Source organism: Melospiza melodia, chromosome 20 (assembly GCF_035770615.1).
Source record: "Melospiza melodia melodia isolate bMelMel2 chromosome 20, bMelMel2.pri, whole genome shotgun sequence".
NCBI lineage: Eukaryota > Metazoa > Chordata > Aves > Passeriformes > Passerellidae > Melospiza > Melospiza melodia.
This window is the reverse complement of record NC_086213.1, coordinates 14,861,550-15,005,728: the sequence shown is the minus strand read 5'-3', so window position 1 is coordinate 15,005,728 and position 144,179 is coordinate 14,861,550. Positions and strand designations below refer to the sequence as shown.

At 46.1% G+C, this 144,179-nt stretch overlaps 1 protein-coding gene and 1 long non-coding RNA gene across 4 annotated transcripts; one reads left to right on the top strand and one right to left on the bottom strand.

Annotated features, from left to right (window-relative positions):
- Positions 1-24,671: 24,671 nt before the first annotated feature.
- Positions 24,672-32,613, top strand: LOC134427434 (uncharacterized). Of its 2 annotated transcripts, XR_010030155.1 has the most exons (3): positions 24,674-24,921; positions 25,460-25,602; positions 29,918-32,613. It is a non-coding gene; the product is annotated as an uncharacterized LOC134427434 (long non-coding RNA). The 2 variants fall into 2 exon arrangements; XR_010030154.1 differs by having other exon boundaries at positions 24,672-24,921; positions 25,460-32,613.
- Positions 32,614-34,436: 1,823 nt separating this feature from the next.
- On the bottom strand, positions 34,437-138,508 carry ADGRD1 (adhesion G protein-coupled receptor D1). Of its 2 annotated transcripts, XM_063173272.1 has the most exons (26): positions 137,550-138,508; positions 137,417-137,453; positions 135,261-135,344; positions 131,878-131,973; positions 129,819-129,941; positions 129,310-129,489; positions 127,753-128,001; positions 125,831-125,895; positions 125,033-125,188; positions 123,019-123,078; positions 121,760-121,877; positions 120,949-121,059; positions 119,297-119,372; positions 116,516-116,657; positions 85,557-85,630; positions 83,651-83,774; positions 71,868-71,971; positions 69,131-69,242; positions 64,873-65,026; positions 63,048-63,114; positions 62,088-62,154; positions 58,004-58,095; positions 41,936-42,062; positions 40,704-40,745; positions 38,714-38,806; positions 34,437-38,075 (listed from the first exon to the last, which is right to left on the bottom strand). In XM_063173272.1, exons 1-26 carry the CDS (start codon positions 137,616-137,618, stop codon positions 37,980-37,982), a joined length of 2,718 nt encoding a protein of 905 aa, XP_063029342.1. In that variant the 5' UTR covers positions 137,619-138,508; the 3' UTR covers positions 34,437-37,979. The 2 variants fall into 2 exon arrangements, with proteins under 2 accessions (XP_063029342.1, XP_063029343.1); XM_063173273.1 differs by lacking the exon at positions 131,878-131,973.
- Positions 138,509-144,179: the final 5,671 nt, after the last annotated feature.

Below are 144,179 nucleotides of genomic sequence, written 5' to 3'. Positions count from 1 at the left end.
CAGCACAGCCAACAAACTCCAGCTCTCTCCTCACCCACTCTTTTATAGCACTCCTTTACTTATTGGACGCACCTGTGGCCTATTAAGAGCAGGCCTGTTCCTAATCTTTGGTGATTGGTACAGCTGCAGCTCCTCAGGTGTGACTACCTTCTGCACTGTCTATCTTTATTTTCTTACATTCTATCCCTCCACATTTTGGAATACTTGTCTTGGTATTTGAACAAACTGTTGACAAAAAACCCTAGGTGGGATGCTGAGTTATTCATTCTTGAAGCCTGATGTGTATCTGTGACACGTGGCTCCTCAGATATTTTTATCCTACCAATGCAATGTCAAACCACTTCCAACCATCAAATGGAAAAGAGCTGCTCACAGCTTCTGCTTCTAGTGTGTTTGATCTAAGAAAGCAGAAGACAGCTGGTGTTCCTGGTAGTTTTGCAGAGATTTGTACATGGCTGTTCCAGTGAAATTTTGAATTTAGAACTGCTTTATGGTCAGGTATTTCACAGATGGGTTAAAACCAGATCATTTGTACTGACCTCCTTCATTACAGAGCACGTCCTTGTATTTCCCGAAGAGGGGGGTGCTTCTGTGGGGGAGGAATTCCACTGTTACACACCCATACATGCCAACAGGGGTGTTAGTAAAGAGCAAAAGCCAAGCATTGGGAAACGCCAGAGACAATCCTATTTGTCCAAGCTTAGTGAAACCATCCTGTACAAATGCATTCTGGCAGTGCCATGAGTGTGGGACTACACACCAGTTATCCCCAGGACCTCTTTCACACACAGACTGGCAGCACAGACACTTTTACTGACAGGGAATCTGTGTTTTATTGCTGAGAATTTGGTCCTCCCTGCTGCATCATAGGTAAATTCTAGTTTGAAAACAAAACCCTCTTTCCTTGTCAGCTTTTCAGTAGCATTTCTTACAGGATTTTTATGAGGTTCAGTCTGCAGTGCTGACAGGAGGTGAGAGGTGCTGTATTCCCATTTCACAGACAGGAGATGCCAGCACAGAGGAAATTATGAATAGCAGAAAATCACTTGAGATATGGGGGTGTTCAGTATGTGATTTTTCACACAGGACTAAACTGCACACAAAGGCTAGGACAACACATTTAAGTTCCTGTAATTTACAGAGGTGGGCTTCAAACAGCTTCCCACTAAATGTTTCAAAACTGCAAGTTTCTGACAGAAAAGTGTGTCTGGTTTTCCACAGGGAATGAAACATGTACAGTTGTGCCATCTGCCTATTCCCCTGCTGCTAATAATCCTTCCACCTCAGTTCTAAGCCTGTTGGCTGGCTTCAGACAAAATTGGTGAAGGAAGAGTCTTCCAAGTGAGTGTTTCTATGTCTATCAAAACCTGGCAGCTAACAGAGAGTAAGACCCAAACAACATCTTCCACTGAGGGGAAGGAAACCACAATTCTGCCCACTCCTGTCCTGCCAGACCCCTGCTCCACACACACAGCTTTCAGCTGGCTGCTTGCTCAGGGATGTAGGGCACAAATGTGGGGAGTTAATATCCCTGTTCCCCCTTGAGAAGTTGTGTTCTCATCTGGTGACACAAAACAGAGAAGCAAAACAGAGTAAAATCATCTCCAAGATATGCAGTAATGAGCCCTTACCATGCGATGAAAGAGGCACCATTTTCATCAGCTTAGAGGCATTTATGGCATAATAAATGTACTTTTATAAAAAATATAACTGTAAGTAGAGGAAGAATTGGCTGCTTTTAGCATAAAGCATTCCTAGACAGGGTGATCCAAGTGTTTGTGGCATAGAACATTAAAGAAAGACATATCCAAAAAATAAATGGTAATGGTGTAGCAGTAAATTCACGCTCTCTCACCTACAGACAGCTTCCCAGCTCTCCAGCACCTGCACAAAGGTGGAGCATACAGAGGAGCCAAGAGGATGCCAGCCACAAAATCCGTCACTTGCCGGTTGCTGCTGCTAGAAACCTGCCCCACTGCAGTCCCTGTGGCACTCCCCACCCTGGAGCTGCACGTTAAATGAGAAATGCCAGGCTGGTGTGTCTGACGCCTCTGCCTCGCTCTCTCCCAGCACCAGGCACTGGGATTAGGGGGACTGAGGCCAGCACTGGGCTCAGCTCCTGCCAAATTACCGTGAGAGAGTGCACTGCACCCCAGACAGGCAGCAGCACCTCCTCATTTGGTGAGGCTGATGAATTCTATGCCCTTGATTACATTTGTGCAAAGGTGAGCACAGAGCAGGAAAATCTGGGCAAGTGAAGGCAAAGAGAGCAACTGGAAAAATCTCAAATTGCAAAAAGCAAAGACACTTCAGAAGGATGGGTTTGCTTTTCAACAGCTTCCTCAGATGACACAGCTTTCAGCTGTGCAGCTCTGCAAAATGCTGCTATGGCTGTGAATTCATCAGCGCGGCCTAAATCAAGAGAGGTGTCACTGTCAGATAAATCTGGTAAAATTTTAAAAATCAACTTTGTCCTTTCCTTCCTAAAGCAGCATTCAGAGCAGGAATCAGCACAGCATTGAGCTAACACAGCTCTAACACAGCTCTGAACTAACATTTGAACAGGAGAGTGGAGATCCCAGCTGGGCAGTTGCCTCTCAGGACAGGTCTCCAAAGAGAGAAGTACTAAGTCCCAGGAGGTTATAACTGCATATATCAGCATAAACTTTTTACTCTGTGCGTGTTTGTGTACCATTTAGAAGAGAAACAAAACAAAACAAAACCTTTAAAATGGGGTCCACAGAAACCCACAATAACTGTTAGCAGAGCGTTCTAAGTGCCACGTTGTTTGCAGTGGATGCTGCAGCATCTGGCTCTGTTTCCAAAGCAATGCTTTGGAAAATTCAGCCGGGAGTAAGTTCCACATGGCAGTGAACTGGAAGGTACAACACAGCATTATAGAGCAAGTGCTACTGGAAAGGAAGGGGGAAACAATACAAGTGGAAGATAAATGCAGATGTGAACCTGCAGCTGCCTCTATACTTAGAATTCCAGTTTGGTTTGTGGAGGCCCAGCAATAAATAATTTCCTTCTATCTTACAATGGCAGTCTAGACTAGAAAGTTGTAGTGGAAAAAAAGGACAGTCCTGAATTTCCTTTTATCTTCCAAAAATTCAGTTCAAATTTGGCAAAATATCTTCTGACCTATAGCTACGACTGACAGTCATGCAAAGTCACATGAAAACTTGGCTTAAACCGTGGTTTCATTTCCTATATTAGTGGAATTCTTGAAATAGAAAAATAAAAGTCAATCTAAATGTACATATTCAACAGTTAGTGATAAATTCAAGGAGATTAAAGAGCAGAATTTGGCCAGTGAACTGTCTGTCATTGCTAGACACCTGGAACAAGTAGCCCACCATGACTGCCTAGTCTTAATGCTGGAAGACAGGCAAACAGAAAAAGAAAATTACAGGTACAGATGGTTCATCTGTAAGCTGAGCTTTCAAGTGAAGTTCTTTTACATCTAACTCTACTCTGTTCTTCCTTTTGTGTTTTGAAGAGGTGAGGGGAATGCAATTTTATTCAGTACTTGAAAAACATATTTTTTTGGGGCAACTCCTGAAACAACTGGAAAGGGGACACCAAAATTTTCTTGGAATATTTATTCTCTTCTGCAGTGAGTGCTTGCATAGACTTCAATTTTGACAGCTAAAAATATATTTCAGCAGCAGGTACCCATCTGGAGAGCAATCTGAACTAATATAAAAACTATTACAACACTCCTGAATATACTGATGCACTCATTATCTAATGTTCTGCTGCTTTATACCTCACCATAATAGTTGAGAAATAATGGAGAAAATTTTCGCCTATGCTATGAACAATGAAGTACTGAGATCAAGAAAAATGCTCCATGTATCCTTGACTCATAGACCAGATGGGCTTAATAAAACCTGAAATTAGGTGGTTATCAATAATTTGAGGCTGTGATCTTCTTGGTTTCATTTTCCAAGCTGTTCAGCTTGCTGACTCTTTCCTTCCCTTCTCCCCTTCTGCTTCTTCTTCTCCTCAGGAGGTTTTCTGGTCAAGCCCTTGAAGAATTTGCTCCTGCTGAGGCTCTGCAGGACCCAGAGCTGCTCAAAGGGAGCCAGAGTTTGAGAGGCACGATAGACACACACACAGAGATTTATTTCCTTCCAGTCTTTCTCCCTTCTCTTCCTCAGGCCGTGTCTTTCATGCTCCAGACCTCGAGATGCTCAGCACAGAATGTGGCGTGTGGGAGGCAGCTCTGGGACTGAGCTGCTGCTTTAAGTTCAGTTATATATTGCCCACAAATGGTTGTTTTCTGGGGCTTAGCATCTTCATTAAGAATGGCTTTGTGCTGAGCATTTCTATTGGTCAGCTTGAAGCTGCCTGTTTATGCCTCTAAAGAAATTTTCACTCTACAGTATCTGAGTTTTCAAGCTTTTATTGAACGCTTTCAAAAGGAAAATCCCTCTCAAATCCTTTTAAAAGAGGAAACCACAAACAACATCTTTGACAGAATTCTTCTCTATTTTGAAGAATTCTGAATCAAAATCATGAGTGATATTGTGGAAATCAGCTTTTTTAAATTACCCAAATCCAGAATTAGCTGAGATTGCCATAAAACCACTCATTATGTAATGATGGTCATAAAACAGCAATTCTATTTTATTCTGAGTTTTAATTATGTAATTGCAAGGAGTATGTTGATTGAATTCTTAGAATGTTTAATGGTGTTAAAGATAATATTACGACATTTTAGCCCATGTTCTTCGGAAGTACTTCTAAATGACACCAGAATTGACATGTCCACCTACCCTCCCTTGTGCGTTTTATTTTTCAGTGAAGTGGGAGTTTTTTAATGCACACATAGTGCAGTTCTCCTTGTGACCCCGAGTGACAGAGCAGGGTGGCATTTCCACCCTCTCACACTGCCCAGTCGCTCCCTTGTCCAGCCTTTGGGTCCTTTCCTTCAGATCCTGGTTCATCTGCTCCAGTCCAGTTGTTTTCAGTTGGATTTCATCATTTCAGACCATGCAAGACCCCTTTACGGACCCCACAGATGCGGGCTGTTTGTGGCCCTGGTCCTACAGGAAATAAGGTTTTCACACCTTAAATTTGTTTAAATGAACAAACAAACAAATGGACAGACAAATCCATCTGCTTTTTTTGTCAAAAAAATAAGTTAGGCTATCTGAAATTACTTTTGGTCCTCCACTGTGAACATCCTTAGATGGCAAATGCATTCATCAGAGAATAACCAAACACTAGCACAGAATTCCATTTTAGAGATCAATGTATAGCTCTTGGCATCATTAGGGGCAAGTTTCATGCGTGATATAATTACTGCATCTTATAAATCAAATTATATTAATAAGCTGATCTCTTTGGGACGGGAGCTGTTACTTGCTATATTAATGAACAATGCTTATAATGCTGGGCTTGAACCTTGATTGAAAGTGAGATCTGACTGTAAAATTGTAATCAGGAAAGCTTGGTAGATTTTCTTCCCTCAATTTATACAATTGCTCAATACATTTTTCTCTATAATTTTAACCTTTTTCATTTGACAAATATTGATGGGCTTTCCAGAACTTTAATGGAAGTAAAATTGTCATGATAAAAAACCCAATAATTGCATGTGTTTCTGTAAGAGTTACAAGCCAGAATACTTTGTTCCAGAATAAGAAGTCAAATTAATGTAGTCAAAGCTACTTCGTTTTTTTTAAATGTTCTACTCTGAGTCAATCACAGCTTCTCTGAATTGTGATTACCAGCAGTACCTTGACAAAAGTACCTGAGTGGTGCCAGTCCTCATAAGAGACTTGGCTTGCAGCTGTTTATTGATGTCAATAAACATTGCACACAGGTATCAACAGGAGAGCTTGCAGGACCAATATTAACAGCCCTCAGCTATTTTAAATTGTAACACCTACCTGCAAAGTACTCTTGATGCTGTAATTCTTACTCAGAATTTATGTAAACGATAAGCAGGGGGATTTTTCTTCATTTTATCCTGGTGGTCTATTATTATTATTATTATATGCTCCTGGCTGATGCTGCTCTCACAGTCTGCTGGGGATGCTCCTGTCTTGGAGCTCATTCAGAGCCAGGCTGCCTCTGCCGTGGTGCTGCTCTGCATCCCGACTCATTTTGGAGGGTTTTGTTTCACCCTTCTGGCAGCACATATGCAGAGATATTGCATTATTCATTCTCTGAGTATGACACCCCTCGTGGTTTGGATGTTTGCAGTTAGACAGCAGCTCTCAGGCACACCAAGCTGGAAGATGCAGTTTTTGCATGGAGATTTTCAGCAGTTTACTGTAATGTGGCCACTTTAGGGAAGAACAGACTGTTTTTATGCATGAGAATATTCCATGTCCATAAAATGCTGACCTTATTCTGGAAGGTAGTGCTATTGTCTTACATCTACAGGTGAGCAAGTATATCTGCAGCAGATCCACACATTCACAGAACTGGAATTTCCTGGAAGATGTGTGCTGGAAGGAGGCGCTCAGGTGTTCCAGCTGTTACTGCGACCCGACCATGCAGAACTGGAATTTTCCTGGAAGATGTGTGCTGGAAGGAGGCGCTCAGATGTTCCAGCTGTTACTGTGACCCGACCATGCAGACCTGGAATTTCCTGGAAGATGTGTGTTGGAAGGAGGCGCTCAGGTGTTCCAGCTGTTACTGTGACCCGACCATGCAGAACTGGAATTTTCCTGGAAGAAGTGTGCTGGAAGGAGGCGCTCAGGTGTTCCAGCTGTTACTGTGACCCCGACCATGCAGACCTGTCTGGTGCCACTGGAGCATTTCCCCAGGGCCAGCGCTCACCTACAGGTGCAGGGAGCTCAGTGACACCTGACAGTGCTGGGAACGCCTGCAGGGAACCAAAGGAATAAATCAGAGACTATAACTGAGGGACAAACAAAGTGAATGATGGCATCCTGTTCTTCCAGTTCTGCTGTCTAACAAGGAGACTATTCCTTCATGGTCCAGACTTTCTCTTACCTCTTGCTTGCATATAAGATTTTCTTTTCTGCTGATGATTTGTGTACTTTTGGCCACGCTGCAATGACAATACAGTGACATCTGCTGACCAGTTCTGTGTATTTATTTTATTTTTTTTTCATACTTTGCCATGAAGCAGTTACCCCAAATTCTGGTAATTACTGTAAAAATCCATTAATTAAGAGAAAACCTCGACAAGACCCATTAAGTGTATAAGAATGTCACATTTTTTAAAATATTAAGTGATTTCTTGCCCATTGCCACCAAGCTGTTTCCAGCCAGGTCCTCCATTGTCCTCAGGTGTCACCTCCTGTGCTGGGAGTTTGGCCTGAGCTCTTGGCTGGCCACGGACACAGAGGGCTGTGTGCTGTTTTTAGATGTGGAGGATGCGTTGAAAGGGAGCTGATTTCTCTGTACACTTAAAAACCCAAAGCAAAACTCCCCAAGCCCTGAAGCTCATTTGCTGTCACAGCCTTGGTGTTGGTTCCTCAGTGGGTGCCAGCAGGGCTCTGCTCGCAGCCCAGAGTCTCAGCTGCTGCATTTCCTGTTGATTCCATAAACAGGGGCATTAAATTATGGTTAATTCCATGAACAGGGGCACCAGTGCTGCCCCTCCTGCAGGCTGGGATGGGCTGCTTGCTCTCAGCCTTTATCAGCAGCTGCTGTGGCTGCTGCAGCTTTATCTCTGCTCCATCTCACTGCTGCATTATTGTATTGTATTTGATATTTCTCAAGCCCCATACTCTTGTTACGATATTCTTAAAGCCCATACCTTCATGGCTGGTTTTCTACCATGTAGCTCTTCTCTGCTGTGCAGTTCCTCATGGCTTCACAAGGGCTCCTCCTGGCTCTTGACCCACCCCCTTTTATCCCAGTGGCCTTCATGAGCTCCAGCTGCTGCCCAACCAAGGACCCCGCAGCTGCAGCTCATCCAGAGCAACAGCACCCACCTATCCAATACACAGGACTCTCACTACACATAGATATTCACAAGGACTCCTACTATACTTCAGTTGTTGCATTCTTGTTGTTGTTATAACAATACATATATTCAGGCCCCCACACTGCATCGCATCATCCCTTCAGCTCCCCATGCTCCCTTTCTTTGTGCCCTCCTCTGTCGTTTCACCAGAGTGTCTGGAAATAAATTTAAATCATCATCAGTTACTAATCTGTGCTGTTGGTATCTCCACTGAGGTGAATAAAATGCTACAACATTTGAAGTCTAATTTCTCTGCGTGTTGATTCTTTCTATATTCACAGCTCCTGCAAGGCTTTGTAGGTATGCAAATTATGTGTGATCCATTTTTGGGAGCAAGTTTTAATTATTAATATTTTTAAAAAACCAATGAGGATAATTTTTGGAGTTGTTAGCTATTTTAAGTTAGTGTCATCCTATCTGTACTGCTGGGTACAAATAAAAATGGTGATTGCAGTCCCCTGACTTAATGGGGGTAACCTGGCAAGTAGTAGCATTCCGAGGCTTTTTTCCTACCTTTCTTTTTTTGCCATCATCTGAGCAAAGATGGATTTTTCCATAGTATCATTATAAAACATTCACAAACAATAATGTTTTCCTGATTGTAAGTGGTATGTTTTAAGTTGCATTTAAAGCACATTTAAAGCATCTGAAGGTAATTTAACCCAGAGCTACATGGTGTCACTTGAGAGAAGAAAATCAAAATTGCTTTTGAATTTGCTGTGACTTCAGCAGTGCTTGCAATGGCAGCTCAAGCAGCTGCTCAGAAAAACAGTCCCCGAGCATGAGAGGTGGGAGCTGTGTCTGTGTGTGCAATTTCCAGCTTCAGGAGCCCTTTAAAGCCTCACTGCCTCACTCAGGTGTCTCTGATTCCCTTGACCTTGTGAGTGCTTTAACGTTGTACTCTCCAAAAATTATTGTTGCAGCTGCAATTGAACATTTTAATTTGTTTGGAGTGCTATTTTGCAGTGGATAATGCTATAAAGCCAAATTAAAAAATTTCGATGTATGTTCATACTAATTAATTATTCCTAATGATTTCCTGCCCTAATATATATTCCTTTCTGTGAATGAAATGGAAAGATGATTCTTTACTCTGGGAAAATGTCCATATATTTATGCAGATCTTAATTTGCAATCTCATTATAGTTCTGAATTACACTAAAATGTATTTCCATTATAATTTTGAAGATTTTCTTTTTTTTCTTCTTGACTCTTGTCCTGTCCCTGCTGCCTGCAGGTGGTTTGAAAATGCAGCTGGTTTATGGTTCTGTTCAAGGCTGCTCTGGTGCTGTAGGAAATTATCTGTTTTTTCTCGTGGCCATGAGGAATCTGCTGGCTCTTGAGTGGAATTTCTGTCCGTAAATCTCTGCTGTGCCTGGCATTGGCACCTCAGCTCCAGGGAGATGCCACTGCTTGGCTCATGCTGCAGATCCTGGGCAGCTGGAGAGCTCGAGTACAAAATATTTCTTCTGCATCTGGACACAATCAAATATTGTGAGTGTGGGTCTGCTAAAACGCAGATCCTATCATTTGTGTAGTGATATTTTTCTGGTAATGTAAGGTGTCCAAGAAAATGATGACAATGAATGGTGAAACCCAGTAGAAACATTTACTTATTTGTAAAGGAAGGCAGCACATTTTGATGATGTTTTGGGAATGATCACAAATCATTTTGAGAAGTTCTAAGTACAATTAGCAAAGGGAAAAACCCCAACTTTTGTTGATGCCTTAGTTCAGCAAAACAATTTCAGAGTAACTGAACTGTGGTGTTACTGTAGGTTTGCATTCAAACCTTAATGCCTGAACCTTTTCCATTTTTAAACAAAATCTCACCTCTGTCTCAAAGGTGATGTCTTTAAACCTGGACCAATGGGCGCAGAGCTGCCATGGTCTGAATTCCTGCACAATTCCACAGCAGCCTGCCCAGCATCTCGGGAGGAGGCAGAATTAATCCCTCAGGATCAGGCAGGTGTGACTGCCCCCAGTGAAATAAAATGCTTTTCCTGCCACAGGCGGGGAGACAAGCCTTGCCTGGGGCAGGCTGTGTGCCTGCACACCCACAGAGGAGTGGGAGCAGAGGGGGAACGCTGGCCTGTGGTGTGATGTGATCTCACAGTCCTAGCTCCAAACGATGCTGAGGATCAGTGGTGGACCCCTCTGCCCCTCTCACTCAATAGATCACAAGATGTCTTTTCCTCCCTTTGGAGCTGTGCTAAGGGAAGAAGTTACTCAGGACACTCACAACGCTGAAGGATTTGCCATAAGGTCATTTGTGTTTGTTGTACAGCCCAGACTCCTGTGCAAAGAGGTAGACACAAAATATTTTATTTTCTTTGGAATCATCTACCTGATGTCCTGCCTTGCAGAAGCGGGGTGAGCCTTTGAGGAAGGATGTGCTGACAGTGTCAGCCCAAGGCAAATTCTCTCAGATATTTGTCTGGACCCAGAGCTCTGCCAGCAGCAGGCTGATCTTAAACCGCATGCTCTCCCTTTTTATAAACTTACAGTATATAAGCTTATGTGATTTCACTATGAAGCTTTCCATCTTGTAATTCCATGGCCTGAACTCTAAACGCTTTCAATCCTGCTGGTGATGCTTTCCTTTCTCTCAGCTGTGTCCACCCAGGCTTATTGCTATTAATGTCCTTTTTCCTCAGAGCACTCGGTGTGTGTCCCACAGGGCTGGAAGCAGCACAGCAAACGGACAAGCTGGTAATTGTGGGGACTGGCACTGGCTGCAGAGGCTGAGCCCGCGTGCAGCGGCGCAGGAAATGCTGCCTGGGCACTGCAAACGCTGCAGCCTTTCCTGCGCTGTCCCAGGGGAGAGCCTGCTTTCCCTGCTGTTGCTCAAAAATGCATCTTATTGCCAGCCAAGCGGTTGACCTGGAAATGTTAAATAAGAGCTAATTCAAAACCAGCAGACTGCAAAAAGTTTTGGGCCAGGGAAAAAATAAAAAGAAGAAAAAAAAATGGCTGGAGCTAAATTTGGAAGGCAGCAAAAAATCAATTAATAGAAATGTATTTGAAGGAATATGCAAATGAGGCATAAAAACTTATATAACAGGTTCTGTTTTGGCAAGAAATATAGGACAAAATATGGAAAGAGTGATGAAAGTGGATAATAATGGTTTGAATGTTTTAAGCAGGTTAGAGTTTGTAATATTTTCCACTTAAAGTGAATGCAGACCTCAAGTGTTGTTATTCAAAGGCTTGGAAGTCTTTTTTCCTTAACCGGGGGAGGCAGTAATGGATGTAGGTCAACATGCTGGAGAGTTGGTTGGATGAGAACCATGGATCCAGAGGGGCAGGAAGATGCATTGTTTTATTCCTCTTTCTGTCTCTGCATTGCTGTGCAGGTGCTGTTGGATGCCAGCAGGTAACATTTCCCTCCCCATTTTAGTTGCACTCCTCCCGTGCCGCTGGCAGCGCGCTCTGTTCCAGCTCAAGCAGACATCCTGATTTATGGCATGATAACAGGATCGTTTTTCATGCTCAAGCCAGCAGTTATCAGCAGTTTTGGTGATGTGTTGGAATCTATGTGGCTATAAAAGGCTCTTTCCAGTTAAATCAGTTTGGAAGATAAGCTGAGGCGTTTGCAAAAATTGTTTTATTAAACTGTTTCATAGCTATTCCATTCCAGCATAAACCCACTTGACTTTTCTAAAGAAAATTGTGTTCCTCAATGATTTTAAGTCACTGATGGCTTATGTGGCCATAACTTGCCCCTAATGTCAGTCCAGAATGATAATATTTAGCCATCCTATTTTTTTCCTCGAGGGCTGCTCATGGGCTGGTGGGGGATGTCCTTGCCCACAACAGGGGCTGGAATTTGCTGGAATTTGCTGGAATTTGATGATCTTTGGGGTCCCTCCAACCCAAGTTTTTCTCTGATTGAATTGGTATGGGAAAGGGAAGGATTCACACACTGTGTGTAATATCTAGAGTTAAAGCAAATATGCCATAAGACATGAAATTCCAGGTGAAAATAAGTAATAATTTTTTGCTATCTGTGGTGTTTCACATAATTGCTGTGCTGCTGTTGCTATGGTAATGACAGCAATTCTCTGTCTCTATATTGTCCTCTTTTCTGTCATTTACATCTACTTACATGTGCTCACTTCTACTCAACAGATGAATTGCCCATCTACATCACCTTTTTTTTTCATCTTGCTTTACAGCCTCATACAATAAACTTATTTTTAGTCTACACAGAACTTAAAAATAGATATATGCTTAAAAGCTTTGCTGGGCTGGTACCAGTGCTGCATTTCTCAGATGATCAGCCACCACAGGAGTGATGGCTGCAGCTCTCTCTTACTCTCCAGAGCATTTCAAGGACCTCTTAAGCTGATGCAAACATTGTCTCTTGAGCTGCTTTAGTGAATTGGCACGAGGAGGACTGAAATTGGCTCCATGCTATTTCAGCTCCTCCAGGACAGTGCCATGCAGGAGCATAAGAACAGCAACCTGGGGGTGTCATTTGTGCAAAAGAAATAAAAATGGTGCATGTGCTACATGAGGGAGGAAAGGACAAGAGAACCCGTTCTGGCTGTTTCTCTCTGTTTAATTTGTGATCTTGGGAACCAGTTTGGTTTGGCTCCCATTCTGCACAATGGGAGCGACATCCTGGTTAAATTATCTTTGTGGCTCCTGCTCTGATATGATCTCTGGGATCCTGCCATCACTTAGCAGAGCATCTGCTATTCTTTCCATGGACAGAGATAACTTTGAATTAGAGCTCTGAATATTTCAGGATCAAAGTATCCAGAACTGGCCTCTGCTTCTGCATGATGTGTAGGAAAAAACCCACAGTGGACAGATGGTGAGATGCTCCTCTTTCCAATATTATCTCTTCTTTCCAACATTATCTCTTCTCAGCCTCTTGCCCCAGTTTCTGCAGCTGACTTTTATGTTCTTGGAGAAAATCACGAGCATCAAAACATGAGAAAACGCAAATACTATCACAGAATAGACTAAGCTATGAAACACATAATGCTGTTTTCTTCTCAGTTTTCAGATAAACATTAATCTTGTCTCATTCATCTGACCAACACAGGTTTTCCTGTTTCCATTTGCTCAGTGGCAGGTTCCAGCTTGCCTGGGGTGCAGCTCGTGTGGGACTGGAGCTGTGCAGTGTCTGCAATTGCTCTCCTGCCCATTCTGGCCTTTGGGGTTTCTCCTGCTGCTCTCCCCTGAGGCTCACTTATTTTTTTTTATTTTTTTTATTTTTTATTTTCCAGGTTTTTATTGTCCAGCACCACTCCCCTGCCAGGCTGAGCCCCAGGGAGGGTCTGCTCTCCTCTCCCTCAAAAAGAGCAAACTTTGCTTGCCTGGTGCTTACACTGCATACAAAAATGTGACTTAGGGGTAGAAAGCTCTTGCAATTCACCCACAGATTTGTGTGGAGGCAGAAACAAGGCACACCCCATAGCTGGAAGTTCTGTAAATTAAACAGAACCACTGCAGGCTCAATTAACTGCTAAAGCTGCATAGAAAGCTGCAGAGAAGTGCTAAGGCGATTTTGGCTCTTTTCTACTTTTGTGTTATACATTATAATGGCATTTATGTACGTCCTGCCTTTTTGGTTTCACTCCAGGAAGGATTGAACCTCAAATCAAAGCAAATTCAAATTTTTTACTCACAAAGACCAGAAACTGGTTGAATAATCAAGTTTTTGAGAAAGTCACTGAGGGAATTCAGGAGTTGAGAAGGTGATTTTTGGGAAGATGAAAAGATTAAAGTTTTTAGTGGTTTACCTGAAATGTCACTCTCTGAACTGACTGTATTTTTAACCTTTTTTCATATCTGTTTTATAGGGGTGATTACCAAGTCATATAGTTCTTGTCAGCTCTGGTTCAAGGTCTGCTATGTAAATCTGGCTATTTTTTCATTTACCTCATAATGGTATTTTAAACACAGATCTTGAACTATACTTGAAAGGAAGAGAGACCTTTATCCAATTTACATGCCAGAAATTAGCAATGAAAACTGACATGAAAAAAAAATACTTGTGGTTCATGCACATGCTTGTATAAAAATCCAGCTCTGCAGTCCATAGCAGAAGGCTTTAATTAAGCCTGTTCTGGTCCACAGTGCAGCAGTAACAGGAAAGCATTAATTACCCTGAGCTATAACAGGATGTCTTCAGATCCTGCTGAGAGCCTCTTTCTCTGAAGAGCCACAGATCACTGCCACATTAGCTGATATGATCTTTAGTAAAGGTTTGAATTGATTAGAACTTCTACTTTTCATTGGAAAGAAAATAATTAACAGTAATTAGCACAAGTTAAAGAGAAAAGATACAAATTTCAATATATAATGTGTTACAGGTATAACGTAAATTTTTCCCCCTAAATTTGCCATATTTTGAGACCCCTATAAGATCTGCTAAATGTGTTTTGATTGTACCAGAACTTATTTCTCGTGAGGTGCTCTTGGTCTCCCCAAGGTTTTCTGTACAACCTCGTTCATTCCTGTGTTGGGATGGCAAAGGGTTTTCCAAAGGCAGCTCTGCTGGGAATTGTGTCTGCCCATCAGCGTCCTGAATGGAAGCACTTACAGTAAAAAGCAGAAAAGGTGTGGGGAAAGGAGGAGGTGTGTTACCTGGCTGTGCCAGACTGAAGTGGTGGCAGTGGAGTTTAGTTCTGTGCACAGATAAATACGTGGGAATATGTGGGAGGTGATCTCAGACCCCTGTGGGGCTAAGACACAGGCCCACCCTTTTGTTCAACTTAATTTACAATAAGTAATCATTTTTATCAGTGCTTCAGTATAAATCTTTTGGTCATAATCCATCCTCTTGGAGCCAAAGCTATAACAATCAGCTGGATAAGAATAATTGGTGCTAAAAGATAGGTTAAAGTGTCTCTTTCTCCATAAAAATGTCTCCCTTTCTGAATCAGTTCAGCATTTTCTTTCTCCTTGAGAGGCAAGGATCTTTGGGCTGTAAAAGGATAGAAAAAGAGTTTTGTTTTCATTAAAAATTCATTTTTTCAAAGATGGGTTAGAAAAGCCCCATCCCTTCCCTTACACTGAGCATAGGAACAAAAGGATGATTCCAGAAATTCACAAACACCAAGCTGTGAAATGGCCCAGGGCCATGGTGGTGCCAGGCAGCTCTGGTTCATTAATGTCACTGGCTGGAGTACTTAATTAGTAATAATAATAATAATAATAATAATAATAAGAAGAAGAAGAAGAAGAAGAAGAAGAAGAGGAAGAGGAAGAAGAGGAAGAAGAAGCCAGGTCCCTCTGGTGAGCAGGGATGCTCTGTGTGTCTCAGGGACACCAAAGGGAGCAGCTGCTGCCCACAGAAGGTACAAGAGGCACCTTGGACACCTTTTTTCTCACATGATTAACACACCCTCTCACAGCGCTTTCTCCTTTATTTCCTCGTCTCTTTGCACAAAAAGTTAATTTTGTTATCACTGCTTTAATTTGGTGACCCATTGAACCAGGTTTATAACTGGAAGGCATGAAAGCATCCCGTGATTACTTTTCTAAACAGAGGCAGCTGTTTCTTCCTTGGGCTGTTTTTCCTCACTGCCCACCAGATCCCTTGCTATCCAGGAAGCAATTCCTTTATTTCCTTTATTTCCTCTCATTTTAGGGAGCAACCCTTTTGCAAACAGTTAAAAATACTTTGTAGAGAAATTAAATGCAATGAGAAGTGGAGATCAGGAGCTCTTATTTTCAAATTCTGTCAGCACATTTTAAAAGTAATCAGCAGTAAAGCCAAGGATCCTTAGAGAAACAGCCCTGAAGCTGCATTTGCTGGGAAAACAGCTCTCTGAGTGTTTGGGGAGCTTCCTCTTCTCATACAGCTTCAGGTCTCATCCAAATGGCAAGAAGTGACAGGCCACAGAGGTCTTACATTCATGATGAGTTAAATCCTCCTGAAATCGAGGAGTTTTGCTAGGAGCTTCAACTGGGGCTGAGATTTCACCTTCTGTTTTTTGAAAACATGTTGGCTGCTTCCCAGTTTAATGTGATTTATTCATCTCTTCCTTTTAAGTTTATCCTCTGATTAGCTGAGGGAGTCTTCCCACCTTGCTTAAAAGAGGGAACAAAGTGTGGATGGGAGAAGCTGGAGGAGCCAGAATAACAAGGGTGTTTATTAATGTTCTATTATTAAGTTTATTCTTTCATGTGGCATTCCCACAAAAGGTAAAAATGTACAAATAGCTGACAAGGAGAATAATCAGAAGGATGAATAGCTATGAGACGGATTATTGTGCTGTTATAAAGGAAAGAAAGGCAAAAGAGGAATTTAGAAGGAAATATTAAAATCACAAGCCGTGAAAGTGGAGCTGGAAAGCCTGGACACAACAACAACGTCTGTGTGCTCATTGCTGCAGCCATTCCAGCTCACACACAGCTGAGGAGCAGGAGGTTTTGCTGGAGCCGAGTGGCTGCTGTGGAGCGCAGCCCCACACCTGCACATCATTGAGCAGCAGGGGCACAAGGCACAGCTCCCTGGGTCAATGTGCCACACTGGGAGCTCCAGGCTCATTATCCGTGTCCTGCCTCTGCTCCCGCACATCATTGTGCAGCAGGGGCACAAGGCACAGCTCCCTCTGTCAATGCCTGCACATCATTCTGCAGGAGGGGCACAGGGCACAGCTCCCTGGGTCAATGTGCCACACTGTGGAGCGCAGCCCCACGGCCCGCACATCATTGAGCAGCAGGGGCACAGGGCACAGCTCCCTCTGTCAATGCCTGCACATCATTCTGCAGGAGGGGCACAGGGCACAGCTCCCTGGGTCAATGTGCCACACTGTGGAGCGCAGCCCCATGGCCCGCACATCATTGAGCAGCAGGGGCACAGGGCACAGCTCCCTCTGTCAATGCCTGCACATCGTTCTGCAGCAGGGGCACAAGGCACAGCTCCCTGGGCCAATGTGCCACGCCAGGAGCTCCAGGCTCGTCATCCGTGTCCTGCCTCTGCCCCCTGTCCTTGTGCACACAGCCAGCACCAGAGCCTGCAACAAAGGCCTGCTCTGCTCTAGTGAATTCCTCTGAGAAAATCACCCCTGTGCAGAGCAGCATCTCTAATTGCCTAATTGTCCCCTTGGCAGGTGCAGCAATTCCCTGTGGGTCCCTTTGATAGCCCTGGCTCCTCCTTGTTAGCTGCTGACAGCAACCTGGGCCCAGGAACCTTCCCTGGCTCGTTTGTACCTGGGTTTGGTGACAAAAGCAGGCGAGCAGGGCTGTGAGATTGGCAGCAATGTGCACGGTTTGTGTGTGTGCCAAAGGTGGGTTGGCACCTGGCTGCTCTGCAGTGCAGCCCTGACTGGTCTCTGTCCTCACCTGGGACCTGTACTTGTGTCTGTCCTCACCTGGGACCTGCGCTGGGTCACCTGTCACCTGCCCTGTCCCCTGTCCTCACCTGTCACCTGCGCTGGGGCCCAGGCACACTCCCAGCTCGTTCCTTTCCTCTCTCTCCTGCCCAGTGAGGGCTCTGGGCATTCACTTCTGGCTGCAGGACAATCTAATCAGTTTCCTTCCCTAAATACAGAGCTAGAAACACCTGGTGGGCATTGCTGTAGCTGTCATTGGCTCTTAACAAGGTCATCAAAAAGTCTTTGGAAAAAGGTTTTACCCTGCTCTTTTGGCAGAAAGTGTGAGTTATCTATAATTTTTTTTTTCTTCTCTCTGTTGCTTAGCAGCCTTTAGCAGTTGTTGATGCACCATTTGATGTGTACAGATAGATCGTGGTGCAGCCACAAGAGTTGGAAGTTCAGATTTCCATCACCTGATTTTCACATGTACTTCATACAACCCTCTACAGAGCTTCAAATGCAATTTGGCACATTTGCTCTCATGGAATTATGGAATTTCTTACCCTGCTGTCAACAAGCTGTGTACTATTACTTGGAAATCCTCTTCAGATAGCCATTAATTATACCTAGTTAGTGTCAAAATAGTTAATTTCTTTTCTTTTCTTTTCCTTTTTTTTTTAGGCTTAATAGCATGCTATCATCTGGCAACCTAATCTGTGCTTTAATGAACAGTACCAACACATTAAAATGATGTGAAAATTATTACTTTAACTTCACAGAAAAAAATATATCATTAGTACAAGAAACACATTAAATTCTTCAAGGATACCTCAAGTGCATGGATTTTGATGTTGATTAGAAGCCCTTCTGCAGAAATTGTTATTTTAGGATATTAGCAACCCTTTTTTCCCAATAAATTACCACTCTCTGTCATAGCTTGATATATATATTGTGTACAGATAGAATCTTAATGCATGTGAGAACATCTCAGAGGGTGTAGCTGATTAGTTAAGATACAAATAATCACAGTTTTGATGATTTTGGCTGGAGGTCTAGGGGAAAATAGCGTACCATACCTGTGTCTAAACAGGTTCAATTCATGTGGAAGAGTACCAGTGCATGGACAAATGGGCAGAAGCCTGTGGCACCGGGGTCTGGGCTGTCTCTGACACTGACTGATGTGCCCAATGCCCCGTGCAGAACTTGTGTCCCACCTGCCACCAGCCCCTGGCACTGCTCTGCCTCCCCTGGCACTGTCCTGGCACATTTATATCCTCCAGCAGCCTCTTCTTCTCACCTTTGCATTTTTTCCCTAGTTAATTTATGATTCTTTAGCCTGATTTCTCATACGTCCTTTCTAGTTTTTGAAGATGACTTTATCTCTTGTCTCTGGAGGAATCTGACCCACAATGTAATTCAATATATTGCTTCAGAGCACCCAGAGTGCTGTGACCCTGCATCCCATGCCTTAATCTTAATTTCTGAATCTGTGTGAAATGAAGCCTGCATATAGATCGATTTGTCACGGAGACTTGAATTCTATTTTGTTTTTTTACCTTTCTGCCAGTCCATGTTTTCACACACTGAGTTATTCTTGTTTATTCTCAGATTTTCTTTATCTGAGAGAGGGAAAAAATAAAGAGGTCTGTTTTGAATTCCCTGTCTGCCATCTAGCATGAATTTTTATACCAATAACACCAGCAGATTGCCATATGTACTTTTAAGTCCTCTGCTTTGGAGATAAGATTGATATTAATCCCATCTTTCTCAGTAATCTCCTGAAGTATTTACCTGCCTGGAATGATGATATTTGTTTATTTTTGGATTCTAAATTCTTTTAGTTTTAATATCCCTTCAATATGCCTTTCATTACAAGTTGCTTGGATGACTCATTACTAGTCTCAGGTAGAGAATGTATTTTCTGTGCCAGCCACTGAATAAAAACTTTAGATGGATTCTTCTCCATGGATGATTTTTATGATTATTATTTCTAATCTCAGATATGTCTCCTTTCATGATATGCTACTGGGTACTAGCAATAGATCTGGCTGTAGTTTGCACTGAAACTCTTTTCTGACCATTTAAAGGAGCATTAAAGTGGAAGTAAATTATTTGTTGCTTTTTCCTGATCCTCTTAAACTGCCAGCATAGTGAGAAAGGGATTTTGTATGAAAGACAGCTTTATTCCAAAGGTCTTTAAAGAAGCAATAGAGAGCTCAGCCCCCAATGGATAAAGGTGAGAAAATTGGCTGTAAGTTGGTAAATAAAGTTTAGTATGCCAGAAGACCTAATTTAGAGGGGAATTGTTGGAGTCCTGTTCTCCCAAGGTTAATGCAGGAGAGGCCAGGTCCCACCACTACAGACAGGTGACCCTTATCCCAGGCATTTTGCTGCTTTTGTCATACAAAGCATGGAGCTCAAAATGCCACGGTAGCCAGGCTTATAAAGATTAAACTGCACTTCAGAAGTTTAAGATACAGACAAAAATCTGAAAATAATTGAAGATAGTAATTAAACTGATTAAACAACCATCAAAACCAAATTAAATGCTTATAAAGTTGAATCAAGTACATGAGCAAATATGAGAAATTAAGCCTGAGGAAACTTTCCATCCATTTCTCTCTACTGGAAGATACAAAATGCAGTTTCCTGGCTGTTTCTAATGTAACCACATTTTAGGAATACACCTGGGAGCCCACCAGATTAATGGGGGCTGCAAATAATCTTGAAACCAAAATGAAACATTCAAAATAAGGGAAGATTGCAAGTAAGTCTTAGAATTTTCTTTCCCTAAGGCTAAAGCTAGAGGGTAGTTGAAATTATATCTGAAATGGATTTTGTTTTTTTCCTTTATAATGCATTCCAATTACTCCCACAGTAAGTAGATCTGGTTTCCTCAGCCTGTTTTCAGAAGACATTACTTAGATTATAGATGAAGGCACAATTATATGGCCAGACATGCATTAGCAAAGAAAGAATTCCCTGCACCTGCAGGCTCTGCTGCCCGTGTGGCTCAGCGTGCCAGATTTGGACAGTGCTATTGGAGATGTGCACCAGCAAAAATCTCCTGTTCAAAGCATCTTCTGCTTTCCTCAGGGTTTCCACCTCAGTTTTCATGAGCAGCATTTCCCACCAAGGAACTCAGAAATTATTTACACCAACCTGCTGTGTCCAGAGCCTGGGACCCCCAAACTTCCCACCCCGCAGGTGAAAATCCCTTTCTTTCCCTGCGAGCCAAGGCAGCAGAACTGCAATGGTTTGAGTGGGAGCAAGTGGGGAAAGCCAGCCACAGAGACAGTGCAATTTAACAATTTAACTTAAAAAACAGTAGACAAACCCGATGTTAAAACACAACTGACACAAAACCTTTATGGCTCCTTCTAAATCTGCTCTCAAAGCAGCTGCTAGACTTTGAAGCACCCCTTGGTGAAGGCAGTTGGGATTTATGGCACCTAAAGAATCAAATTCCTTTTGTCTTTCAGTTAGTACATGACAGGAACAAAGGAGTACAGAAATAAATAGCAGTTTGCTTCCTGGTTTTAATTAAGTTTGGCAAAATAAGGTCAGAAGAGGAGTGTTTGAAGTTGCCTTGGGGATTTTTCAGTCAAACTAATGCTAAAAAATGTAAAGAAAAATATGAGATACATTTGGTCCATCATTGTCAAGTCTATAATTGCTTTGAAATCAGCCTTGTGCTCTACAAAAGAAATGTGAACAATTTCTGTTGGCATGTTTGGAAAATGGATTGACCTGGTGTTTACTCAGTAAAATAATTTGATGCAATCGTGAGCCACAGCTGGTTTTTAGCATTTGCAGAAGCCAAGAGTTGAAGGGAAAAAAAAAGAGCAAGCAAATGTTGGACGTGTTGGAAGTGTTGGAAGCATTAAGGATATTAAATATTTATAGCAAATAATTGTTTTTGCATTTTGGTCTCCAAATGAGCGTAGCTCTTGTGTATTTGGTGTGTGGTTTATTTGTTCTTCTAAACTGTGCGAGTCTGGAAGCTTTCTGCCCTGTTTGACACAGACATCTCTGGGGCCATGGATTGCTCATCCTGCTTGGAATTCCCTGCAAGGAACGGGCTCAGAGAGGTGGGAGTTTGTGTGGAAAGTTCACAAGGAAAATCCAGCGAGGGGTTCAGAAGTACAGGGCATGAGGCAGATATCAATCTTTTTTTTTTCCCTCAGACCATTTGTCAAATATATCTGTCAAAACCAGTTCTTGCCTACAACAAACATTATTTGAAGTCATACTCCAAATGCGAAAAGAACAATCTATTTGCTCGCAGCGAGGACAGTGGTGTGGCTGATCAGGAACGAGGGTGTCACTGTGAGATAATAGTTGTGGGATGGATGATTGATGTCCCTTGCTGGAGCCTGTGCTTGGGGGCCAGGCAGAGACACAAAGGCTAACTGGACTTGAAAGCTGAATCCCCATCTCGCCCTTACAAATGAGCCACCCCAGCTGGGCTCGGAGCAGTTGTTTAATCAGCAAGGAGCAGCCTCTGCTGAGATCCCAGCGTTGTTCCTATTTGTCATTAAATGGGGGTCATCAGTCTCCCTGACTCTCCCTACAACCTTTGTATTAAATTTGCTGTAAAGAAAACAAAAGCACTGATTAGTGAGGCCGGGAGATGTTTGTCAGAGCTACAGGTGCCTTTAGTGACAGGAGCTTGAGTGTAAAAACAAATCTCTGTAAATAAAAAGCTTCTGTTAATCTTGAAAGGTGGGAGGAGGATTATGGATAATTGAAGGTGGGAGAACAAAACTGCTAGATCTGAAACATAAACACATTGTCTTTGTGTCCATCAGAAAATAGATTTTTGTTGCTCCTTTCCCTCAGCTGATTTGTCTTGGGGGAAGTTCATATTTTTGAGATAACAAACTTCATTTTACCTTGGCAAGCAGCTTGTAGAAATACAATTTTGCTTCTTTAACCACAATACAATGATGAGTGGTTAGTATCATGCTTCTCCCCACTGTCCTAGCTTGTGGAGAGCTGGGTTTGCTGCCAAACCCAAGATTCTGGTAATTCCCTGCCTTCCGACATCCAGCTCTGCATCTTCTCCGTCCTGTGCACATCCCAGATCCTTTGCTCTCCTCCATCAAAGTCCTTTCCTTCTCTGTTTAAAAACTCTTTGCTGGCTTGTGATCTCCTCCTGATTATTTAGGTTGAAATATTTATTGTGTTGCATTGCTGCCTATACATGTAAATAGTTCTGTTTTTAAACTAAGAAATGCAGAGATTTAGCTTTTTGAAAACTCACACACAAAATGGTTTAATGCTTTGCATTGGGTGTATTGCACTGGAAATAATATTCCTTCCCTGTTTGCAAGTACATAGAAAAGTGTGTTTCTTGATATTGATCAAATAAATACATTTTATTGCACTGTTATTACAGATGGAGAGACAGAGGGGAACCCTTATAACAGAGATAAATATATTTTGAAGAAAAATAGCTGTAGGATTGAGAACTAAAGAATATGGCTTAGATAGCATGATAATGTTCTTTGTAGAAAGCTCTGAACAGATCAGAACTTACTGGATAACTGAGGATGTTGATTATAGGTAGCCCTTGACTGTTTGTCTAAAGTAATCTTAGGATTGAGCATGGATTTATTTGGTAATCATAGCAGTTCAAGCAATTTATCTAATCAGGCACACTGCAAGTCTTCATCCACCACCAGATTTTTATTTCTTGCTTGGATCTTTCTGCCTTATGTGACTTGAATAAAAATTTTCGTGAAACCTCTAGATTTCTGTCCAAGAATGGATGTTCATCTGTGGGCAGGAGAAGAGAGTTCATTGTAGGCAATCTGAACTGTGGCAGATTCTGTGCCTCTGAAAATCCAGTTCAAAACTTCAGGAAGTTTAAGTGGGGATTAATCTGGCCACAAGCGTTGTACCAGCCTTCTGCAGAGATCTGAAATCTTGCCAGAATTTATACCTTGAATGGGCTTGTTATAATACTTTAAATTAAGACAAGATAACGTTTTGTACTCGCAGGTGGCGCTGAGGGAAAAAGGGGCTGATCTTGTACCAAAGAAATGAAAATGAAATGTCAGTTAAATTGGTTAACTGCGCAGCCTGAGCCAATGTGAGTGCTTCAGTGCCTGTGAGACCTTGAGTTCTGAGACAGGAGCAGGCTCAGGGATCCCAGTTTGTCTGCAGCTCTTGGCTCTCAGCAGCAGGCAGGATACAGCACCATCTACATTTAATCGGTCTGTTTTCTGACAGGAGTATTCCTCAGTATTTATAATTCTTTTGATTATATTTACAGCCAGAAATGCTCATTAAAAATAGCAGGTAATTATGTAATTATTTTCTTATTTTCCTCTTGCTCTGCTATCTGAATTTAGCTATGACCCTGGATTTAGCTGCAGTCCTGAAGGTGAATGTATACTGGGTGCAGGCAATAGGGGATCAGCTCAAGGGGCTTAAACTCCTGCTCCGCTTTCTGTCAGCCCCAAACTTATATCTGTGAGCAGCCTCCGTTTTGGTGGTGTTTGCAAACCTTCCTGTGTGACGCCACACTGGTTCCACGCTTTATTCTCAATGTGGAGCCCTTTGGAATCTTCATTTTATGTGGAAATGGAGTTCGCTGCCTTGAACACAACTGAAATGTTTTTCATCCCATTTTTAACCCCTTTTGAGTTGTCAGTTTGCAATGAATTGTGAATTCAAGTCAGTTCTGCCTGAGGTGTTCCCCAGTTCACGGGCTCTGTGCTCTGCCTCATGACAATTGTTTTGCACGTGCTGTTTAGCCCTTCTTTCGTGGCTCTCATCTCATCTCCCCTCAGCTCCGGGGGGAATTGGTTTTATCGTGTTCCAAACCTTCACTTTCACACATCTAAAGCATCGCTCTGTTCCGTTCTGAAACGCAGCACCTGGTTATGCTCATGCTGAGCAGAATGAAGCACCAGAGGCAAGGGCAGAGCAATTAGAGCTCTGAAGGATCTGCAGCAGTTGCTGTTTCCAGGAACAGCACTTCTGCAAGATGATGCTGTGATTACCTTGCCTTTGAAACCGCTGCAAACTCTTTCAACATCTTCCATGGGCGTTTGCCTCCAACTGAATGACTCCAGTTTAATTTAAATGTAAATGAAAAGTACATAGTTTAAAATGTTTAACAGGCACAGGAGGATTTTGCACAGAGCACAATTGTTCACGTGCTGCGTTCTGCCGTGGTTATTATTCACTTATGGCACATCTAAAATCTTTAATCAGCTCCAGATGATTTTCTCCCTCCCTCTCCCATCCACGTAGATGGTCTTTAGAAAGACTTCCCAAGAGCTATGCCAGCTTGGCTTCTGCCAGATGCTCTGGTTTGCTAAATCCTGCCACAAAGTGGCTTTCATCATTGCAGAGCAGAACTAATGCCTTCTGATACTTCCTTTGCAATGAGTAGAAAAACCCAGGCGCCAGTTCCTGCAGTGATTCTGGGTCCTGGCAGCTCTCCTCGGGAGTTCCTGCCTCTTTTCACTGCAGCAAACTGCAGGTTTGAAAAGAGGGACAACAGGGAGTCTCTCACTCCCAGCTTGCAGGCGTTTGGAGAGGCTGTTCTGAGGTTTGGAGCTCACAAGAAGAAGCCTTGTCCACACCTTCAAAGCCTTCAGGATGCTCGGCTTTCTGCAGAGAAATCCTTGGGAGTTCACTGTACTTGAACAGTCTTTCCTGCTGGTAATGTAGATATTATTCCAGGCATTCCATTAGTTTCACTGTGGATTTTGATCTACCTTATGTCTATGTAGTCTCCATTCTCTTCTTTTGTAATTAGAAAACATTATTTTTCTTAAAAAGGCACAAAAAGAGGTTCAGGCCAATACTGGTGTTGCACACACCTGTGGTACAGCAAGGCTCCCTGCCCTGGGGCTGAGCTATCCAGGTGTGTGAGCAGTAACAGCACAGGGGCAGTTCTGATATGATTTTATTTCCTGTGAAACAGCAACAATACTGATATTGCAAAAAAGGTTCTTCTTAACTGACTGAATTGTTGCAGGTTCTAGTTTCAGGATCTTCCTACAGGCTTTTAAATTCATCTGCCCCCCAAAATTCTATTTTTTTATCACCTTCAGGCTTTGCCAGCCTGGAGTTTTCCTTATTACATACATCTGCTCAAAGTAATAAGTGTAGAAATTTCTTTTAATGCCATAACATTAAAAACAGATACAGTGAACCCTGCTGAAAGTCACATTATTTTTAATTGTCTGACTTGCAGGGGATCAATAGCCTGGGAACCTGAGAGCAGTACGGACAATTCATTCTTCACGCAGTTCAAGAGCTGTGGAGTTAATCCTGTATGTGGCACGTTTGCCAAACTAACAGATGCTTCAGTTTTGCTCTGGCTGCTGCTGGGGATGAGTAAGTAAAGGTGGGAAACCCTCCCATCTGCCCAGGAGCCGGCTCAAACGCTGGGCAGGCTGCGGGCACACGGGTAGGGCATGGTGGCGCTTACAGTGTAAAGCACATTTTGTGTTTGTTCTGGTGGAACCCCCGGCTCTGTGTGTGCCAGCTCTGCACAGAGGAGCTGAACCCACGCTGACAGGGTCTGGCTGGCACTCAGGCCCTGTGCTGAGCCCAGCGTGGCACTGACCACCAGACCCCTGTGCACCAGGGCAGCAGCAGGAGCGCCCAGGCAAGCGCACCCTCAGTCACTGTGTGCCGGCAAAAGGTAGGGCTGAACTCACTCTGCAGAGCAACTGCGGGATAAATAATTGCAATCCTTTAGTTAGTCACTGCAAAGATGCTCCATAAATAATTGCTGATTTACTGACAGCAATTTAGTTGGCCTAAGAACCCAAGATTAATAACACACTCTGCTTGTTCTCTGGAATAATAGCTTAGGTGCCATTTCTAAACATTATATATCTTTATCTTGGACTCTGATAACTGTCAGCTAATCCTGACCAGAGGAGCTAAGAAAGTGCAGCTAAAATGGAGATTTCTTTCATCTCAATAAATCTCTTTCCCTTACTGCCTTTTTTTTTGCCATAGTCAGGTTTCTAGTGAGGCAATCTTAATTTATTAGTTTAATCTGGGAAATTAGTTGCTGTAGGTTTTGGTTGTACAGATCAATGGACAATAAAAAACATTTTGACTTGAGTGAGATTTCTTTTCCTTTTGCAGGGATGCAAAGAGAATACTGAAATATTTTAGGCCATTATTGTTTCAGAGACTAAAATTCAAATACTAATGAAGTATTTCCCTGAAATCTCTGCAATAGCTGTCTGCAACTGTGCAAAGACAACACATTAAAAGTTTAAATGAGTAACAAATGTTAGAAGTTCCCCCTTCCCCCCAATATTATTACAAATTGTGTTTTTAAGAAAGAAAAATGGAAGCATTTTTGAAAGTTTCTAGCTGATTTGGGAATCCAAGTCACACTATTGGTGTCATGGGACTGAGGCCACATAGTTGTACCTTCAAAAACATTTGTTGAAAGTAATTGGACCGTAGCTGCTACTTGAACATCTTTCTAGGTCTCATTTGCATTTGAGGAGTTAGGGATATTTCAATGTCTGTGCCACCATGATTTAGACTTTAAGACCTGTTCAATGCTTTTTACTGCTTGGCCTTGCAGCTGCCCAGTCACTTATGAGAGCAGGATTTAGCTGTTCAAATCCTTTAGACCTTGTGGTGATTAGTGCAATGGCACGAGAAAAATTAGAGCTGGCTACTTAAACATGGAGCTAAGTACTCAGCAGCTTATTACAAAATGCTCCATAGGCTAGGCTTGAATTCAGGGCGAGCAAAAACCACAAAGGTGCTCAGGGTGCTATTGAACAGGGTCCCGTTGGTGTGCAGAGAAAGTGACCAAGTGCCCTCATCCTCGTGCAAATGAACAAAGATTGTGCAAATGGAGAATGACTGTGCAAATGGAGAATGACTGTGTTTGCAGGGTAACACAGAGTATTTACTTCTTTTCCCGTTTCTTTAGTTTAAAACAGAGATGAAAATCAGTGACTTGTTTAATGGGTTGAAAAATCTCCGCTGCTACTCTGACACTGGACTGCTGTGTACCTTGTGTTGTTTTGCTTCAAGTCAGGGCATTTTCCCTAAGACAAAATTTTCTTCATCATGGAATGCAGTATGAGGTAGAGTTGCACTTCAGAGATATATACCTGGTTACAAAACATTCGGTTTTTTCACCTCACTGTTTCCATTTCTCCTGGAGATGTCCCTTATGTATTCATTAGAGAGAGGAGGGATCAGTGTGGCACAGATTTGGAATAAGACTCACACCAGGAGATGTGAAAAGACAATATCGAGATACAGAATGGAATTCTTTTCACACATTGTAGACAAATACTCTGAAGACACAGTATCTGTTTTTGATTTTCACAAATAGTTTTCTTCCTCTTACATTTCCATTCTGAAATTGCATCTCGGTAAAAAAACCTTGTATTTTCTCTTTTCTGAAGTGAAATGGCATGTACAGCAAACTGCTGTCTTAAACAGTAATTACTTGCTCAGGACTCCTTGCTGGTAGCTAGTGAACCACAAATATATCCCAAGAGGAACAATTTGAACAAAAAGTAGCACAACATTTACTTGAACTCAGCAGCAAACTTTGATGGAAGAGGGTCTGTGTTTGCTCCCCAAGAACGTTTGAGTGCTTGACCTAAGCACAGAAATAGGCAGGGAAGCGTGGGGGTGATTTATTCCAATATTTCTTCTGCCAGAAGCCAAGTTTGATGCACATATTTCTAGTTCATCATGAGTTCTATCAAGGGAGGAAGCAGACCCAACAAGTGACTAAATATTTTCTATCTGGCACTATGCATAACCTATTGCAGTATTCAATTTTTGTCAGTCTTCAATATTCTTGTAGTTAATTACAGTTACTTGACTCATACAACTAAAAATTACATGGGAATGGCAAGCTGTGAACATTTGTGACAAGATTTCAGCAGACAGTCTGAGTACCAGTAGTTACTCTGAAGGAGTAAATAAATGTCAATGTCTCAGTCAGCTCCAGAATAAGATCTGACAAAAACCCTACTGAAACGACTGGAAGTCTTCCAACAAATTGACTCCATTAGACTTCAAATTGGAGGGTTTGTCTACTAAAATGGGATGGTATTCACTTGTTTGTATTGTTTGTGGCATACTATTAACTATAATATTTTTATCTTTGAATACTATCAATGATCATATTAATCCAAAATGTCTGTTGCCTTCTGGTGAGAGATCTTTCAATCCTGAAACTTCCTGTCCTGTAAACACTCAGCACCAAATTGTGACAGCCTGATGGCAACTTGTGTTTTTCTGCTTCACTCTGTTTAGCTGGAAGATAAGTGAGACAATAAAATTAAAAGTGATGAAGATGTGAGGCAGCCAAAAGAGCTCAGATTTTCAGATCATAAATGTTAAGGTATATTGACATACTAATATATGCCTATATGCACACAAACATCTCTAGAGTGGCAGGCTTGCATCTGACCCAGAATTTGACTTATAGCTGGGAAACAGGAGTTCAACTGAAATAGACAACGGAGGTTACATTAACTCCATAAAAAATGTAGGGCCTGACTCAAAAATCCAGCATCTTTTCACAGAAGTCAAGTGGCTTTCTCATTTGTCTGGCCAGCTTCTATCAAGTTCATTACTCTCTCTTGATTAAATCTTTTCTAATGACTTCTGCCTGAATGAGAACAGAGAAATGGTAGCCAGCAATCACTGCTCAGACAGACTCTGACAGCAGAGTATATGACTCATTTCTGTTCAGCTGGATCTCTTTAATTCTTACTAACTGGGAGGAAAAGGGTTCCATCAGCAACAGATATCCTAAGGGTGTAAATTCTGGGGGAAACTTTTACTATGGTATAGCTGGCAGTAATTAGAAGACTGGAAAAATTGTTGCAGGTTTATCAGGAATACATAGAACAGTGAAAAAAGGGAACCAATGTAGTAATGTTAAATATTTAAGTTGTTACAGCCCATTTGTCTCACAGAATTTTTTTATCTAGAGGAGAACAAAATGCAACTTTTGCCTCTTTGGTGTTTTTCTCTGATTGGAGTCTATGAACAGTTTGGTCTCACCTGAACATGAGTGACGGGCACCTTTTGGCCAGAGCAGAGTGGCTTACAGGACGAGTACCCTGGTAGGAGCAATAGGTGCACAGGCTTTTGTGGTGCAGTCAGACTCGCAGTCAAAGTTCTGGGCAAATGTTCACTGTATGCAGAGGGTTCTGCTGTGCTCCAGCCCCAGCCCTGGCGTGGTGCTCGTGCCTGTACCCGGCCCTGCCCTGCGCTCACCTCTGCAGGTGCAGGTGTGCCTGCTCCAGGCTGGATGCTGCATTTGGGAGCTGTGAGTCTGTCCCAGCATCACGGGAGCCGAGGGGTTCACCCTCCTGCGGGCAGCAATCCTGGAGAGAGGGAAGGGAAGGGAAGGGCAGCAGCTCCTGGAGGAACCTGCGCTTACAGGAGACGGAACCTGCTGCCCTTCCCTCAGCCTGGCCTTCCAGGCAGGAGAGGGAAAATTATTCCTTTCTCCCCAGGCACCTTTCATTTCTTATTTTGCTCTTTTATCTACTTTTTCTCATGAGGCTGATCATAAATGTTGTCTTTTCTGACAGAGAACTGGGCTGCTCTGGGCAAGATAACAAACATATGCTCTTTCTGCCACTTCCCTTGTATAAAATAACTTTTCTTATTCTATTTGCTTTGCTGCCAGTTCTTATCTGGAATTTGGATCATAAACCAGGACTGTCTTTCTCCAGGACCACGAAATAATATAATGTCTGGTAAATTGTGAGCATTTCTTTTTTATTTTGTTCTGAATTTTATGATGTTTTAAAATAAACTTGGTAACTATTCGCACCCTATAGAAAAGTCAGATACAAAAGCCCTTTATCTTCTTCATTCTGGCTGCTGTGTTGACTTGTTTTAAAGTGTTGTCTTTGCCTTCTTTATTGAAAATTGGCTTTGTCTGGTAATACTGGTGTGGGTCAAGTTCTGATCCGAAAGTTTACTGCTGTTAGTACCTTTTGTTGTCATCAAGAGTGTTATTTGTATTTATAATAATAATGAATAGCATGTAAACACTGCACACAAAACTGCTCAGGAGAATACTTTTCACAGATTAGGGCAGGGTTTCCTGTTCTGCCTTTAAATCTCCTGATATCTTCAATTGCTAAAGAGAAGTGGATTCGTTTTTTGACTGAGATGCATCAGGGTTTAGTGCGCTTCTCATCCAGTGGATCCATCAGGACACTCCTGCCCTGCTGTTGCTGCGGTGCTTGGAGCCCTGGAACTGAAATCCTGGTTGGCTGAGGAGCACAGAGGACAGCGGGACATTGGGACAGCAGGACAGCGGGACAGCAGGAGAGCAGGACATTGGGACAGTAGGACACCAGGACAGCGGGACAGCAGGACATTGGGACACCGGGACAGCGGGACAGCAGGACACCAGCACAGCAGGACACCAGGACACCAGGACAGCGGGACAGCAGGACAGCAGGACAGGGGGGTCTGGGGGCAGCCGATCCCAGCTGGGGCAGGAGGAGCTGGCTGGGGCCATTCCCAGCTGCTCTTGGGGAGCTGTGTCAGAGGAGCCCTGGCACAGCCCCCAGGAAGGGCCCTTCTCTGCTCCAGAATGCCAATGGAATTATTCATCAGAAAATCCATTTTAAGTGCTGCCTCCAGTAGGGGTTTCCATGGAGACTGCTGACCTTGTAGGAGCAGAAGCAGCCCCTGTCTGGGAATGGCTGTGCTGGGATGGGAACACAGCAGATCACAGCTGTGCCGGTCCCAGGCAGGCTTTATCCAGATGTGAGGGGTTTGGGATCAGTTGTTTCCCTCTTCAGATAAATCCTTCATTTGCTGCACCCCTGAGGGCTGTGAGACAGCAGAGAAACGAAGGTGGGGAGCAGTGGCAAGAAGCATTGCAGCAAAGGGTGGGCAACAGGGCCTGGCCAGAACTCTCTGGCCTGGAGTGCTAAAGGGTGAAATAACCTCAATTATGGGAGTAGATTCACCTGCCCGTGCCTGTGCCCACTGCATGGAGCTGGGAGCAGAGAATGGGCTCCCTGGAGGGGCAAATAATAATAATTATTACTTATTCTTAGAAATTCAAACTTGTTCTGTGTGCAGAGGAGCAATACCTTCTGTAGGAACTGGCATCTAAGAGCCCCCAAATCCCTCCCGTGCCAAGCTGAGAGCACAAAAGTAAATAAAGCAGGCAGAGGTGGTGCTCAGCCAGCAGCTGCCATTCCAAAGAGCCAGCCAGCCCGGGAGGGAGCTGGAGGCTCTCGGAACAGGAGCCAGAAAGGGCCCAGCAGGTCAGGGCAGGAGAGAGCCTCAGGAGGGCTGGGGGCAGCTCTGGGGGCTGCAAATTCAGCCAGAACAGCCCTCAGGTGGCCCCAGCCTGTGATTTAATTGATGCCAGTTCACAGCAGTTCAGGATCTGCTCCCCAGTGCCTGGAGAGGAGGTTCTGAGCAGAGCTCTTGGCCAAGGATGGATTTCTGTACATGAATGTTTACAAATGAGCTGCTGACCCCCGGGCTTTAGAGATAGCCACAAATTCTGTTTCTCACAGAGCCTCAGTCCCCCAGCCAGGCACAGCAGCCCTGAGCCCACGTTACAGGAGAAAAGGAAAATGCAGATTGCAGAGAGGGACATTTACAGTGTCTGAGGTAAGTTCTGGCAAGACCAGGTAAGAAAGGCCTGAGGAGTTAAATGAACTGAAAAGGTATTTATGGGAAGGGAAGTAATCTGCTTTACAGAATGTAGAGGGGAGCAAGACCTGTGAACATATTTGATTGCCAGGAACAGAGCCCAGCTGCCTTTCACATCCCAGACAAACACAATTTGAGTTGCAATTGCTTTCATTTTATAAAAGCCACCATCTGTAGGGAGAGAAAGCAGAAGGTCAAAGTGGAGGTAACATAACCTCTCCCCTGTGCCAGTCCCAAAAATTATTCCTGCAAAAGCACCAACCTGTAGACCATGTAGGAGGCAATTGCCTGCATTTTGTGACATCTGTTCTAGCTTCACCTGAATAGATAATGCCAGATAGTGAAACAGAGAACTTAGGGGAATGACTGCACAAGTGATGAAAAAGAAAATTGTTCTTAAAGGATTGTGGGAGGCATCTAGTGGTGGTGATGCACTTAAAGAATGTTAATTGCCAAATAGATAACTGGAATTTGAGAGTTTGAAATGTGCTTGTTTTTAAAGGCCATGAAAGGTCAGCTCTGAGTTCTTCCTTTCTCCCTGGGAAGGTGCAATGTCTCACAAATTACAGTACACAGAAAGAAAGCAGATTTGAGCTGTTTTGTGCTTCCCAGTGTGCATTTCTTGTGGCGTCATTACTGAGGCTGTTATCTGAAAAAATAGCTCTATTAAATGAAAGGCTCTGATATGGAGAAGCAGATTATCTCTCTCTCCTTGTTAAATTACTGCACTGAAGCACAGCCAGAAGGGACTGTGTTTTTCTTGCGGTTAGATGCTCACAGGACCAAACATTTTCCTAATGAGAGGGCATTATTAGGAGTTGCTGTGCACAAGGCTTTGTTGCTGCCATTGCGAGCTGTGGGCAGTGTGAGGCTGCAGGGAGGTGCTCAGGTGTTGCAGACAGGTGTGAGCTCTGCAGGTGGGTTCCAGGGGGAGCCTCGCTGCGGCCTGAGAGCAGAGCTGCTGCAGGAAAATGCCTCGTTTGCATTCTGTCCCTGAGGCCTCTCAGCTTCTCAGGAAGAAAAAATCTTAAGGGAAGGATTTTACATGAAAAGATGTCTGCGACACACAGGTCGTGGCACAACTATTTTTGTGTCATGGCACAACTATTACCCTTTCTGTCCACTGAAATGCTCCTAAGTACTCCCCTCATTATGGTTTTATTCTGCATTTTCTTCCAGAATATTATGAGCATGAACTAAAGCTAGGGTTTAGCAATGGCAGAGCTGCTAATTGTGCTGCAGTTCTGGTGTGGTTTTGTGTGTGGTTTGGTTTGGGGTTTTTTTGTCTTGAACTGTTTTGTGCTTTATTTTCTGTTTGTGAGTAGATATCAGCAGAACCTTAGCTTGGAGGATGCTTAAAGGGACACATTCAGTGGCCAATGAAGCCTGATTTTATTCAGTAACAACAGAAAATAGCAGGGGTGAGAGAATTGTCAGTTTTGCCTTTACTGTAGGTGAACGAGCAGCGCAGAGCAGCTCTGGGAGCTCCCCTGGGCCAGCAGAGCTTCCACCAGAGCAGGGGTGGGCGAGGAGCCAGGCAGAGCCCAGACATGCCCTGGGACTCAGTGACTGTGCCCTGCGTCAGCACCTGGGGAGAGTGCTGATGTCAGTGGTGCAGTTAGTGCTGTAACCAGCCTTGACAAGATGAAATATGGCCTCTGAATTCCAAAACATATGGGATTATTGAGAAGGAAAATGGTGTGAACAAGGGCAATTATAGCAATAACTATCCATGACACACTACATGGAGCCAGCCAAGCATAACACAGATATAATGAAAATATTTTTAAAGGCAAACATGATGTAAACCAGTGCCAAAATGATCTAATTTATTATTCTGTCATGAATGATAAATGTTAATAACCTCTGTGTTTCACAAAATAGCAAGAAGGCTTTCTTTTATGTATGACTTGCTACATCATTTTAAAGGAGACAAGGGGAAGAAAGAGGATGAAAAACCTTTCTCATCTAAATTCTAATCTTTAATTTTTCAGCATATAATGTCTCCAGTTATTCTCGCACCCCTCAGCACCCCTGCCCGCCTGTGCAGCGCGGAGGAGGCAGCTGGCAGCCTGGTAATCCCCACAGAACCAGCCCTGGCCTGGGGAAGGAGCTGCACCCCGCGAGGGAGCCCAGGAGATGGAGGTGTGACGGTTCTGGGCCTGCATTCTCATTTTCAGATAAATGTGACAGTAACAGACCTTTCATACAAGAAGCATTCTTTCAGAACCCATCCCTCTGCCCTGCGGTGGGCTGAAACAGTCCCAGAGCCAGAACTTGAGGCTGAATGCCAGAGGCTCTCTCTCTGCTGGGGAGGCTCAGGGCAGCCATTCTCTATAAGGAAATACCAGGTATAAAGTTTAACAGAAATATTGCCTGCACATCAGCAGGTCTCTCACAGGATGTGTAATTGCTGTGATGGATAATTGCAACAATAGCACTGACAGGGAACCTTCATTGTCATGCTGTTGTTTACAGCTCGTGTCAAAAGAATCATTTTAACAAATACAAAGTCCTTTTAGGAAATTAAGATTTCTTCTTTATTTGAGGGAGAAAAAAACAACAAAACTAAATTATTTTACTAATTACTGGCAAAGTCATTCTTGCTACATTACCTATTTTTAAAACTCACATTTCATTCAATTAAGATTTCATACTGTTGACAAAATGATGCTGTCCAAAAAAAAATATTGTAATAGCTACTATATACAAGCCCATAAATAAACTGCAAGATTTTCAAGCTTCAAGAGACTGAGGACAGAAAGAGATTGTTTAAAGATTCATTTGAGCATTTCTTATTCAGAACATTTGCTGCATTCAGTACCAAGAAAAACACTTTGAATCAAACAAAAAGAATGGATATCCATGGCAAGGGAACACATTTGTGCTTGGTGGGGAGTTTCACCAGCCCCATCCCTGGTGCTGTGTGAGAAATTCAGTGCTCCAAACCTCAGGGGCCAAGAACAAGGGAAAACTGCTCCATGCCCAGCCCCTGCAGCCAGGGGGGACACAGGGGGTGACCAGGGCTCCCTCACCACAATGCCCTGCCCCATTCAAGAGTACAAAACAAACAATTTTCATGTTTGTCTTAATGGAGACACCGGGGAGGGTGACCAGGGCTCCCTCATAACACGGCCTGCCCCATTCTAGAGTATACAACAAACACCTTTTCATGCCTGTCTTAGTTCTGGTGAACAATTTTAAACCAGAGCACACCTGGATGAAAACCTGATGCAGCCTAAGTGTCACTGCTGTGTCTCCTGTCTGGGGATTTTTCCAAATGGACACAGGGCGGTCACAAAATGACCAATGCAGCACAGGAGGAAATGTAGGTCATAAAAATTGTGCAGAGGGGAATACTCTTAAAAATTAGGCTTAAATTAAAAAGAAAAAAAAAGCTTTTATATGTTGTCTGGTTCATTCACAGAACTTTGTGCTATAACACAATGATTGGAAAATGATCAAGGAGGGTTTCAATCTGCATTTGTGGTCACGGTGTAAAACAACCAAAAGAAAACCAAAGAAACAAATCAAAACCAAAAGAACTCATATGGTCCAGTATAAAAATATGCTTAAATACATTGTCTGCACACAACACAAACTCTGACCACTGTTATCACAGCACTCCTCTATTCCATCTCCTCTGTACATACCAAGGGCTCTGTCTACAGGGTCTTTTGGGGGGAAAAAAATCCTTTTCAGGCCAAGAAAAGCCCATATATTTGCACAGCTGTAAGACAGAGCAGCGCAGAAAAGGCTAGGAGAAAACCATACAGAAAAGCCAAAATAAAGACACTGCCATCTGCATATTTAGCTTTTACTGAGCCTCTGTTTGGAGTTAGCTGTCAACCACTGGAGTTATTTAGCACTAGGAAACATGAGAATAAAGCCCATGGATTTAAATGTGTGATGTGCAGTTCTGCTGTGTTCCAGCTGCAGAAATCCAGCACAGACCTGGTGCAACTAAAATAATTTCTGTAGAATGTTCTGAGCTGTAAGGCTGGGTTCACTCTGGGCTTCCAGTTTGGGGATCACACCAACAGGTCTTGGCTGGGAAGGGGAAAAGGCAGGAAAGATTGGACCAAACTGAAACAGATCATTTTTTAGTGCAGGAAGGAAACAGGGACAAAACTTGGTTTGGATCAAACAGAAATTAAATGCATTGAGTTTTTCTAAACTTTAAATTCCATGTCTTTTGGATTAAACACCTGGCTAAATTCAGCCATAATTGGTGGGTTAAAGATCAATTTACTTTCATTTAACTTTTAGATAAATTTACTATGCAATAGAAAATTTCCAGTCTGCACATTAGAGTGTAAATACCTTTTCTCTTGGAAACAAACAGCATATTCACTGGGACCAGGAATGGTCTGAGCTGCTGAATACACAAACATTTAATTAAGGTTAAAAAACCCCAGCATGAAACATCTTAGCAAGAGGCGAGGTTGAAGAGTTGCATATTTTCTGCCTGTTTGGGGTATTTTTTGCATATTTTCCGCAGTGCTTTGGCAGCGCAGGGGCTCAGGACAGTGAATTCCCTGCTGCTGTCTGTGAGCAGGGCTAAGGCACCAGGGACAGGAGCTGCAAAGCCACCCTGGGCAGGCCTCACCTGGGGAATCCCTCTGAGCACCCTGGATGCTGAATAAACCCCAGAGAATAAACCCCAGGGGCTGAATAAACCCCAGAGAATAAACTCCAGGGGCTGAATAAACCCCAGAGAAGCCCCAGGGGCTGAATAAACCCCAGAGAATAAACCCCAGGGGCTGAATAAACCCCAGAGAATAAACCCCAGGGGCTGAATAAAGCCCAGAGAATAAACCCCAGGGGCTGAATAAACCCCAGAGAAGCCCCAGGGGCTGTGCCAGGGGTCAAACTCCAGTGCACAGCTGGAGTGGCCCTGCCCCGTGCTCCCAACCCCACTCCACAACCCACAAAACACTGCTCGGAATAAAAATTACAGTGCTCATTTCCCCCTTAAAGGTACTTCATAGCAGTTCTAAAGCAGAAGCTACTGAATGGTGAGCAGAGTCTGAAAGCACAGAAGAGACTGCAGAGCCCTGTTTAAAAGCTGTCTGCAGGAAACAATACACAGAGCTGTTTGCAGGCTGGCTGCCTTCACAGTATATCAGTGTGTTACACCCTCGTGGCAGGAGTTCAGTGTCTCAAAACGACCAGAAAAAGGAGCAAGGTAAGTCACAGTGCCAGCTCTTGGCTCCTGGAGGCCACAGCGAGTTTGCAAAATGCACTCGATGGAGAGCTGTGGATTGCAGCCCTGAGCTGCAGGCTAAGCAGGGGAATAATTGATAATTTGTATGGCAATACAGACACAGAGCAGCAACAGAGGCGCTGGGGGCTGCTCTAGGACCACCACAGCCAGCTTTGCCTCTGATAACACGGCAACAGGAGGAGCTAAAATGCTAACAGGCCACATCCAGGAGATTTACACCTCACAGGTGATGTCCATGCGTTTATCAGCTTTGCTCATCCACACCCACGTTGGGAGTGGGGAGCTGGAACCTGCTTCTCCCTCAAGGCCTGGCCTCCTTGTAGCATTAAGATAAACACCATAATATGTATTTGGAATCAACTTCACTTTGATAATTCTGCAAGGTAAAAAATGTAAACAGAGAGAGCACAGCAAGTCTGGAAGTCTCATTACAACATCACAATGGGAAGCATTTCATTTTGGAGCATAAAAACCCATCTTTTCAGAGGTATGTTGCTTTCCCTCAGTTCTGGGAGCTGGAATGATTCAGGGAGCAATAAGCCCTCCTTGCATACCTAGTGTTTTCATCATTGCTGACAAAACCATCCAGTGTATATTTGTGCTGGTCATTTTTACAGGTATTGCTAATGGTCAAGTGCTAGAACGTGTTACAGTTCTGAAGGAAAGCAACGAGGGCTATTTACTCAACAAAACAACATGGCAATTCCCAATTCATTAGGCAGTGATTCAAACCCCAGTTTTGTGCTGTCACTGGCAGTGAGGAACAGCTGGTGGACACGGTGTGGAGGTCCTGATGTACGGCTTGGTTTCCTCTGAGGAGCTGCTGCTCCTGTCACACTGCTGATAAATCAACGCGGTTTGCTGAATTGCTGCTTTTATCCCAGGTGTTCAGCTTGGTGGGGGTTGTGCCTGGCCTGTTCCCACTCATCTGGAAAATAAAACAGTATAGAAAATCTATTTATTTATTTTGCCAAGCAGCTCTTGCCTGGATGAAATAAAAGCGTGAAAGCATCTATTTACATTACAGTGTTGTCACAGGGTCGGGAGAGCATATGGCATAAAGGATTCTTAAACAGTTATTGCCAGGATCTGGGGTGATTGGCAACGACCACTTAATAATACCTATCACTTCAGATGTCTGGTTCCTCATAAAAACAAATGTCTTCTGTCTCAAGACAATCTAAGGAGAGCTGGAAAAGGACATTCACGTGTTGGTTTAACAGTAAGAAAGCCCTACCAGAGAGCCACCATCATCAGAGCAATACACTGCCAAAATGCTGCCAAAATGCAGAAGTCCATTGCAATTGGTGGGAATGGCCTTATTAACCATATCCAGAGCTCATAAAGCTGCTTGCTTTTATCTGATGGTTTCCCAGAAAGCAGAGGTTTTTCCTTTGCTTTCAAAACAGATATTAGAGCTGCAACTTCATGCTTGCCGGTTCCACCTGTCTGCACCTTGCATTAGGCTGGTACTAAAAACACCCATGGGCCTGCTCTGTTCCTTCCAACAGAATTTAATGGGAAACACTCTCAAGTACAGTAGGGGAAAAAAGGAGCAATACTTACAATGTCTGAATTGAAGGGCTTCACATTGATGTTGCGTGTTGAACTACTGGTGAGGGACCAGACCTTGGTTTTGTGCTTAAAGGCAGCTCTAACCTTTGGCAAAAACAGTGAAAGCAACTGAAAAAGCTGTGTTTGTTTTCACAGGTGCAGCCTGCCATCATTTCCCCTTTTTCCTCCCTCCACACAAATGTCACTGTGCTATTAAGCAACAAACAATCCACCCCTACACTTTTCTTTGTCTTTATGGACTTTTCCCTGGGACAGTTTCACATTTCTTGACTGCACACAGAGCCCCAGGCTCTCCCTGGCTGCACTGACAGGTCCAGGTGCCACCAGGACAGAGAGCAGCTGCAGAATTGGTCACTGAAAGGTGCTGGATGGAACTCCCTGGAGACGGAGCAATATTCTCCACCAAGTGAAAATCAGCTGCAGAAAGCAGATGGTGAGACAACGAGGTGAGACTGGTCAGGGACTGAGGCTGGAAGTGACTGGTGTGGAGATCAAGGGCATCTTGGCTCATTCTCCTGTAATTCTTTGCAATACCAGTGCATTTCTGTCTGGAAATAAAGCCCTTTTTCACCCAGCCACTTCTGTACCCAGTCCGTGGATGTTTCTTTACAATATCTGAGTTTTACTTCCCAGAAAGAAATTCTCAAGAGTTCCTGCTGTTTAGCTAAAGGAGTATTTTAGATATGCACTGCCTGTGAAGGAGCCAGTAGGACCTGCTCTCCAAAAATAACAGCTCACATCAGCTGTGTGGTTTTTGAGGATAAAAATTCTGAAAAGTTTCTGAATTTAATTTCTCATGAGGTTCCAGAAAAAATAACAGCAATTCAAATATTTGTATTTGATCTAAAACATTTGAAACTTGAAGATTTCTAAGCCTGGGGGAGAATAGAATAAAGAAATATTTTTCCTCCCTACCTTTAACCTGCTTGCTTAATTTTACTTGATTTCAATAAAGACCAAGAGTTCCACAATCAGACCTGACTCTCCAAACTGATTTTGGCAGAGATCACATCAGTGAATGCTCTGGGCTGGAACAGGTTGGCAAGTACTAACAAATGATAATTTCTCTACAGAAGAGCACAGAAGCAGCAGCAGGTTATGGGGCAGAGCTCCTCGTGGGCATCCAGGACAAAACCTGTGCAGAGCCAAAGCTGCCAGGGTCTCCAGTGGGCACTGCCCCGGCAGCTCTGCAAATGGCTCTCACAAAAACCAAAGAAAAACCATTTCTTTCAGCAATACTCGTGGCTGGGCATTTTCTGCTATCTGCCACGGGAGGAGAGGATGCTGCAAGCCAAATTTACATCAGCCTTGTCTTGGCTTTATCCCAGCTGTTCTAATGAAACCTTAATGCAAAAAATGCCTCGGTCCCCTGCGAACACCTGAACTTCCTGCCAAGAAAAATACCTGGAATAACTTCTGCCCAGTAGGGCTTCCCATTAAGGACTGCATGGGCAACATCCAGAAGTGTGTTTTGCTGAGAATGATATTTATTTTCCTCGCTGGGGCTGCAGCTGTACCAGAGCCCCCAGCAGGGACTGCCAGGGCGAGTCCAGCTCCCATTCTGAACCATCCTCTCCCCACAGGGCAGTCCTGCCTGCTCAGCCCCATTCTGGAGCATCCTCTCCCCACAGGGCAGTCCTGCTCCCATTCTCCTGCTCCCATTCAATCCTCTCCCCACAGTTCAGTCCTTCCTGCTCAGCCCCACAGCTCCAGCACAGCTTCCTCCTGACTCTTCAGCTGCTCCTCTTATCTTGGTTCTGTGCTTCAAACCCTCCTCTAATTAAATGCCAATTAAAACAAACGTCAAGCACGGGTAAAAATGCTGCAAGTCACGGAGCCAGAAGAGTCATGGACTAATTAAAAGGAAAAGGAAATCAGTGGCATAGCAGGCAATGATAACGCAGAAAGTCTGTTCTTGCTTCACACTTATGTTCTTTGGATTTGGTAACACCAGATTCATTAACACCATTTGGTTACATACCTCTGAGTTCAGAAGACAGTGAAACAGGAACATGAAAAATCCCTGAAAACAGAAAAAAAGGGACAAGGGTGAGGTCTGGCTGTGAAAAATCAAATGTTTCATACTGTGTTTCTCTCAGTGTGCACAGAACAGGCATCAGGAGCTGGAGCCCTGTAAATATCTGAGTGCACTAAACCAGAGTGTCCCAAATGAAACTGGAGAAACCCACAGCACTGGGTTACTGTGGGGCTTCTCTGGAACTATTCCTGCAAAAAAACACCTCCTAAACTTTGCTGTACCAAAGGAAAAATCTGGCTGAAAATATGCAGAAATTCTTGTTTCATGACAACACGAGAACTTTTTGTTTGTGGTTGCAAAGACCAAGGAGAGGGAAATGCTCTCAGGGAAATACCAGATCAGGATTTTTCAGGTTAGAAAAGCAAGGTATTAGCACCAGGAGAATTTTCACAGCAGAATTTTGCTATCTTTGGGCTTTTAGTCCAATGCTAAGTTAAAAGTCCAATGCAAAGTGAAAATCCCTTTCCCTCACAAAGAAACGTTATTTTTCTGGCAGTAGTTTTCAGCACAAAGGGCCCTGTTTCACTATTTTTGTATCCACAGTGGTGTTTGTTTCCAATTAAAGAAAGGATTTACAGGAGATTGCTTTTCCCTCCTCTTTGTACCCGCTGCTTGGGAATGCCCTGCATCATGCCTATATGCAGGTTATGCCTGTGCTGAAATGCCTGCTCAAAGCCAAGCAGATGTTTACATTCCTCCTCGGACAGAGCTGCTTTTCTGGGCTGAGAGCTGAGTTTCCTGCATGCAGGAGTTCTGTACAGCACAGGGAATAGCTCCACTTTTGATCTTTCCCATAAACTTCTGTTTGCTTTCATTTAGTCTCAGTAATGAAGCCTCAAATTGGCATTGAAAAATTGGCCTGGTATCTCTACAGAAGAATCCTGCCTGTGGTACACAGTGCTGCAAGAATGAATTTCATTTCATTTCTGAGGCTCAGTGCTGTCTCGTTTATTTAATTATTGCTACTGGAAACTCTAAGGAGTGGGATACAAGTTCTGTTCAAACAAAGACAAGCAATTGCCAGCACTCCGTGCTTAGCACAGACTTAAAAGACAGAGGAAGGAACACAGGAAAAAACGCAATAAACATAAACATGTGAAGCCATTACTAATGAGGCATTTAATTGGATCTCAGAAGCACTTCTGTAGCCATAGATTTCCCCACCAGGCACTTACCTGTAGTGAATTAAAAACAGCAAATATGTACTGAAATACTAAAGCGTGGGCATTGACAGCCAAAATGCCAAAGATCCACGAGCTGCCCAGGATTGGTAAGAGAACAGCCACGGCTTTAGCTGTTAGTCTGTGGGAGAAAACGAACACAGGAAATTGTGGTGAGACCATTAAAGAAATGCCAGCCTCCACACCAAGGAGTTTATCAATTATGTGCTGGCAGCAAGGCAGCAGGCAGAACTCTTCTTTACTATAAAATTCTTTTAATGGGAGAGATTTTAATTACTTTTTCATCTGTGGAAAGGGGGATAACAGAGCATTGGTATCACACAGGATAAATACAGGTGGTGAGTCATGAGCTGAGGGAGCAGGGAAAGAGATCTGAGAGATGGTCATAAAAACACATAAAAACAGGGCAGGCATGTCCTCAGTTCACAGAGAGGTTTGTAGTGGGCAGCCAAGGGCAGGAGTCACAGGGCAGCGAGTGCTGCACATCGAGTAGTGAGGAACTAAAAGTCAGTCCCTGCTTGCTAAAACCATGTTTTCCAGAAATGACCAGATTTCTATTTAGATGGGAACCTATGCAAGAAAACAAAAGCTGTTTCGGGGAGATTAATGTCCTACTTGTGCCTTGTGCCCCCTTGCACAGATTAAAGCACACACTGAGAGAAATGCACAGAGCTGCCTGACAGGAGACTGCTTGTAATTACAGCAAACACAAAACAAATTATATTTTTGTACAGCACAATTCAATGAAGAAATCTTTTAATTAAACTTAGAGACAAGATGTCTTGTTCATTTCAGTGACCTGAGCACACACTTCATTATATCCTCAACTAAAAGTGTGTCATGAAGTTTATAGGGAAATCTGGGACAGGGAAGAATCTACATTTTTTTTTTTCTGTTCTGGTTGGGGTTTTTTTCTGTATTGATTCATATCTCTGTATGCTCAGCCATGAATATTTCTGCACAATTCAATCTAATTCTTCAAGGAATTTTTTCAGTCAGAAAACGAAGGAATGTCTTAAAGCTTGAGGTCCTATTTAAATTTTAAAGTGCATTTTAAAAGATACAATTTTTAAACAACTTACACAAGTTTATTTTTGCGAATCAAAGATGCTCTGGGTTGTGTTTATTTTTTTCTCTGATAGGATTAAAGATCCTCCCCAGACTCTAAGATGAAATATGCTGCACTGGGGAGCTGCCAGCAGAACAGCTCCTGCCATGGAGTTTGTGCAGGAAAAGCTGTGAAATGGCACTGAGCATCCAGGAAAATGCAGAGGGCAGGATCAGGGGCTGGGCAGGCCAGGAACACCTGGGGATGGAGCAGGGATACCCAGACCCTGGAGGGTTCAAGGTTTGAACACCTGGGGATGGATCAGGGACATCCAGAGCCCAGGATGAGTTCAGGTGTCCCAACACCTGGGGATGGATCGGGGACATCCAGATCCCAGGATGTGCTCAGGTGTTCAAACACCTGGGGATGGATCGGGGACATCCAGAACCAGGAGAGTTCAGGGTTTGAACACCTGGGGATGGAGCAGGGATACCCAGACCCTGGAGGGTTCAGGGTTTGAACACCTGGGGATGGATCAGGGACATCCAGACTCCAGGATGTGCTCAGGTGTTCAAATACCTGGGGATGGAGCAGGGACACCCAGAACCAGGAGAGTTCAGGGTTTGAACACCTGGGGATGGAGCAGGGATACCCAGACCCTGGAGGGTTCAAGGTTTCAACACCTGGGGATGGATCGGGAACACCCAGAGCCCAGGATGAGTTCAGGTGTTCAAACACCTGGGGATGGATTCAGGGACATCCAGAGCCCAGGAGGGTTCAGGGTTTGAACACCTGAGGATGGAGCAGGGATACCCAGACCCTGGAGGGTTCAAGGTTTCAACACCTGGGGATGGATCGGGAACACCCAGAGCCCAGGATGAGTTCAGGTGTTCAAACACCTGGGGATGGATTCAGGGACATCCAGAGCCCAGGGGGGTTCAGGGTTAACCCTCTGCATCCTGAACCATCAGGGATTGGCACACCCAGCACAGCTCCACCTGTAAAAACTCCCTTCGCCACAAACCACCTCGTTTTCTTTTCCCCTTTTGTTCTCTGGTTTAATAAAATTTTCAGTTTGGAATATAATTTTCCCCAAGTATTTTGTTGCCAAAAATGTTATCATGGTTTCCCTTTGAGTCAGAGCATAAAGGGCTTCATCTGATTTGTAGCTGGGGGCAGAATAGTCAGGCAGTCAATTTTCAATATTTTCAAAACCATTCTTACAGTTTGGATGTCCAGAAGCCTTTAATATTGCAAATTACTCATATAATTTTAAAAATCACGTTTAAATAAAGATGGCTCCTCATGAAGCCCAAAGTTCAGCACATGTGCAGCAGAATTCCATAGCTAAAATGAAAATAGAATCCAGATGTGGAATTTTCCATGCTAGAGTATTAATGTTTCATGCACACTCATTTAGAAAAGCAGCCATGCAAAGGTGAAATTTGTTCAAGACTGAGGGTCAGCTTTGCCTATGATTCTCTTAAATCTCAGTAAGAATTTTTGGTTTTTTTCCCCTAGTTATTGCACAGCCTTCTATGCTATTTGGCATTTCATCCTGCGTAGGAAATTATTAATTCAAGGTGTTTATGGGCTTTACCTACCAATCAAAGGACCCTGCTCTACGGTTCCTGGAGCTATTTTGTCTTCTCCCACTTACCCCTCCCCTTCCTACCCTTATTCCTCTTTAATCTTTTAACTTTAAAAAAGAAAAATACCAACTGTAAAATGCTGCTTCAGAATGCCATTAAGGTAGCAAGGTTAAAAAAACCCGAGAAATACAAAAGTTAATGTTCCACTAGGTGCATTAATTCTGACACGCTGCACATACTTTATCTTTTCTTTTTATTCCGGTTTTCCTTTGGTACATGAATATTTTAGTAGATTAGTTCTAGTACACTAAGATATAGAGCACAATCAAATAGAAGCTTTTGGAGAAGGAATACTTCCCCATGCACGCCTTATGCTGTGCAACCTAAAAGAAAACAGTCACTAGCATCAATGGAGCTTTCTATTGTCCATGAAAGCGCGACATGAAGCAATAATTTGGGGCAGGGGCTGTGCTTACTCTGCAGGTACTGTGGTTCAGCCCCACCAGGAGTCAGAAACCTTGCTAGAAGCTTCTTTCTTGTGCCCAAATGTGCCAGAAAACAGAACAGCCATCCACATTTCCCCTGAGTGCCCCTTCTCACGCCTTGGCAATTAACAGCCTCACAAAATTAACAGCCTCACATTAACAGTTTCCCAATGCACTTTCAAAGCTCACATACTGCCATTTTCTGCAGTCCAATAGCACCAAGTTTGGTCAGATTTTGTCTCTCTGCATCTAAACACACTGAAGGATCAGTCCTGGAATGAATTCATGGAGAACAAAGCAAATCCAGCACAGAATCCCCATTCTATCATCACATTTTGCCAAGTGGTTGTTTTTGGGGTTTTTCTGTAAAAAAACCACTGTCGTTACTGAGACAACTTCTGGAAAACACAAAAATACTTACATACAAAAATACTCTGATTTGATTTTCTCATCTGGAGTACCTGGAGAAGCCTTTGGGGTGCGAGTATCTGCACAGAGTATCTGAACCTGTGCGTTCAGGCTGTGCTTTGGGGCTGCCCCAAAACCCCTTGGGCTGGCAGAGACTGAGGGAGCTCTGCTCACCCAGAGCCAAACGGGCTTTGGCAGGGCCTGGGGAGCCCTGGGAGCCCAGGTAACGCCTACAGGTGTGCCAGGTAACGCCCACAGGTGTGCCAGGTAACGCCCACAGGTGTGCCAGGTAATGCCTGCAGCTGTGCCAGCCCTGGCAGCTCAGGTAATGCTGTCCCACTCACTGAGCACTCGTGGCTGAGCCAGAGCCCAGCTCCTTTGAAGGGCCTCAATCAATTTTTCAGACACAGGAACAGCATTCTCTCCCTCCATTAATTGCTAAGCTGTCCATTTAACATCTACTCACCCTTTCAACCTCCAGTTGGCAAAAAAGATGCTTTCCTTCCCTTTTCCTGTTCTTGGGGTTGAATTCTATTTCCTGAGAAGTAAAACCTTCTTGACAGAGCTCTCTTCCCATCCACACAGCCCCACTGAGCTGTGACTGTCCCTGTCCCTCACTCATCCCTGCCCTGAGCACCCTGCCCACACTTACACCAGTGCACAACGGCCACACTGACACCTTACAAGAGAGAAATTTCTCTGCTTGCAGAAGGAAAACTTTGTGACTTCTGTGAAGGGGGCCCTAATTCACAAATCAATTTTATTGGTTCTATATGGAGCACTAATCCTTTCAAGAGTTCTGACACCCACTTTCCTGTCGTGATGCCTGCTGAAGCAAGAACTAAATTCAGACTCATAAGCCAAGATTATATAATCATTGGAGGAAATACTGTCTAACAAAAAGCAAAATTCCTTCACCACAATTCACAGAACAAGACAGGTCTTTTAACTAAAGTTTCTCTCTTGTTTCTTGAGCTCCTCTCTAGTCACCTCCAGCAGTACCCTTTGTGTTTTATATAAAAATAAATAAATCCCCAAACCTGCTAACTAACATTTCAGACTCGTGACTGAAAAAAGAATAATTTAATTGCAGTTTCCTGTGTGTTACAGCACGTGCTGCAGGTGCTGCAGGTGCTGCAGGGCTGAGCTGCCACCAACAGCAAAAGGACAAATGAGCAATAATGGTGACAGCTCATCTGTCTGATGGAAGGAGGCAGCAAAGGGCACAAAAACCACAGAGCAATCTCCAGGGCTGATGAGGAGCCACTGAGTCCATCTGGATCAGAGCAATGAGCTCCCTTGCACCCTAAGGGGTACAGCTCCATCCTGAAAGGACACACGTGGGGTTTGCCTCTGCTCCTGACTCCAACAGCAGCTCACGAATTCCTGCACATACACAAATACACAAATACACAAATACACAAATACACAAATACACAAATTCACGTGTGCCTGTTCCTCCTCCTCCTCGTCTGCCCTGCCTGCACAGTCAGGCTGCTGGCACAAGCAATGCACTTCAATCAGCACATACACAGTTCCTTACCTAATCTGGGGTGATTTCTAGGCAGAACTACGGCAAATTAAAGGGGAAAAGAAGACAAAACTAATAACTGCAGAGGCCATTTCCCATTTCCCAAATGTTATTTGCACTTTCAAAATAATGGTGTGAATCTGACTAAGAACCATTTACAGTCACTTCAGATCATTGCTTTCTTGTGGGTGTCATTTATAACCCAGGAAGAGGCTGCTAAATGAGAGCATTGTAGCTACAGAAAAAAAACATTCTAGGCTGCAACAGCAAATAAATTCAGATTGATTTTTATCCCCTGAGTGGGAAGGGAGGTGGAATTGTTCCTTCTCTCAGCGTTAACAGTCTGCCCTTTCCCCACAGACCCTCCCAGGAGGGCAGATGCTGCCACAGCAGCCTCTCCTCTCACACACCTTCCCAAAATCCCTTCCCAAAAACCTCCCCAAAAATCCTTCCCAAAAATGCATCCCAAAATCCTTCCCAAAAAACCTCCCCAAAAATCCTTCCCAAAAATGCATCCCAAAATCCTTCCCAAAAAACCTCCCCAAAAATCCTTCCCAAAATCCTTCCCAAAAAACCTTCCCAAAAATCCATCCCAAAATCCTTCCCAAAAACCTCAGGCTGCCTTTGGGAGACGCAGCATTTGCCCAGGACACAGGAGCCTGGGCTCCAATCACGCTTTGCCCAAGGGATTGCCCTTTCCATTTCTGCAGAAAAGCATTCTGGCTCCCTGCTTGGTGCTCATTCCTGCCTGTTGAACCTGCCCCACAATTATATATTGAATAATTAAATATTGTCTGGCTCAGAGAGAGAAGGTGAGCTCCACAGATTAGTCACAAGGCACTCCCTGAGAGAGAGGAGTCCTACCTAATCCTTGCTTTATTAATATTGCTGAATTTTTATTAAACATTCAGCAGAGCAGGGACTGGAACTCAAGTCTCACTTCAAATCCCCATCAAGCCAGACAAAATTAAGGCCATGACCAGAAATGGAGCTACCTTAGGAATTTTAATACTGAGAAGGCAATTCCAGGGGCTGCAGCACTGACTTCAGCACCTAGCCAGGGATTTAGGAATCCCTGCCTTGCTGAGGCTTTCCACAGATCAAATCCCTTATCACCTCCATTGCTTCCAGATTCTAAAAATACAAAAGAAAAAAAAAATTCCCAAAATTAAGTACTGAACCAAAACAGGTCCTTCTCCTTGTCTTCAGTGCAAGTTATTAAAAACAAATACAAAGAATTAAAACATGTGATCTTTCATGTCCTACAGTGACAGGACACCCTGGAGGACAAACTCACAGTCAGGGGTGCACTCATCAACAGCCAGGTACACAGCATGGGCAGGTTCTTTGTTTCAGTCACGGGTTACACTTTTTGGAAATCCAAAAATGTGGCTCCAGAAATGGGTGGCAGAACGAATTTCCCAGGGGTGCTAGCTGATGGCCACGGCCAGAAGCCAAAATAATTAAATTCTTAGAAAATCATGTGGAAAATGAAAGCAGTTTAAAAGGAAAAGAACTGGCCCTGATGCTTACAATAGTGAAGATTTATTCCTTTCTTGAACACAAATGTTCACTTGCCTATTTGCTGCTGTGGGATGCAACAGGTGCATCTGTGATTGGTCTCTATGGTTGTTTCTAATTAATGGCCAACCACAGTCAGCTGGCTCGGGCTCTCTGTCTGAGCCACAAGCCTTTGTTATCATTCCTTTCTATTCTATCCTGAGCCAGCCTTCTGATGAAGCCTTTTCTTCTATTCTTTTAGTATAGTTTGAATGCAATATAGATAATAAAATAATAAATCAGCCTTGTGAAACATGGAGTCAGATCCTCATCTCTTCCCTCATCCAAGAACCCCTGTGAGCACGGTCACAAGCTTATCCCAAAAACAGGGGAGGGCACTGCCTGTGGCAGCTCATTCCCAAAAACAGGGGAGGGCACTGCCAGTGGCACTGCCTGTGGCAGCTGATCCCCAAAAGCCTCCTTACCTGTCTGCTCCAGCATGGCCTGTCTAAAATGGCCGAGCCTCCAATTCCTCCTTTCTCAAACTTTCCTTGAAGAAACCCCAACTCTTTAAGAGAACAAAAGCTTCTGAACAAGTTACTCCCTGAAGAGACTCAAAATTCCATCACCAGAGGCTTTTACCAGTAAATGTGATTGTGTTCTACACACATTTCAAAATTGTCAGAGACAATTACACAGCCATTTGCCACTCCTCGGCTGACAAGTGGCAACAAACTGCACAGCTGGGACCTTCTGTAGCCCAGAAACACCCAGGAAAAACAGCTTTCTCTAGGAATCTGCGGTTTGGCAAAAATTTCTGCCTTTTAACCCAAAGTCAGCGGGACCCACATTTTAATTGAGGATGACAAAGTAACAACCACGTCAAAGCAGATTCTCTAGGAATCTGGGGTTTGGCAAAAATTTCTGCCTTTTAACCCAAAGTCAGTGGGACCCACGTTTTAATTGAGGATGACAAAGTAACAACCACGCCAAATGATGAGGAATTCATTGCAATTACCTGTATTTCCCATTTATTCTATTTTATTCTCAGATTGCTTTATTGGGAAAATACATAAGCCGCACTGAGCTAGGGGCTGTGTCAGACTGGGCAGTGATTTACAGGCTGCCCAGAGCTCTGCACGAGGCACATGCTTAAATAACATTTGTATTCTGCAATGCCACAACTGTAATATTTGTTCTTACTATTCTGCATAGAGCTGACACAGAGTTCCAGGGTTATAAATTGGAGCCAAGGGTGCAAATGAAGCAGCTCAGGCAAACTCTTGAGGTTATTGCTGTTCACAGGGAATTGTCCCATTTGTGATGAACGAGCAGCAGTTAATTGTTGCTCTGGAACCAGGGACCAAGCTGTGACTCACAGCCCCGTCCTCCCACCAGCACTTTCATGGCTTCAAATCTGATATTAAAAGACGGAAAACTAAATCCAGTTAGGACGTTTAAAAAACAAATTAATGCCAACTTCAAAGCTATAGATTTTTAAAACCTGCAAGTTGCCATAATTGTAGAAGTGAAGGAGACAAGCTGTCCTTCAGGGAGCTTTGGCAGCAGGAGGGGACAGTGCAGTGACAGCCCCGTGTGCTGCTCTCTGATGTCTCTCTCAGTTCCATTCTGTTATCAGCACCCTTGCCCTGGCTGCTCTGATCCTGGTGTGCCTTGAAGGGCTCCCCAGGAGCGCTCCAGCCTCAGCCAAGGGCCAGCAGAGGGTTCTGTTCCCATCAAATGCTGTGCAAACCCTGCCTGCCCCAAGGAGACGAGCTGTGAGCCCTGCAGAGGACGGGGCACAGCTGCAGCCAATGCAGGGACTGTGGGCTGGGCTCAGGAACCGATCCAGCCACAGGTCAGCAAGAACAGCACAAGGTTCTGGACAGATGATAACAGCTGGAGGGGGCTTGGTAGGGCCCCTGCGCCTCCAGCACTGATTCTGTTCTGCTCACAGCAAGGTTTCATCACAGGGATTTAATGAGCAGGTTTTAATAAACCTCATTCTCTCCACATGTGCAAGCAAATATGACTAAGCACCTCCAACAAAAATTGGTTTATCTGTATACTCAGAAAACCCAGCACCTGTTAAAGATGAAGTTTTCCCTGCATATTTTGTACCCGTCTGTTTTGTCCTGCTGCCCTTCCTACCACAGAGAGAAACAGGCACAGGCATCAGAGCTGTGTTCCTTTGGAGCCAGTACAACAAACCCCGCCTGAGGAGCAGTGACAGACACAAAGCTCTTCCCACAGAGGACATTCTGGCTCTGAAAGACACAGCCAAGGAAAAATCCAGCTGTGGGAGGCTCCCCGTGTCACCCAGCTCAGACAGGGCTGTTGCTGCTCCTGCAGCAGAATCAGCCCTGGCAGGCAGGCTCCCAGCACTTGTGAGAGCTGCTCAAAGGCTGCAGCTCTCCAGGTAACCAGACTGCTTTGCTGCTCCCTTCCCACTAAAGATAAGCTTAAAGATATTTGATTTATTTTATCAGATTAAGCCTGTTTCTATTTGTCCCTGCTTGTCTCCTTTTTGCAGAGCAGCCTCCCCTCTGCAGCTTTGCTTTACATCCTTTTAATCTTTTAATACTCCTTCCAAAAAGTGCCTGAAATGCTGCTGAGCAATGGCAGCGTGGCCTGGAGCCTTTCTGCAGCCTGTGACTCTCAGCATCTGCAGTGGAGAAAGCACTCCCATTACTGTCATTGTGGTCTCTGAAAGATTAGCACTCCCTCATTAATACCCTCATTGGCAACACTCAAACCCATGTTATTTTTAGTCTAAAACCCTGAGTCTAATAAGGAGACACCCAAACTGCATTTGTATTTGTCATATTCAATGAGCCAAAAATTTAATTAGGTTGAAGCCATTATCATTGGCAGTAGCACTTCAGCTCACTAGTTGTTACTGCTTAATACTTTCATTTTAATTATTTCCTTTGTTGCCAGTCAACTTTTCTCCTTCCAACAGTGTCTAGGAGGCGCATCCCTCATGCTGTTTGAAGCCATGTTCAATGAGCACGATTCCTCTCCCACAGTGAGAAATTGGGAAGAAAAGGAGCTGCTGAGAGCAGATTTGGCCTGTCACACTGCTCTGTCTAATGGATGGCTCTCCTTCAGCACACGGAAAAAGCTTTTTCCTTTTCATTAGAGCACACAAAAGCAGGTGCTCCCCGTCTCTGAGGGCTGCCTGCAAACATCTGCCACACAGGCAGGCACAGAAAGGATTTCCTAGTGCTGTGGATTTTGAATCCCTGAAGACTTTCAGGAAAGTTTACAGATTGCAACTTGCTCCTCACCTTCCTTGTGGAAAGAGATGGAAAATAAAAAAGCAGAAACATTCTCCAATGGCATCCCAAGGAGGTAGAATTTAGTTATGGAGGAGACTCTGGGATTGCTGTGGCAGGAGAGCTCTCGTGAGAGCTCCCAGCAATGCTGTGATTGACAAGAACATTCTGTGGAAATCCACAGCTGGGAGCGATCCTCACAACGAGGAGTCCTCGGACACCAGGTGCCACCAAACAGGGATGGAATCACAAGAACAAAGTGCAGCAAACCCTCAGGAGCTCTCAGAACAGCAGCTGATGACAAAGCAGCAGAGTTATCAGTGCTGACTCCCAGATTTGCACCCCAGGCAGGAGGTGGAGGGGCTGGGGAGTGTTTATAAACAAAGGAAAACACCGAGGCAGAGCCCTGGGTTCATAAACAAAGGAAAACACCGAGGCAGAGCCGTGGCACGGAATGGATCGGTGATTAAATAAATGCATGAACAATCTGCACGCAGCCCATGCTGCAGGGGTGCAGTTGATGGCTTTGCAAGGTGCTGTGGAATGGCCAGCTATTACTGTGAGAGCCCAGGTGTGTGCAGCACCTGAGCTGCTCGGGACAGCCCTCCTGGCCTGGGGAACCCTTCTGTGCAGCTCTCAAACCAAGGAAGGACCAGGTCTGCACCAAAGCTACAGCTCTGCTCCAGTTTCCTGTGCAGGGGTTTGTGATCTATTAAAAATGCAGATGGAACTAGCACAGCAAGCTGACATGACTTACTCCCTGTGCTGAGATTTTCCTGCAGCCCTCTTTTGCTCCCATTCCCTACAGCTGCTGCCATTTTTTCCAATTTTCAGTCACTAATTTAACTAAAGAGAAAGCATATTTTTCCAATGGATAACTGTTTTACTATTTGACTGAGTTTGAGGGATTAAGAAAATAATGAATTAAGAGAAAGAATAGGGTGAATAGCAAAGAAATATTTCTGATTTTGCTGTAATTGCTTTCTCCATGGATGATTACGATAGCTATCACTTTTGGTTCACTGAGTAAAGCGTACAGTTTATAAAAAAGACAGAGATTTTTCCAACTCATTGGACCATTTCAGAGTAAGCAGTGAGAATGCATTTAATAAGAGTTGGACTTGGCAGTTTATTCAAGAGAAGTTAATGGAAGTGTCTCTTCTGGACAGCAGCATGCAGAAGAGAGCTGGCTGGGAAATCACAGGGGGCTGGCTGGATGTGCTGTGTGTGCTGCAAACCAAAACCACTCCTGCAATGGAGACAAGCTGGGCACTCCCTGCTCTGCTGCAGTTAATATCTGTCAGCGCCAAACAGATCCCTGGCGGCTCCTTGTGCTACACCCCGACCCTTGCAGCCAAGGGAACTCAGTCCAATTCTTACCTAAATGTGCTGAATGGGATCAGGCAAGAGCTGTCCCATGGGGAAGGAAACGTGCCCCTGTCCAACACTGGGGGATCCCTCTCACTGTAACACAAAACTCACTTGCCATGCAAAAAGCAATGAGACTCTGAAAGGGCTGGGCAGTAAGCAAAAAAAAAATCTTATTTAGGCCCTTATACATCAATGAATGAGCTGAGTAAAGTCTTTGGATGCAGCAGAAATAAGTCACAAAAAGAGTTCCAATGGTTCATAACTCAGAAATGTAATCATGTGCCTTTTCAAGCACATGAGCAATTCCATTAAACTAATCTGCTTTAATTGCATTAAGCTTAGAGAGGCCACTGCTTAAACTCAAACATATGATTAGTTATGTCCCTAAAAAAGGAATGGATAATTCAAACAAATGTTTTATGTATGCATTTAAATATTTCAAGGTATTAGATTCAGCATTCTATAAACTAAAACAAATTAGCTTTTTGGCAGAAAATCTGTTCCCTGGATGCAAAACATTCTCATTAAGCCACAACTGAATTATTGCTCAAAATTATTTTGCTGAGAATCAATAGCTAATCCTCTGATAAAAGGTTCAAGTATAATCAATGACAACTAAAGGAAAATTTCATATTCTATACGTGTTCAATATGCTTCAAAAACAACACAAAAACATGATCTTAAGTAGATTGAAGTAATAAAAGGAGATGATAATAATTCTTTGCTCAGCTGTTTCCAGTAAACTGGTCTTGCACAATTAAAGTTTCAGACACTAAAAACATAGCTATTTTCACACATAAGAAAATTTCTAGTGACCAAATACTTACTATTCAGACTGTCACAGGAGTCTATCATGCTTCAATTAGTGTCTCTGATCATAAAGTGTTTAATTGTATTCATTTTGCCTTAAATTACTGGATATTTTGCAGTTTATGTATCGTTAAAGCTTAGTCTTTTATGTTGCATGTTAAATTCCTTTTAGGGGCACTATTTCTGTTTACTTTAAACGAGCAAAGGAGCACAGCAGTGGCAGTGAGAGCAGAACAGGATGTTCAGCAGGATGGTCTCTGATGTCTCCTCTGTGACAGCCTGAAGAGGCCAACAAGCCAGGAGCTGCACTTTGTTCTGGGGGAAATGGGAATGGGGAAGATGAATAATATATTCACTTTAGGACACTAAAAGGAATTTTGCTCACAACTTTCTTTTATGTTTTGGCTTTTTAAACCTGAGGTTTGCCAGCTGCTGCCTTCCAAGCAGAGCACTGGCTCACCCTGGTGCACACTCTGCAGTCATGTTTGAGTCAGCATTTGAGAGGACCTGCTGCCATATGGAAAATCAGGAACAATTACTCTAAATAATTACATCAGTTTATTGCTGCCTGTTGCCAAGAGAAACAAGCCTTGTTGGTAATATCCACTCGCATTGCCAAGTAACTTAATTTTTCAGAAAGTAAACATGCTCCAGCAGCAGCAGCAGCAGCAGTTCTCCAGCAATAAACACCCTTTCTAACCGATCCCATCACGACCCAGAATGTCTCTGTTGTCAGGATTTCCTGAGGTGATCTCTGCTCAGGTGTGGCTGAGCCACCACACCTGGATTGAGACGTGCAGAGATGGTGTCTGAGCCCAGCCTGGGCTTTGCTCTGCCCCTGGGGGGAAATCAGAGCTTCTGGGGCAGGCGAGAGGAGCATTGAACAGAGGACATCAGCTGCGGCAGGAGCCAGCACAAGGAGCAGGAGCCCAGTGCTGGTGTCAGCCTGACTGAGCCCAGACCTGGGGACACAGAGCCAGGGCAGCTCCTCTGCCAGCGCCAGCGGAGTTCATCCTTGCCAGTGTCACTGCAGTTTGCCTTGGGCAGCAGAGCCTGGCCAGAGGCCAGCCTGAGGAGCAGCCTGCTCTGGGACACCTGCAGGCTGGGGTTTCTGCTTTGGGAACACCCACAGGTGTGGGGCCACTCAGCCAGGGGCTCACAGACCTGAGCCACCAGGGAGAGAGGCGGCCCTGGCACCGCCTGGTGCTCCTGTCACAGCCCCTTTGGTCAGTGCTGCCAGGCCCCCAGCTCATGGTCACTGCAGGGGTGACCCTGCTGGGAAGGTGTCTGACCTGCTGTCTGTCCTGCTGTCCCTGCTGGGAAGGTGTCTGTCCTGCTGTCTGTCCTGCTGTCCCTGCTGGGAAGGTGTCTGTCCTGCTGTCCCTGCTGTCTGTCCTGCTGTCCCAGCAGCTCACTGTCTGTCCATACTGCCCGTGTACATCTCACCCCAGCTGGAAAGAACAGCACTGAAGTCCCTCTTCTTTTCTGCCCCAGGTTCACTGGGCTGGGCAGGTTCTCCCCCATAGCTCCTGGCCCTGCAGCTCCCATTTTCTGCCTCTGGCAGTCTGAAAGCACAAGCCCAGCTCTGAAGGAGACATTTCTCCTCACATCCCCCTGGCTGCTGCGGATGGTGCCAAAGCGTTCCTGCCTCACCAAACCCCACGGTGCCAGCTTCTCCAGCTGTGCCCTTGTGAGCAGGCCTGGTAACCTGCTGCTGCCACAGCCCAGCGATGCCCGTGGGGTGCAGCACCCAGGGGTGCCTGGCAGCCCCTTTATTCGGGGTACACAAAGCATTCTGCAGCCTTTGGGGACCCTCCCTCAGCCTGCTCCGCTTGTTGATCCAAAACCTACCCTGCAGTCCTCCTTCTCACAGGAGCTACAAGCCTTTCTGCTTTTCTGGTCCCCGTGTTTGTCACCGGTTTGTTGTGCTGTGCACATCCTCCCTCCCGGGTTAACAGCCTGTAATCAGCTCCCAGGGGCTGTAATGCTGGAGCCACAGGGATTGCACACCATGAGAACACTTCCCCTGCACCTGTCACATCAGAGCCCTGCTCTGCTTTGTTCTCTTATTTCTTGGAAAATACACACAAGGATTTCATACTAGCATATCAACTCTGTGCTATAAAGGCTTTATCATTATCTTTTTTTCAATAGACCAGTTATTTTCCCCATGACATCCTCTGTACATAAAACTCTACTTCATCATGCCTCGCTGCTATGTTAAATCAGGGTATAAACACTTCCCAGGATCTGATTTGAACACGTATTTATGCACTTCTCTTTTCAAACTTCTTTTGAGGACCCACTTCTTTAATGATATGTACAGAAGAACTATGCTCTAAGTTCTATTTACCGTCTATTGTATTTTGTTGACTTAATTTATTTCTGGGAGGAAAGCTGTTCTGTAAGAGCATATTTCCACGTAATAACTTAATGGTTCAAGTTTTCAGATGCATCAACCCTCTGATAATATTTTTTCTCCACTTTTCTCCCTGTAACTTTTGTTAGGTCAAATCCTGAAACTGTAATGTGGAAAAGCCTTGGCACAAGGAGCATCTCTCAGCCAGGGTACCTGGAGGGGTCTCATTTTCAGTACAGAGTTACCCCATTGCAAATCTACAGCTGATAATATTTGGGATAAGAACATGTGCTCCTCATTAAAGGCATTACATCTTGTTCCTCAACCAATCATTCATAAATCAATTTACTTATGTGCACACACACAGTTTAAATAAAATAAAGTGTGTTAGTGTGCAGGGTACAGTGTGCATTGAATCCACTCCTTGCAATACAGTGAAATATCCAAGTACATGGAGCAACCTCTGTAGCTCCTCTGGTACTTTTGAGATGTGTCTTTGTCTTCATATTTCTAACAGCGCATAGAAATGGGCATTGACAACATACAGTTATTTGCTTACTAAGTTTCTGTATTTCCTTCATATTTCTGAAGGTCACAGGAGCTCAGCCAAACCTGAAACAGTCATTTTAATTCCCAGGCCTCTCATTTCACTACAGTGTAATTATCATATTGATTTTTGTGTAGACTTATTTACTGTTTTTCTTCTCCTGTTGGATAAGTGTGCAATAAGTAAACTAACTTCAATTAGGTAATTGTCACCAATATTTAAAACTTAATGACAATTTCAAAAGTACATAAGTAATCCAAGCATAAAAATTATTTTTTATGATACCATTTCAGAACAGTGGCACCAAATCCTTATCATACAATAACCTGTGCCTCAGAAACATTAAACACAAACCATCATCAAATTTTTCTGCTACCTAAGTTCCATATTCTTTTATTTATATACAGTGTCATTTCTCTATTTGGACTAAAGCTTCTTTAGGAGATACAAAATGGAATATTCAACATCTTCATTTAGCCCTGATATATTAAATTATCTTCTTAGCTACACACATGTAATCTCTCTGTATATTTCAGAGATCAGAATTTGTCCTTGTAATTCAGAGCTATCTCTGTGTGTGCCTTACATTTCCCCTCCAGACTTGCTAGTGCTATTTCAAAGATGACTCACTCCCAGAGGCCACCACCCCAAGGGGCTCCAGGCACTATGAAATAAAGATCTGCTTGAATTCAGGCACACATTCAAATCCAGTGTAAGTCTGTGTGCTTTGCAATGTCAAGAGAGTCTTAAAGATAAGCATATGCCTAAATATTATACTGAACTGGGGCTAGAAGCAAGGTCTGTCCTCAGAAGGAGCAGAAGAGTTGCAATAACCCAGTACAGATTAATGATGAGCTGTGAAATTCAGCTTTTGACCACAGCAGGAAGAGGAAAGTCTCCATTTACAAAAGGGAAAACAATGAATCAGCAAATGCAATAGGCAGGGAAACACTTGAGCCCAGCTGAGCCACAGTTCCACCCCGTGCAGCTTTAACAAACACAGGCCAACTGGCTGCATTCAAGGGGAGCACACCTCTAACAGTCTCTGCTCTCTGCCAGTGCTCTGGGAGCAGCCCATGGTGTAACAGTGCTCCTGGGGGACTGGTGTTGTCATTTCAACGAGAAGAACTTACTTGAAGGCATTAGCATCCCCATGGACCTTGTAGTTGTCTGCGCTGATCCTGGAGATGACCCTCGTGACAGCGATGAGAATGCCGATGTTGACCTGAGGAGGAGGAGGAGGAAGGAGCCTTGGTCAGGGTCGAGGGGCTGCCCTGGGGTGTGGAACCAGCCCGGCAGCAACCAGAACCTTCTGTGCTGGGTTTATTGGCCAAGGGAGGCTGCCAGGGCTGGGCTGTGCCACCGATTCCCACCCCACAGCTCCTCTCCTTCCTTCAGCAGCTCCCCTGTCTGTTCAGGATAACCCGGATGGGTGCACTGCCCACGGCCAAGGTGCTCGGGATCCCCACACACAAATCAATACCCTGAGTGTAAATCGATATCCTGACTGTAAATCGATATCCTGACTGGAAATCGATATCCTGACTGGAAATCGATATCCTGGCTGGAAATCGATATCCTGGCTGGAAATCGATATCCTGACTGGAAATCGATATCCTGACTGGAAATCGATATCCTGACTGGAAATCGATATCCTGACTGGAAATCGATATCCTGACTGGAAATCGATATCCTGACTGGAAATCGATATCCTGACTGGAAATCAATATCCTGACTGGAAATCAATATCCCGAGTGTAAACCAGTACCCTGATTGTAAATCAATACTCTGTCAATCAATACCCTGAGTGTAAATCAGTAGCCTGACTGTAAATTTATACCCTGATTGTAAATCAATGCCCTGAGTGTAAATCAGTACCCTGCCTGTAAATCAATAACCTGACTGTAAATCAATACCCTGCCTGTAAATCAATACTCTGTCAATCAGTACCCTGAGTGTAAATCGGTACCCTGATTGTAAATCGATACCCTGACTGTAAATCAATACCATGATTGTAAATCAGTACCCTGACTGTAAATCAATATCCTGACTGAAAATCAATAAATACCCTGCCTGAAAATCAATACCCTGATTGTAAATCTATAAATACCCTGATTTTAAATCAGTACCCTGACTGTAAATCAATATCCTGATCGTAAATCAGTAAATACCCTGACTGTAAATCAATACCTTGATCGTAAATCAATAAATACCCTGACTGTAGATCAATACCCTGACTGCAGATCAGTCAATCTTGGGTACAAGACCATTTTAAAGAGCAGTGAGAAAAATATGATAAATCTGAACTGTGCTCTTCAAAGGCTCCGTTCTTTTTGATGTCAGGTCCAGCAGAAACATCAATAAAATGAAAAGAATTCCCAACAGAAAAGCAGGAAATCTTGAAAAGACTAACACTGAAAATGTTCAACAAAGGAAAGTTTGTGCTGGAGTCACAGGTGAAGGAAGAAGGAAATCTTTATCTCTTAAAGGAAATGTGGCAAAGATTGTCTTGCTGGGCAAAGACCTTGAGTTTAAAGAAAAAAAGGTAGACAATGTGAAGGTGAAAGACATATTTCCCCCTTCCTGTCCAAAGTTGCCCATCAGCTACAAAGCATCAAGAACAAGGGTAGAACAAAACTATCCTGAACTACAGAACAAAAAGAAAGAGAAGACTTCAAAGAAAGTGCTGTTCCTCAGTTAAAACTCGATAATCATCCTCTACTTTGACATAAATATTCCAACTCTGAGGACGAGAGGGTGAATTAAAGGTATTTAAATTTGATTATAATGATTTTCTTGGGGTTTTTTTCCAAATCCTCTGACCCCTTTTTTATTTTAGGTTTCTGAGGGCAGATCATCACGTGCTGTAGAATCAGAGCATATCTGTAATAGTTTATTTCTGCCACGGCTCTTGAGTTTATCCAAGGGCCATCCTGTGGAACTGCCAGCTCCTCAAGTGTGCCTGTTGCTCAATCAGCTTTAAGAGATAAGAGGTGAAATTCACTGGTCTTGGGACCATTTTCCCTTTTGCTACCAGATCATATTTTGTGAATAACCTCTGTAAATCCTTTGAGGTGGTAGCGAGCACATTTGAGAAAGCCATTTCTGTGCTGGGCTCAGAGCCTTGCCAATGCTTACTCCAACTGCAGCACCAGGAAAATCCAATTTACAGGGACAGGAACAGAGAGGCTCTGCCCCTGCAGCCCAGGTCTGCTCCAGGCACACAGAACGCCCTGAACTCTGCCCCATCCATGGAAACACCCAGGCAGCACATGGCTGATAACAAACAAACCTTCTGCCAGAAGTTTAATGTCTTCTGTGAAAAATTCAGGCGCTTTGTCAGGTTGGGTTTCCCCCTCGACTGAAGACACGTCCCAGACACTTGGGCTGAGCTCAGTTTGGTTTGCAAATTAACTGCGAGGGCTTCTTGTGCAGCTGCTTTAGGAGGATGATGTAGAGCCTTGTGTGCTGTGTTTGGGGTGTGGGGGACAGTGATCTCAAGGGCCTTAAGATGCAGGTAGAAGCCAAAAGACATACATATAGAGGGAACTATTTCCTTCATCATATCCCTTGACTCAAACCCCAAAGAAGGAGCATATTTGGTGTGGGAATCTGTGTAGGGCTGGGAGGTTCTGTGAATTACTGCCTAGAAAAGAGTGTGAGAGTGTTCCTCCCCATCCCTCTGCTTCAGGCTCCGTGGTGTCTGGGGTGCCTGTGAAGCTGGGCAGGATAAATGTGGATGGGCTGTGTCTGCCTGGTCTCTGGGGACTGGGAGCTGAAAGGAGCAACCCCCTGTTTTCCTCACAGCATAATCCTCTTTCTTGGCAGAGACACTGCTGATTGAACTAGTCAAAAACTGCTTTTTGAGAAGTATTTTCAGACTTAAATGCTAGTTTATGCAGCTGGTGGCTAATTTGTTATTTAAAGAACACAGGCACACATGCACACACACCAGATAGTGTTTAGCCCTGTTATTTCCCTATAGGCACCAACACATTTTTCAGCTGGAATTTCCAATGCCCAGAGAGGTAATTTGTCAGCTCACTTGCTGCTATTTTGGGCAGAGCTGGGTTTACACTATTTAACAAATTGCTCTACATGGATCAACCTTGTGAGCTCACTCTTTCTCTCTCTTAAAGTATTTGCATCCCTACAAGAACATAATTTGAGCTGCACAAATGTTATATATCATAAGTCAGAGCCAGCCAGTTAAACTCTCACTTTCTCTGCCAGGCAGCTGCACATGCAGACTGCAGGAGCCTGTGCTGGCTCAGGAGGGAATTTCACTGCCTGGGGTGTTTTGGTGACACCATGCTTGGGCAGCAGCCTGGGGAGGTTTGGTGCCACTGACAGCATCTCACTGCTTCCTTTGGTGCTGAGCAATGGCCAGAAAGCACCGCTAATGTGAGCAGGGGACATTTGAATATTAGATTATTTTAACTGCTCTCCAATCATCTACGCCTACACACCTTGGAATGCAAACTGAGGTGCTGACCTGGCACAGGCTCTCTGCAAACACTCCTGACCCCTGGGGTGAGCACAGCTACAACTGCCTGCAATTTAACAGGTGAGCACCATTCAGCACCTGCTGTGGAGGTGTGAGCACCATTCAGCACCTGCTGTGGAGTGTTTGTGTGCCAGCCCTGCAGCTGTGACCCTGCACCCCTGGGAAGGGGCAGCTCATCAGAGCCGGACCCAGCAAACTCACCTGGACAGCCCTGCCCTGCCTGAACCCAGCAAACTCACCTGACAGCCTTACCTGAGCCCAACAAACCCACCTGACAGCCTTACCTGAGCCCAGCAAACCCACCTGACAGCCTTACCTGAGCCCAACAAACTCACCTGACAGCCTTACCTGAGCCCAACAAACTCACCTGACAGCCTTACCTGAGCCCAGCAAACCCACCTGACAGCCTTACCTGAGCCCAGCAAACTCACCTGACAGCCTTACCTGAGCCCAACAAACCCACCTGACAGCCTTACCTGAGCCCAACAAACCCACCTGACAGCCTTACCTGAGCCCAACAAACTCACCTGACAGCCTTACCTGAGCCCAGCAAACCCACCTGACAGCCTTACCTGAGCCCAACAAACCCACCTGACAGCCTTACCTGAGCCCAGCAAACTCACCTGACAGCCTTACCTGAGCCCAGCAAACCCACCTGACAGCCTTACCTGAGCCCAGCAAACCCACCTGACTGCCCTGCCTGTACCTACCAGAATGACAAACATGGCTGGTGCCACAAACGCCCAGATCGCTCCGTCCTCCAGGGAGAGCCAGCAGCTGCAGGGAGACCAGAGTTGTTCCACAGGAAACACACACAGCATTTAATCAGCAATGTCATTATTTGAAAACAACCCCAACTTATAAGACAGACAAAAGAGAGTGCAAGAAGGTGATGAATTCTGAAAGCAAGAGAATGATAGCCCATCAGGACAAGGCTCCTTCTCCCCTGACACTGGGGACCCAAGGTGGGTCTCACCTGGGTTTGTCACACAGCCAGTGACCCCTCTCTGCCCCAGCCCACCCTCCCAGCAGTGCAAAGATGGGAAGAGAGGAAATGCTTTATGTGCAATTTGCTGCTCTGGTGTCCTCAGCTACAGGCTGTTTCAGGGCTGCAGCACTCTGAAATGTCTCATTGCAGTGGATTTCTCTCATTGCAGCCCCCCTGCCTCCCCTGGCTGCTGGTGGGGAAGGGGCTGGCAAACATAACCAGGCCCTTCTTACAGCCCTGATTTCACTTTACCACCTGTGAAATTATTTTAGGATTAAATCATATGGTGTTTTTTCAGATAAATTTGCTCTTCTTTTCCTAAATCAGAAAGGAAATTAATTTTCAACGTTTTGGATATTGTCCATTCCAGATTTCAGGTGTGTAACTGCAGTTTTCTTTGGAAGATTGAATATCTTCAGTCAATGATTTCTCTCATCTTGGTGCAAGCTTTCCCCCTGAGCAGGGAGCTCACTGAGGAGTGAAAAGCAGGGAAAGACCTCGGGAGCTTTCTGTGCATCATCCCTGCGAGAAGCAGACATGAGGCTTCTGTGTTTAACAACATCTCTACACAAGTCATCCTCTCTCTGCTGCTCCTCAGGGGGATGTGCAGCACCACAGCCCAGCTAACACATTTACAGGTTTCCAGCCCCATGGCGCCTGCGGGAGGCGTTTCCATACTCACTTGCCACTTTCTCCGTAGCTGTCCAGGGACGAGGAGGCAGAAATGACACAGATCACCAGTGGGCAGCCTGCAGCAGGGCAGGGAAAGGCAGATCCAGAGGCATTATTAGGAATAAAAGCACATCTTCCAGTGAGCCCTGCAGGGTCTGCTAAATTTTGTATGAACAGCTCAGAGCCATTTTCAAATTTAGTCTAACTTGACATCCTCCTGCAGCTGTTTAATCCAACATTAATTAAGCGATGTCAGACAAAATGACTTTTTAATACAGAACTAGTTTAACTGTTAAACGGGATCAGTGCTAATTTCCCTGGGAACCACAGTCCTGTTCAAGCCCGGGTTTGGTTTATGGACGTTGTGCCTCCTGCTCTCCAAGCAGCGCTACATGTGAAGCAGTTTCAGCCTTATTTTAACCTCCTTTAACCACTGCCAGGTCCAGCTGTGCCACCTCATTCCAGGCCAGGAGCTGGAGAGGAGGCCAGAGATTTACTGCCAGCAGTTCTGAATGCAGTGAAAGCCATCCCTTCAAATATTAAATGATTGCCTGCTAATTCCTGTATGATTTAATAAAATGTGAAGGTTTGAGCTTTGATCATCTTACAGAATTTAATAAACAGGTCCCAGACAGAGTATTACACATGATAGCTTAAAGTATCAATTTTCTTTTTAAATTCTTTTGGTTTTCTGCATGAGGGTTTTACAAAATTCTCTGACAGGCAATTTCTGCCTAATTTTACCACTATCATCCTCACAAATCATGTAAAGTTTTCCAGTACTGTCAGAAGCATCATTTTTGGAAGAAGTATTTTCATTCTTTAATAACTGCAGCTAGAAGCACATTTATAGATATTTATATGAAGATATATATTTATAAATATGGGGTATCCTTAGTAGTCAAGAAGCATTGTATTTTGAAAGCTTCTGTGACTTCTTTACAAGGAAAAACCCCAAAGAATACAAAAAAACAGGCTGTAGAAACTCTGTGGCATATAATTCAAAACAATTTTAGGACATCAATTCTAAAAGGCTAAGTATGTCATTTATTGAGAAATATGATCATTTATTGAGAAATATGAAGCATTAGACACAAAAGGAAGTGTATTTCCCTCCAATGATAATATCTACTTTGCTTGGTGAGGATGAGTATATTCTCCCAATTTATATTGGGGAGTTCATTTTCTGTGATTTTCTTCTGCTGTGCTACATCAGATCTGGGCAACAAATAACAGGAAATTATGGAATTTCTGTCATTTGACAGCTCAGAACCCAGTCTCCACTCTGTGGCAGTTTCTGCAGGAAAGGAAAGTGGCTGAAGTGGGAAAGCATCCAGCACCACAAACTCTGTCACCCGCAAACGGAGGGACGAGGACGCTTTGCTACAGCAAAGCACCAGCCCGTGCAATCTCCTGACACTCCCGTGCCTGTGCCATTTTTCAATCTCCTGACACTCCCGTGCCTGCTTTCCATGCACGACTGTGCAGGATGCAGATGGAGCGAGCCACTGGTGTGAGCTGGAACCAAGGAAAGAGCACAGCAGCGAGGTGAGAGTTCCCTGCCCAGGAGCTGCCCTGATGTGACAATCAGGGTCTGGTCTGGTCTGATCTGCTCTGGTCTGCAGAGGTTGTGGCTTTCCCTGCACTGGGCTGGCTCGAGGGCTGCACCTTTTGGGGTCTGACTGCAGCCAGAACAATTCTGCATTTCCTCATCCAACAGACCTGCTCTCAGTAAGGCAAACTGTGATCATAAGATGACGATTTCAAATGTGCTTCTGAACATAATCTCGTCCTATAGTGAGGAGACTTAAAGTAAGCAGCTACTAAATGCTTACCCCATCCAATTCCATAATAATATAAGTGCTTGCTTTCTTCTGACCCAAATACTTTGATCACCATGCTGTAAAGATGAAATCCTTCCACCAGCATCCAGGCAAATGCACTCAGGAAGAAAAAATGAAGGAGAATGGCCAATATCTTGCAAGGCAGCTAAATTGGGAGTAAAAATGAATACATTACTTCTTTGTGATACAGTCACATCAGTTTTCTTTTTTTTTTTAACTTCTATAGACATTTACAGGCTAAATGCTAAATCACTGGAGTAAAACTGTCTTAGAAAGCAATATACAATTTCATTTTTCTATTGCATTTGAAATGTTGGGACTTGGTAGTGCAATGAAAATGGAGGCTTTCCTGCCCAGACTAGAGCAAGGACATTCTAATGCAAATCCAATGCAACTACTTGTGTTCAAAAGCAATACATTTGGGGTTAATTTGTGTAAGTGAGGTCTGTATGTGGTCTAGTATTTCACAAAGTTCAGTGACATATTATTAAACCAGATTAGCTTATTGACAAAAGCTGTAAGAGCCTTTCCAGTTAATTTTATCATAAGGCTATAAAATCCACTTTAATGCCTTTTGATTTCTACCAGAAGATTAGTCCACAAAAATCTAAATGCAACATAAAGCTGACGTCCAGGCTAGTTCTGTCAAATGGATATTTTCCAACTTTAGAGTAGCCAAACAATATGAATCACAAAGCAGCAGAAAAATGGCACGCAGTGAATTAGCAGGAGGTTGGTCTGTATAGAATTTTGTGTAATACCTGCTTGCAGATTTTACATAAAACCCATAGCAAAGTTGCTGCTCCTTCTGGTGAGGTTTTTTGCCCTAATTATTGCTTAGCAGTTACTGTTATATGGCAAAATTGCCTTCTGTAAAAGCACTGAGGAGCTGAGCCTTCACACACTGAACCCAAGCATGTCTCTCCTGCTGCACCTGTGAAACACCCACTTTTAGCAGAACACCTGTAAAAAGGCAGACCTTGCTCCTGCTGCTCCTAGAGGCGACAGCTGGAGGGTCTGTGCAAATAGAGAAAGCAGCCCAGCCAGCAGCAAGGTCTGTCCTGCTATTGCTGATGAGAAGGCGAAGCAGGCTTTCAGAAAGGCCAGACAATATTTGTCATTTCTTTCCTGAGGACAGTCTTAAAACAGATAGGTAATTTTACAGCTATATCACAAACAAAAGCAGCTTGTTTCACCTCTCCTTTTGGATGTTTCCAGCAATTCCAGGCAGGAGTATTGAGTGAGAAAGAGATAAATACCCCAATCCAGAACTGCAGATAGTAGAGACATTAGATTTTCCTGGTTGTGCTGAAGTATAAGGTGTCAGGGCTGGCTGACACCTTATACTTCAATTTTCATTTTCCTGTGTCTCAATAATATAAAGACACAAAAAGACATCCTAATTTTGGGACGAATTGCCTTCCTGGAATATGTCATGATCAGATAACTATTGAAGATAGGTGTCAATGACCAGATTTTCATAAATAAATTAATAAATTAGGTGTACTTGAAAGTTTAAAGTCCTGTTTGTGAAGATAGAGCTTTATGGTTAAAAATCATTATTATCCTACAAAAGAAAAAAAAATCCACTGTTATTCTACAAAAGAAAAATGGCTGCAGAATGAATTGTAAATCATTAAATAACGCATCTGAGAATAGCAGGGGATGCTGTGTGCCATATCTGCAATCAAAGCTGCAACATCCCCAAGGCAGAGAGGGGAAAGGACGGGCAGGCCCAGGGCAGGAGGCGATGCCAGCTCGGGCAGGGGGCACAGAGGGTCCTGCAGGGGACCCAGACAGCCCAGCCCCACACTGCAGCCCTGGCACAGGCACCGAGCACACACTGACACCTGCCAGGGCAAACACTGCCTCCCTCTCTCTGTAAACCCGCTCAGCAGCCCAATTACAGCTGCAATTAAAGGCATTTAGGCTGCTGTCAGAGCTAGTCAGGAGTGGGTAATGACAGGAGACCGATAAAGGATGAATCACAACCCCCCGGACTCCAAGAGGACAAAGCATAAAAATAAAAGCCCAGCAGACAGTATTTACATCAGGTCTGTCAACTCTCAGATCTTTACAGAGTTATCCCAAACAATTACAGCTCTTATAGAGGAGGCAAGGCTAAAAAATCCTTGGATTCTGTGAAGTATTTCATTTCCCAAAGCCTGGGGTGTAAAACAGCTCTCACTTCCTCGTGCTACCATCCCAATTGCACCAAAGTGGGTTTGGGACAGGTTTAAGGGGAAATCTGCACCCACCCAACTGCAGCCTGAGCCTGTGTGAGAGCTTCACGAGCTGGAATAAGCAGGGCCTGAGTGTGACCAAGGCAGGTCGTGAACGTGGGTGGCTCTGGGGCCGGTACCTGGAGAACGTGGGTCCTCCACCCCACAGCAGGGCACACAGCTGGAGCTCCATCCCACCTCACAGCAGGACACACAGCTGGAGCTCCATCCCACAGCAGGACACACAGCTGGAACTCCACCCCACAGCAGGGCACACAGCTGGAGCTCCACCCCACAGCAGGACACACAGCTGGAACTCCACCCCACAGCAGGGCACACAGCTGGAGCTCCACCCCACAGCAGGGCACAGCTGGAGCTCCACCCCACCCCACAGCAGGGCACACAGCTGGAGCTCCACCCCACAGCAGGGCACAGCTGGAGCTCCACCCCACCCCACAGCAGGGCACACAGCTGGAGCTCCACCCCACAGCAGGGCACAGCTGGAGCTCCACCCCACCCCACAGCAGGGCACACAGCTGGAGCTCCATCCCACAGCAGGGCACAGCTGGAGCTCCACCCCACAGCAGGGCACACAGCTGGAGCTCCACCCCACCCCACAGCAGGGCACAGCTGGAGCTCCACCCCACAGCAGGGCACACAGCTGGAGCTCCACCCCACAGCAGGGCACACAGCTGGAGCTCCATCCCACCCCACAGCAGGACACAGCTGGAGCTCCATCCCACAGCAGGGCACAGCTGGAGCTCCACCCCACAGCAGGGCACACAGCTGGAGCTCCACCCCACAGCAGGGCACACAGCTGGAGCTCCACCCCACAGCAGGGCACAGCTGGAGCTCCATCCCATCCCACAGCAGGGCACAGCTGGAGCTCCATCCCATCCCACAGCAGGGCACAGCTGGAGCTCCATCCCACAGCAGGGCACACAGCTGGAGCTCCATCCCATCCCACAGCAGGGCACACAGCTGGAACTCCACCCCACCCCACAGCAGGGCACAGCTGGAGCTCCACCCCAGGAACAGACTGAGGCCCTGCTGGCCTTGCTCAGCTGCAAAGAGGCTTTCAAGGCTTTCACACACCATCTGAAGTGACTCAGCCGAATTGTCTGACAATTTGGGATGGGTGAAAAAGAAAGCCCTGTGAGAATACCTGACGCTGTCATGCTGGGTGAACCGTCCATTGCCCTCGAGCCCATGTCCTTTCAACGGGGTTTTAGCTCTCTACTTAAAGAGGATTATTTTCATGCCTGGTTTCTACTGTCTTCAGTTTCATCTTTTGCTGCTCTCCAATGTCTCAATTTCATTTTCCTTCTGAACCATCCCCTCTCATTTTCTCCCTTGCACATTGCATGACTCATTCAGGACCCACCCGAATGTTAAACAGCAAAAGAATATGAACTTAGTTTTCCACAGTGCTTTTAGGTCCTCAGGTAATGACTGCCTGTGCAAACCAGGCATTACAGTTATTTATAAACGTAGCAGAAATTCAAGGGATCCCATTTGAGCTGAATATAAATTTAGGTAGCTGTTGTATTGGCAAAATGAACAATGTGCAAACCTCATATTTACTTCTACTCAGAAAAAATACCACCACCACCCCCAATAAGAGAAACCACTGGCTGCTTCTGAAAAACAACAGCAGCTGGTCACAAGGCTAGCCGAGTTTTTACCAGCACAAACACAGCGGAAGTTTATTGTAAAATCAGGTTTTGCTTCTCCTTTTGAGGTGGAACTTTCCATCAAAGACCTCATGTCACTTTAAATCGGGTTTTTAAAATTAACAGGGGAAAGAAATTGGGTGTAGTGGTATGTGATGCAGTTAACTTGGCCTATTTGTCTTGCTCTAACTGGGCTGTTTTGGGTGCCAGTTTAATGGTTTAGAGCTGGTGCCCTGCCCGAGGAGCTCCCCTGCAGCAGGATGGTTTCTGGCTAGGGCATGTTAGAGACAGATCTCCCCCGGCCGTGCCCGTGTCCCACCCTGCCCGGGGCTGCCCAGGACCCCCGAGACTCACGGTTGCGGGGCTGAACTGGAAGCTGGCCAGCAGCAGGGCCTGGGCCAGCAGCACGGCGCTCGACAGGTTGGCGTGGATGTGGTAGCGCTGGTTGCGGATGGTGCTGACAGACCTGCGGGCACAGAAACACTCAGCACGGCCACGGGGCACTGGACGGGCTCCTGGTCTGGCTGGGGTGCCCCCGGGGCCTCTGCAGCCCTCCTGCCAGCAGCGTGGGCAGCGCCTGGGCAGGGCATCCCTCCGTGGGCAGCACCTGGGCAGGGCATCCCTCCGTGGGCAGCACCTGAGCAGGGCATCCCTCCGTGGGCAGCACCTGGGCAGGGCATCCCTCCGTGGGCAGCACCTGGGCAGGGCATCCCTCTGTGGGCAGCGCCTGGGCAGGGCATCCCTCTGTGGGCAGCACCTGGGCAGGGCATCCCTCTGTGGGCAGCGCCTGGGCAGGGCATCCCTCTGTGGGCAGCGCCTGGGCAGGGCATCCCTCCGTGGGCAGCACCTGGGCAGGGCATCCCTCCGTGGGCAGCACCTGAGCAGGGCATCCCTCTGTCCCCTGCAGGCACAGAACATGCACCTGCACATGGCAAAGCGATGGCCAGTGACAGAATATCAGCAAGGGCTTGGTCCTGGAGGGCGCTGGGCTGACAAGGAGCTCACACCTCACAGAAAGCACGTGGCACCTGTGCCCGCTCTGTGCCAGAGCTCCTGGGTTTATTTTGTTGGTATTCGCCTGTCTGGGAAACGACATTGGTTCCTGCTCTGATTTGTACAAATATAACCTCTGAGAAAAATAGCTCCGTACACAGATGGGCAGTGCCTGCCTTGACAGGAACCTGACTGCGGTTTCAACATCATTTGAAAATATCTCCCTTGGCTTTTCAGAAACCAGCTGGAAATCCAACAAGAACAGGCTTTCCTGGAAGTCTGCTGACCTCGTGTTTCTGTTCTCATCCCAAAATAAGAAACAGAAAACAAAAACATTGATCTGAACATCTCAGGCTTGCCTTAAATTCTGTTCCCTTTGAAAAACAAACAGTGCTGGTGATAACAGGTTCCTATTCCACTGCCCCCTCCTGCCGCCCTGCTCCATGGAACGGGAACGAAGAGGGAGAGCACAAGAAGTGCTGAGATCCCAAAAGTAACTCGAGGATGCTCTGCGTGGTGCCAGTGGCTCTGTTCTGAGTGGCTCCATGTGCCACAGGCTGGGCAGTGCCACCCAACCCACTGCCCCCCGGGAAGGGGCTGCCCTTGCCAGCACATGGAGAAGCAAAGAACTTGCCAGATTCTTCTGCACTTATGTCACAGTCATCCAACACCACATTGCAAAATTCCACTTCAGCTGCTTAACGAGACCCTGCTCTCCAGTGAAAAGATAATCAAATTATTTTCAATTGGCAGTTTGAAGGATGCTGTATGTAGGTGGGGTCTTAACCCTGTGACAGTCAGCTGGCTCCAAGCTCTCTTCCAAGTCTTGTTTGCCTCCAGCTGCTTGAGGAGTTTTCAGCCCTGCTGCAGCAACACCTCCTCCTTTTGCTCCCTTTTCATTTCTAAACACTCCAACATCCAATTTTGCCCTCAGACTAAAGTGGAGCAGATCATTCCCCTTAGCCCAAACATGCCAACAGCACAATGTCAGGTAGGCAGATGTTTGACTTATTTAGAGTGGATTTTGCCACACGTTATGCCCTTAATCCAAGTATGACCAACACAGATCTTGAAACTTGGAAATAATATGGGGTCTGGAAAAAAAAACAAGCATTGCAATCAGTTTACTGAGATTCAGCTAGTCCTTTTCCCTAGAAACTGGCCTCTTAACAGGATGTCCAAAATACAAGAAAACAAGAATCAAACCCTTAAGTGAGAACAATATGGTTTAGTGTGTGAAAGGAGACAAGAATCCCACTCCTTGCTGTACTCCCAAAGTGCTGCAGCCTTGGACAAGTTACTTCACCCTTAGTCAGGTTTCCTGTTTCTTATTTAGACACAAACCCTCGTGAAGGCTTTTTTCCAGAAATGTTTGCATGAAGCCCGGCTGGGCCTCAAACTCATTTGTCACCAGGGGAACATAAATAGGAATAAAGATCCTGGGTGCCCTGGGGCAGAAACCTTCCCAGCACAGAGAGCCCTCACAGGGCTGCCCTGCTCTGGGCAGGAGGGGCAGAGGTTCCTAACCACGAGCCATGGAGAGAATTTCACACTGCTTACAGTGTCCCTCACCCCAGTAAAGCGCCGCAGAAAAGCAGCCTGGTGGAGAACAGCGAGACACTTGAACATAAACGTGGGCTGCATGAGGTAATTGTGTACAAGCTGTGTGAAAATAAAGTCAGGCAGCCAGGGACTGAGACTTCCTTACTGGGCATTCCTTTCTGCACACCCTGCCTCACAGACAGGGCAGGGGAACAGCAGAAAGGGCTGTCTGTGTACCCTGAGCAACCCAGTCCAGACCAAGGCCTCCTACAAGGCTCTTTGCAAGGTTCCTGAACTATAGCAAAGCATGGACAGCTAAAAAAAAAATCAAAATCTCTCACAAGATTGAAATAGCTGGCTATATAAAGACCATCCCATTTCAGGAAATGAAAGTAATTTAGAAATAATCAACCAAGTGTTACAAATACATGTGCAGGATCTAATTAAGGAAGGTTGTAGAATTAATAGCCTTTGTTTTATCCTGAGCAGCTGAAGGGGTCCTGCCTGCCCTGCTGAGTGCTGGCTGCCCAGCAGGGATGAAGTTGAAATTACTCACGACAGCACGGCGAACGTGACCAGGGTGATCGTCAGGCAGAGGATGGACAGAGCACAGCCGATGTAAGTGATGGAGGAGAGGGCCACCTGGTGTTCTCTCGTCAGCTGCAGCGAGGAGAGAGAGCAGAGCTGTGAGCTGGGGTCACACTGGGCACAGAGAGAGCAGAACACAGCCGTGAGCTGGTGTCACACAGAGAGACCAGAACACAGCTGTGAGATGGTGTCACACAGAGAGACCAGAACACAGCTCTGAGCTGGTGTCACACAGAGAGAGACCAGAACAGAGCTGCGAGTTGATGTCACACAGAGAGAGACCAGAACACAGCTGTGAGCTGGTGTCACACAGAGAGAGACCAGAACAGAGCTGCGAGTTGATGTCACACTCAGCACAACCAGCCCTGCCCACAGTGTCCCTGTCCAGATCCTCAGCAGCAGCAGTTCCTGCTGTGGCTGCAGGGCTTGGGCAGCCTGGGCAGCTCAGCCCAGCAACTGGCAGGGCCCCGAGATGCTCACAGGGATGCTCCCAGGGATGCAGCAGCAATGCTCTCAGTGATGCCTACAATGATACTAGCACTGATACTGCAGTGATGCTCACAGGGATGCAGCAGCAAAGCTCTCAGTGATGCCTACAGTGATGCTCACAGGGATACTGGCACTGACACTGCAGTGATGCTCCCAGGGATGCAGCAGCAATGCTCTCAGTGATGCCTACAGTGATACTGGCAGTGATGCTCACAGGGATACTGGCACTGACACTGCAGGGATGCTCTCTCCCAGGGATGCTCCCAGTGATTCCCATGCCTGTGCAAGCACTGCCGTGCAGGGAGCCCAGCAAGCCAGAGAACCCAAACGAGGGAACCCACCCACCAGAGCCGTTCACAGCCATTGAAACGACAGACCCATCACTGGCTCTGTGCAATGGATGGAGCTGCAGTGCCTGCTGAGGGAGCTGGGCTGGCACTCCAGCATGGAAACCCAGCACAGACCCAGTGTGAGCAGCAGGAGGGCAAAGCTCTGCTCTCAGCCTCTGCCTGCTGGCATCTCCTGTGGACGTAATGCAATTGTTAGGAACATCTGAACTGTAACTTCACCAGGATCTGTGTTAGACCTGGACAGGGTCAATGCAGGCAGGACAGGGTGGTTTGGCCACTCATCCTAGATTAATCAGCATGTGTTTTAACTTTCCATGCAAGTTCTCATAAAAGAATGACAAAAGAGCCCCACCCAGCAAAGGGAGCCAAGCAGTATTAATATGTAAAAAGTAGAACAGAGCTAGGCAGGAAAAAGCTTTCTCATCCTAGAAGAATTTTCAAACATTTTTCCTGACTCGATTTTGGATAGACTTGACATTTTCATAAACTGAAGGGAAAAAATTAATCAAAAAGTCTTAATTATGATGCTTGAGATACTGTGTTATTGTTTCAATCTCAATTTGCTATTAATTAAATTCCAAGCTGAAAAAAATACTAAAAGGAATTATATCTTTCCAAAACTTTTCTACAGCACATTTATCTAATAAAAACTAGTCTTTCACATATGTTTGGGATTTTCTATTATTTTACACACACACACAATAAAACTTCCCACCCAAATGAAGTATTCCATCAGAGATTATCAAACCGAAGCAGCTCAGCCAATAAACTCCCCATTAAAATTCCTTTTACAGGAGAGAAATAACATGCCATGTGGTCATGGGAAAACAAAGACAGACAAAAAGATGTGTTGTGTAGGTGTGTTTTTAGCATAATCATCTGCCAAGCTCACATGTGCTGGGTTTCCAGCAGAAGAGCTCAGCAATCCGAGAGCCTTGAAGGGATGCACTGAAAGACAACTGTTGCTATGGTGTTCCTGTTCCTAGGAAATACGATGCAGCTCTTGAGTATTTTTTCTTTTCCAGCCAAAGACACATTTCTTTTCCCTGACTGGACAGCATCAATTACAGAAACAAAAGAGTTCTGTGTACTGGAACAGCTTTAAAGCTCCAGATAATTCCTACAAAAGAGATGCTGTCATCCCTCATCCCCCAAAGCAGGCATGCACAGGCATTCTGCACAGAATATTCCTGAAATAGGAATAATCTGTGTGGCAAATGGAGCAGTTTGGAAGTGATTTCCTCATCAAGTACATTCATGTCCAAAATGCATGGACCTTATTTCCTGGTGCCTCCACCCTTTTCCCTGGCTGCAGGTGGCTCACCATTCTGCAGGAGAAGGAGGGGAGCTGAGGAGGCTTTTCAGATGTAAAGCCACTCTGAAATCAGTATTTCTCAGCAGTCCTTAAGCCAGAAAATGTTCCCTGGAGAGTTTCTCTGCTCAGGGAGAATTCAGATTTCCAGTGCTCTGTCTTGGTGTTTGCCCTGGCAGAGATCTCAGAGCAGCGCAGTGCCCTTACTGTCACCGACAAATGCAGAGGGTTTGAGGAGCAAACCAGGGAAAATGGGCAAAAATCACAGAAAGGCTGGGTTGGAAGGGACCTCAGAGCCCACCCAGGGCCACCCCTGCCGTGGCAGGGACACCTCCCACTGTCCCAGGGACACCTCCCACTGTCCCAGGTGCTCCCAGCCCTGTCCAGCCTGGCCTTGGGCACTGCAGGGATCCAGGGGCAGCCCCAGCTGCTCTGGGCACCTGTGCCAGGGCTGCCCACCCTCACAGGGAACAATTCCTTCCCAATGTCTGCTCTAAACCTCCCCTCCTCCCCTTTGAAGCCATTCCCCCTTTCCTGCCACTGCCTGCTCCTGTGAACTGCTCCTCTCCATCTTGCAGGACCTCCAGGTGCTGGAAAGGCACAGTCAGATCAGCCTGGAGCCCTCTCCTCTCCAGGCTGAACAAACCCAGTTCTTTCCATGTGGGAAAGGTGTTCCATCCCCCCAAAAAACAAACTGTTTGGTTTTTCCCACAGTAATCCAAAAGAAGATAATGATCACATAGATATTTTTTCTCTCCAATTTCTTTGATGTCGTGTTTCTAAGAAACTCTGTCTCTGGGTTTTAATTCAGTCTTTCTCCAGAAACCCCTGCAGGGCAAGACAAAATGTGAATCCTCTATGACTTAGAAATGAAAAAGGGAAAAAAAAATAATCTCTTCTACAACAAAAATGTACAAAGATTCACTGCAACTTGAAATAACCTGCATGATTGCAGGATGGAGGGATGGCTGCACAAGGGCTGAGAGCAGGTCCTGCCCGTGCAGGTGTGAACTGCAGGGAAAGAACAGGAAAAAGCACACGAAAGAGCACAAAACCAGGCTTGGGATGATCTCCAGGGTGTGCAGCCTCACTGCAGGGCTGTGGCGAAGGAGGAAAAAGAATTTGTATTTAAAGACATCAGAGCCCCACACACCTCCCAACCCAGCTGTCCCTGAACATCTGGATGTGGTGTGTTCCCATCTGAGGGTATAACAAGGAGCAATTTGTTGGAAGTACCTGGGTTGTCAAAGCCTTGGGCCTCATTAATTAAGAAACTCTTTCAATTAATTCCAGTGCTCTGATAAGGGCTGATTTTACCTTACCTCAGTTTGTCTTTTTGAAAGTTTACAGACTTCCTGCATGATGTGGAATGTAAAACAGTGATTTGGGATGTTTTTGTAGTCAGCACAAAAACTCTAATCAAGCTGTAATGCTGTTATTAAGGAAAATAGCATTTAAAAGTACAAAATAAAACATCGAGCAAGCTGTGAAGTCATCCCATGAGCCTGATTCTCACACTTGTCCCAATCTACATTAAATTATTCCTTTCTTCTAAGATGTTTAGCTTCCTTGCATTGATATGGTCATTCTTTTACCCTGAAAAGCCAGGAAACAAGCTCGCGCAGTCAGGAGTGTCAGCAACCACCAGCACTAAGAGACAGATGTTTCTGAGCCTCGGCTTTGACAAGGTAAAATGGAAAATTCCTCCCACCCTCTCAGCCTAGGCTGCACCATCCCTGGGCGCTGCTGGGAGCCTGGCCAAAGCAGGGATGGAGCAGATCCTCCCTCCCGGGGCACTGCCCGCTGCCCCAGCCCTGCTCTCCCTCCTAACAGCAGTTACTGCTGCTCAACACTTCTGTTTTGGGCACTCACAGGCAAGCAAGCAAAAACTGCCTCACAAGCAAGCTGAGAAATGCTCCTGGAAACACACCAGCTCAGACTGCAAGTACAAATCCTTCATTTATAATGCTGTTCACAGGAAAAAAAAAAAAAAAAAAAAAAAAAAGAAAGTGATATCTAACCCCTCTGTTTATAAATAACTGCAAGGGAGATGAAAATATATTACGATAATGAGATGGTACTTTTGTATCTGGAGGAGCTGGGAAAGGTCATGCAGGCTGAAAGCCTTATTCAGTAGGCTCCACGGGGAAAATGGTTTGTGTCCAGAGGAGAAAAGCTCCTTATTTATGTGTAGTTACTGAGTGACCACACAGAGGAGCACAGCAGCCCCAGAGCACCTGCCTGGGCTCCCTTTTTCCAGGGCACATTGCCCTCCTGTCCCTGTCCCTTGCCAAATTATTCACCTCTCAGGCCACTGGCTGCACTCTTCGGCTTGGCAAAGAGTGAACTTCTGGCTTTCTCCAAAGGAAGGCACTTCTAACCTAAAATTTTCCCTTCACATACTGCAAATCATCTGTCTATTTCTGCCTTCAGAGGTCACACATCAGACAAAGCTCAAATACCTCAACCAGGCCTTGTCATAGCTGATCCTGACAGCTGTACCAAGTTACAGCTTCACTATTTAGACACAAAAAGCAGTAATTTCGCTGTCCAAACTGCTTTAGAAATCTCCTTTCTGAAAAACAATTCATCCTCCAGAAAAAGGCAAATTCTTGAACCAAAGAAGGTTTCACAGCCTTAAAAATGAGTCCTGCAAGCTGAGGAGGAGATCACTGCCCTGGTTGGTATTTCAGCCTCACTCCCTGGCACAGCCCAGGATATCTCTGCATGTGCCCATGAGTGGATAAATTTCATTAAACCAGGTATTTTTCACTGCTGGAAATGCCATGACAACTGCATTCTGCCCTAAGTCCAAACAGAAAAATGGGTTGGATTTTCATCTCCCTTTTGGTCAGCTTTGCATCCCACAGGAAATTCCCTGCAGTGCAGATGGATCTCCCTGTTTATTATCTGACAGATCTGCAGGGGCTGCCCAGCACTGAAATGCCCCCAAACCCTCTGCAAACCTGAACATCCTCCCTGAGCATCTCCTGGGGAACAGTCACAGCCAAACCCACTGGAGTTGTACCTTTAAATTGTAATCTGAATCCAATTAAGAAAAGGATGAATAATTAACTTTGGCAGCCTGAGTGTCTCAGAGACATTAAAACGCTGGCCTTGGCTGACGAAGCTAATGGTTTTAATTGCCTCCAGAAAGGCTGCTGAAATTCAATCTCAGTCCAGAGAGGCCTTTATTTATATGTTAAATAATAATAACAACAATACAAATCTGTTTTCCTTCAGCTTGCCAAGCACTTTGTTAGGTACATAACATTCCATTTCTGAAATGAACATCTGTGGTGAGCTCAGGAGGCCCAGTCTGCTCCCTGAGAGCACAGGGTGGGTTTTGGTGGGGCCATGCTGAGTGCCACTGTGCAATCACCACCCACAGAAAAGCCCAGTTTGGTGCACAAACTTCTTTTCTCAAGCCACAATGCATCAGATGCTGCGAATTTAAAGAAAAAAAAGGCCTCTGAGAGTCGCGCTTCACAGTGCAATCATCTTTATCTGCCATTTCCAGCAGAATTGTTTTTGAATTCCCTTTCTCTATTAACTCCACAGCTCCCAGCAATTTCCAACCAAGTGCTGCAGAGGGGGCATTTCAGGATTAAAGGCACATTTCCCTCCAGCCAGCCCAGCCTGGCGTTGCTTATTTAAAACTTTTCACTGTGACACGAAAAATACAGGATTTTCCAAATATCTCTGCCAAGATATTAATTAGTATTTCTAAATGCCCACGTCATCATTCAAAGTACTTCTGGGCACTGTGTCATCAAACAGTAGGGGTTCTGCTCATTACAAATCTCAAAGTTCTTAGTTCAAATGAAGCTTGAAAGAAGCATGGCAGGGAGGAAGGACTCAAGTTGTGAGGTGGTACCAGATTATAATGAAGTTTGGGGATCAGAAAAGCTGACATTTCCAAGTTCTCCTAAAATCTGTTAGCACAGAGCAGGGTGGGTTTTTTCTGCATTTTCTGGTTCAGTGCTTTCATTTCCACCACAGAAAGGAAGTCTGTGTTCTTTTGGTGAGTTTTCTGATTAAAATAGATACTCTATCATGCTTCTCAAACAAAGCACTTATTTCGACAGTTATAGCACTCTTAAAGATTTGTGCTTTCCAAAATAAAAAGTCATTTTTGCTCTCCCCTGCCGAGTGAAATTCAGTAACTGCCAAACAATTCTCTAAGGAATTTGAGGGTTTAGTGTCCTGCAGCACTGGCCCAACTTTCCCCGTGTAATTCTGTGGGATTGGGGACAACCAGAAATTCTCCAATTTCCTCCCATGGAAATCAACAGAGCTGTGCTGGCAGAGGGGTGGAACAGCAAAGGAAGGAATAAATTCAAAATCAAGAAAATCAAGGGTTCAAAATCAAGGGCAGGGCTCAATTTTCAGGGAAGACAGCACGGGTGCCCTAAGGACAAAAGGAATCTGATCCCCAAACCCAGGGACAATACCCAGATGTGCTCCTCCACAGGGACAACAATCCCTGCCATGAAATGGAAGGGCAAGGGGAGAGAGCGAGAGAGAGCAAAGAAAGTTTACAAAGCAGCACTGGAATAAACAGCCAGGCTGATTTATCTTTGTTCATCTGATGGCTGAGGCTGCCTGAACTGTCTGTGGAGATCTTTTCAGTCACACAAAATGTCAGTGGTAATGAACAAGGACCAAAAAAATAGCAGTGCCTACCCAATTTTTAAGTATGCAACACAAAGAAAAATTACTGGACTTAGGCATTATTCTTTTCATGTTCCCAGCAATGAAAAGCACGCTGAGAAAAGTAATTATACAAAAATTACAAAACAGCAGAAATCGGAGAGTGCCACATTATTTCCATTTCATTGTCCTATTTGAGTGTGGAGCTGGCTGAAAATTTTAAGAAAAAAGCTTATCGTTTCAGACTGCTATTTTATTGCACACAGAGTGCAGTGTTTGATTAATAACTGCAATATTAGATTTAGGAAACAATGCTCCAAACTGATAAATTACCCATCTATCCCCCATATTTTTAAAGCATTTTGCAATACCAGGACTTTCTCAAAACAGCCTTTATGAACATGAATTGATGCACCTTTTTCTCAGTCAGCCATGCATTATCAAAACTCAGCTATAACAGTGAAAGCTAAAATAAAAACACATATTGCCACAAGAAAAGAAATTTGGGATGATTTTCTTTTTGTAAATAGAAGCTCACAGATGAATACCCAAACCTTTTCACAATCCTGGGCTCCCTAAAAATGCTAAGGGTTGTTTCTACAGCTCCACCATCAAGATCAGTTTTAAGTATTTTCCCTTGTATAAACACTTGTCTGCTTACAAACCTATTGGTGAGCTGCTTGAACTGTATTGATTGATGGTCTCTTCTGAATTGTGAACAGGCTACAAATGGCATAAAAACAAAGTCATTTCTAGCTTTAGAAATGCAGAAAATGTGTTCAAAACCCCAAACAATTTCTACCACAGATTGTATGACACTCCTGCTTAGCTGGAAATGTCCATCCACATGTGAACTTTGTAGGAGCCATTTTTATATTCTCACAGTTGGAAAAGACAGCAAGAGGAAAAGCAGGAAAAAAGAGCAATTTAGAGAATGGTTTAGGAGACATAAATATTTCAGCTGTGTCGTGCACTGCTGTTCTGGGGGAGGGGGACCCAAGGTTCAAACTCTATTTTTCTGTGGGAGAAAATGATTGCTCTTTAAAAGGATTTTTGAACCCTAGGTCCCCAGGTGTCCACCATCCTTTAGCTGAAGTGACATTTTCGTGGCAGATGGTACAAATAGCCTGGCACGCTTCGGAGCTGTTGGATCACTGCAGAAACAAATCTGCCAGATGGCTGGCATGTTCCTTGGCAGGAGCAGAGGGCCCCTGACGGATGGGGGGAGCGAAGCTGCCCAAAATGCAGCAACAGCCTCTCAACGTTCTGTGAAGCCCTTGTGGTGCAGCTCTGTGCTGGGCTGTCGAGGAAGGAGAGCTCCTGCCTGTGTGTGTGTGTGCCAGGGAATGCAGCTCTGCCTCTCCTGACACTGCCCCTGTCTCTGCCACCGTCCCTGCCAGGAGCCCCCAGCCCAAGGGGATTCTCATGTCCCCATCCCACCCAGCAGGACACTGCTGCAAACCCTCAGGCAGCTCCTGGCCCTGCCTCTGCTCCTGCCGGCCCTTCCCCAGAGGGAACAAACACATCCAGATAAACGGGTTCCTCCTTTCTCCCACCACAGCTGCACCAGCGGCTGCCCAGCTGTTTGTGCTGGATGGAGGAGAGCCTGGAACACTGCTCTGTGGACAGCAATTCCCAAAGTGCAGCTGCAGCAATGATCTGTTTGCTAGAGGGACTTCTCCCCCTGCCTCAGGCTCCCCATCAGAAGGAAAAGCTTGAGAGAAACCCCTTCATGTGTGCCCAGCCCCTGCGAGCCAGTGTGTGCTGGGAGGTGGCACTGAGCAATGCTCAGCTCCTGGGAAGGTGGCACTGAGCAATCCATGCCCAGTCTCAGCCCCTGTGAGTGTCCCACACCAGAGCGTGCTGGAAGGTGGCACTGAGCAACGCTCAGCTCCTGGGAAGGTGGCACTGAGCAATCCATGCCCAGTCTCAGCCCCTGTGAGTGTCCCACACCAGAGCGTGCTGGAAGGTGGCACTGAGCAATGCTCTGTCTCACTGACCTGGTCAGAGCTGTCCAAGAGCTCCCTGCAATCTCCACATCCTGATTTCCTGCTAACCCTAATGACACCCCTGACACTTCCCAAAGGCAGTCAAGGGTTGAACAGGTTCCTTCAGGAACATTCTGCTCATCTGCAGTCCCATCCTACCTTCAGTGAAGTCATTTATTTGTTTAAGCCAGTGGATGACCACTAATCTGCAGAATTCAAAATAAATGTTATCGTTCTCCGGTGAGGACCAGCAAGATAAGCCAATGTCAGCAAGCAGGAATGCGGGCCAGGCTGACACAGACACAGCCCAGAGTGATGAAACACAAACAGTTCCAGCCCTCTGCAGTGCCAGGCAGTGCCAGGCTCACGGCTGAGCACCACAAGGCTGGCGGTTTCCAAGGTGGTCACTCAATCCAAAATAAACTCATTACAGCTGCTAATCCCCGCACCTCTGAAGGCTCCGAGCTGAGCTCAGCAGCAGCATTCTGTGTGTCCGTCTTTCACAATCACCCTGGCTGCAGTGCCTCAGGGCTCCTGCTGAAACCAGTGCAAAACCTGGAGTGCTGCACAGCCACGTTTGTAATCCCAGCTCAGTTTTAACTAATTCACAGCATTCAAAGCTCTCCCCATCCTGGTGTAGAGCCCACAGACATCACAGTGAAGGTTCATTTTGTCACGTTTAAATTAATATCCCAGAATTTCAAACTTTCCTTTGTGACTAGTCCCTTTCAATTCCTTTCTCTGAATATTGGAATAAAAATGATTTTTCATCTCAGCAGATTTCAGCCTTTGGAGATTACCTCCAGCTGGAAAACAGTAGAACAGCGACTGAATTAACCTAACCTGTTCTGAGCAAAGATCAAAAAGGAAAATGGAGAACTCACAGCTTGTTCTCAAAAACTTTCTGGCATTTCTGTGCTCCCCAGAAACTACACCCACCTGACAGCCTGTGCCACACATGTCTGACAGTTCACCAGACCCCTCATCTCAGCATTTCCAGTGCTCAGGAGACAGCAGCAGCAAATGCAAGATGCCCTGCAGTTTCATTCCTATGAACGTCTCAGTGGAACAAAATGGAATCCACGTGGGACAGTGTAATTCCTCCCCAAGGCAGGTGCATAAATTAATAACAGTTCTGCAGTGCTAAGGAATATGAGAACACAGCTGTCAGTATCCCCCTTTTTAGCTTTTTAAATTGTTTTCTGTGCAGCTGCCTGCCTTTCTGCCAGGGCTGGCAGAACTGTGCCCTCCTGGTTTTGCTGCATGGAAATCTCTGCTCCCCTGAGAGCTGATTTATCTGTACTCTGGGGAGAAAGGGAATGGCACTTCCCACAGGAGAGGGGAAGTGTAAAACACCCAGAGAGTTCCCATGAAAAGTTAATTCCCCCCTTCTTTTTGATACCAAAATACAGCTTTTGATGAAAAAATCTACAGATCTACAGTTTTCAGGCAGTTCATGTTCAATAACTTATTTCCAATTTTTATGAAAAGCAGAGCCTTTTGGGTAAGAATCTAATTTTTTCCAGAATCCAGAGAAAAATAAACATTCTGTCAAAAACAGCGTTCATACAAAAAAAAAAGTGATCCATTTCAAATTGTCTGGCCACAGATGCATTGTAGCTGTGTAAACAGAACTGTTCAAGTGTGGCAATTGCATACTCCCACCCTCCTTTACTTGCTTCCTATTATCTGTGCACTTCATTTATGAGCAGAAGATTAAAATATACAAAAGTTCAAGATCAGATCTAACATCACTGCAGCAATGTCTTGGAGCATTTGTTCCAAGGGGTGATTTAAAGGGGCCCTCTGAACCTTGGCTCACGAATTCCTGAAGATGGTGAGCAAACACAAGGATGTGCTCAAAACCCACAGCATTTTAACATTTGCTTAAGAGGGTTCCAAGGACACCTGGGAGAAGCTTCCAATTGTCAGGTTGGTTCAGCAGGGTTTACTCAGCAGGCGTTTTGGGAATTTGTGGCTGCTCAAAAGGCAGAAATTCTGTCTTGCCTGGCTCTCATCTTCATGCCAATCACACAATGAAGGTAACAGTTCTTTTCACTAGTTAAAGAAATTAGTACCACAAGAAAACCCTAAATGGTCCATTTAAAGGAAATGTCTTGGACAAAGGTTTGGGATGAGATTTTCCTTTTATCATAAAGGGGAAAACAAAGCTGTGGAAAGACATTCTGGTGGATGGAAATGTATCAGACCAAAAACTTAAGGAGAGAGAAACTATTGAAAATGGAGCTATTACAGGACTGTGAGGCACTGGAAGGTCCATTCACATCCAGCCTTTCCCAGTTATGTGTTTCAGACCTCTTCGGGAAAACCTCATTCCAAAGAATTGTGTATGAAATATCTTTGATCTCTTATTACTAATATCACATGATACTAAAACTTATGGCAGCATCCCATTAATCATCACAATCCTAAATCTGTTTAGTTGAAAGCTGGGCCCTTCAGAACTATTCCCAGTGGAGAGCCAACCAATCTTTCAGTGGCATTTAATTGGTGCTGTCCTGTTTAATCCTGGCTAATTCCCTGAATGCTTCTCCTTAAAACAGGGTTAATAATAGCACATTTCTCCCAAGACATTTCTGCCTTACAAGATGGGAGGTCTTGAGGCAAAGCTGCATTTTATTATCAGCCTGAAGAGTTCCTAGAAAAACTGTACTTGGAAACCAGATGGGGCCACTAGGTGCTTTACAAGCAATAAAGATAATAATGGCTAGATAAAAACGGGATGACCTGAGGAAGCCAGCCCCCCTTCAAGTGGACAGACAGGCACAAAGGGCTGGGGTGTGAATTAAACTCTCTGGACAACACAACAGAAACAAGAAATAAATACAAGCGGGGTACAAGCGCACCCAGCTTCAGTCACTTGGGCGATGAGAGGGTGTAACTGCTGTGTTTGTGGTTCATTCCTACCAGACAGAGTCCCTGCCCCGCTGAGCCTCACCTGCAGGGGCACCACTTGCATCAGGATGGCGAAGTTGGTGAGGTGGTTGCAGAGGCACACGGAGTAGTTGAGGTCCCCGCTCTGCCTCACGCAGCCCTCGTCGGACCAGACGCCGCTGCCGTTGCTGGGGGCACAGAAACCAAACGTTATCCCTGCCAAAATGCACCTGCTGGAGGTTAACGCCACGTGCTCTGTGCCACACAGGACGCGGAGAGGCCTGGAGACGCCTGAACACTGTGAGCGTCCTCTCAGCTCCACCATGGAAATGGTAAAGGAAAACATTCTCGGGACAAGGCACAGATCAGAGCCCGCCATGAACGTCTCTAGAGACCTGCTCCCAGTTTTATAATCAATGAATGATAACTACATTTGCATTACACTTTGCATCTCATTTATGGCATCTCACCCAGACCCAGTTCTGAGAACTGTAGTGTACCAGACAAGTCAATATCTTGCAAAAGCCCCAGAATCAGAGTGTTCTGTGGTGCCTGACCCTTGCCCAGTGCCACAGCAATTCAGGCTGACAGCACCAATTCCAGGCCAGTTCTGTCCCTGCACCCCAGGGGCAGCTCCTGCTGCAGGAATGGCTGGGCAGGCTGGGGGGCTGCTCTCAGCATCCTCAGACACTTGGCTTTGTTTTTGAGCAGTGATCCTCATGAGCTGGCTTTTCCTGGGACGAGCCAGAATTCCCTGTGCCCTGCCAGCCCTGGGGTGGGGCGGGAGCCCAGAAGGTCCATCAGGCACCACAGGTCACCCACCCCCCGTTTGACAGGAAATATTGATCTCTTCTGGTATTTCTCCGAGTCCTGCACTCCGAGTGGTCTGTGCTCCCCTCTTAAAGAGAGGTATTACCTCATACCCCTGCCCTTCAGGCCCTCCTTGAGTTCTCAGAGAGACTCTGCTGTGGGTCAGAAACCAAATTAACTACGGTGCTCAGGGAATAAACCCATCCTGGCTCATCTGCAAGGACAGATTTCATTTCTGGGTTTGTATCCTCACAAAGCCTCCAGGGCCCCAGCCCCAGTGGAGAGCAATGCCCCAGCCACCTTCATTTGCTTCATAAAACCTGCTTCTAATTTATCCTAATTTGTGAGTAACCATAACAACGAGGAACTGCCAACAGCTGGGGCAGCTCAGCACAGGTGAACAGAACTTCAGTGAAACAATTACTGTGACCTTCCCAAGTGCAGGTGCTCAGGAGGGATCACAGCATCCCACACCATTGCTGCATCAATTAGGCTTGCACTCAAAACCTGTTAATCCCCATGAAATTAAAAATTCACCATTTGTATTCCTTCTCAATGAGTTCACTAAGAGCAGTGCATTTCAAAAGGAAAAAAAATTAAATTTATTCAGTGCTAAAAAAAAAAAAGAAATAAAGAATAAAAGCTATGCTTTTCCATAGCTCTTATTTTCTGAGTGAAATTCGAGGTGATATTTATTTCCCTTTAATTCTAATTTGCATTCAAGATGGGCCATTGCGTGATGTTATCCATTCCGTGCATTGGCCAGAACTCCCAGCTCTGAAATACCGATTTCACAGGCTGCTGTGGCACAGGGCCAGCGAAAGCAGAGCTGTGCTGGAGCTTTGCCACCCTGCAGCGTCCGAGCAGGTGCCCAAGCGGACTCACTCACAAAACGAGATAAGCAGGATTTGTATCAGGCTGAGACTTTGATCACAAAACATTTCCAGCTCCCAATCACCCAACCCAGGGGCTGGGAATACCAGCTCTCCTGTCTGTGGTAAGGAGAAACAATCAGATTGTGGTTTTTGTAAGCCAGTGGTTCCATTTCTTTAACCATTTCCATGAATGAAAGGAAGCAAGAAGGATATAAACACACAGCATCACGAAGTAAGTGTAATGAAATAAAACCAAGCTAAAGAATGTGGAATTATGCAACGTACCTATAATCCAGGAATGCACAGTAAAGATGAACTCTGTTGCTTTTATTTAGTGCTTGGCTGTATTGTCTGGGCGTCTGCAAGAGAAAAACAGAAACCCTGAAGGAACATTTAAAAAGGGCTAAATGCCACTATTAATCTACTTCACATTCTCATTGCTACAATGATTTCAAGAGACTACAATAGTTCTGAGATTAACACAGCAGAACTGGCAGCGAAATTGTTCAGTCCTCACATCTTCAACACAGGCTCCAAACATGCTGAGACGATATTCAGCCTTAATTTTACGCACTGGGATTAAACTTTCCCTGCTCTGAATGAGGAATCTGTGCCTCCTTTAAGCAGCAAGCCAGGATCACAATTGTACATAAGCACAAACACTGGTGTTCATTTCTGCAGGACTGGGACATCATTCCTCAGCTATACTTGGCTTCTTTGGGTTTTGTTCATCGTTTGTTCTCACTGTGCAATAAAAATGTCACATTTTACGATTAATAACTCTGAAATATGTGCACTACAATGACCAACTCCCAGACATTTTCTTTCCACAACAGCAATTATTTTAAAACATACATTCAAACTGAAAGAGCCATGCTGTAATTCAAGATTTTATTTTAGCACACCTCAGCATTATAATGACATAATTTCTATCTTCCATAAACAGGTTTAGCAACTAACTCAATCTCCTGTATTCCAGAAGCTTTGAGATCCCATTCTCCACTCCGTTACATGAGCTTGATGACAAAATTATTCAAATGATATTGGAGTGAAGTAATAGTTTGTTACAGACAAAATATGCAAACTAGAGGATTTCCAGTGTTTGTTCAACCCTTTCTAATACATAAATCCCTAAATTCCACATTATGTGGGCCCTGCCTTATGGCAATTTTTTAATTACAAGAGTCTTCAACATAAAAAAAAAAATCACTGGTGAATTAACAGCTCTCAGATTATTGCAACACAGTTCTGCTGTCAAGATCAAAGATAATCAAGTTCTGCTCTCCTTGTTTTAGGGAATGAAGAAAAAAAACCCCACCACCTCATCCTGCTGAAACTCAACCAAGTACAAGAAGTTCCTGATGCAATTCTCCTTCTCCTCTCCCAGGGGTGTCAGGCACAAGGTAGCACAGCTCCCTCCTGCCTGGAGATAACGGAGAATTTCTGCCCAGCCAGGGCTTGCAGGGCTCCACACGCTTCCCAGCTGTGCTGCAGATAAGGGCATTCATTCCCTGCTCAGCATAAACGGAATTTTCTTATCTCCCTGAGCTCATCCCTGGCCCAGGTTTGCAGCTCCGGCCTCACCTTTTCCCCAGCCTTTATCGCAGGGTGGAGATGCAGGTCAGGTGCTTTGTGAGGGAGGACTGTCACTGCCACATCAGGACTGTCCCCCCAGCCCTGTCACTGCCACATCAGGACTGACTGTTATCATATTTCTCGAGTCCCATACCCCCTCAGTGTTTTCTTACGGCTGCACAGCACAGACTCCCTCTTCTTCTGCATGTTGTTCCTTCCAGGCTCTCCCTGACCCACCCCTTTTATCCAGTTATCTTCACCAGCCACAGCTGCAGCCCAGTGAAGGACATGGCAGCTGCAGCCCATCAAGAACTGGGACCTACCGGGGCAAGGCCAATGTACAGATATTCAGGTACAATACAGATATTTTACTGGGACTCAAAGGCCGCCTCTGCTATACAGGACTGTCACCCCAGCACTGTCCCCGAGCACCAGCTGTGCCCAGGGATGTGACATCCACCATCTCTCCCGAAGTGAACAACTGAGAGAACCTACAGCTGCCTTCTATTACAAATTATTTCACTTCTGTGACAGACAGCGGCTAAAAAACCACAGAAAGGGAGAGAGAGAAAGATCTGCTGTAATGACAGCAAAGATGGAGCAATAACTGCCATTTCTGATTTGTAAGATTTCTCTGGATAAGTCTGGATTCTAATACTCTAAATGGAAGGGGCACCTCAGGGTCGGGTTGGAAGGAGACATGGTACTGCAGTCGTGCATGTTTTACACAAATAAATCCCAGATGTATGCTTTACCCTCAATTACATCTCTCTGGCAAGAAACAAGTCCTTGTTTTTCTCCATCCTAACTCTAAACACAGATGTCACTCATTAGACAATGAACCACACCAAGTGAGGCTCTGACCTGTCTGAGCTGTGTGTGCACTCAGATGCACAAAGAATAAGTAAATAATAATAATGAAAAATAGATAAACAGATTAAAGAATGGCAAAGAAAAGTCTATCCTAATTTGCCTTCTTATTTCTCTTAAAGAATCTGTCCCGTGTTTTATCACCCATTATATAATCTCCAAAAGGCTTTCGTGCCATTTATGATAACTGCATAAAACACTCATCTTCTGAGGCTTCACTGAAGTTCTGCAGCAGAACTGTCATTAGGATGGAGAGCCCCCAACACGTAAGAAACTGGCTGCAGAGGAATAAACTCCCTCTGATCTTCAACAGCTCTACTTCAAAGTACTCTCTAATCTATGAAAAAGGAACTGACTGTACCTCAATATTGCCCTTTTAAAGTTAAACTGTGTGTGACAGCTTGTATGTGGCTTGGATCCTGTAGAACTGAGGATATTGATTTAATGACATTGATAACAGAAAGCTTAAAATACAAGTAGGCCTTTACACTAAAAGTTTAAGTCACTTGAGTGTTTATTAAAAGCCTGTGAAAGGACAGTTTATGAAGCTTTCAGGGGAGGGAAAGCAGCAGCACACTGAGTAATCCAGGATCTGTGCATGTGCTCTCTGTAATCCAAATTATTCAAATCACTCCTTCCGCACGGAGGGGGCCACATGCAGCTTCTCATGCAAAAAGAATTGCACTGAGAGAGGAAAAATTACACTGAAAGAGGCACCAAAGCAGGGGCAGAGTCAGTGCTGTGTGCTGAGCCTGTGCCCTGAGGAGGGACTGCTGGGACCCAACTTAGGAGGGTCTTTTCCAGCCTGAATAATTCTGTGCTTGTCTGTCTGTCTGTGTGCACACTTGAGGGTCTGAGGGTCTTTTCCAACCTGAATAATTCTGTGTGTCTGTCTGTGCTCATACCTGATGGTCCTTTCCAACCTGAATAATTCTGTGCATTGTCTGTCTGTCTGTGCTCACACCCGAGGCTCTGAGAGTCCTTTCCAGCCTGAATAACTCTGCATTGTCAGTCTGTCTGTCAGTCTGTCTGTCTGGCCCCACGGCTGTGAGCCCAGCAAAGCCCAGAGCTGCTCCCAGGGATGTGTGGGGGGACCCCAGCCCTCGTGGGAGCCAGGCACAGGCCATGCTGGGAGGAAGAGGAGGCCAGGAAACGGGGGCTGAGAGGGCTGCTGGAACCTTCAGGAAATGTCAGAACACAACTGCAGAGGAAAACAGGCAGCAGCTGCCTGGGGAAGGCTTGCCAAGGAGCAGCAGCCACAGCGGGTGGGGTGAACCTTTGTGAGATTCGCTGGTCTCTCCTCTCCCTCTCCCTCTCCCTCTCCCTCTCCCCTCCTCTCCCCTCCTCTCCTCTCCTCTCCTCTCCTCTCCTCTCCTCTCCTCTCCTCTCCTCTCCTCTCCTCTCCTCTCCTCTCCTCTCCTCTCCTCTCCTCTCCTCTCCTCTCCTCTCCTCTCCTCTCCTCTCCTCTCCTCTCCTCTCCTCTCCTCTCCTCTCCTCTCCTCTCCTCTCCTCTCCTCTCCTCTCCTCTCCTCTCCTCTCCTCTCCTCTCCTCTCCTCTCCTCTCCTCTCCTCTCCTCTTCCTCTCCTCTCCCTCTCCCTCTCCCTCTCCCTCTCCCTCTCCCTCTCCCTCTCCCTCTCCCTCTCCTCCAATTTACCCCACTAAGTTCAATTTGTCTCTGTTTTCTCACTTACGTGCGTACGGTTCAAAACAAATTTTGATTCTGTTCTATGGATTAAATTAGAGACTAAAATGATGCATCTAATGTAAGGATTTTCCGTCCTCACAGTGACATCCTGACTGTTAGCGTGACCTATTCAGGCTCACACGGTTTATTGACTTTCCTTTCCACCTATTTCTCCTAATTAGCCAGAAGATTAAAGCTTTAGGGTACATTCGTCTGCTCAGTTACCTGGAAAAAGACAGACAGAAAGAATAATCACCCCTGTCTACGGTGGCTGTATTGGCTGTTTTCTTCCAAGCTCTGCGAAATCTGCATTGCAACAGATCTGGGGCCCAGATCAGCCAACTATTTTAATTTAGAGTCCGTTTGACTGATTCACCCTAAGATGTAACTAGTATATGTAATGAAAAAAAAATGGCAAATTGCACAAAAAGGAATTTCAGTTATGAATAGGGAATTAGAGTGTGTTATGGATAAAAGCCAGACTTTCAGATGTTTGTGAACAGAGCTGTGCCAGCACACACTTTCTGAAGCAATGAGCACAACACTTTCCAACAGGAAAGCTTGCTGAATGTATTTCCTAATGGGACAATCACACAGTTAAAAAAACTGCATGAAATCACCAAGGGTGGGAGGCTGTGACAGACTGCAATATAAGAGTAAAAATAAGTGAAATATCAGAGGTTATAAAGTCATCTGAAATTGGAGAAGGTTGCCACATGGATTGGGTTTGATTATTCCTTTGCCTGAGGCTAAAAATAGTTGACATATCAATTTCCTGCAAAAATAGTGTTAATCAAATATTTCACCAATATCCTTCCCCAGTTCTCAGAGTTGTCTATTTAACAGCTGCTGTACTGGGCAAGCAGTGTGAGAACAGAAAAGTAATGAAAAGACCCATGAGCAGCAGACTGAAAAATATCTTGGCTGCTCTACCAGATATCATTTCTATAAGAGAGAGGGAAAAGGAGGAGGGAATGGACGAGGGAATTGTCCTGCTGCTTTCTTCTTTAATTATGGCACACAGCAAAAAAAAAAAAAAAAAAAAAAAAAAAAATTACTGCTTTCAAATGTGTAGAACATCAGAGGATCTTGCTGTTTTTCAAGCCCACATCCATTTGAATAAAAATGCCATTCTCTTGTGAGAATCCCATCTTTTTTACAGCACCGCACAAGGGGCTGCATGGAGCAGCTGCCAAGGCAACGTGAGAGCACTTGCATGAGCCAGTGAGGGCTGTCAGCCCTGTCCTGTCACAGCCTCACCTGTGATCTGTCCCTGGCTGCTCCTGGGCTGCATCTCAGGTGCTTTCAGCAGGAAATGTGGGGCATTTGTGCTAAAGGAGCAGCAGCTCTGCTCCTGCATCTCAGGTGCATTTAGCAGGAAATGTGGGGCATTTCCTGCTCAAGGAGCAGCAGCTCTGCTCTCTGTCCCTGGGTGCTCAGCAGCATCAACGCCAGTTCTCTCCTCTCTGCTCAAGGAATTCTGCCAGCAGAAACTGTCTGCAACCCCTGAGTTTAAATTATCAGCTCCCCAAACACACACACACAGCTCCAGGTGGCTTTTCTTTAATTTTCCAGCTGCAGAATTCCCACCACAGCAGAGAAATTCCCCCCAAGAAACCCCTCTGGGTTTCACTGAGCGCAGCATCGGGGGCAGAGCTGGTGGGAGCCCCAGGAGCCCTGAGCACAAACCTCACCTTGCTCAGCCCCACTGACCCACACCCTCTGGGGCTGTGCTTCCCCACCTTGCTCAGCCTCAAAGATCTCAAACACTTTCCAGTGCATTTCCCTTTGCTGCTCTGTTCCAGTTTGGACGCCAGAACCATTTAAGATGCAGCACTGCAGCGCAAACCCATGGCAAACACCCACTGACTGCAGTCTGGATTAAGAACACTCACAATATTGTTGTAAATCACGGTAATAAAGGAGAGCACAGAAAGGTTAAAAAACAGCTCCAGAAAGAAGCAGGTTCATTTTCATTAGAGATGCATTGAATGGGAGATGTGCACAAACAGAAACTGCAGGATAAGGACCTTTGAAATTCAATTTGGTGAGCAACTGGGTTACATCAGTAAATATTTGATGTTTAAAAAATTTAAATGCCAGTCAGGGAGAAGCAGAGCTCAGCGTGGCAGCTTTCCTTGTGTAAGCACCAATAGACAGAACTGAACTGATGATCTGTGTGAAAAGCTGCCTTAATGCTTAAGTGAAAGCATTTTTCATGTTCCTTAAAGCACAGCTCCATTCCAAAGAAAGAAGAGGTGAAAATATTAGTATTGTCTCTCAATAAGCAGTCACATTTACATAATTAGCAACATAGCAGTGAGAGAGTTGCGCTATGTCCTTCCGGTTAAACAGTTACATCCATACGTAAAATTCTGTGTACAGAGCCATGTAAAGCTGTATGGAGGGATGGAGTGAGGGCAGAGCTGAGCCAGTGACACTGAGGCAAAGTCAGTCTACAAGCAGAATAATGCAATAGATTTTGTGATAATGCTGATACAAATCCAGGATAACTTTCCAAAACTGCTTAATGAAATAGACTGTGGTGCCTTTTGTTATGGTTGTTTTCTATTCTGTGCCTTTTTCTGCTACTCTGCATTATTACATTAAATATGTGTTGCTTTTCTAAAACAAGAAGTAGACACGCCTCCTATGCAGCCTTTGTTAATCTGCTCTGTTTTTCTTTAAAAACTCATGTGAAAGTATTCCCAAAGGAAAACAACTGGTCTGACTGCTGCAGAAAAAGCCATTTATAAAACGACACGTTCTCTAATCCAACAGAAGCATGATTAAAGAAGCAAATGAACCTTCCTCTCCCCCATTTACCTGTGTTTTGACAAAACAGAGATGTTTCCCCTTGCCACGCAGCCCTGCAGGCCCAGCAGAGAGCTCTGGGCAGGGAACACTGTCCAGGCAATGGCAGGGACCAGGAGGCAGGCATGGACCAGAATCCCTTCAAGGGATGCACACAGGAGAACCAGTTTTAAAAATACTTTTCCTATTAGGCAGAATTTCCACAATTCTCACTTTCCAAAACAGTGCCTGGACTTTTCCTCCTGCTGGCTTTTTATAATTTTTTTTTGTAAGAAAAGGAACACTTGCAGCAGACAGGAACCACTCAGGACAGTCAGCATCTCACTGTGATTCCCAGTCCCTGTCACTGAGGCAGGGAATTCAGGTGAGAAGGGAGAACCTGGGGCAGCTCAGCCCCAGCATCAGGAGCGGCAGCAGCCAGGGGCGAGCCCACACACTCCTGCATTTCTGCTTTCACCAAGCTCAGGTGCAATGAAACCCCCAGAATACACAGATTTTCTGCCTGCTGATAATGAGCTCCAGCGACAGCAAGAAGTTGTGCAGAACTCAAGAGCAGCCCCAAGCTCAAAAAGCCAGCAGCAATGGCAATTCTCACTGGCCCTCATTGATTCCAGTTGCACGCACTTCTCTGCCAAGCCAGAAATGAAATCTGATTTAGCCAACATCTGTTTCCTGCAAGAGTGAAAGTCATAATTAAGAAGAGTCAATCCATATTCACTCATATTTAGTATGGAGAAGGCTTTAGAGACCTTTTAAGCAATTTTTCACACAGCAGGACATTGTGGTTATCCCGAGATACACTTCCAAGTGAAGAAGCAGTACGTATGACCTTTTCTAAACACATCTTTAAAAAGCACAAAGATGCCCTAATTTCCCTCCACAAAGACTGAACGGAATCCGAGCCCTCCTCTTTGAAGAGCACAAGGACTTTGACAGCCCGGAGCGGTGAAACATTAAAATTTCACTTGCTCTGCATGATAATAAGAGGAATAATGAGCTGTTTATGGAATATTTGGGAACGGTGCATTCATCTTCTCTACAAAAGCTGCAACCCCCTGCCCTTCACCCGCAGGGACAGAGCTGCCTGCTGGGGACAGGAAACCCTGGGAGCAGGATGGGGCCAAACCCTGCAGGCAGCAGGGACAGGAACAGGGGCAGGAGTGTCCCAGGAGCATCCTCGGAGCATCCTCAGAGCATCCTCCGAGCATCCTTGGAGCATCCCCGGAGCATCCTTGGAGCATCCCCGGAGCAGCGGTGCCAGAGGGGCTGGGGGAGCTCTGGGAACACTCCAGGGATGCTCCAGGGATGCTCTGATTGAGAGGAACAGCGGATTTGTCTTTCCAAACAAGCTCTGGGTCTACTGGCGGACAAAACCAGCACTGGGCGGGAGATAAAAGAAACAACGGGAAGGATTCCACTGATTGATGAATGGAAAAAGATATTTTGCTTTTACAAATAAAGTTTAGGTTTGCTGGTAAATGAAATTGGACATTGAGAGATGAAAGAAACAATGGGGAAGAAAAACTCCTAAATTCCGTAAGAATTAAAATGAAAAGGGAGGGTTAGACATTAGAGAGGAATTTTCGGTATCAGGCATATTGGGAACCTCAGAAATGGGGAAAAACCCCTAAATGCAGTAAGAATTAAAAATTAAAAGGGAGGGTTATACATTAGAAGAAAATCTTTGGTATCAGGTATTTTGGGAGGTCTGTACCTCTCAGGTACCTCAGCCAATGGGGAAAGAGAGAAGGGAAATGCAGCTGGAAATTAGGATTAAAAGGAGGCTGCATCCTCCAAAAATCTGAGAGATGCCAGGGAATGCCCCATGGCCTCTCCCTTTATTGGAATAAAGCCAGAAAGGACTCCTCTGTCTCTTTTTTGGACATAGACCTCTGGTGTTTGTGGATTAATTTTCCTAACACAGGGATGCTCCAGGGATGCTCCAGGGCTGTTGGAACCGTCTTGGTCAGCTTTGGTCAGAGTTTGATCAGGTCTGAATTTCATGCCTTGGAAAAACCCAAGTTTTTGAGGATACTCAGCTGGTTTGTCCTCATCCCTCTGCAGGCTCATTGCCTTCCATACAGAGCAGCGTGTTTGAAAGGGAGTTTTGAAGACATGATTTAATGAAAGCTTTAGGAGGAGTTTTAATAGCTCACGTCAGGAACGGAGTGCCAGGCTTAATGGTGAAAATATTTACCACTCAGTGGTTTGTTGTGGATATATTTTTTAGGGCTGGATTTATATGTTAGCGTTTTCCATTCTCATTAAACCCCGGCTCTGCGAATGCCGGCTGCGAAAGCAGCGCCTCACATTCCTTGTGAATTCCATGTGCAGCCTCTGTTCTGTGCTGCCCCTTTCAGCCCTTCCATGCCCTGCTGATCTCCCGGGACAATGGGAACACGGGGGTACAAATAATGACAGAGCACAATGAGCATCCCGAGCGGCGCCACCGCTCACCACAAACCCCGCAGCACGGCCGCGCGATAAGGCTGCTGCAGGCAGACTGGAAAATATTACAGAATCTCACGCTTGCTTAAGGACGAGATATTCGGGCCCGCTAGGTGAGATAGGGGAATGCTTACTTTGTGTGACCAAAAAGTCACTTGGATTCGGGACATTTGGTTTTATTCCCCAATTCGCTTTTCCCATGCGACTTTCCACAGGTTCTTTCCCGTCTCTCCGTCTCAGTCCCCATCATTATCCAGGAATTGACGGGGTAATGGAATAAAGTAATGGGCGCAGGCTGTGTGCCCTGCTGGGACAGGGGAGCCCAGCCCCAACTCCCACCTGAGCCCTCACCTGAGCTCCCACCTGAGCTCCCACCTGAGCTCCCACCTGAGCTGGGCATTTCCCAGAGAGCAAATGCAGGAGCCTGCCCAGATCCAGGGCTGTCCCCGAGCCCCCTGCCCGGCTCTGGCCAGGGACACACACACACACACCCATCCCTCTGCTTCAATTGACCATTTCTAGCCAACAAAGCGAAAATGAGCCAAAACCAGCCAGTTACCCCACAAACGTGCATGTTTTCTTTGCTTTAATAAGTTACAGCTGCTGTGCTAAGCACGGTCAATAAATAAAGAGGAGCCACGCAAGGGGGACAGGAGTGGGGCTGAGCTGTCCAGACACAGCCCAGCTGGGGCTGCACTCCATCCTCATCCTCATCCAGACATAAAACCTCTCCTCTGTAATGCCCCAAGAGCTGCGAGGAGATGTAACACACCCTCTTGCAAGAATATTGCCTAGATCTTAGCACCTCATTAAGATATTACACTCTCCTGACCACATCTTTCAATGGTTTCCATTACTGCCTTTTTTTAAAATTTATTTTTCCTTTCCATTGTGGGAAAAACCCTCTCTTGAGAACATTTACATTTTTTTCCTCCGATTTGAATCTTTTCTCCCATTCCTGTGTATTTGCCAAACATGAGTTGTCTTTTAGTCTGCTGCATGAATGGGGATGAAATTCGCACAAACTATTCCGTGTCATTTTTCATTCACAGGAAGCACCAGGGCGCCAGAACTATTTGATGTGCGCATCAACCCGCATCCAGCAAACTGAGAACCAGCCTGGAATTAGGCCTGGAGCATTAACTCCAGCTAGGAGGCTGAGCAACGCGAGACTGAGCCACGGAGCTGATTTTTCGGATGAGGGAGTCAGGGAAGCAGTGTGCACATCCCAGACAGAGCAGGGGCAGAGAGGTGAAAGAGAGGTGAATGTTGGTGCAGCAGGGACAGAGAGGTGAGTGTTGGTGCAGCAGGGACAGGACCCGTGCCCATCCCTCCCAGCACAGAGGGCTGCAGAGCTGCCAGGGCAGGCTGGGACTGCACAGGGCTTTTCCTGGGGTAACCAGGATGGAAGTTTCAAAGGAGGAGCACATTCAACCTCTCAGTCTTTAGTCAGGTTGCAATAACACCAGGCTGTGCCCAGCTGAAGGTTTTCATGAACATCCACTGAAGGGGGAGTGGGCAGGGGGGCACAGCAACCCCACCGTGCCACAGGGGGTGCAGGGATGGAGCAAAACCCCAAAACTCCCCATAGGAATGGCAGGGATGGAGCAAACCCCCAAACCCCTCCACAGGGATGGGCTGGTTCATCGGCCAGGTGACAGATGCCACACAAGGACACCTCCTGCTGCCATGAAATGTGAATATTCCTCCGTTTCCCAGCTCCCAGCCCTGCTGGCCCGGGGCTCAGTTTCTCCAAGATCCCTGAAACGAGCCTGGGTCCCTCTGGAAACTGATCTAATGGTCTGAGGAATGTGCACAGCAGAGCTTTGCAAAGCCTCCCAACTCCCTTGTCTGTTAGTGAGTGCAACAGCTTTAGATGGGCAGAGAATGAGAAATTATCTACTCCCTCCAATGGCAGCACTGCTATGCTAGGCTCCTCTCCTGCCCTTCAGGGAAATGACTCCTCATGGTAACCTGGGTTTTAGGGGAAATGTCTCCTTATGGTAACCTGGGTTTTAGGGGAAATGTCTCCTCTTGGTAACCTGGGTTTTAGGGGAAATGTCTCCTCTTGGTAACCTGGGTTTTAAGGGAAAGGTCTCCTCATGGTAACCTGGGTTTTAAGGGAAATATCTCCTTATGGTAACCTGGGTTTTAAGGGAAATGTCTCCTTATGGTAACCTGGGTTTTAGGGGAAATGTCTCCTCTTGGTAACCTGGGTTTTAAGGGAAAGGTCTCCTCATGGTAACCTGGGTTTTAAGGGAAAGGTCTCCTCATGGTAACCTGGGTTTTCAGCTCCTGGTCAGGCTTCAGTGGCCAGGAGTTACATAAAATAAATGAGTGTGACATTCCTGTGAGCTCCTGGACACACCACCCTGTAAACCATCAGTGAATCTCCTTGTCTTGATTCTTCTTTAAGAAAAACATATTACACCAACAGTGGAAATGCTTTTAGATCTGATAGAACCATAACTGTGTGCAAACAGACATGGCTGAGTGCACAATTCAGTTGACTGGGAAGATGCTGCAGACCACCAGAACAGTTACTGACCAAAAACCCAAACCCTTCAGCAGAGTGCTGTGTGCCAGGGGCTCTGCAGGGCCCAAGGAGCTGCCCTGACTCCCGTGGCACAAGGCACAGCCATCAGGGCTATCCACAGCAGGGCAGCCCAGTTCAGGAACATAAAATGTGTTCATTCTCAGGAGCACAGTGCCTCCCAGCATGGCAGAAACTCTTCAGCATCATCCGGGTGAGAGCTGACGGTGTTTTACGCCACAGAGGTTGAAGATTTCTTTCTTTTGCTAAACAGGCTATTTTGGGAAACATTCTTGCTGGCGCTCATGGGAATATTTCCAATGGGACAGCACTTCCAATTAAGACCTCTTTATAAATAATAAGTGGCTGACAGCCCAGAAAATCAACGCGTTTTTTTAATAAAGAGATGATGGCTAGCTGGTCACAGAGTGATACACAATCCAAATAAGTCAAGAGATTCCTTCCAACCATGACTTACAGCTTAGGAACCTTTTTAGTACCCTCCTAACCAAAAATGGCACGTGCTGAGCATAGCTACCCTGTGCTCACACCATCCCTGCTCACCCAGAGGGACACAAAAGGGGCTTCATTGGAAATGCCAGCTCCTTTTCTGCACACATCAGAGGCTCCTGCACAAACTCTTGGGGTAAATAATTCAAACTCAAGGATTTCTAGAACTGAAGGAAGGGGCAGAGCAGCGTTCCCCAGAGCAGTGTTTGGATTCTCTGCAGCACAGCCAAGCCCAGGGACACCAAGGCAGTCCCTGGCAGCTTTTCCCTTTTCCCCTTTTTCCCTTTTTCCTGGAGCCCTGCCCTGCACACAGAGGGCTCTGCTGCACTCACAGCACACAGAGAGAGCCCCACAAATTCACTGCTGGGCTCACAGCACTGCGGGACAGCCCAGGCATCCATCCCCAGCTTAACGCACCAAGTGAAACTGCCCTGAGCATCAACACAAAGGCAAGAAATATCATTTAAAGGCAATCTTCTGCTTCATGGCCAGCCCCTCATGATGGCCTGCTCATGCTGCAGGGACTCAGAAAGCAGCAGAGGGGACAGAGAGGGAAAGCAAAGCCATTCCTTGCTCTGGGACTCACACAAGGAGTCCCCCTCCTGTCTCAGAGCACTACAGAGAGAACGCCCAGGAATGAAAGAAAATAAAACTTATGAAAGCTCCGATAAAACTCTCAAAAGTTTTATTTTCTTCCATTCCTTGCCAAAATCCTGTCTGAAATGTTATTTACCAATGAATTATCCCTGCTGCCCTTTCACGCCGTGTTGTGCTCCCCTCTGGTGGTGCCCAGCACGTGCTGGGTTCATTTCCAGCAGGATGCACGCTGCAGCTCAGGGAGCCCTCCAAGCACTGCCACCAGAAGCACAGTCAGGGTCTTATTTCTTTTTTACACACTAATGCTTTATTTTTGCTTATTTCCCACCAGCAAAATATTGATCCAACCCGTCTTTTCCTGGAGATTTGTTCCTATGTCTCTTCCCGTTGTTTGCCTTGCCAGAATCCCCCGGTCCTCCCCACATCCAAGCCCAGCAGAGCAGGAGGAGCAGCAAACCCCAAGGGCCACACCTGGCGAGGTGAGTCAGCTGTTCCAGGGGTGTTTCACCCCTCGTGTCTCTGCTAGGAAAGCTCCTATTGACAATTGGCTCACTGAGGCAGCTCAGGATGAACTCTGGCATCATCTTTAATCTCTTTATGTCCCGCTGGAGCCACAGGGAGCTCCAGGGTGGGTTCAGCAGGGCTGAGCCTGGGCTGTGACACAAACCCTGTGTCTGCATGCATTTCCCTGCAGAAATCACCGAGTGATCAGAGAACTGTCCCCTAATTTTGAACAGAAGTACTGCAACATGTTCAAAACCTTTTGATGTTCCTCCTGCCGGTCACACTCCCTGGGTTTCCAGGCTCTAATGTAATGAAGAAAATGTTAAATTGAGTCCTACCTGTCTGTTCCAAGGACAGAGAGGTGGCCTAGGTGGCCCAGGTGGCTCAGCACAGCACAGGTAATGCTGCAGGGGCGTTTATCACCCACGGCTCCAAGGACACTCATGGTGTTTGTTTTTTCCACATTTCCTGACCCAAACACAGCAGCCCCTCCTGCTCTGCCCAATTTCCCTCTCCCAGTGAAGGGGTTTGATCTCTGATTTGGGCGCAGGAGGATCAGGTGCACCACATTCACCTGAGCCACAGATCAGCCCTGCTGGGGCAAAGCCTTCCCCAGGTTTGCATCAGGATAAAACACAAACAATGCTTTGGGGTTCCTTTGTCCTCTGATGTATTTGGGGCTCTGGGTTTGGTTTTTTTTTTTTAATTTTAGCACCTGACAAAGCCTGAAGCCAGCAATGACATTTATTTATCTGTGTCCTAGTGATATAAAGTTCCTAAAGATCTTGTTTTCATTTTATGAGATAAAGAGAGGGAAGGGAAACAGCTTTGCTTTGAGATGGTTTTTAGTACTTCAGCTTTTAACTTTGAGAACAACTTCAAGGCCAAATTGAGACACCTAAAATAGAGGGCCTCTAAATAAAATGCTGACAGCCTATAAACTACAAAAGTTATGGAGAACCCCATAATAGTAATAATAATTTCTTTCATTTATATACAGTGATTTTTCTCCCAAAACATGCCTTAAACTGTAAGTCAAACAATCTCATCCGTGGCAGTAAAAAGGACTAAAATAACTTGTTCTGTAAACCCCAGTCCAGTTGCTCCTGGGGACTTTGAGGAAAACTGAGTTCAACCAGAGAGGAATTTTGTCCTGCTCACCTGGGCACTGCAGCATCTCCCGAGGGGGGACAGAGGGCTCCAGGTGAGATCAGGTGTCTGGGGACTCACGGGGAAAGCCTCCTTAACTGCTTGGACTAGATGAGCTGGCCTGGTCTTTGTTCCCCCATGAACTGGGCCCTCAACACAGCCCTCAAAGCACAATCAAATTGACTTTCCCACTCCTGAGTTTTATTTCATTAGGAGCACACATGGTTTTATTTGGGGCCCTCGGGGTGCCCAGCACGCCTCGGGTTCTTTGCCTCAAGCCACCCCCTGTGTCCATCACACAAACTGAATTATCCCTGACCATTTCCCTTCCTGAGACAATTCCCCACTCTGCTTTGTGTCTGATCCAAGTGCCCCAACTGCATTCAAACAGCTTGCCCCAAGTTACAGAAGTGGATTGTGCCAGGTCCAGGAATGGGGTTTGGATATCAAAGGCTTGGTCAGTGTAAAATCATCTTTTCCCTTTGCCTTTGTGATCACAAGCACTCACTTTACACAGCTCACAAACACAGTGATCAAGGGAACCACAGAAGCCCTAATTGAGGGACCATGGGGCAGCAAAAGCATGGGGTAAATACATGAAAATCAGCTTCTTATGCAAAGAGATTCATCTTAATAGTCACCCTTTCAGAAAGCAGATTCACACATTCAGGACTGCTATTCTGAACAAAACCAATTTATACTTTAATTCAGCAACAGCCCTAAAAGCTGCAGTTAAACGAATGGAAACAAGAGGATTGTGAGAGAGGAGCACCCACAGGTTTGTTCCAGAGTTAGAGCAAAAGCAAAGAGCCCGTGAGGAGCTGCATGCTGAGCATTCCCAAGGGGACGAGGCCCCTGAGGGGCCAGGGCAGCAGAACATCCACGTTTGTGAACAAAATTCCCTGGTGGCTCAGCCTGGCCCTGCTTGGAACTGCAGCAGCAAAGGGGAAAAGGCAGCAGGATGAACTCTACCAAAACCAGATAATGCCCAGTCTTTGTTCTTGTTTTAGCCCCAGACAGCTCAGAAAGGGAGGCTCTCCTCCCAATGCATGGTTTGCTCAGAGCCCTCTGGCTCTGGCACCGTCCTGGCCCTTTCAGCTCCTGAAAGGGCGATGGAGGGCTCAGATTCACCCAAACTGCCCAGCCCAGCCAAAATGCCACATGAAAAGCTCTCTGCACAGCTCTAAGGCAGCTCGAGCACAGAGCCAGCTCTCTGCACTGTCGGCTAACAATATCTTCTGAATTTCACAGAAACGCAGCGACTGTTTGGTTCAGAGTTTGAGCAAAGGTTTACGTTGTTTTCATTTTTAGTAATTTTATTCCAATTTCTTATGCTCTTGCAGTGTCAGGACTGAAGAAATTGCCTTATTCCACAAAACCTTCAGGGGTTTCTGGAAGAAATTGCTTTAAACTTTACCCTTATAATTTAACTTGCTGGCCACATCTTTTGCTTGCTTTAGAGTTTTCTCTACATACATTTCTCTGTACCTCTCCCAGCTTTCCATAAACAGCCATTTGTCTGTCAGCCTTTTCCTGCGCTGAGTGCTCTGATCATACAACATGATTGTCTCAGATTAAATACTTTGATTTAAACAGATACCTATTGAAGAGAGGTCTTGTACAGCATTGAGGTTTCATTAAAAGGATTAATCACAAATTTAAAGGCCAGATTAAAAGAAAAGGGAAAGACAGAAAAAGAATTATATTTCCAGGACTGAAAATAACCAATTACTGTCAAGGCAGCAATTCCCTTGTCCGGTCATTTTTCTGTGAGCAAGGGCAGCCCCAAGTGCTGCCGGGCAGGAAAGGGGGAAGGTGGGGACCCTCAGAGGGTGGCCAGGCTCCTGGAATCAATAATTCCACACAGTCTGAGGACGAGACAAACCCCACTGAGAAAAGGCCTCAGTGCTGAGGTTAATTCACAAACACCCAGCTCTGACTCCCCCAGTGTCAGCCTGGAGGTACCAGCCCATCCTGGGGTTTGTCTGAAGCCATTCCAGATTAGCCAAATGGCATCTCACCATTAATTATTTTTTTTAAAATGTAGAATGTGAAATGAACATCTCTAATTTCCTATTTTAAAAAACAGCTCATTTTTCTCAATCAATCTGGATCATTCAGTCTCCTTGAAAAGGCAAATTACTGCTTGATTGTAGGGTAATTATTCTGGTGGAGATCACTTGAATGACTGCACTGTACTCTCTGACAGGCAGTCTCTGTTATTTGAACACTGATGTTATTTAATTAAAGGATGAAAAATATCTTGGGTGCTTCAGAACAAAAACTCACTGCCATGAATAAAAAATATGAGTGCAGAGTTTATATTTTGAAAAATAAATTCTCTCCTCCCAGAAATGCTACATCTAAGGAAAAGTAACACAGAACTCATTAGCAAGAGCTCATTATGGGGACTGTGACTGATGCTCTGGGTTATTATAATCAGATTAGTATAATAATCTATTTAATCCAGCTCCATGACAGTTCTGTACAGATTATTTTGAATACTTCAGCTGGCTGTGCTAAACCCACTGAAAAATTCTTCCAATTACACTGACTAGTGTTAACTTAAAAAGAAAATGTTTACTGTGTTAAAAATAACCCTTTCAGCATTTAGGGGAAAAAATCCCTTTATTTATATTTATGTTCTCACTCTTCACATTTTGAGTCACGTCTCAAGATCAACTAACAATTGCCTTATTTTGGTGCCAGTGATATAAATCCTGGGAGTTTATGCCAATACTTTTATTTGTCATAATTTATTGGAACTGACATTTTTTTGGACGCTGCTCTCACAATGACTTATGAGTTTAATTTGGTTTCATTTGTTTTGCTGTTTAAAATAAATTAAGACCAGGGCGTGGGGGATTTATTGTCCCTCACGATGCTGATTTACGGATGTTGTGCAGTGTGAATTCACACGTGGTGAATTCAGCTGTGCCACCTGGCCTTGCCCGGTGCTGATCTCCCTGGGATGGGTCAGTTCTGCCCTGGCAGCTGCTCCAGGCTGTGGGTGCAGCACAGGAACAGAGCTGATCATACCCTGATGGGTTACTGTGCCTGGGGGTGCCTGTGCAGGACAAGGACTCCTCCAGCCCAGACACTGCAGAGGGGTGAGTTCTTTTTGAAAAAAAATTCCAAAACACCCTCAAAACTTGACTACTGTAAGTATAACATTACATGCTTTTGTTGTGTTTAGGTCTGGAACAGTTCAGCTCAGCCAAAATCCAGATGTTGGGGTGTCGCAGACATCTTCTATGGAAAATGCTTTCCTTAGGATTTTTCCTCCTGAGAAGCTGGGAGGCCTCAGGAACAAAATGTAAACAATGGTTATCTGCTGCTGTGGGATGCAACAGGTGCATCTGGGATTGGGCTCATGGGGTTGTTTCTAATTAATGGCCAATCACAGTCAGCTGGCTCAGACTCTCTGTCCCAGACACAAACTTTTGTTATCATTCTTTTTCTGTTCTTAGCTAACCTTCTGATGAAATCCTTTCTTCTATTCTTTTAGCATAGTTTTAATGTAATATATATCATAAAACAATAAATCAAGCCTTCTGAAACATGGGGTCAGATCCTCATCTCTTCCCTCAACATAAGGAACACGGTCACATTGGGGTTTAGGGGCCCCTGGAAGGAAGGGCTGCTGGCCCTTGGGGAGCTCGGGGGTTAATGCACAGAAAGCAGGAACCTTGCTGGCAAGCACAGGTGCACTGCAGTCACACAGCTGCCAGGGCTCAGCAAAACAGGACAGGCATGAAAGAGAAGGCTAATTTAAAAAGTGAGTTCAGTTATCTCTTTTTCTGTGGATAAATAAGGCTGACGACCATCAAGACAGAGAGAACGTCACCTCAATTAAATGAGCAAATGTTAACAACCAGAACTGTTTGGCCACAGCAGTGACCTCAGGTGCTCTGTTAACAACCCCAGGTCAGGCACTCAGCCCTCCCAGCCAGGAATGAACTCCTCAAAGAGAGCTGAGCTAAAGTTAAACCTCTGAACGATTGCCTGCAAAGCAGTGGCTGGCATGACAAGGCTCTGATGAAGCAAACACCGATGGCAGCAAGGAGATGCTGTTCTACAATAGCACCCTGCCACTGGAGCAGAGCTGGCTATTGATCGAGGCTCTCACAGAGGAAACACAAAGCAATTGTGCTGCAGAACAGCAGAGCACCCCAGGGCCAGGGATGCAGACAGAAAGGGCTGTGGGGCCCCAGCACATCACCAGCAGCTGCACTTTGTTCTTTTAAATCATGCTTCAAAGCACTTTATGAATCCGTCTCCAATATGGATCAGATAAAATCAACCTTAGGATAATGCTTTAAAAGAAACTGAATTTATCCCTGGGAAGCAACAAGTCCAGTATAACTCCAGTATAACAAGGCTTCTTAGCAGCTCTTCATTTCTAAAATAGCCTTCCAAGAAGGCTCACACACCTTTCCCTCGTCTGGGGGTCAGCCTGTACAGCAGCCTGCTGTTCTCAGTGCCTGACAGTGACTGATTTACTGCCATCTCTGCCTGCTTTATCCCACCAAGTCCTGCATTGCTTTACTCCTCCATAACCACTTCATCCTCACCCTTTTCTTCATGCATTTGGTAAACAGCAAACCTTGAACTTTCTCACAGGTGCCTTGGAACACCTTAGACCTGCCTGGCGGTGCTGAGAGGACACTAAATACCCTGATTGCCTCTGAAGGAAGGAAGGAAGGAAAGCAGGACCCGGCTGCTGGAGAGGCTGAGAAAGGAGAGGGCATTGGGAGCTGCTGACACCTGAAACTCCAGACAGAAATACGGGCACTGATCAGTGCTAATGCATTCAGCTGCTGGCCTCTGCATATATTTCTCTTTATTATGTTGCTTTTCACAGAGTTTTGGCCTTGTACAGTTGCTGCACCCTACTGGGTCTTATTTTGCATTCTATTATTCCTCCAGTCCTACCCATCTCATAATTTCATACAGATGGCATTGAAGAGATTGATTCATCTTGCAGTTTATCAGCCCAGCGCTCACCCAGCAGCAGGGATTGATGACAACACCCCATTTCTCCTAAATTACCTTGCTTACCCAGGTATTGCCCCGGCTCTGTCCCCACAGACCTGCCTGCTGTGCCTGCCAAGCACACAGACAACAAACACTCGGCTCCTTCCCTCTGCAGGTGTGGAAGGAGCCTCCTGCTTGCTGTGCAGTGTGGTGCCAAACAGAACAAAAGGTGCTGGTGCTGCTGTGAGCAGGCACCCAGAGGGGTGAGCTCAGGCTGCAGGGTGGGCATTGTGCTGGGCAGAGCCAGCAGCAGAACCCAAGGCATCCCCTCACTGTTTCCCCCTGCAGACCGTGCTCTGTGCTCTGTGCCAGAGCCAAGCCTGGCTCACACTGATCCAGGCCAGATCTGGCACGCAGCTCAGGAATGGAAATTGGCTTTCATGCACAGGGCAGCAGGAAGGAGAATGCAAATAATAACTGATTCTGACTTCTCAAACTGCACACCAAACTCCATGGGCACGCTGTCCCAGGTGAGCTAAAATGTCGTGAAAACACTTTGCTAAACTGCTGCAGAACAAAGGGAGCAGCTGGGAGGAGCAGAGACTGACTCCTTCACCCAGAGCTGAGTGAGGATCTGACACCTTCACCTGCAGATATTCCCCATTCTGCCCCAATTCCCACAGCCCCACTCCTTCACCCAGAGCTGAGTGAGGAGCTGACACCTTCACCTGCAGATATTCCCAATTCTGCCCCAATTCCCACAGCCCCATTCACCCCAGAGCTCAGTGAGGATCTGACACCTTTATTTGCAGATATTCCCCATTCTGCCCCAATTCTCACAGCCCTGACACCCTCACCCAGGACTGAGTGAGGATCTGACACCTTCACCTGCAGATATTCCCCATTCTGCCCCAGTTCTCACAGCCCCATTCACCCAGAGCTGAGTGAGGATCTGACACCTTCACCTGCAGATATTCCCCATTCTGTCCCAGTTCCCACAGCCCCACTCCCTCACCCAGGACTGAGTGAGGATCTGACACCTTTATTTGCAGATATTCCCAATTCTGCCCCAATTCTCACAGCCCCATTCACCCCAGAGCTCAGTGAAGATCTGACACCTTCACTTGCAGATATTCCCCATTCTGCCCCAGTTCCCACAGCCCCACTGCCTCTCCCAGGGCTGGGGGCTCCCCCAGAGCGGGTCCCCCACAATGGAGCCCTGCAGGTCTCCCCTGTTTGAACAGCTCCTGTTATCCCGTGGAGCCAGGGCTGGTGCCTGGGGACTGTGCCACAGCCTGGGTTACTGCACCCTGGTAAATTCCAGCTTGGCCTGAAATGAGGGAAATGATGGATGCCCTGCTGTCTGCAGGTGAACAGAGCACTGTGGATATATCAGTATATTACACAAACTGCCACCTCTTTGGCAGCTGGGTTAAGGAAACCCAGGCAATAAAAAACGAGGTGGGAGCAGGGCCAGGGAGAAGTTCCTGAGGAGGTGCAGGGCTGCCGTTCGGTGACATCCCAGCTGCACGGCCTTCTCAGGGGAAGTGAGGAGCCCTCTCTCGTTACAAGGGCTGGAAAAGACAAAATTGGCCCAGAAGAGTTGCCCTGATTGTTTTTCTTCCTGGCCTGAAGGATGAACAATACAAGATGAACAAACAAAGAAGCAACAGATGTTTCAGTGCCCTCTTGGAAAGTCAGGACATTCACAAACCCTGAGAGACTAAATCAGAACTGCAGCTCTGTGACTCATCTCCCACACCATAACCCAGGCTCATGCTCCCTCTTATTTCCCCAGCTTGGTGTTTAAGTGCTCACCTCCCCTGCCCTTCTCAAACCAATTAAAAAAACCTTACAGACTTCATTGCCATCCCACATTCACCCAAGAGCCCCTGGGGACTGAACATCCTAGAAACAAACTGGGAATCTAAAATTCTCTGTACCTTGAGATGATCTCTCGGTACAATTCCAACCATTGGAAAACAAAGAACAATATGGAATGGCAATTATTTCAAATTCCTTCATTACCAAGGGCCCTTTTTTCCCCAGATGTTCCAGTCCAGGCTGGCTGCATTTCCTGCACTCCGTTGGAGAATCTGGCTCTGGCCACCACGGGTGGTCTGAGACACTTGTAAAAAAGGCAGGATTGTGTCACCGGGAAAAGTGCTTTGTTTTACAGGCTGACCCCGAGCAACCTCTTTGCAGAACAAATATACAGAACAGAATATCCAATTCTCATGCAACCCCTCCATGCTGAAGCCCATATAAGCTCAGGAGACACATACATGTCGACGGGGGACAGAAGAGCTTTCACTCTCTGCTCACAAAGCAGAGCAGGCTCTGCAGCTCAGCTGTGCCCCTGCACTGTCCTGGGCTGATTTTCACTCCTGGCCCATCCAGAGCTGCACATTCAGCAGGTTCAGTGATGCTGGGCTGTGTTTAGTTTGTTTAACACCCATTTCAGTGATAACAGAGACCATCTCCTGGTGCTCCCTGCTCAGGCACTGCCTCACGGCTCACCTTGGCTCCAGGTTTGCAGTTTCTGTGGCTGGCACGAGCAGGACAGAACGAACCCTGGAAAATCCTTACACATACTGTACCAGAGGACTGAGTCACAAACCAGAGTGGCTCTAAATGAAATAACACAGCAGGCTTGTTGGGTATGGCTGCGCAGGGTCTGGCTCCCAAGGCGGGCCCAGGGGCAGGAGGTTCCTGCCTTGCCTGGAGCTTTGTGGGGGTACCCCAGGTGGGGACAGCATGGGGACCCTCCTGCTCTCCCAGCCGCTCCTCCCTGCCCGGGCCCAGCAGACCCGGCCACCTCCGCACAGGGCAGGCCAGGAACCCATGTCCCCGTCCTCTGTGACATCTGAAAGCGATCATTTCCCTGCCAGCCCTGCAGGAACGCTTCCCACAGGAACAGGGAATGTTATGGGGCTATAAACAGCTACTGGCACTGCAACGTGCTATCACTGCGCTGTAAATCACTGCAGGGGCAGCCAGGGCAGCAGGCAGAGCCCTCCCTGCCCTGCAGGGCTCTCTGGGCCCCCTGGGACCCCAGACCCAGAGAGGGGCAGAGCCCCACGCTGCAGCCTCATCCTGCTCACAGCACAGCTGCACACAGGGCTTTGGGCACTTCTGTCCTTCTGCCAATGAGATTTGCAGTGTAACGCCAATTTTCATCAATAGAGAACAGAGCTGCACTTCTGCCACACTCTCAAATTAAATAGAGTACACTAGAATACACTCATCTATATTTAGTTCCCAAAATATAAGCTACTTACACTCTCATCAGACCATATGTTTGAGCTGCGCAGTTTTTTTCCCCATGTGCTCTGAAATTTACCCTTATTTTTAGCTTATGTTTTCTCGGCGTTGGCAGACGTTCTGTCACGGGAGATGCCGTGTACAAAACGTGAAATATTAAATACTGCTCTCTGTGTGCTGTCCTGCAGAGCCCTCAGCTGAACGTGGCTGAGCCACCTCCTGGCCAGCTCAGCAGGAGCACAGGGACAATGGGACAGAGAAATGGCACTGGCACAGGGAGGGGACAGGCACAGAGAGGAGACACTGGGACAGGGAGGTGGCACAGGGAGGGGACACTGGGAGCACTTGGGATGCATCAGGGAGCCAGAGGTGCTCTTCGTGCCTGGTGTGCAGGCTGCCCAGATGAGATATGGAGATTGATATTTGCAATGACAGGAGCTTGGATTAGCTGCTGAGGAAAAGTTGCCCCATTTTGGATTTTCTGCAGTGTGCAGTTTTCTAAGCCTAAGGAATGCATTTAGAAAGATAGAGAAAAAGTTAAAAGGGAATGATACTATAAAAGCCCTTTATTTTCCCCATATTCCTTCCTGCATGACTGAACTGGGTTTTATATGTTTTGATGATACCACAAATGTGACATTTCAGCCGAGAGCTATAGAGCCCTGAAAATAAAAATGTGTCCTGGAAGCGCTGATGGATCCCTGACAGGGCTGGAGCTCCCAAACTAATGGGAAAGGATGACAAGCCCTGCACACAGAACGAGTGGGCCCAGCCTGAGCTGCAGCCTGTCTCATTGGCCTGGCACTGCTGTGGTCTGTGCAATGTCTGTCTGTGCAGTGATCGTCCCAGAGCCCTGAAATGATGATTGTCTGTGCAATGATTGTGCCAGAGCCCTGAAATGATGACTGTGTGTGCAATGATTGTCTCTGCAATGATTGATTGTCTGTGCTGAAATTATCTCAGAGCCCTGGGATGATGACTGTCTGTGCAATGGTTGTGCAATTATTGTCTGCCTTTAAACGTTTGATCACTATATGTAATCCAGTAAATCTCCAAGCGTTTCAACAGATCTGCAGTGAAGACAGAGTCAGGCAATTATGTATAAAACATCCAAAATATAGTAGATACCTAGGAAAAAAAGGTCACAGCTTCCTTTTTGGAGTCTGCCTTCCAGGAACAGTCTTCTGTAACCACTTAAAATTTGCTGCTCTGGTAAATATTCTTGCCAGTGCATTTGTTTTCTGCTGGCTAGTTGATAGTTGCAGGAAGAAAACTCAGAATCTTTTTTTTTTTCTGAAGTGGAAGAATATTTTTATGTGTGGCTTTGGGATTTTTTTAGACAATATATACTGAGTTCTAACTTTCCTCAAGAAAAAGGCAGAGAACGAGCTCAAATATGTAAATCTACTTCTGGGATATACAAAATAATCAAACAGAGAAGTGAGAAGCTAATCACTCTACAGACTATGAAGAATCAAAATATACAATATAGAAATATACTACATACTGAATTTATGCTTTTGTTCCCTTGGGTAGAGAATTTACCACAATAAAGCACTAAGTCTCTGCAAATTCTCCATAAATTTTTTATGGGAAATTCTTCTATCATTCCTCAGGTTTCATGTTCACAGGACATATTTGGGTCTGATGTTTGTGTGGTTCACCGTGAAATACATTATTTAAAGTGACATCACGTACTTCAAGGTGGTTAGATAAGTGTAAGGTCACTTGTTCCTTAAAATAATGATCAGTGTTAATAAGAACAACACATTTTGGAGCAGCAAACAACTGCACTCCAACAGTCAAAGCTTCAAGGCTTTGGTGTGTCCCTCTGGAATGGTGCCCCATCGTGGTGCATTGTCCCTGCCCTGCTCTTCTCCAGGCTTGCAGCAAGCACATTTTGGGAAGTTTGGGCCATTTTGGGAGTGCAAAACCTGGGAATGGCCTGTTCATCCAAACTAGCACCATTTCACTCACCCCTGTGAGCTCTGCTGGCTGAGTCAACATGAGAACCTGGTCCCACAAAGCTTGAGCCATTTCTATAACCATGGAGCCCATTTCCATAATCATGGAGCCCATTTCTATAGTGATGGAGCCCAGGTCTATAATCATGGAGCCCATTTCCATAACCATGCAGCCCATTTCTATAGTGATGGAGCCCATTTCTATAACTATGGAGCCCATTTCTATAATCATGGAGCACATTTCCATAACCATGGAGCCCATTTCTATAACCATGCAGCCCATTTCTACAACAATGCTTTATCCCAAGTTTGAGCAAGAACAAACAAAAGCCTTTGACCAGGAAATAGATCACGTCAATACTAATACAAAGAGTTTCATGTATCAAAACCAATGGAAATCAGGACTCCAACACTGAATAAATCTAGGGGAAAAGTTCTGTATGACTCACAAAACAACCATTGCACAGAAGGTGAAACTGAGAAATCAGAGGTTAGAAGAAAAGCTCAATACTGTTCTAGCTTTTTAATTACTTGGAGTGAAAATGAATAGCACTACACTGCAAAGCTGACTTTCTTGATAGAGAAAAATCAATCCAGTTCTGAGAGCCTTTAAGTAATACTACTAAAAAATTACCATATACCTGCCACATGCAAAAATCAAGAAGACTTATTTTTAGGTCAAGGTGGAAAAAAACCACAAAGAAACAAACAAAAATCTTTCTCCCAAATCTGTCATTCCAAATCTTTTTGAGGGTAGAATTGGCATCCCTAAGGACAAATGGGAATCAGTAAGATTCCACCAGTGTGGCTGAATAATTGCAAAATCGCTCAGGAAAAGCAAATTCCCTGGTGTGTCTGGTGCTTTCTCCAAAGTTATTCTTTTGCTGGCTATGCAGGCTGTATTTGATGTCAACTATCATAGCAGACAGAAACAAGGAATGAGGAATACAGACAGCACTGGCTCCTGGAGCTCTCGCTATTGAAATTATTTAGAACGTCCTCAGGCAAATAAGAATTCTACTGCAGAAAGTGCTGACAAGGAGCAGCACAACCCACACGCAGTTCGCTGTGAGCCCATCTCAAGTGCCACGGGATATTTTTTTCCTTGCAGGTTGATTAATTAGCTATCTCCTTGGGCAGTCAGTTCATGCATTGCCTGCCTGAGAGAGCAGGGAGGGGTGGCTGCAGTGCCCTGTGGGCATGGAGAGCTCGGCCTGGGGCTGAGTGCCAGCCCTGCGGGCATGGGAGAGCTGGCAGCAGTGCAGGGCTGGCAGCAGTGCAGAGGAAGGAGCAATGCAGCTCGTCCCTGTCCTGCAGCAATGTGCTCCGAGCCAGCCCATGCTGCCCCTGCAGAACTCTACTCCTCTTTGGGTGTCAAAAAGGGAGAATCCCTCCTCAGCAGCTGCACATTTCCTGCCAGAACAACAACCCAACCCCTCCTGGCTGTAAATGTCATTATCCACCAGGAGAGCAGCTCCAGTGCCTGGGGAACGGGCAGTGGGGAGGGAGCAAACCCCAAACGTGGAGGGAACAAACCCCAAACGTGGAGGGAGCAAACCCCAAACGTGGAGGGAGCAAACCCCAAACGTGCCATCTCCTCCTCTCTAAAGTGTGAGTGCTCTGCCCTCCTGACTCAATGGAGAATTCCTTATAGCAAGGATTTCACTTGTGCAACACGGTGCCAAACTTTGCATTGATTTTAAAATAATGACCTGGATTATTATTGGGGTTTTTTTTGCTTAATTGTGGTACATTCTGCAAGAGCCACAGTTTCAATTGTATTTTAGTACAGTTCTCTCTGTCAAAGTCCATCCACTGAAAAATTCTACCTGTGTTCTGCAGATGTGGGCAAGATTCATTGTTTTTCCTCAATCAATATATAAATTAGCCAACACTTAACTTGCCATAAAAATTAATTGGCTCCACATTGATTTGCCTCCCCCAGGGTAGCACCAGCATTTGTGTACCAACGGGAATTGCTTCTTCCCTTGTTTTATTTTCTTATCAGCAATGCTGTTAAACAAACCCCAGGTGTGGCCTGGCCAGGAGCAAGGGAGAGAAGAGGAGGAGATTGGGTGAGCTTTCAGGCAGAATCCCACCGCCTCATTCAGAGCTCAGAGAGCAGGGACAAGTGAGGAGAGGCTCGTGAGAGAGGCTGAGCTTGAGGAGAGGGTCTGGGGTGCCTGCAGGGCAGCATCCCCAATGCTGAGATGTTCCTGCAGCTCCTGCAGGACAGCCAGGGACAGCAGAGGGACTGGGAGAGACAGGAACGGGGCAGGGGAGGGAATGGGAACAGGAGAGGGAATGGGAGACACAGGGACAGAGTGGGAGAGGGCACCAGGAGCAGCAGCTGCTGAAGGAAGGAGCTGATAATAATCAAGAAGAGAAGATGCTAAAGGAAGGAAGGAGCTGGTAATCCAGAGGAGAAGCTGCTGAAGGAAGGGGTTGATGGTAATGGAGAGGAGAAGATGCTAAAGGAGGGAGCTGATATTGGAGAGCAGGGGCTGCTGAAGGAAGGGGTTGATGGTAATGGAAAGGAGAGGGTGATAGAGGAGAAGCTGATAATGGAGAGCAGAGGCTGCTGAAGGAAGGGCTGATGATAATGCAGAAGAGAAGCAGGTGAAGGAAGGAGCTGATATCGGAGAGCAGGGGCTGCTGAAGGGAAGGGGTTGATGATGACGAGAGGAGAAGCAGCTGAAGGAAGGAGCTGATAATGGAGAGGAGAAGCAGCTGAAGGAAGGAGCTGATATCAGAGAGCAGGGCTGCTGAGGCCTCCCTGGTGCAGGGAAGGTGCCAGCAGGGCCTGGTGGGAAGCAGCCCTGCACAAAGGGACAGAGCAGAGGCAGCTCCTCGCAGAGGAGGGGAGCAGCTGCTTGAGGATGCAGTGTGAGAGCATGGCAGCAAAGATGAGCACATCTCGGTTCCCCCAGCACTGTGTTTGTTAAAATGGACCAGCACTGACATGGAACAATGCTGAATCACTCCTGACTCGCAGTATCTCAGTAAAACACGCCTTTTTTCCCAGAACCAAACAATTCCTCAGAGTGGCGCTGCCCCAAACTACACTTGAGGGAAAAGCAGCTGCATTAAGGATTCCCAATTTGCATCTAATCTTCACGAGAGGATTCTCACAGAGGGAGCAGCAGCCAGGAGCTCATAACTCTCCAAACTGCAAACTGCACGTGTTCCTGTTCTGCAAAGAGCAACGAGGAGACAAAGCCCTGGAGAGAACTCCAAGTGCTCGAAAGGAGAAGTTTTCCTCCAGATGTGAGGCAGCTTTCTCTGCAGCACCAGCCAGGAGTGAGGGACCACAGAGCAGCCCCGGGCTGGGACTGCTGCCCTCCTGTGCCGCCTCCTCATTGTCTCACTGTCCCTGCACTTCTGGGCCCTCTTGGTGCCCGACGTGCCTGATTCACACCCTGCTGCTGCTCCTACAGCTGAAACACAGGAATTCACAGCAGCAAAATGACAGGAACAGCAGATTTCCCTTTCCAAACAAGCTGGTGGATGAAACCAGCGCTGGGAGATAAAAGAAACAATGGGAGGGATTCCACTGATTGACGAATGGAAAAAGGTATTTTGCTTTTACAAATAAACTTTAGGTTTGCCGATAAACGAAACTGGACATTGAAACATGAAAGAAACAGTGGGGAAGAAAAACTCCTAAATTCTGTGAGAATTAAAAATTTAAAGGGAGGGTTGTACGTTAGAGGGAAATCTTTGGGATCAGGCATATTGGGAAGTCTGAACCTCTCAGGTACCTCAGAAATGGGGAAAAACCCCTAAATTCCATAAGAATTAAAACTAAAAGGGAGGGTTGTACATTGGAGGGGAATCTTCAGTATCAGGCATTTTGAGGAGTCTGAACCTCTCAGGTACCTCAGAAATGGGGAAAGAGAGAAGGGAAATGCAGCTGTAAATTGGGATAAAAAGGAGGCTGCGTCCTCCAAAAATGTGAGAGATCCCAGGGGAATGCCCCATGGCCTCTCGCTTTATTGGAATAAAGTTCCAGGACTCCTCTGTTTCCTTTTGGACATAAACCCTGGTGTTTGTGGGTTAATTTTGCTGACAAACACGTGTGCTGCATCAGCCACAGCTGTGTCAGACGGGAGCTTCAGCAGGGCAGAACCCAGGGCTGCTGATGCTGTGCAGCCGTGTGGGCTCCACAAAACTCTGGTGCTGTTTGACACAATTTCCTCCTCTGCTGCCTCCCCTGACTTTCTCCAGAGCACGTCGCGCTGCATTTCAGCCCTGACACTCATCCCTTCTGAATTTCTACCCTGTGCTGTAATTCCTTGGATCACAGCAGGGAAATGTTAGTGCTTCTCCAGTTGTTCCTGCTATGAAAAACATCTTGCTGGAAACAGGATTTTTTTTTTTTTTTTTTTTCCAGATAATCATTTTACAGAATGTGCTGTTGCCTCACTGCAAACATCTGGGCGGCCCCTCAGCCTCCACATCCTCCCCAGGCCTGGAGGAGGTTCTGGGGGTTTCTGTGAATTTCTGTGCTCTGCACACGGTAACTCACTGAGCTGGTGAAGAGCAGAGCAGCACCACTTTCTACATCTGTCAAAAAACGTCTCTCTGTCCCTGAAGCGTTCCTGAATAACAGACCATTGCAATTTAGTGTATATTTAAATTAAATTAAATTGTCCTCTTAGAGGACTTAATTCAGGCAAAATTTTGCTGATGAAGAAGAGCAATGAAATATATTCAGTGCTCACAGAGGCTGTGCTGCAATTACAGCCAATCCCCCTGGCAGAGCCCAGCCTGCTCCCCCTGGCCCACGAATTAACCTGAATTAACCTGAATTAACAGGTTTTTATTGGCGCTGAGTTCTGAGCCCCAGAGCCCAGCCCTGCCAAGGGAAGCACTGACACAGCACTGACAGATATTCCCTGTACCCTTCTCTAATTAATTAATTAGTCCCCGTTTGGAATACCTCGTGTTTTAAAATGTGGATGGGAAATTGGGCTAAAAAGGAGGCTGCATCCTCCAAAAATGTGAGAGACCCCAGGGGATGCCCCACGGCCTCTCCTCTATTCAAATAAAGCCAAAAGGACTCCTGTGTCTCCTTTTTGGACATACACCTGTGGTGTTTGTGGATGAATTTTCCTGACACATTCATCCTTCCCCTCCTCAGGGGCTCTGCTGCCTGGAGCAAAGAGAGATTCCTGACAAATGCAGCATTCCTGTCTGTGTCCCAGAAAAGGGAGAATCACAGTTCCAAGAGCTGCCAGTGAATCATCACCTCTGCAGCACGGGGACAACCTGGGCAGGCACAGCAATGTGCATTTTGGAAATATCCGTGCAAAACTCCCTCTTCACCAGTGCCCACCTCCGAGAGGCCTCTGGGGACATTTGGGGCTCTCAGTTTGGAAAATGTCAGCAAAACAGCACATTTCACTCCTGGGCCTCGGGGATGCTCCCTGCCGCTGCTGCTCCAGCCTCACCAAAAGCCCAACAGAAGGAAGATAAACAGCTTGGAAATAGCTTTAAAAGGAAAATATGATAAAATATTCAGGAGAACATCTAAGAGATGTATTCTAGGAAATGTTTAAGAATTTAAATCTTTCCTTGCTGCTCCCATTCATGGCTGTAAGTGGGTCAGAGATGCTGCACTGCCTCCCCTCAGCCCCTCAGAGCCTGAGCTCCTCCATTCTGATACCAAACCATCAGAAACTGAGCTCCTGCATTCCACTGACACCAAACCATCAGAAATTGAGCTCCTGCATTCCACTGACACCAAACCATCAGAAACTGAGCTCCTGCATTCCACTGACACCAAACCATCAGAGCCTGAGCTCCTCCATTCTGGTATCAAACCATCAGAAACTGAGCTCCCCCATGGCACTGGCACCAAACCATCAGAGCCTGAGCTCCCCTATTCCACTGGCACCGAACCATCAGAGCCTGAGCTCCTCCATTCCACTGACACCAAACCATCAGAGCCTGAGCTCCCCTATTCCACTGGCACCGAACCATCAAACCCCTCAGTTATCTCTGTGTGGATCAGGATCAAAAAGCAAGAACCACAAGGGAATTGTTGTTACTGAGCACCCCAGTGGGAAATCAGCATTTCACCCCAGTGTGCTGCAGGCTGCACAAACACACCAGAGCTGAAACGCACAGCAAAACGCACAGCAGAGCACACACACAGGGACTCGAGCTGCCTGGGCACCCAGCAGCCTTTGGCAGTGAGGAGAAAGAAACCACAATGCTGGGGAAAACAGAAATGTGGCAGCCACAAGTGGCAACTGAACTGCTGCTAAAAACGCCCACAAAAATCACGGGAGAAGCACAAAGAAAGGATCCCAGGCACAGAAGTTCAGCAGAGCCCCCCATGTCACTTACCAGGGTGTGGCTGAGCTGGATGGTGATGAGGGGGGAGCCCGACAGGTTGTGGGACAGCTGGGGCAGGGGCTCCACCTTGATGGAGATGAGCAAACTGCTGGCTGAGATCAGGGAGCCCCGGTGGGCAGCAGCTCCAGCAATCCTTGGGAAGGAGCAAACACGTGAGGGAACAGAATAACCACTGGGTTTCAGTTCATACACAACAGCACAGGGGCACAGACCCTCCTTGTCCCCTGAGTCCCTACAGGGCAGCCAGGTCTGGCCCCAGAGGTCCCAAGGAGGGATCCAAACAATTCCCTGAAAGTGAGGAGGAAACTGGCAGGGGCTGGATGGTCAAACAGATAAATCAGTGTGTGAGACGCACAGACAAACTGCACAAAATAAACACAGGAATGTATTTAGAGGTGATTTATAGCTTTACCTTGAAAAATAGATTATGTCCAATTAGATTTGCTGGAGAGAAAGACAGGTCACAACACACACAGCTGAACTGGACTAAACAGCTGATTAGACTGGAAATGAATTTATTCTAGGGGGAAGTCATTTTGCAGTACATAAGAACCCTTATTTTAAGGTAAAACTTGTGAGTTTGGCATTTTCACACATTCAGGAGTAACTGAGATCCACTGGGTTTCAGGGTAGACTTTTTTACCCTCTCAGTACCAAAGTGCAGGATTAAATAAATGACTGCTGTCATCTGTGCCTTGAGCAGTGGATTAATGGGTTTCACCAGGGAAATGTGAGCCTGGGTGAATTAACCACCAGCCTGGGTTCCCAAACACAGCCCACCTGGAAAGGGCCAGCCTGAAACAAATGAAAAACCACCTTGTTTGCACCCACCACCTGTCTGCAGTGGTTTCTTGTTTTTATTTCAGAAAAACCCCAAAACCCTCACGTCAGAGGCTGAAATAACTGCACTCAGCTCCTTGTCACAGAACAGAACTCATTTAGCACAACCCTTCAGTTCTGACCTTAAAAACCCATCAGCACCAGAGATTACTTCTGCTCCCAGAAACCTGCATGGGAATGGGACTTGTTCATCTGAGGCAGAATTTGCTGCTCTGATACAGCAAATTTCAGTTTAGGTAAGGGCTGGTGCAGCGAAACTCATTATCCAGCAGTTTGGGGTTTCTCCTACCCAGATTAAGAGCATGGAGTTTAGATAAGGACTTGTGAAGTCAGACTCATTATCCAACAGTTTGGGGTTTCTCCTACCCAGATTAAGAGCATGGAGTTTAGATAAGGACTTGTGAAGTCAGACTCATTATCCAGCAGTTTGGGGTTATTCCTACCCAGATTAGGAACGTGGATGCTTTTCCCACACCCTTCCTCTGCTTGTTTTCCCTTCAGAGACCCTGGTGAATTTTGGAGTGTGACAAACCCTCACCAGCAGCAGGGAATGGAGTTCCTGCAAAGCCAGAATTGGGGAATGGAGCTCCTGCAGAGCCAGAATTGGGGAATGGGGTTTCTGCAAAACCTTTCCTCACCCTGGCCCTGGTGCCAGCCCCACGTTTACACAAGCTGCCCTGAGCAGCAGCAGGATGGGCTCAAACATTGCTGGGTTTCATCTTCTCTGGGTGAACAATCAAAAGCTGCTCCCCTCGGAAACTGGTATTTATGGAGCCTGAAAATAGCTCTGTGTCTGCACAGCACAAAAGCTCCAAGAGTGTTGGTTTTGGTTTTCCACCACAAGAAAAGAAGGAGGTTGGGTTTCAAATTACAGGTGTGGAAGTAGCCCAGTGGTAGAAGGAACACAAAAGAAATTCTCTAAAACAAACTACTCTGAAAGGAAAAAAATATTCTACTGAAAAGTATGCAAAGAAGTTATAACAGTAGGCACAAAAAAGAAAAGCAAGCAGAAAAGAAGTGCATACTTATTTTAAAACATCTTTGAGTACCTGGGGTTTGGCTCCACAGAGGAAGAATTGCTAAGGCAGCATTCCCTGAATTATTACCTTTTTGGATGCAGCATTCCCTGAATTATTACCTTTTTGGATGCTGGTTTGGGCAGACCTGCATCTACAGGTTTAAGGACAAGATCTCACAGTGCATGACATACTGCAGACATTACAGTTTGAGTTAATTGTAGAAATGTAGGAAACATTTCTTTGCCAGCGATTTTGTGTGGTTTTTTACAATTGTGAACAGGGCAGACCCTTGATTCTGAAAATGAGTGCTGAAATCAAACCCAGCTCAGGGGAGCAGGAATGGATCTCCAGGCTGTCCTGCCCCCAGATTTCAGGGAATGCACTCCAAAATTACAGATCTGTTCCTTTTGTGTACCAGAGCCCCAGGGTCTGACAGTGCTTTAAATAAAGAGCTTTGACATGCAGCATCTTCAGTAAACTTTGACCTGAGCCAGCATCACTGTAATTCTCTTTGTCCCTTTGAAAAACTGAGATTACATCTTATTACCCTAACAAATTGCACTGATCCTCCTCTTTAGAAAACACAGGCTCTGCTTAGTTATGGCCCCAATTTCTTCACGTGAGCACAAAACATTGCAGAGCAGAGGCAGAGCTGCCTTAGAGCCACCTGTGAGAGAGCAGGGCAGGGAACAGCACAGCCTGCAACCACTGGGAAATGGCATTTAGGGATCACCTGAGTGTGAACAGCCAGCAGCACAGCCTGCAACCGCTGGGAAATGGCATTTAGGGATCACCTGAGTGTGAACAGCCAGCAGCACAGCCTGCAACCGCTGGGAAATGCCCTTTGGGAATGGCTGGGGGGTTACCTGAGTGTGCTCAGCCTGGATTGCCACCTGAGCAGCCAGGCACTCACCTGGTGTCCTCGGGGTTGATGTTGTCAAAGAAGTGATGCATGCTGTGGTAGAGCAGGCCCACGATGGTGATGCAGCCTGTGGAGAGGGAACAGGGTTAATTCCCCAGAGCAAGGAGCAGAGCAGGGGTATTGCTCAGAGCAGGGTTATACCCTATAACAGGGACAGGGAGCAGGGTTATTGCACAGAGCAGGGTTATTGCTCAGAGCAGGGTTATACCCTATAACAGGGACAGAGAACAGGGTTATACCCTATAACAGGGTTATTGCTCAGAGCAGGGTTATACCCTATAACAGGGACAGGGAACAGGGTTATACCCTATAACAGGGTTATACCCTATAACAGGGTTATACCCTATAACAGGGACAGGGAACAGGGTTATACCCTATAACAGGGTTATTGCTCAGAGCAGGGTTATACCCTATAACAGGGTTATACCCTATAACAGGGTTATCCTCAGGGCAGCAGTGCCAGGCAGGAGAACCCTTCCAGGGCTGCAGCCCCTGTTCACTGAGAGCTCTGCCTTGCCCTGTGACCGTGCTCACAGGGGTCTGAGGGTGAGGGAAGAGACGAGGATCTGACTCCGTGTTTCAGAAGGTTTGATTTGTTATTTTATTATATATATTACATTAAAACAAAGCACGACAGTGTTCTAGAAAAATCAAAGAAAACCCGTATGGTGAGGAGCTGCAGAGGTGGGAAAGGGAAAAACTCCCCTCATGTGCTAATTTTGGCTTTACAAGTCGGTTTGCAATTACAGTTACTCAAACCTGGGAGGACTTGCAGTCTGCAGCCAGAGCCCCTGCCAGTGCAGAGAAACAAAGCTGCCGCCCCCAATCAGGCAGACAGGTCAGTAATTAGCAGAGAATTCCTCACTGCAGGTTATTTTCAGCTAACTTTGCACTTCATGGAGCAGGGACCGACCATCCCTCTCCAGAGGTGGCTGCAGAAAACCTCTGAGTGGGTGAATTCTGTGGGTTGGAATTTGGGGCACACGAGCCACATTTTCAAACATTTGAGAATGGAAGTAGACGCTTTTGTAAATGGGTTCCTTCGACTTCTGAGTAAAGCACAGATAATTAACATTGCTATTTTAGAGTTTTGACTAAAGGTGCAGATCTTAGCCATGCTTCTTTTAGGGATTTTTAAAACTTTTGCATAGGTATGGATTTCTGAGCTCTGCCTTTTTGCCATGAGCGTAGTCTGTATCTTCATTCTGTTCCTGTAGCTGCTATTGCTTAAACATGTAATTTTATAGCTTAATTTTAGACAAAAGACCAATTTTGCATGAAGGGATAGGTAATACCTGACCTGACATCCTAGAATTTCTTAAAAATATCCAGTTCAGATAATTAAAAAGAATAATTACGAAATTATGGCTTCTCTGATGTGAAAATGTGTCAGAATTAAATGGCTTTGGTCTCTGTAGCTCAGCCCCATTATTCAATATTAATCCAATTAGTATGAAAACTGCACCACATTAATTGCTCGTTAGCCTGACAGGGCTGCTGCTGCTTCCTCAGGCTCGGTGCAATCCACAGGGATCAAATCAGTTACCTGGGAAAACAGAGGGGCCCAAAAGCTGTTCTGCAGCGAAATCATTTTGGATACCCTGTGCACACGGGCCCAGTTCTGTCTTCAATCTCTTCCTTACCTTTCCCATGGAAAGCCTCGCTGGGAATGGAGATGTAGCTCTGCCCCCGGGATGGGAACCGATAGTGGGACACGTTCAGGCTCTGAGGGAGCATTTTGACCACGGCGTAATCTGTGGGACAGCCAGAGAGAAACATCAGCACACCCACAGCCCCTGACTGCTTAAGCTGCCCTCCCTGAGCTGCTGCTGCATTTCAATATTCCTGTATTAAACCCCAGGACAGGCAGAGCAGCCCTCCTGCAGGCACTGAGACCCCAGGGTGTGATACAGTGATGGGTGCCTGGGGCTGTTCAGTTATTCACCCCTCAGAGGGGGCTCAAAAGGCAAAGCAGGCAGCCAGAGCAGATTAAACACCTCTGACACCTGCAGCATCCAAAGGTGCCAGATCAAATTAAGGCGCCAAGATGCTAACCCGCAGTAAAATAAAATTCTCCAAAAAGGTCAAGACTATTCCTATCATTTTCAGTCTCTTGCAAAACCCTTGCAAAGATGAAGGTTTTGTAGCACCCAAACCTCCAGGGGCTGCACACGAGCTCCAGGCCCTTTAACTCTATTTAACTCCATTAGCACAGCGTTACTGAACCCTTCACACATAACCCTGATTCTGAATTCCTCCTCAAACAAGCCCGGGGAAGCCCAGGCACAGCCAGAGCCCATCACCTCCAGTGACAAATGAAACTCGGTTTGGCATTGCTCAGAGGGATGAGGAGCTGAGTGTGTGCTGGCAAGGAGAGCTCAGGGGTTCAGGAGAAGGGGAGCAGCAGTGCCAGCCCTGCCAGCTGTGCCAGCTGTGCCAGCTGTGCCGCCCCACCTGCCACGGGCGAGGAGCCCTCGAGGGTCAGAGGCAGCGAGTTCCCCTCCAGGTGCAGGGACAGGTGAGCCAGCACCGTGTCGATGGTGTGGATCAGGCTGCTGAGCACGGCGGGGCTCTGCGGAGGGACGGACACACAGACACGGTGAGCAGGGACGGACAGACGGACGTGAGCCCAGCCCAGGGGCTCCCACACTCCCTGGAGAAGGCGTCACCCAAACCAAGGCCACCCAGAGTGTAAGTCCCAAAATGTTTGTGTGTCACAGACATCTTTTATGGAAAATCCTTTCCTTAGGATTTTTCCTCCTGAGAAGCTGTGAAGCCTCAGAGACCAAATGCAAACAATGGTTATCTGCTGCTGTGGGATGCAACAGGTGCATCTGGGATTGGGCTCATGTGCTTGTTTCTAATTAATGGCCAACCACAGTCAGCTGGCTGGGACAGAGAGCCAAGACACAAACCTTTGTTATCATTCCTTCCTATTCTATTCTTAGCCAGCCTTCTGATGAAATCCTTTATTGTATTCTTTTAGTATAGTTTTAATGTACTATATATAATAAAATAATAAATCAGCCTTGTTAAACATGGAGTCGGACGCTCGTCTCTTCCCTCACCCTCAGACCCTGTGAACACCAGCACATTTGCAGAGCAGCCAAAGGAGAGCTGCCCCACAGCCAGCTGCACTCAGCAGGATGAGGCCACAACTGGGCAGAAATGCTCCTGACAATATCCAAAGATTGGCACCAGCTCTTTCTCGGAGCACCAGCTGAGAACACTGCAGCTCAGCCTTTCTTTCATCTTTATTCAAGTGCTCCTCAGCATAAAGGCAACTTTAACCCTCCAGGCTGAAACTTGATTCATGAAATCTCAGAGTTAATGCATGTTCCAGGGAAAATGAAACCTGTTTTATCTGAAATCCATTTACACCAGAGATGAGCAAGGATCTGACCCTAAGAACTTAAATCAATTAGACATCCTTTGGTCTCAAAAGCATTTTAGGCTTCAATGACACCTCCCTGTGCTTTAGCTTCTCCTTCTCTCAGTTTAAAAGCTCTCTGTCCTGAAATCTGTGGTTTTTTAACATTCAGGCAAAAAGCTCAGGAAATTTCTGGATTCACCCTGCAGGTCTTTCATCAGTGACAGATGATAAAATAAGTCATACAGCCAAAAAGTGAAGTAATAGTGCCAACCATTTCTGTTACCATCATGTGGATTTGTGCAGCTGAGGGAAATCACCAATCTGAGCCCATTTCTCTTACCTCTGGTCCATCAATCCAGTCAGACAGCAACAGGAAGTCTTCAATAGCTTTCAAAAACGCCTGAAAGATGAATACAACTCTATTACTTATTGATCAGCTACATCTCCTGGCAGGGCAGATCTCTGCCAGGATTTTCTCAGGTCCATGTTGGGATGCCAAGCCCACTTCCATTGCAGTGATTGGCCATTAATTAGAAACAAGCACATGAGGCCAATCACAGATGCACCTGTTGCATTCCACAGCAGCAGATAATCAAGGTTTACACTTTGTTCCTGAGGCTCCACAGCTTCTCAGGAATTAAAAATCCCAAGAAAAAGATTTTCATGAAAAGATGTCTGCGACAGAATCCTGCTGGCATGGAAGGGGAAAAGGGAGCACAGAAACTGCACTGAAAATTAAAAAGGAAAACCCACATTTCCAGCTCAAACTCATCCTTTGAAAAGCCTTCAGAGAATGATTATAGTCATTCCACACAGTGAGATGTGGAAGACACCACACAACAAACCCAAGTCAGACTTGTCAGAAGCGATTCATTATAACGTGTGTCAGTAATCAGAGAGTTTACTGCACATCACTTAAATCAAATTTCCTGGCGCTGTGAGGCGTGCACGATCAGGCAGAGATAACTGCACAGAAAACCTCGGTGCCTGTCTCTCAGAATTAGCTGCAGACAATGCAGAGCCCCACATCAATCAGGCAAATGACAGGCTGCTCTGTGTGATCAGACTCTCGTATTTGCGTCCCAAAATAGCTCTGCTAAGGATAATCACGGCCAATTTCTGCCTGCAAACCGCTGTGGTGGCACCCAGAGCAGCCCCAGCAGGGACTGCAGGGATGTGGGAGCAGGTACGGGCAGGATGCTGCTCCCTCTGCGGCCAGAGCACCGGGAAATATCCCGGGAAAACAAAGGAAACAACGAATTAAAGCTTTTCAGAAGGGCTCTTGCTGCATATTACACTGTGATCCGTGAAATCCAAGCTTTAGAGTTTGCAAATGCTCAGCTTTTAACGCAGTCTCTCAGTCGCTGTCGCCGTGGTTTGCAGAGGGTTTATTTGTATTTTTTGTCTGAGTAAAGCGCCCTTGTCGCTCTGAAATTACCCTCGGGCTTAGGGGAACAATCAGCAGCGGGGCCAGAGCTGATTCCTGCAATAATGGCTTGGCAGTGCTGAAATCAGGGAATTAGATGCCCATTGCTTTCCAGCACTGTTATAACGTCACGTCAGTTATAACTGTGTGTTAGTGCCCATCACTTTCCAACACTGCTATAACTTTATGTTAGTCATGTTATAACTGTGTGTTAGTCATGTTATAACTGTGTGTTAGTCATGTTATAACTGTGTGTTAGTCATGTTATAACTTCAGGTCAGTGCCCATGGCTTTCCAACACTGTTATAACTTTATGTTAGTCACGTTATAACTGTGTGTTAGTCATGTTATAACTGTGTGTTAGTCATGTTATAACTTCAGGTCAGTGCCCATGGCTTTCCAGCACTGTTATAACTTTATGTTAGTGGCCCATGGCCCCTGTTCTCAGCTCACCCTGCAGAAAACACCTGCTTGCTTTTTCCCATCTGTGCATTGGCTTGGACAAAACAAATTCCTTCAGCCCATTTCAGAGGGTTCAGTGACTCCACCATCTCCCTGGGCAGGCTGTCCCAGTGCTTGAAACCCTTTCAGAAAAGGATTTTAGGGTAAAATCCAGCTGAAATTTCCCCTGGCACCACCTGAGGCCGTTTCCTCTTGTCTTTGATGTTTGGGAGAGCAGACCCAGCCCCCTCAGCGCCTTCCTTGCTCGGGATGGGTTCAGAGGCATAAAGTGACATTCCCGGGGAGATTTCAGACATTCAGAGAGACATTTCAGCTCTGCTCAACTCCTGCTGCTCCCTAAAGAGCCACAGCTCTTTCCACGGGTGGTGTCTGCAGTGAGCAGAGGCTTCTCAAGCTGCCCCGGACGTACCTGGGCGCTCACCTGGGCACCATTCACTTGGCGCTCACCTGGGCGCCGCTCACTCACCTGTGCCAGGCTCAGGGCCGTGTGCTGCGCCAGGGCTCGGCTGGGCAGGCTGCAGGACACGTTCTGCAGGTGCCCCAGCAGGGACAGGGCCGAGGGGGAGCTGCCCCTGTGCTGGCCCAGCGCTGCCAGGACCGGCTGGTACGCGTCCGTGGGGAGCTGCAGCGGGACAGAAATCAGCACAGGAGAGACCAGGTTATTCATGGGTTATTCACACTGCATCCCAGCAGGGACAGAAATCAGCACAGGAGAGACCAGGTTATTCATGGGTTATTCACACTGCATCCCAGCAGGGACAGAAATCAGCACAGGAGAGACCAGGTTATTCATGGGTTATTCACACTGCATCCCAGCAGGGACAGAAATCAGCACAGAATACCCCAAATTATTCATACTGCCTCCACCAGGGACAGAAAACAGCACAGGACATCCCAAATTATCTGTGTGGGCCCAGGGAGAGAAGGAAGGAGAGGAAGGGAAGGAAGGGAAGGAAGGGAAGGGAAGGAAAATTATCAGAATGGTTTTTAGCCTCCCATATTTTCAAAGTTAACAGCAAAACTTCAGAAGTTGCTACCTTTTTTTTCATTATTTAACATAGTAAATATTTTATTTAACAGGGAATTTCCTTTGTGTTCCCACCTTCCCACAGTGGCTAAAACTTCTGCCCGTGCACGTCCAAAAGCATTTATAATAGAGGTATGAAAGTAAGTGCCATTAACAGAAACCAGGCAGGGAGGAGGGTGTGTAACTCTGATTTATGCACGTTCTGCCTTTATGGAAAAGTCCTGAGCTCTGTCCTACCGCAGGGCTTGTCGTGGTTGTCATCAGAGACCAGGGCAGTGTTGAGGAGAGCAGGACTTGCACACCTGGGGAAATGCAAACACAAACGAGGCTCTTACAAATCTGGATTTCTTGTATCAGATACATAATTTTATATATAAATTCCCGCCTCAGGCTGGATCAGTTCCAACTGAAAGCAACAGATTTGCTGTTCTGTGGATTTTATTTATTTCCAGTACTGTAGCCACGCAGCCTTGTGATAGAGAAATCAAATTTTCTTCTAATCTACATCTGACCAGGAGTTATTATTTGCCAGGGGTGTGGAATCTCAGTGCAATCCAACACTGGCTGCATGCACAGGACACATTTCTCTCTCAGATCCAAAAGGAACATGAACATTCACTCAATTAAAAACCAGGCTGTTCTATTTGCTTGTGTCAAACCACATTACCCTGCTTCAACCCTGCTAGAAATCCCCCAAAATCAATAAATAGATATCATAACCTTTCTACTTATGTTCATTACTATTGTAATACCCATTGCTTCCTCTGAGAATATTCTAATTTCATACATTAAGTGGGAAATTTTATAAAATCCAATCAGTCTATTATTTTAAAGAGAAAAGCCAAAAATTAAATGGCCACATTTCCCAGGTGCTCCAAAACACCTGATCACATTAAAGCAATGTTGGTTTGGAGTTCTTCTGTCTAATTAAAAAAAATATATACCTGGCATCCCTTTACATTTGAATTCCTAAGCCCCTGGAAAATACAGATCCAGCTTCACTTTCAATTAAGAGGCATACGTTTATTTTTCACAGCATTCTGATAGTTCAACATGACACTAAAAAACCTGGAGTTTAGGAGAAAACCCCATCAACTTAGAGCAATTAATGCCATGGAAATTGCAGTAAAGTCACAGGTGCTCACGGCATGAGCATCTCAAGGCACAAATCAAGGAGTTTGGGATGCAGCCTCCTGAAAACCAGCAGGGATTAAGGGCGGGATGCAGGCAGAATTCTGCACAGCTCTGGAAAAATCTGGAATTGGCAGAATGGGAGGGTCAGCAGGGTTTCAGAAGGGAGCTCCCAGCACTGATGTGCAGAATCAGATTTGGGGCCCAGAGATCCCCCAGCACAGCCCAGAGGGAAGGAGAGGGAGCAGAGCCCTGCTCGGGATTTGGTTCCCTGCAAGGACCTTCCCAGTCTGTCCGAGGGCAGTGCTGGGCCCACCGGGGTTAAAAAGGGGTTAAAAAGGGGCCATCCCTCCTGGCAGTGGGACAGGGCACACATATTGATGAATGGGGGCAATTTGAAAGGCTGCTGCTCTGGGGTTTGGCAGCAGAACATTTCTGTGGAGCTGCATTAATCACAGAGGGCGAGTAACAGCAGCTGGAGCTGGACAGTGTTATAGTAACCCTCCACTGTTGTCAAAGACACAGCAGCCAAACACAAAAGCATTTTGTCCACCATGAGCACAGCATCATAAACCTTTTAAAGACTGAAAACTATGAAAAGTGAGCAGCCTTTTTTGACAGGTGCCCTGCCCCTGCCCCACTCACCTCACGGCAGCAGTGAAGCAGTGGCGCACCTCGTGCAATCTGATCTTTGCTTGTGGCCTTTTTACGATTGTATTTTAATAGTGGAATAAATTCTCCTTTTCAATCAAACTGTTTAATTCATGTATAACACAAACTATGGAAAGTGAGCAGCTGTTTCTCACTGGTGCCCTGTCCAGCAGCCCCCAGCCCCACTCACCCACGGCGGCAGTGAAGTACTGGCGCGGGCTCAGCGCCGGTCTGATCTTTGGCCATTTTACAACTGTATTTTAATTACGGAATAAATTCCCCTTATCAATCAAATTGGCTAATTCATGTGTAACACAAACTGAAAAGCGAGCAGCCATTTCTCACAGGTGTCAGGAGGCACACGCAGCCCCACTCACCCACGGCGGCAGTGAAGTACTGGCGCACCTCGCGCGGGCTCAGCGCCCTCTCCCAGATCACAAACTCGTCGAAGGCGCCGCTGACTGAGCGCGGGGCCGCTCCCTCCGTGCCCAGCAGGTCAGGGCTGGCGTCCCCGTAGTCGTAGAACACCTTGCCCTCGGGGTCCGTGGTGCTCAGCGTGCCGTTCACGTACACCTTCAGGCCTTCCCGCGACCGCCAGGTGAACAGCACGTGCGTCCAGTAGGGACCTGCGGGGGAGAGGCACAGCAGGGCTGGGGGCAGCTCCAGAGCCTCCAAACTGGGTCCAGTGGGGACCTGCAGGGCAGCAGAGGCTCAGCAGGGCTGGGGGCAGCTCCAGAGCCTCCAAACTGGGTCCAGTGGGGACCTGCAGGGGAGAGGCACAGCAGGGCTGGGGGCAGCTCCAGAGCCTCCAAACTGGGTCCAGTGGGGACCTGCAGGGCAGCAGAGGCTCAGCAGGGCTGGGGGCAGCCCCATCCAGAGCTCCCTGTGGGACTCTCCCTGCCATGGAGCTGCCAGGGAGGCCAAAGCTCAGCCATGCAATGCTGGTGCTGTGCCCACGAATCCTCACCCCCCTGGGGAAGCCCATGCCTGGCAGGATGCCCCCAGCCCTGCCTGAGCCTGGGCTCACTGCAGCTCCATAAATTCCCCTGCTCGGTGCTGCTGGCCAAGGTCTGAGGGCTCTTCACTCCTGCCTCAAACCCAGCCCAGAGAGAGCAGCACCAGGACTGCAGGAGCTGGACAGCAAGCACATAAACCACTCTAAAGTTCTCACAGTTCCCTTGTTGTGCTTGAGAGCCAGAAACCACAATACTCCTTTTCACTTGGACTGGATAATCCACAAACGTGTGAATTATTCTTGCCATTTGCAGCTTTTCTCTTAAAAGAAGATTTCTGAACTGATTCATTAAGGTTTATGAAACTGCTACCGTGAGTCCAATTTTAACAATGTACAGGCAGCCAAATTAGGGCCAGAAAATATTTATGGAATGCCATTAGCATTACTGGAAGACCAGCATTTGTTCCAGTCAGGAGATATTAGTGCTCCCCAGCAAGGCACAGTTTAGACAGAAGAAGTGAGATATGTGATATACCAGAATGTTTATTAATGCTATGGCCTGGCACAGGAAACCTGGCACTCAACAGAAGCAGCATCATGAAGGCACCAAAGAGCAGTCAGAGAGTTTCCAAATAAGGCTGAACTCAGCAGAGAGCAGCCCGGGGGTGCCATGGAGTGAACCTGCATTCTCTGCTCCTGCTCCCACCCAGACATGCAGGAACCACGGGAGTCAATGAGGGCCAACTCCAGACACCCTGCAGGCTGGGCCAGGGCTGCTGGCCATGTCAGTGCTCTATTGCACATCGCTGCTTTCCTTTGGCACCTTACCCCTCCCTCTCCAGCACAGAGGTGTCTGCAGCTGTTTTTGTACATCCCCTTCTCTTCCCTCGAGTTGTGCTCTTCTCACCACCTCTGTCTGCAGGAATAAAGCAAAACGCAGCAAAGAAATCTGTTTTTTTTTTAAATATAGAAACATTACCTGGTGGGCTGAAGCTCGCTTTCCACCTCATCATGGCACTGCCCCGGGTGTAGAACTCCACGGAGCCCTCGCCCTCGCTGGAGCAGATTCTGAAGCCGCTGGAGATCACTCGGCCCCCAGAGGCCGGGAGAAGCTTGGCCTGCTGGTCCTGGGTCTTCCAGAAGAAGGAGAACGTCACCCCTGAGGGGAGGGAGAGGAGGATGAATGAGGAAACCGAGCGCAATTGAAGATTTCCAGTGTGCAGAGCACAGGCGGTGGGAATGCCTCTGAGCTCAGGTCATCTGCTGGCACCAACCAGGACGGCCTTTTTAAAATCAACAGAGCTCCAGCTCTCATTTAACTTGCAGCTGGAAAAGACTAAATTTTCAGCAATCAACACTCAATTGTCTCAGAATTCAGCAAAGTGTCAAGCCTCATTTTTAGAGTTCATTCCAAGGAGGAAAGGAACAATGATTATTGAATAACATAGTTTGGCAGCAAAAGTCAATCACAATGAATGGGTTTCTCACCTTCAGGCCCACACGCCTCTGGATTACTGATGCAGGAATTTCTGTAGCTCCCAAAGAAGAGAAAGGTGACTCCTTTCTTTTCAGTCACGTAAATCCCTTTGTTCACCATCCCTTCTACAATATCTAGAGCAAAACCAAATCCAGTTTAACATTCACACAAAGGAAAGCTTCAAACTTCCTGTAAATGTGATTTTAACAGCCTGCTATAGCTCAGATGTTTATCTAGGTGCAACTGTAAGGCTTTGTCACTTTCTGTGTTCGTTTTCCTTTTTGGTGTTTTGTGTGTTCAGTTTCTTTGTTTGTTTCCATTGTTGTATTTTTAAAGACACATCTTTTATTTCAAGTTTGTAAATATTGCACTCATACCCACTCAGCTCTGTGGTTAACTAAGACTGACAGAACCCATACACCCAAAAATAATTATTTTAGAGTAATCAGAGTAAACTTTATGCTTTAAAGAGTTTGGAATGCCAGACCCTTCCTAGAGGTGTCTTGCCATGTTAGGGTGAGCCAGTAAAGAAATTCTTTCACCAATTAAAACGTAACAAAATAGCGTTTCTTTTTTTCATTTTTGAAAGGGCAAGCTGGTGATCAAACTTGAATTTTCACTGAGAAACAACTCAATGAAATATCCCTGACAAGGTGCACACAAAACCAGAAACAGATCTCAGACATGCTCTGATAATAAATTATCCTTATTTAAATACCAGTTTTCAGGTATTTTCCCCTCTTCTTTGAGGAAGAAGCCATCAAGCCCCACCTCTAACTGACAGATAAAATTTAGTTCCTTTTTAAAATGTGAGTGTGTACTATGGGGTAAATCAAGCATTCCCAAGCTCTTCTCAAGGCACCTGAACTATAAATTCCCTCTGCAGGAAGCTCCCATAAGGTGGCACATTCCTGTTCCCACAGCCCTTTCTTGCCATGGGTGTCTCTCTCTAATGCTCAAATTAAACACACTTTATTATGTGAGAACTGTGCAAATGGTCTATAAAGCAGATAAGAGAGGGCTGGAAGGAATTAGGGTCATTTGGAGTTCACCATTAATAGAGTTCCCATTTGCCAGCACACTTTTACTGCTAGAGAGTAAAAACCAGTGGGTTTAGTATTGCAGTGTAGAAGTGTGGCTATGTGAGCAGCCCAAGTGCCAGCTTTGCCATCTCCATCCTCGTCCCCAGGTCGGGTTTGTGACATTTTGATGTGAGTTACACCTGAGGCACAGCGGGCACCAGGCCACACCTCAATCGCAGCCACACAGCACAAATGCAATTACTGAAATTAAGGGACTTGCAGCTGCTGTAGCTGCTTCCCAGCCTGCCAGGATCCTGCCTGGAGTTGGCAGTTTCTGTGTGTGGGTGTTAAAAAAATTATATATATATTTTTAATATATATATATTTTTATATATTTTTATATTTTTATATTATATATATATATATATTATTATATGTATATTATTATATGTGCTTCTCGTTAAAAAAAAAAACCAAACAAAAAAAACAAAATAAATTATCATGTTAACCAAAATTGTCACAACTGACAACACCTCACTCCCAGGCTCTGCAAACCTGCTTGCATTTGTCTTTCTTAACATGTCCTCTAAAACCATTATAAACCAGTGAAAACCAGAGGGCTTTTTTTCCATTTCAGCCTTGAAAGACAAGAAAAAAATTAACCTGCTTACTCTCACATGTTCCTCTGAAATGTCACCTCTGTTTCTTTTAAGCAATATGAATTTCTTTAGGTTTTGGAGGATCCCCTGGGGTCCATCCTCCCATGGGATTCAGGTGGGGATGCCTCTCCCAGAATCCCAGCAATGCAGGTAATACTGCAGGGCTGCTTTTCCAGCAGTGTGTGACAGCAAAATAGTAATAATAATAATAATAATAATAATAATAATAATAATAATAATAATAATAATAATAATAATAATAATAATAATAATAATACCCTTTCACCACATGAGCACTTGAACCCGAACCCAGAGTTCACTCTGAATCCAAGGTTACAAGAACCATCCACGCCTGAGAAATGCAGAACAAAAAACCAGAGATTCCTCACCTACAGTTGCAGAGGAGTTAGAGTAGGCAGAGTCATTGGTATTTACAAAGGTAGAGTTATGGGGAGGAAGCACAGTGAAGTTGTGGATTCTTAGAGCTGGGTGGAACAACAAAAGAAAACAGGCAAATGAGCAAACAATGAATAAACAATGCAATGAACTGGCCAGTTCATATCTCTCACACAGCACAAATCTCAGATCTGCTGATTGAAATCTGCCCCGGCTCCACCTGCTCAGGGAAGGCAGAGCCTCTGCAGGAAGGCTCCCCTCAGGTGCTGAGCACAAAAATCTGTAAAATCCCAGCTGGAAATGGAAAAATGAGCCAGGCTCTGCTCATTTGTGCCCACAGAGCACATCAGAGCAACAGGCACAAATCTAAATACAAGAAACTCCAGCCAAATATCAGAAAACATCAAACTTTTTTATGTCTGACCATAAGGTTTTATGCTCTGTTTTTTTTCTCTGATTTTGAAAATTTAACAGTGTCTTGCACACTGTAATTGTTTACCCTGGGCAGGCAAATAAAGGCTGATGAAAAGCCCATGAAAGTGGATGGAGAGACATTGATTTGGCATTTAGACCAACTGAGCTCGCAGAACAAAAAGACAAATGCTCTTAGGAAAAGAAAAACACACACAAAACCCTCCAGATAAAAATGCATTAAAATCGAGGGGCCAGATGAAAAACCTGAGCGCGGCCACTTTCTTTTTATTTGCTATATTCTGAGCTGATTGTTTCCTTTCAATTGCTGCTAGTGCTGAGATTTCCAAAGCATTAATTTGCTGCCACACTCTCAGCACACAAATGCTCTGAGAGATATAAATCTGGCTTCACACACAATGACTTCAACAAATAAAATGGATTAACGTGACAGACAGATCATGGTGCTTCAAGGATTTAAGAGGAGAAACATGGAATGAAAATAATTGCATGATATGATGAGTGGAAAAACAAGGCAGACTCTGCAATAAACAGAAGAGTTGTGTAATCAGAATGGAGCCCACACCAAGCAAATTGTCACCTGGAGTAGATCACAGCAATAAAGAACACTTTTCTTGTATATCAAAGTGAAACATCAGATAGATAAAACCCCTGCTGGAGGCAGCTGAAACGATATCTGTGTGTGATAAGGCACAATGTAAACAAGTGGGAGGAACCTGAGCATCCAGGGCAGGGCTGCAGAGAATTCAGCACTGCAGAGACCCACACCTCTGGCTATGGGGTCCCCTGCAAGGAACTGCAGGACAAAATCCACCCAATGTGTTCAGCAAAGTGCTGCAGCTGGCTCGTTTATAAACCACTTTATCACCATGTTGTAATAGGAGTCCAAAGAGATTGCTCCTGTGAGCACCAGGAACTTCATCTGTTCTGCTTTCTGTCTTCCAAGGCACTGAAATATTCCTGAATTTTGGTGTAGTAAAATTAAACTAAATTCGAGAAACAATCTAACATCAATTGTCCTTTTCCAAGAGCTGTATTTTATATATATTTAATTTTCAAAACAGCTTGGCTGTAATGCGATTGCCAAGACAGTGCTAGATATGGAGCACCTCACTCATTTGGAAACCACGTGGAGTCCAGGATCAGAAAATTACTTTAACACACTTTTAGAGAACTCATGTGGCAACTTCTGTAAGCCAAATTATCATTCTCTTGCAGTCAGTGGGAATGCTGCCATCAGCTCCTAATGGAAGCAGAACATTGCCCACATCTATTTCTGGTCAGGCAATTCCATCCCTTCAGAAATGCTGCGGAAAGGGGTCAAAGTTTGGGCTGAGAACACTTGAGCACCTCTCCAGTGAAGGGGTTTGGATATTCACAGGTCAGAGATCGACATTGCCATTCGTGGTGGAAGGTTTGGGGGGCGCTGGGGGGCTCTGGGGATGCCCAGCAGCACATCTGGGGCTGGCCAGGGTGTCAGTGGGGCAGAACCAGCTCTGGGGAGCTCTGGGGACCCTGAGCCTCAGAGGGGAGAGCTCAGCTCCACTCACACCTGCAAGGGCACAGCTCTGGGGACCTGAGCCTCAGAGGGGACAGAGCTCAGCTCATTCCTGGCGAGGGATGAGGGATGAGGGACACCCGCACAGCTCGGGGCAGACCCGGGGCTGCACCTCCCATCCAGAGAGCAGAAGGGCCATTCCCTCCGGGTCCTCACCATCCCCACCCTGGCTCAGCAGGGACGGCTTGGCCTCAGCAAATCCCTCCTGATTTCACCCAGCTGGGAAAAGAGTGTAACTTCTATCAGCTCACGCTGCAATAAGGAGACTCCCAAAGGCAGACAGAACAGTGTGGGCTCCCATCTGGACACTTCTCACTCATTTCTTTGTGTAGAGCTGCATGAACATTCATGAAGGTTCATTGAACTGCCCCCAACCAAAGCAGAGCCCCCTCTGTGCCCTGCTGGCAGAGTCAGGGACCCCCGAGTGCCCCGGGGCACGCTGTGCAGGCACCAAACAGCCAATAACAGCGTGATCCCACTGGCTCCGGGCATCATAAACCTCCTCTCTTTATTGCCTCAGCCACGCACACCCAGCCCATAAAACCCCGGAGAACACTCCATAAAAACCAGAGATCGCAAATACAACGTCGTTTGGGCATCGGAGCCCTGCAAACACATTAACTGGGGAAAACCCAAGCTCTGAGCCACAGAGCTGAGCCCCTGTGCCATCTCCTGTGCCATCTCCCACAGGCACAGAGCTGATCCCCTGTGCCATCTCCCACGGGCACACAGAGCTGAGCCCCTGTGCCATCTCCCACGGGCATACAGAGTTAATCCCCTGTGCCATCTCCTGCATGGACAGAGCTGATCCCCTGTGCCATCTCCCACAGGCACACAGAGCTGAGCCCCTGTGCTGTGTCCTGCAGGCACAGAGCTGATCCCCTGTGCCATCCCCTGTGCCATCTCCCACGGGCACACAGAGCTGATCCCCTGTGCCATCTCCTGTGCCATCTCCTGCATGGACAGAGCTGATCCCCTGTGCCATCTCCCACAGGCACACAGAGCTGAGCCCCTGTGCCATCTCCCACGGGCACACAGCTGATCCCCTGTGCCATCCCCTGTGCCATCTCCCACGGGCACACAGCTGATCCCCTGTGCCATCCCCTGTGCCATCTCCCATGGGCACACAGAGCTGATCCCCTGTGCCATCTCCCACGGGCACACAGCTGATCCCCTGTGCCATCCCCTGTGCCATCTCCCACGGGCACACAGCTGATCCCCTGTGCCATCCCCTGTGCCATCTCCCATGGGCACACAGAGCTGATCCCCTGTGCCATCCCCTGTGCCATCTCCCACGGGCACACAGCTGAGCCCCTGTGCCATCCCCTGTGCCATCTCCCACAGGCACACAGCTGCGCCCCTGCCGTGCCAGGGAAGCCTCGGTACCTCCGTTGGTGTCGCGGAACTCCCGGATCCCATCCACGTCTTCCAGGGGCCAATAGTGGGAGGCTGATGCCAGCACTTTGAACCCTTCCAAGAAACACAGGTCAGGAGATTATTAAATTAAAAGAGCAGCGAGGTGCGTAACGAGTCTCCACAGAAAATAACCGTAAAAGAGGTCAGAAGGTTAAGTAAACCAAAATATTTTATGTAAATCAGGCATGGCACACAAGCGAGGCCATAAATCAGAGCAGCAGAGTAGATTAAAGCCTTATCACTGATTAGCCACTGCAGAAAACCTGCTTCTGAATCCCAGCTGATTCTCCTTCTAATTGCACCTGAAAGGTGTCACAGTCTCTGACCGAACCCCTGCTGGTGAATGTGGCAGCACCACCGAAGCTAAGGAGTCACTCCAGAGTAATTCCAGATTCTCCTGAGGTTTGGAGCAGTGGGGACAGCCCAGAGCCCTGGGAGCTGTGTCCTCGGCCTCTGTGGCTCATCCCACACCTTTCCTCACCTTGCAGACCAAACCCTTTTGCTTGTTTCATGTTTGCTCTGTCCTTGTCCTGTCCTGGACACACCAGAGTTTGGTATCATGGATATTCATATTTCAGTAAAGTGGCTGATGCCCCCCTGTAGAGCCCTTTGATGGTCTCCATCCTCATGGCACAGTTTCTGAGGTGAGAAATCCTAAGATTTTTGTTGTTTTTTTTTTTTTTTTTTTTATTTTAAGTGCAAAGTTGATAAAATTGCTAAACTTCCCAAGAGGCAACTGCAGGTCTGAGCAAACAGAACTCCGAGTTCTGCATCTTGTGAGGGTACAAGAACTGCTCAGACTCACTTCCAAAGTCAGCCACACCAGAGATATCTAACAAATGATTCATAACTGAGTCCATTAATCCAGGCTCTATTCTTAGCCCACCTAACTCAGTGTTTGCCGTTGCCATAGAGGCTTTCCCTCAGGAGGGGAGCAGAGCGCAGACAGGTTGGGGATGTCCCATGGGATGGAAATGGGATGGAAATGGGGTTCTGCGGTTCTCCATCTCCTCTGGGGGCCTGGAGGGCAGAGAAGGGCACAGCTGGCACTGAGAGGAGAGGGCACTGCAGCCTTGGAGCGCCCACAGCAAGAACACACAGCAACACTGAAAATTCCAGGCAACCCCAACTCAGCTGAGGCCTCTGGATCAAGCACCTGTTGGGCATGAATGTAAAATCCTTTCAGAGGCAGTGACACCGATCAGGAGAGACCCCAGGGCTGGTTCCAAGCCAGCAGCATCCCTGCAGCAAAGCCTGCACCCCAAACCCAGCAGCATGCCTGCATCCATCCCTGCACCCCAAACCCAGCCCCTGGCGCTCCCCGCTCGGGGCAGCAGGGTTTCCCCTTTGTTCCACCAGCCAGAAGCCACAGACACTCGTTTTTAGGAAACGGGACTCTCTTTTTTCGGTGGAGCAGAAGCCATTAATTACTCCTCCAACAGACGCGGCCTCTCCCCGTCGCTCTGCCTTTCACTCGAGAGTAATTACATGTGGTTACGGCTGAAAAAGGCAACCCAGGGGCTGGCAAAGCAGTAAAGCTGTACTTGCACACCACCACGAGGCTTGAGGTTACACTATTTATATAAACAGAGGAATTCTGCAGTTGCACACACAAACCCTTCTGAGCTCTCAGGGAGTTTTTTCACATTGGAAACAGATGAGAAATCCTTAATCTGCTCTGTGACTGATTTAAACCCAAGTGTGAGGCTGGGAGGAGGGGAGAGGAGCTGAAGCTGTGCCAGGGAACAGCAAAGTGAACAAACTGGCACAGCAAACTGAAAAATGCTGAATATGGGGGGGAGAGGGAAATATTCTGTGCAGAGATCTGATTCAGAAACTCACACGCAAGAAAAGTGAGGATAGGACTTTCCCACGTATCAAACACAAGGAATTTTTCTCCAAATGTGTTTGTGTCCAGAATATTCCGTGGGTGGGGTGTTGAATTCAAAACGGCTGGGACAGCCTGACACTTTGGATATCGCATTTTTAATACAAGCTGGCACTCAAACAAGGGCTCAGCTTCTTTGGGGTACTAAGGGAATTAAAAAAAAAACCCCACAAACTGCAAAAAAAGCCAATAAATACTCAAGAACGTTGCCAGAAAACGGAAGCAGAGCGTTCCTTACCTGGGTGTTTGGGGAGCTGGGAATGGTTCCCGTACACCTGCACAGAAAACATCGCACAGTGAGACACGGGCGGGCAGAGCCCGCTACGAGGAGTCCAAATACCCCTCAGCGCTGCGGGGACTCACAGCATTACCTGATATTTCTGCTGAAATAAAATCAGCAAGGAATAATGGCAACAGAGCAGCGATAACAAACTCTCCATGGTCTACGCAAGGCTAAAAGTGCAGCTGGACTCAAACTCCTGTAAGGTTCCAATCAAAAGTTTTCCTTTGCGACTGTTGGTATCAAAAGGGACATTTTCCATGCAGGTTCAAAAGGTCCATCCCTTCAGCGCTGGCAAAATATCCTCGCAGACCCTCCGAGCGCTGTTTTCTTGCTTCGCCCCTCGGTATCTTCATTTAACTCCGAATAAACTCCCGCGACCGGAGGAAAACTCACGGAAACGCGCGGCGAGCGCCGGAGTTGTGCTGTCCCGTGGCGAGAAGCCGAGCGCTTCTCTTGCAGCGTGTGCCCAAGAGAAAAGGTCTGGGTTGAGCTTTCTGTCCGAGCCCAGCGCTCCTATTGCAGCGTGTGCCAAAGAGAAAAGATCTGGGTTGAACTTTCTGCGCTCCAGCTCCGCTCGCTCCGAGGGAGAGACCCCGGGGAAACTCCCTGTCCGCCCCCAGGCGGGTCAAAACGGGCTGAAATGGTCCGAAATGAGCCGAAACGGGCCGAAAAGATCTGGTTTGCAACTTTCTGTCCGTGATCTGTGCTCCCCGCCGCTCCGCTCGCTCCGAGGCGCTGCAGGGACAGGCGCTGCCTGTGACCCCGGGGGGAAACTCCCTGATGGCTCCCAGGTGGGCTCAAATGAGCTGAAATGGTCCGAAATGGTCCGAAACGAGCCGAAAAGATCTCGTTTGTAACTTTCTGTCCGCGCTCCCTGCTCCCCGCCGCTCCGCTCGCTCTGGAGCTCGGGAGGCGCTGCCTGTGACCCCGGGAAAATCTCCCTGATGGCTCCAGGTGGGCTCAAACGGGCTGAAATGGGCTGAAATGGGCCGAAATGAGCCGAAAGGAGCGGCGCAGTCCCGCCCGTCCCGCTCACGCCGCTCCCCCAGCCCGCAGCCTGCGGTGATGTCAGCGCTGCCCTCCGGCCCCGTCCCGCCCTGCTCCTTCCCATTCCTGTCCCTTTCTATCCGTTTCTATCCATTCCTGTCCGTTTCTATCCATTCCTGTCCCGGTCCCGCCGCTGGGAGCGGCCCCAGCCCCGGCATGGAGGGAGCTCCCCAAAATCCGCACCTGGGAGCGATCGCGGCCACACCCAGCACCTGCCGCTCAAACACCCTGGAACCGACACCTGCTTATTAAAAACACCTGACACCTGCTTAGTAAAAACACCTGATACCTGCTTATTAAAAACAACACCTGACACCTGTTTATTAAAAAACAACAAACTCATGTTGTACTCTGTCCGAAGAAAGCTTTAAATCGCTGGGCAAGTTGAGGCATTCCTCATCGCACCGGCGTCCTCACAGCTGCACACGGTTAGGAAAAATCTGCTGCTGTTGCTGCTTTGCTTCGTGTTTTAATAAAAATAATTACATGTAAGTATTTTATGAGAGTCTCCCAATTACACTCCATGTCACAATTAACCGGCATTTTACATGTAAAGGAAAAATAGCAGCTAGAACTAGCTGATATTCTTAATTTTATCTGGTCTTCTGTGATAAAGCCTTGTTTTCAGTTCTCTCTAAGTTCTTTATTTTCAGCCAAATTAACTGAAAAACTAATATTTTGAACAAAATTTTATAAGCTTTCCATCCCTGTTAACTCCTTCCCTGCATTTCCCTATCAACACTCTGTACCTGTAGCTATTCTGTACCTGCACCTGTTCTATTTTCCTGTATGGAGGTGTTCTGTACCTGTTCTATTCTCCTGTATGGAGATGTTCTCTACCTGCAGCTGTTCTCCATCCACACCGTTTCTGTTTCCCTTCCTGCACATCCCACAGCCCCTCACACTGCATGGATGCTCCGAGGTTACCCAGGTCCAGTGCTGCAAAATTTCAGTGTTGAAATAAAAAGTGAGTTTTGTGTGCAATCCTGATTTAGGGCCCATAAAAGAAGAATTTTGAAAATTCTGAATTTCAGTTCCTACAAAAATGAGTGTATTTGCCTATTTCTCTCCAGCTTTTTGAGCCTTCCTCCCTCATTAGTGTGAGCCAAATCTCCTGGATGTCCTGCAGGAAGAGGAGGAATTCTGTGCAAACCCTATAGTGACAATTAGAGCCATTCTTAGAAATAACAGAGATCTGCAGCTAAAAATCCCGAGAAGAAGCTAAAATGTAAAAAGAGAAAGGCAGGAATTTGAAATATTTGCCAAGAGGGGCCTGTCAGGGGATGGAATACGCTTACCAAAACAAGTGTGAGGATCCAAGCAAACAAGCTCCCTGCCAGGAATTTCTGCAGAAACAGCAAACTGCTGCAGACACTGGGGACTGGCTGCAGAACAAACTCTGAATTTATCCCTGGGATGCTCTGAAACACGATCTGGGAAAGCCACGGGACCAACTGGGGCAGCATCGCGGGGCAAACTAGAGTCACTGTTAACCGTGTCAATGTGTTGTATTTGCAGTTTAGTTTAATACACTTAATAATTTGAGCGCTGGGCACCAGGGAGGCTCCGGGGAGCCCAGCAGGGAACAGAGATCATTTACGGTCCTGGTGGGGCCCCGCAGGTCCTTGCAGGTCCCTGTGGGTCCCTGGAGGTCCCTGTGGGTCCCTGGAAGCCCTTGCAGGTCCTTGCAGGTCCCTGCGGGTCCCTGGAAGCCCTTGCAGGTTCCTGGAAGCCCTTGCACGTCCCTGCGGGTCCCTGGAGGTCCCTGGAAGCCCTTGCAGGTCCCTGTGGGTCCCTGGAAGCCATTGCAGGTCCCTGCAGGCTCCTGGAAGCCCTTGCAGGTCCCTGCAGGTCCCTGTGGGTCCCTGGAAGCCCTTGCAGGTCCCTGTGGGTCCCTGGAAGCCCTTGCAGGTCCCTGCAGGCTCCTGGAAGCCCTTGCAGGTCCTTGCAGGTCCCTGCGGGTCCCTGGAAGCCCTGCAGGTCCCTGCAGGTCAGGCTGGAGCCAGGAGCGGCCGGGAGGCAGCAAAGGCTGCAGCAGACCCTGACCCCAGCCCAGGTGAGGAGGAGCCTCTGTGGCCGAACCACACCTGGTGCTGACACCTGAGCAAAGCACGGGAGCCGTCGCTGAGGATCCCCGACCCTGCAGAACACAAACCCTCTGTGATTTCGCTGCTCTTGCCCTGGAATCACCCATTTATTCACCCTGTGAGGGCACGGCTGGGACTGAAACGCTCCGGCAAACACCTCGGGAAGGAGTGGTTTAGGGGTGGACAGGTTCTGTAAAGCTCTCACAACGCAGTCTCCGCTAACACGGGTAAATATTGTGGGTTACAGCGGCTCTGGCCAGGCTGTCTGTCCGTCCGTCTGTCCGTCTGTCGGTACCGGGCTCTGTCCGATCGCAGCTGATAGACCAGCGCACATCCCCGCACATTCACCGCTCCCGCTAACGCGCCCCCAGCGCGGCCCCTCGCCCTCGGAGGGGATTTATTTCATTCACCCACACCCATCACCCGCAGCTGCGCGGACCCGCCCGTCTGTCCCGGGCTCCCGGAGCCGCTCAGGTGCGCGCAGGTGCCATTTGGGGGATTTGCACCTTAAACAGCCGCTTGCCAGCTGCACCCCCTTCCCGGAGACCGAGGAATGCTCCCTTTGCTCTCCCTGCAGCGTCCCCATCAATCCCCGCTAATGGGTGCCACTAATTGCGCTAATTGGCCAAACGAGGAGATTGGCTCGGGATGCAGCAGCCCCCTGGCTCCGGGGACCAGGAAAACGCAAACCTCCCTCAAAGCCGGGGGATTTTTGCTTTAAAAAAAGGTGGGAAAATCGATAATTTCAGATATCTTCACCTTATCAATCTGCACCGATGTAGGGGATGGGGGTGAGCCAGAAAAGGCTGAGTTGTGCTTTTCCTTAAGGTTTGCAGCACACGAGGTCTGCTTTCCTTCTAAACCTGCAAAGAGCCCTGAGAGTGCTGAAAAAGCCCTTACGGGCAGCAGGAACTGAGGGTTTACAGCTCTCACCTGCGCAACGCGCTCCGAAACACCAGCTAAATACCCTGTGAACGCCCAAAATACCTAAATACCCTCTGAATACCCAAAACACCTGCTAAAGACCCTCTAAATATCCACAGCACCTTCCAAAACACCCTAATCACCCTCTAAATACCCAAAATACCTAAACACCCTGTGAATATCCACAGCACCCTCCAAAATATCTGAAATACCCTCTGAATACCCAAAACAGCCTCCTAAATACCCTCTGAATATCCTAAATGTCCTCTGAATACCCAAAACAGCCTCCTAAATACCCTCTGAATATCCTAAATACCCTCTGAATACCCAAAACAGCCTCCTAAATACCCTCTGAATATCCTAAATACCCTCTGAATGCCCAAAACAGCCTCCTAAATACCCTAAATACACTCTGAATATCCTAAATATCCTCTGAATGCCCAAAACAGCCTCCTAAATACCCTAAATACCCTCTGAATATCCTAAATGTCCTCTGAATACCCACAGCACCTCCAAACCCCCCTAAACTCCCTCCAAAACCCCCTAACAGAGGGCATCAAGGGGTGGCCCCTGCACAGCTCCCCTGCCCAGGACAGACCAAGCCATTAACGATGCTTTGATCAAATCATTAACCGTGTTTTGGTCAAGTCATTGTCGATGTTTGGGTCAAACCGCAATTAACAATATTTCTGTCAAACTGCGATTGCCAACCTGACCTTTTGGTGGAATTCCCCAGCCCTCCCACGGGATCTCTGAGCCGGCAGAGCTGGGAAGGACAAACGGAGCAGCTCAGATGGGGAAAGGGAAAACAAACACAAGCCCTGCAGTCAGCTCAGGAAAGGCCAACGCGAGCAGGGAAAAATGTTTTTCTAATTAAGAATATGAGGAGTTGCTGGTGGATGCCAGAAAACAAAATACAGCGTTTTGGCAATGCAATTTGGGCCTAATCAAATGAAAATGATTTTGTTGTGCAACATATGTAATGTTAAGCTGATTTTATGTTTATATATATAGATAGATATTCCATATGAAAACAATAAGACACTGATGATTCAAAGACCAATTTAGCAGGTAGAGAAAACCATACAATAAATTATACATTCAAAGGTTCCCTAAATGAGGTTCCAGTGCCTAACAGGGTTATTGGATTGGCCCTTTTATTGTCTATTTTCTGTTCGTTGGACAGCCTTTGCATCTTGATAGTGCCTTGAGTATCTGACTCCATGCGCTGAAGGAAACATCAGATTTTTGCTAAGCAGTCTAGGATTTTGTGCCAATCTCAAAGATTTAATTTAATGAAATCTTTGATTATCTGAGTCTTAATACCAAGCTCACATAAAATTGGATAATTGTGTAAATACAATGTTTTACAAATCCTTTTTTTATGTGATTAAGCCAAATCCTTTTTGCCAGCAGCCTCTGTGTGTAACTGGGAACGTTCTGGGACCACTCAGGTACTCAGATCCTCCTAATTACACAAATAGTGTTTATAGTATTAGATGATAATGACGAATAATCGCTAAAGGGTGACGAATGCTGTCACCTGCTCCAGAACCTGAATAATCACTCACATCTGCCCCTGGAACAGCCCTCCCAAACATCCTAAAATCACAGGGCACGCCCTGGAATCCTGGAACTGCCTGAAAACATCCTTCCAAACCAATAAATGCAAGAAAAGAAAAGAAAATCCCATTTGTATCTGCCATTGTTCTTCATGCACACTGCAGGAAAGTAAACTGGAATAAAATAAACCGTTCAAAATGTGATTTGGACTATGAAAATGGATAGGATATGGCGATCAAAGAAATCCCCCTTTCTTTTTCTGGAGGATTTGTCAATCCCCCAGTGATTTTCATAGGCTCCTTAGAGAAATGTCATTTTCAGATGTCATTTTCAAGCTAGAGAGGATTGATGCAACCTGATTCATATCCCTTTTAATTAGTTAGAAATTCAGATTTTTCAAGAGATTCAGTGTTTCCCTTCTGGGCTCTAAGACTTTTTAGCATATGCAAAGTCAGCTGGGGTGAAGAGCAGGCGATGGAAACACCAAGGAATGCCCAGCACACCAATCTGTAGAGTTAAATAGGGAGAAACAGCTCTGTGGGCAGGCCAGCACCTGTGGAAATGGCAGTACAAACTCAGCACATCAGATTTGCCACAGCCAGGGATATTTGCCATGTGTTTAGGAGCAGGATTTTTTGCTCAGAGAGAATAAAACCATTAATCCTCTGCTAGTAGTGAACCACTGGAGCCCCCATCCACTCCACAGGTGTAAATTAAAATAAAAATCAGCCTGGAAAGTGCTTTAGTGATGAACTAAATCAGACAGCATTGTTTTCTCATCAAAAATATCTGCTATGTTCTGCTGGATGTGCTGCTGGATGGATGGATGAGTTTTTCCCCAGGTGAAGCTATACTTTATTTCAGTGTCAGTTATCAATATGTTGGCTGTCTGCCTCTAACAAGCTCTGATTTTAACAGTTCTTCACATAAATGTGATGAATTGTGGGAAGGATGATGGTGCTGCTGTGCTGTGAGCATTAGGATGGAGGAATCCACCTGCAGAGCTCGGTCAGGGTGCGTTTCACGCTTCTGGCGGATTTCACCTGTAAAAAAAATAAAAATCAACGTAGAAATTCAAAAACTCAACGTGGAAATGT

Bases quoted from the DNA above. Each gene is read 5' to 3' on its own strand.
- ADGRD1 (XM_063173272.1), bottom strand. From the start codon at position 137,618: ATGGAGAGTTTGTTATCGCTGCTCTGTTGCCATTATTCCTTGCTGATT. The intron at 125,896-127,752 runs GTGAGTGGGGCT...GCATTTCCCCAG, and splicing joins GTACTTCACTGCCGCCGTGG to GTGTGCAAGTCCTGCTCTCC. The intron at 125,189-125,830 runs GTAGGACAGAGC...GTCCCGCTGCAG, and splicing joins CAACCACGACAAGCCCTGCG to CTCCCCACGGACGCGTACCA.